At 39.5% G+C, this 143,281-nt stretch overlaps 9 protein-coding genes and 1 long non-coding RNA gene across 20 annotated transcripts in view; 8 read left to right on the forward strand and 2 right to left on the reverse strand.

Moving 5' to 3' along the window:
- Positions 1-4,193, reverse strand: part of LOC146568339 (heparan sulfate glucosamine 3-O-sulfotransferase 2-like) — a 5,761-nt gene extending 1,568 nt beyond the window's left edge. Inside the window, exon 1 of the mRNA XM_085284334.1 lies at positions 2,992-4,193. Coding sequence (XP_085140460.1) covers positions 2,992-3,488 — 497 coding nt within the window. The 5' untranslated portion in view covers positions 3,489-4,193. The remainder of the gene's footprint in view (positions 1-2,991) is intronic.
- Positions 4,194-6,630: 2,437 nt separating this feature from the next.
- On the forward strand, positions 6,631-10,243 carry LOC146568340 (uncharacterized). The gene is made up of 4 exons (XR_014893615.1): positions 6,631-6,738; positions 8,917-9,102; positions 9,196-9,368; positions 9,813-10,243. It is a non-coding gene; the product is annotated as an uncharacterized LOC146568340 (long non-coding RNA).
- Positions 10,244-15,267: 5,024 nt separating this feature from the next.
- lrrc4bb (leucine rich repeat containing 4Bb) lies at positions 15,268-25,680 on the forward strand. The gene is made up of 3 exons (XM_085284335.1): positions 15,268-15,760; positions 19,717-20,302; positions 20,421-25,680. Exons 2-3 carry the CDS (start codon positions 20,060-20,062, stop codon positions 22,395-22,397), a joined length of 2,220 nt encoding a protein of 739 aa, XP_085140461.1. The 5' UTR covers positions 15,268-15,760; positions 19,717-20,059; the 3' UTR covers positions 22,398-25,680.
- Positions 25,681-34,866: 9,186 nt separating this feature from the next.
- Positions 34,867-44,903, forward strand: LOC146568342 (testicular acid phosphatase homolog). Of its 2 annotated transcripts, XM_085284342.1 has the most exons (12): positions 34,867-34,968; positions 38,047-38,180; positions 39,236-39,331; positions 40,284-40,370; positions 41,332-41,478; positions 41,717-41,815; positions 42,719-42,814; positions 43,256-43,388; positions 43,622-43,704; positions 43,819-43,925; positions 44,190-44,371; positions 44,578-44,903. In XM_085284342.1, coding segments are annotated over exons 1-12 (1,275 nt in total). In that variant the 5' UTR covers positions 34,867-34,967; the 3' UTR covers positions 44,688-44,903. The 2 variants fall into 2 exon arrangements, with proteins under 2 accessions (XP_085140468.1, XP_085140467.1); XM_085284341.1 differs by lacking the exon at positions 34,867-34,968 and adding an exon at positions 37,456-37,572 and having other exon boundaries at positions 44,190-44,695.
- On the reverse strand, positions 44,831-70,950 carry LOC146568343 (myosin-binding protein C, fast-type-like). 4 transcript variants are annotated; one of them, XM_085284336.1, is made up of 30 exons: positions 70,836-70,950; positions 65,667-65,681; positions 63,804-63,824; positions 62,613-62,636; positions 55,781-55,849; positions 55,525-55,673; positions 55,307-55,424; positions 55,147-55,195; positions 54,900-54,956; positions 54,615-54,787; positions 54,302-54,434; positions 53,643-53,767; positions 53,398-53,503; positions 51,601-51,767; positions 51,090-51,255; positions 50,871-50,977; positions 50,745-50,774; positions 50,497-50,639; positions 49,108-49,267; positions 48,867-48,971; positions 48,593-48,781; positions 48,347-48,481; positions 48,062-48,229; positions 47,814-47,902; positions 47,339-47,534; positions 47,093-47,232; positions 46,036-46,195; positions 45,505-45,641; positions 45,231-45,417; positions 44,831-45,036 (listed from the first exon to the last, which is right to left on the reverse strand). In XM_085284336.1, the coding sequence occupies exons 1-30, from the start codon at positions 70,855-70,857 to the stop codon at positions 45,014-45,016; spliced, it is 3,363 nt and encodes a 1,120-aa protein (XP_085140462.1). In that variant the 5' UTR covers positions 70,858-70,950; the 3' UTR covers positions 44,831-45,013. The 4 variants fall into 4 exon arrangements, with proteins under 4 accessions (XP_085140462.1, XP_085140463.1, XP_085140464.1 ...); XM_085284337.1 differs by having other exon boundaries at positions 62,613-62,633; positions 70,836-70,948; XM_085284338.1 differs by lacking the exon at positions 62,613-62,636 and having other exon boundaries at positions 70,836-70,947.
- A 15,085-nt stretch (positions 70,951-86,035) lies between these two features.
- Positions 86,036-91,852, forward strand: LOC146568344 (tenascin-N-like). The gene is made up of 12 exons (XM_085283495.1): positions 86,036-86,143; positions 87,098-87,266; positions 87,493-87,747; positions 87,857-88,102; positions 88,231-88,485; positions 89,064-89,069; positions 89,847-90,095; positions 90,205-90,450; positions 90,579-90,698; positions 90,858-91,214; positions 91,324-91,569; positions 91,698-91,852. Exons 1-12 carry the CDS (start codon positions 86,081-86,083, stop codon positions 91,850-91,852), a joined length of 2,367 nt encoding a protein of 788 aa, XP_085139621.1. The 5' UTR covers positions 86,036-86,080.
- A 115-nt stretch (positions 91,853-91,967) lies between these two features.
- LOC146568345 (receptor-type tyrosine-protein phosphatase eta-like) lies at positions 91,968-107,378 on the forward strand. The gene is made up of 11 exons (XM_085283496.1): positions 91,968-92,333; positions 92,443-92,688; positions 93,267-93,512; positions 93,641-93,895; positions 94,005-94,250; positions 94,829-95,074; positions 103,900-104,145; positions 104,877-105,122; positions 105,238-105,468; positions 106,092-106,349; positions 106,743-107,378. The coding sequence occupies exons 1-11, from the start codon at positions 91,991-91,993 to the stop codon at positions 106,949-106,951; spliced, it is 2,772 nt and encodes a 923-aa protein (XP_085139622.1). The 5' UTR covers positions 91,968-91,990; the 3' UTR covers positions 106,952-107,378.
- Positions 107,379-110,255: 2,877 nt separating this feature from the next.
- LOC146568346 (stonustoxin subunit beta-like) lies at positions 110,256-113,314 on the forward strand. Of its 2 annotated transcripts, none has more exons than XM_085284343.1 (5): positions 110,256-110,385; positions 111,770-111,802; positions 111,939-112,004; positions 112,099-112,241; positions 112,456-113,314. In XM_085284343.1, the coding sequence occupies exons 1-5, from the start codon at positions 110,337-110,339 to the stop codon at positions 112,882-112,884; spliced, it is 720 nt and encodes a 239-aa protein (XP_085140469.1). In that variant the 5' UTR covers positions 110,256-110,336; the 3' UTR covers positions 112,885-113,314. The 2 variants fall into 2 exon arrangements, with proteins under 2 accessions (XP_085140469.1, XP_085140470.1); XM_085284344.1 differs by having other exon boundaries at positions 111,942-112,004.
- A 4,271-nt stretch (positions 113,315-117,585) lies between these two features.
- Positions 117,586-131,691, forward strand: plekha4 (pleckstrin homology domain containing A4). 3 transcript variants are annotated; one of them, XM_085284345.1, is made up of 24 exons: positions 117,586-117,891; positions 119,868-119,931; positions 120,055-120,153; positions 120,277-120,349; positions 120,443-120,543; positions 120,694-120,812; positions 120,901-121,113; positions 121,226-121,520; positions 121,792-121,848; positions 122,020-122,166; positions 122,936-122,995; positions 123,106-123,186; positions 124,938-125,090; positions 125,212-125,310; positions 125,514-125,622; positions 126,068-126,129; positions 126,442-126,543; positions 126,635-126,725; positions 126,929-126,984; positions 127,451-127,591; positions 127,674-128,081; positions 128,688-128,809; positions 128,938-129,047; positions 129,981-131,691. In XM_085284345.1, the coding sequence occupies exons 1-24, from the start codon at positions 117,851-117,853 to the stop codon at positions 131,159-131,161; spliced, it is 3,984 nt and encodes a 1,327-aa protein (XP_085140471.1). In that variant the 5' UTR covers positions 117,586-117,850; the 3' UTR covers positions 131,162-131,691. The 3 variants fall into 3 exon arrangements, with proteins under 3 accessions (XP_085140471.1, XP_085140473.1, XP_085140472.1); XM_085284346.1 differs by lacking the exon at positions 117,586-117,891 and adding an exon at positions 119,235-119,665; XM_085284347.1 differs by lacking the exon at positions 122,020-122,166.
- Positions 131,692-132,730: 1,039 nt separating this feature from the next.
- The window catches only part of LOC146568348 (liprin-alpha-3-like), a 25,556-nt gene continuing 15,005 nt past the window's right edge, over positions 132,731-143,281 (forward strand). For 3 of the 4 annotated variants that reach the window (XM_085284348.1, XM_085284352.1, XM_085284353.1), the window contains exons 1-2: positions 132,731-133,123; positions 140,324-141,134. In XM_085284348.1, the coding sequence (XP_085140474.1) occupies positions 140,799-141,134 (336 nt within the window). In that variant the 5' untranslated portion in view covers positions 132,731-133,123; positions 140,324-140,798. The remainder of the gene's footprint in view (positions 133,124-140,323; positions 141,135-143,281) is intronic. The other variant, XM_085284351.1, reaches the window with a different exon arrangement.

A 143,281-nucleotide genomic window follows, 5' to 3' on the forward strand; every position in this document is an offset into this window, starting at 1 on the left:
TCAAAGTAAAGAAAAAAATCTATGTAACATATCTATTTAGGGCAGGATTACACAAGTGAGTTGTAAAGGCATAAAGCTACCCTAAGTGAGCTTCGGTTTGGCCGTGAACTCAATTTCTTGATGAAAATCATAATAGGAGCACTGAAGCAAAGTTGTAGTAGTCTGTTGTCACTGGAGACTTGTCTCACAGACAGCTCTCCTGTGCATCAGGCCTGAATGTTTCAGGAGTAATAAATCACCACGAATGCAAACAGAACACGTATAGCAGCGACTCTGTTCGGTGACTTCTTCAAACTAGGCCATTCTTTACAGAGGTGATATGAACAAGCAGGGCTTCGCTGAGAAAAACTTGAAGATTGATTGGAAGTTCTAGAGGAGAGAGCAGTTAATGATTATTTTCATTGTCAATTAATTTGCTAATCTTTATTTCACTTCTGTTGTTTCCCCAACTAATCCATTTCAAAACCTGTATTTTTTCCAGTGGTCACGAGGGTGACTTCTCTCTTTTTATTATTAACAGTCTATAAGACTCAAATTTGATTCAAAACCTTAGGAAATATTTTCTGATCAGTTATATGACTAGTTTTCACTCTTTATTGCTGTGGCGCATTTACATTAAACAAAAATCTGACAAAGGATCTTTTTGGTGTGGATTTGGGGCAATTTCCTCAATTTTTCAGTCAGAGCAACTCCTTGCTTGTCAAGATGGCATCAAAAAGCCAGTGGGTGATATCATGTTGTCTACATCCATCTTTTATATACAGTCTATGTTTCTGTTAAGGCTCTTCTTTCAAACCATCCATTTAAGTGATCTGAGGTTGTATTTATTCTATCATTAGCTGCAATTTTTCAAAGAATGTTAAAATCTAAAAAATAAATAAATAAATAAATAAACGGCAATAATACTAACAAGCTCGTGGACATATGACAACATCAAAATTGACAGCAAATTTGTCTCAGCTGTAGAGACATGGCCAACCAAGCCACCATCTGATGCTTAGTAAGATCACTTCAGACATCTTTAGTCCTTCTTCTTGTTATTTTTGCCTTTGCATAGACATTGAAAAAAAACATGTTTGTGGCACAATCAATTAGCAAATTCAAGGTGACAGTCCACACCGTTCATTTTGATTTATGAACGAATGTTTACAAGGAAGCTTCCGGGAAGCAGCTGTTTTATTTTGAAAGCAATCGGCGTCTGACCTTTTCTCAACAGCTTTGACAGCTGACAATCAACCTGCAGTAATGGGCGAGGGTTCACATCTGGAAGACGCATCTCTGAGATAAAAGGGCTTCAACTGCCAACCATTGTGAAGAGTGCCAATTAGTGGAGATACTTTGAGTCTGTAATTATTATATAATACTACTGATACACATCCCTCCTGCAGCTTACATGACAGTCTATCATTAACATGAAATGCTCTTGAAAGAACCGGGGGATAAATACGAGAGCGCATCTCTGCGTAATTGCTCGTCTGTTACTGTATGCATGAGAGTTACTGTATGCATGAGAGTTACTGTATGCATGTTTTTTCATTTTATCATCAGATAAACTTGTGTTTGCATACATATGCTTCCTCTAAATCTGTGCAATTATGTGCATGTTTAATTTATGGCTATTCGGTTTGATCATCAGTCAATCGAAGCAGTTTGTTAGGGATGCACTTTGTCCCTCCACCAGGGTGAGAGCTGAGGATGTAGGTGATCAGTACAGTTTGATCACCAGTCAGAAAGATTACCCCCCCCCCCCACCCCAATAAACTACCAAGGGGAAAATCATGAAACTTGGAGAATTGGTGGGGAACGGGCAAAGGAAGAACCCATTAAATTTTGGAGCAGATTTGAATCGCTTCCTTTTAACTTGTGAAATGGAGCACTGACCTTGGCTGAGGATGCGCTGTCTGAGTGCCCCTTGTAGTTTAAGGTGCCTTGGGTAGCATTTGAAAAATCAATAAATAATTCCCTTTCATGGCTGTCATGTTTAAATATTATAATAAACAAACACGACTACAGCTGAGATGTCTAGGAGTTACAGCGGGCATGCAGGACGCTGTTTGCACTGTTCGCCTCCAGAGGTTGGATTTTATGAGAAATTTGATGAACTGCTCTACAGTATGTCAAAAGAAGAATAAAAAGGGAGAGAGAGAGCGCGCCACTCTCCTGCCAGTATAAACACAGCACATTCCTCAGAACTTCCCTGCAATAAAGCTTGAAGTGAGTCAATAAACTGCAGAAAACACATCCAGCATGTTTACCCAGCTCCAAGTCTGATATACACAAAGAAGCACCAAAACAGAGGGTTCATATTCATCACTGATTTTTTTAGGGAAATCAGATGATTTTACATTCTGTTATTATATTATATTGTCTCTTTCCCCCCATGATTCCTTACCTTTTCAATTTTTTTTCTCTGTAGGAAATGTAAGTAAATTTAACCACTGCAGAATTTAGACCAGGACGGAGGGGAGAAAACAGATTCAGGCATAAAACAGAAGAAAATGAGGCGCTACACCGCTTACCTGAATTCCACTGTAATTCCCTACCATGTGAAGGCACACGGTTATATTGGCCTGCAATCGTTATGACCTTTTAGAAAACGAAGCTGGAAATATAGTGTATCATTCTCCATAATTTACTATCATTAACATTTAGTTTGGTGGGAGAGAAACGGCCTAATCAGATATGCAGAATTATGCAAGCACAGCTGACTAGAAGCCACAAATTTCCAGACACACTCGTGGGTCTCTGCGGGAGCAGCAGCCACGAGAAAAGGCTGCTCTTTGACCAGTTTCTAGATTACATAAACTAGTTAAATTAGTTAAGCTAAAACCACTTTAACCAAGAATCTTAAAGTCAGATGTTGTGCAATAAAAGCTGACTGAAGTCCAATCTGGTGTAATTTCCTACTTATTACTATGATTTCTGATAAATTGCGGGATTTGTGGAGCAGATGGACACGCACCTGCACAGGTGAGACACACGTTGTCTTACCTGTACCACTCCAGGCCTCTGTCATAGTTCCTGTCGAAGAAGTGTGTTTCGGTTCCCGCCGCGCGCACATCCGGATGTATTCTTATGAACTCGAGGACGGCTCTCGTGCCTCCCTTTTTCACACCGACTATGATGGCATTTGGTAACTTTTTATTGCCGAACTTTAAATTGCTCATAGGCGGGCTGGGCGTGCCGTTCCCGGCGGTGTGATGAGCGAAATGGGGTCTTTGGTCGGCTTTCAACCGAAACGCCTCAACAGCGCTCAACCTCGCGTCCGACGGTAAAAGGCAGGAGAGGGATTTCTGAAGGCGCCTTTTGGCTCCATCTGCTCGCTGACAGCTGGGCGTCGGATCACCTGACGTTTGCATGATGGCACCGTCAGGGAATAGAGCGCAGTAGAATAAATATGAAAGGAAAAGGGATAACAAGCAGATGGACGTTCCTCTGAGCCGGTGTGAGAAGGGGAGAAGTCGACCGAAGAGGAGCACGCATGCCATCTCTCCATGAGTATGAACAGTGCATGATTTTTTTAATTGATTTTTGCGTTCCGTCCTTTTATGATTGTCTTAGCGGCTCCACGGGCTTTAAAGAAGAAAAACAGCAGACTTCAAGTCTGTTACCACAGTCCATCTGAGTCCCATCGCTTCAGCTCCTTACCTGAAAAGGTATCTTCCCCTGCGCACCGAGTTGCGAAGCCATCCTATTTTAAAACTCCTGGACGCGTCCGTGGCCATCACGCAAGGATGCAAAAGCTGTGCGCGCTCTCTGGCAACTTGAGCGGACTGTCAGCTCCAAACCGGCTGAGCGACAGAAAAATATTTCCACACAGTGACGTCACGGTGTCTTTGCATTAAAAATGGTAAAAAAAAAAAAAAGAAAAGATAAAAAGTATTCATCTGTCTCCACTTGCTCATCTCACTTTACCTTTTATCACGTTTCATACTAACATCTAAGCACCTAGTCGACTCTTTGTTCATTTAAAGGTAAACATACAGAATGTTTGTAAGTATTAATATTTGAAGCACTTTATTAACGTAAAGTGAAACATTTTTGTTAATAAAATCAATAGTATTAGAGCTGATTTACACCAACACACCGGAAAACACGAGAGTAAAAATATCTTTAAATATCTATAATTTAACACTTTAAGATCCAGCAAGCTTTGCTCTTCCTGTTGGACCAATCACAGCACTGGTTCAATCTCTTCTGATGCGGTTAAATTTAAACACACTGAACACAGTTGGGTTTTTCCCCCCCATTTTTTTATGGTTCATGACCTTAAAACTGTATCCAGTCAGCAGAGAGTCATTCGAGTGTTCAGAAGGTTGGATAAAATCAACTCTCTAAAGTCCCAATGTGAGAATTTACCTCACACTCCATTACTGGGAAAATTAATCACCACCTACTAATAATCAGTTTCACTTTTAAGTTAAAAAAGGACTATGTGAGACTGATGTCTTATAACTATTCTGGTCTTCGTTCATTTGATAAAGCATGATCCAACTTGTCATGCCATCTGAACTTTCGTGTTGTGTCCTGAATTCCCAATTAAAAGTTTCCTTACATTAGCACAATCTGGCTGTTGGGGTGGGCAGATTGATCCAAATATTGATACTATTGATACCAACGCTGATATTTGCATCAGCTCGATACTAGCACGAGTGGATCGATACTTTGTATCCATCCTCTAAGTTAAGTATGTAGCCTTTTTGTGTTGACTGCCAGGCCTATTTTATTTATAGCCTATAGCACACTGTAAAAACAGAAGTTGACCCACACACATTTACATTTCAGGTCTCAACAAACAAATAAACCCTACTTTCAAAATACATGAAAAGCTGAAAAGGTGTTTTTTAATGTGTTAACTAATTATTGTGAAAAGCCAAACTCACAGTGATTTAGTGATCATTAACATGTGTTCAGAATTTGCAAATTCATGATGATTTATGTCATAAATCATAACAACTGCTCTCTCATACATAAGCTGCCTTCATAGGTTAAAAGTATCGGTATCGATATTGGTATCAACAATACTGTCCCTGTATTTACTTGGTATGGGATCGATACCAATATTTGCAATATGACACATGTTGTAAGACTGGACTTTCTGTGGTCTCAGGGCCTCTTTGGACTGGTTTAGTTGTCCACTTTGCTCCTTGTATTGTTTCCCAGCTTCTATATCAGTAGTCTTGTTCCTGATCTTGTTAGACCTCCCCTCTCCTTGTAGCAAGTAGGCATTAAAGCATCGTTGTGTGGTCATACACTTCCTGATGACAAAAACAAATGCAGACAAGCTCACAGTGGAAAAAGAAGAGGATGAAAGCTCCCCGGACTGCAGAGACGCATGGGGAGGAGTTGAGGTGTCACAGTGGTGCTCCTGCGGGTGTCTGCGCCCAATCTGAGAAGCCTCTGATTAAAGAATGATTTATAGGGGCTGGTTGGAGAGACCCGCTTAGCAATCCGTCTAGTGAATGAGATTTTTCCTCAGGAAGAGGGCGGGTAAATCAAACCTCGGGGTGAGAAGCCTGCTATGCTCAGCGATGGGGCGCAGTGATTAAACGTTATAATCACCTCTGCCGTGTGCACAGCTTGACTTTTCAGTGGAACAATCAAAAATATTGTTGAGGAAAATCAGTTTAACCTCAGTTTCATTTACTGAACATACGGTTTATCTTGTTCTAGCTCATTACAGAGAAGGACAACTTTTTTTTGACTGATATAAACTATGACAGAAGTGCAATGTGGAACAATCTAGTCAGTGCCATTTTTTTAAGGAAAAAAAAAGATATGAAAGACCACCCGGGCTTTCCAGGAGAAAATTTAAGAGTGAGACATTCCCCTCCTTAGCCATTCAGTTTAACTAAGACTCATATTTAGATTTGAGATTCCAGAGAGAGCGGTGGGGGTGTCAGGCTTGACAGCATGAGTCATGATCTATGTTTAAGGAATGAATGATGTGTCTGTAAATGCACAACATATTTCTTAAAGTGTTTGATTGTCTTTGGGAGCTCACTGAATACGGGTGCCAATGACCACTCACTCCATCAGAGGCACGGCTCATTTGTCAGAAGCAAGCGAAGCCTGGAGGGAGGGTTCCTCGGCTTGTCCTGACTCCGATCAGACACTGGGGGAAGATACAGATGAGCCAGGCAACTTTATATTACAGATGGGTGAAGAATCACTCCCACAGTTTCCGTTCACACCCTCTTTGGAAAAAAAAGTGCACACACAGAACTGTTTTGTTAAGTGACAAACATGTAGTCACACAGTGTTGCTTGTATATCAGGAGGCCAATTAACAACATTTTTATCTTCTTTTTTAATATACGGCTTGAAAGGAAGAATTTATTCTTGACTTCAGACATGCAAATTGCCATTCTGAACACAGCTGAAGGACTGATTCCAGATTTTTAGCAGGTGGCATCATGCACTGCAACTGGTCTGGTGTATTTTTGTGTCTTCAAATTCCCTTCTTTTTCAACATGCCTTTTTTAGGGGTTAAAAAGGGCATCCAGTTTTCTCCAGCTGTCAAATATATAAGGATCACTGGATAACATTTCTACATGACATCTATTTCCTTTCAGCATGCCCAGCAATGACACAACACTGACATCTGCCGGCCACACTTTGGCATTACAAAGTGCGCCATAACAGATAAGATCGCAAGTGAAAACGAAAGCAAGTCCTCAGCGTCAGGTTCCTGTATCAGAGGCTAGCAGTGAACGGAAGAACAACAACATGAATAAAAGTAAGTTTAACTGCTTATATATATAATTTCTAATCAGAAATAGGTTACTACCACCAAGGAGCTTGAATAAATTGTTTTATAGAATATATGTGTGAAAGTGAAACTACAATACTGTGCAAAAGTCTTGGGCCTCCCCGTTTCTTTAAATTTTGTTCCAAAGAGCTGTGATTTCATGTATTTTCTTTTTTGGTCTTAAGTGGTCTTAAGCCATAACTCTCTTTTGACGGTAGCTGCTTTTCACTCATTTTCAGTCCAGTCTTTGTAGCTGACCATTTGGAAAGCTTTGTTTATGCCACCTAACACCGACCTATTAGCATTAGCAAGCATTAACAAGGCACCTAACTCAAGAGATGTACTGGTGTTATGCCAACACATAAAGAAAGCGAAGCAAATAAAGTCACTGTATCTTGTTAATAGGTGCCTGTTCCAAAACACAGCATTTGTTCCCATTTTGTTAATTTAATCCTTGAAACACGCCAAAGATAACTCAGCTTAAACAACATAAAATGGCATTTTTGCACCAACTATGTGACTGCCTAAAAACTTGTTACATGAGTGGAGGACAAAAGAATATGCGGCAAAACCTATATACAACAGGAAGATGAGTATCTGAAAGTCATACCTTTAAAACAGGAAAAAAAATCCAGCCAAGACCTGACACATGACCTGAGAGATCCATCTGGCTCCTCAGTTGTTCCATCTACTCTAAGGCAAATAGAGAAAAAAAGGCTGAGGTATGCTAAATTACTGAAGAACTGGACTGAAAATCAGCTGCAACAGGTCTAATGGAGTGATGAATCCAAATGTTACACCCCTAGCAGTTGCCTGTGTGGGTGTGTCCTATCATCTCATGCCTTAGGTGCCATCTTTTTCTTTTGTACAGCTGACTCACATCAGCAACTAAAGGTATTTAAGCCCAGAGAAAGGTGAGCTCTGGTGCCAGAGAGCTGTGTGTGTTTGGTGGTTGCTTGCTCCTGCTCGGTGGAGAGGAGTGTGTTTGGTCACTAAACTGTTCTTTGCTTTTCAGTTAACTTACCGATGCCTGAGTTTTTGTTTGTTTCCTTAAATGGTGATAGCGGCTTGCCCGTCTCTTTTAGTTGAGTTATAAATAGAAACTTTAATAAAACTCTTTAATTTAACAATTTTGCCTCTGTCTCCTTTTTCTGACCCGGACACTTTTCAAATTCAAAATCAAATTTTGTTACTTTCCCTTATCACCTGGACCCCTTTTAAAGGAACGTAACACCAAATTTGAAATTTTTGGTTCAAATCATTATCAAATCATGGAGGAGGTCAGGAGGCAAGGCAAGTTTATTTATATAGCACAATTCAACAACAAGGTGATTCAAAGTGCTTTACAGAGACATTAAAAAACAAAAACAAATAAAAAGCATGATTTAAAATTGAAAAGGAGGTGAAACGGTGAGTTGTATCTATTTATCTGTAAAGCATGGTGGAGGCTCTGTCATGATTTAGGGCTGCGTTTCAGCCCCTGGTGTTGGGGGTCTTGTCAAAATTGATGCAATTAGAATTGTAGAAAAGTGGCATCAGACTTTGATTCTCCATCTGGAAAGCACTGTTTTAAAACAGCTTCATTTTTCAGTACGACAATGATCCCAAACACTGCCAATGTAGTAAAAGCACATTAGAAAATACACTACTACAATACTCCAAAGAAAAATACACACTAGAACAGCATCTGTCATGGATTGGTCTCCCGAGAGCCTGGACCTCAACATTATTGAAGCAGTGTGGGATCATCTTGGCAGAGAACAGAAAAAAGACAGAATCATCCAAAGAAGAGCTTTGAATGTCTTTCAAGAAGTCTGGAGAACTATTTAACTGTACAAATGAAGAGAAAGCTGACTAAGAGAGTTCAGACTTTGTTGCAGAATAACGGCGGTCATACCAACTTTCAAGCTTGTTACAATTATATTTATGTATTGTATTTCCAGTTATCTTTGCCTATGTTACAGTAAATTCTGCCACTTATTTAATTTTTTCCTTGCTTTTACATTATTTCATCTTGGAAAGTGAAAAGTCATACAAAAGATTAAATTGCTAAGTATAAGAGTTGTGTGTACTTTTGAGACTCCCTGATCTCTGGGATCCTAGAGTAGAACAACAGGGCCTTGAATAATCTGAAATCTGATGCTATTCATTTTTTTCTTCCAACAGAAGTAACAATTTATTCACATGTTGATGGACAGACGATGGGCTCTCATGAGAAATTTCTCAAAAAACTCTTCAAACGAGGAGCAATAAAAGTGGAGAAAGCTGATGATAGTGAGGCTGTTATTGTCTTCGTTCCCATTGTCAGTCGTTTTGAGACGGACATAAATTCAGCTTTATCAAACATTTCAGGTAAACACACCACAATCTATGATAAGTGTTTTGTTTGTTTTGGTATTTTTTCTGCACGTTATCACTCGTGTTTTCTGTTTGTCTGTCTCAAAGGAGATAAAAAGGTGATCGTGGTGGCCTTGCATCACACCTATGACCCAAACTACACTGTGCCACATAACAGAAAGATGGACGACAAACTCGTTGTTAACTGTTTGTTTTATGAGAAGAAAGGACTTCTGTCATGTCCTTGCAACAAAAAGGCAAAGAAGATGGTCTGCGAAGAGGTAATTACACAAGTTACGTTGTTTTTTAAGCAAAAAGTGCTGGATACGCAGATACAAATAAACATGGATTCATCTGGATTTGCATCATTTTTACATGTATTGGTCAACAATAATACAGACCAGACTATACTGGTATCTTCACACTGGCTCTGTGTGCCAGGTGGTCAGTATGTTGTTGTATGTTCACACCCACAGGCAGAGGTGGAAACAGCAGTTTCCACCAGATGTTTTCTGTAATATGAGCCAAATAATCTAAGCTTGTATATAAGATCTTCCCATTTGGAATATTTGAACAGTGCAGTTGGATCAAAGTTCTGATATTCCAAATTACACATGTCCAATGGGAACACTCTCACTGCCTGCAGTAATTTCAGCAGTATTAGTTGTTGTTTAATTTACCCTGTACTAACTGCGATGCATTCATTATTTATTTATTTTTTGCAGCTGAACCTCCCAGGAAAATTCTGGAAAAGAAACAAATCAAAGAAAGATCCTCAAGAAAAGACCACAAAATCAGGAAAAAAAGAAAAGACAAAAAGTGAAAAAAACCAAAAATAATCTGCATAAATTTAAATAATTGCTTAGACACTTCCTCTAGGACTGACGTTTGTAAATTGCTTACTCAGCTTCGGTCCGATTGTACTATATTATTAATGAGTCTGCATGAATTTAATTGCTCATTATTTATACTTTTTCCTTTCCATTGTGGCTGATCAATTAGCTTATTTGTTGCTCTGTTACTGAACAAAACATTGTAGCTTGACTCGTGACACATTCTGCTCATTCAAATGTACAGAAAGGTTGCATCACATGTAGCCCTACCATGGCTTAATAAAGGAATTTTATGATCCAGGCTTAAACTGATTCTGTTGTCATCTATTAGACTTCCTCATTCACAGTACACAAGGCTAATGTCAACATGCTAGCATGTCCAAAAACATTATGTTAAAGTGCTTGATGAACCTTTGGTCGAAATCATTGTATTCATATATTAGCTGATGAAACAAGCTAAATTCATGTAAATACTGTCCATTCAAGAACTCTTGAGATTTGTAAACCTAGTGGTGAGGTAAAGATAAGGAGCAAACAGAAGAGAATAAGACTTTACCCTCTTAGAACCATTAATATTTAATACAATGATTGATTTGAACTGTATTCTTAATAACTTCACTTTATAGGATTTAAGGTGGGACTTGACATGAGCTTTGTAATGTTACACCTGTTGGTTATAAATTTATTGCTTTTAATTTTTTATTTATCTACAAAATTACAAAAGCAAATTTTCCAGTGTTTGCATTTCTATAGTCCATCCATTCGCTTCAGCTTATCCTTTTCAGGGTTGCGGGGGGTGCTGGAGCCTATCCCAGCTGTCATAGGGCGAGAGGCAGGGTACGCCCTGGACAGGTCGCCAGTCTGTCACAGGGCTAACACACAAGGACAGATAACCATTCACACTCACTTGCACATTCACACCTAGTGGCAATTTGGATTATCCAATTAACCTATCCCCACAAGCTGCATGTCTTTGGACGGTGGGAGGAAGCCAGAGTACCCAGAGGGAACCCACGCAAACACGGGGAGAACATGCAAACTCCACACAGAAAGACCCCGGCCTGATGGTGGAATTGAACTCAGGACCTTCTTGCTGTGCGGCAACAGTGCTAACCACCGTGCTGCCTATTTCTATAGTACTATAGAATATTTAATCACCTGTTTCCTTCAATCACAATCACCCTGGCTGTGAATGCACCAGACTATCACCAGTTTCTACATCACATCAAAGTCCAGGGAGCTGACAGGAAAAGACAGACATATACATTGTCATGCCTGCTGTGTAATGTCTGGAAATGTCCAGGTTGCATTGCATGTGTAGATGTCTGCTTTTCTGGCTTGGGTTTCTGCAGCAGTGACTTTGCAGCCTTTGACTTCTCCTCCACTCTTCCCTTTGACTGAGGAAGCTTTAATGATAAAGATGTGTAGCGGAATAAGAATGACTTGCTGAAGTGTGCAACATTTGCCGAGGTTTGGCACACGCAGGACACTGATATCCCCTGGGACATCTTGTAAATCATATGCTGATCTGTTTGATGGTCTTTGTGTGTTGCTGACTTTGTTGATTCACGGAGGCCTTGCATAGTAATAATCTGTTCGCGGAAGGTTAAAGCTCGGTATTCTCTCATGTATTGACCCAGATTTTTGGCAGGGTCTGTGGTTTATGTCATGATCTTTCTTGGCAATTTCATTCAGTCATTTTGCATTTTTAACATTTTACAGTCACTCTGCCAAATTTTCTTGACACAGCTCTTGAGACTTGCCTCAGGATTCTCTGTACCATGTTTCCTGCAATATATGGTCTATATCAAACCTCCAAGTGCATAGGCACATCTCTCAATGTGTGACATGTTATGTTACATGAAATGGCAGCGACTCAAACTGAAAACAAACAAAGGAAGATGACTTTATTTTTTCTTTCTAAATTTGAAAGAATTTATAGCTGTATGCTTAAAGGTTGTGAGAGTTAGCACACTGATCAGGAATAGTACTGTTTTTTCAAACTTTGTGTATCTCAACCACTTTAGCTCCACCTATAGGTAGAAATCGGCCACACATGCAACATCTGATAATGTGCATGCATTTGGCAAGACAGGTATGACTGGATTCTCCAAGCAGACTTCATGGCATCCTATTATGACACTTTCTTCTTCTTCCATATTTTGACATTTTTTGCATTTTTAATTTTTTCCCAAACAAAAAGGGGGAGGGACGTTAAACCTTCTACTGTATGTGCCGATGGTCAGGCTGAAGGCCATGCATGGAATAAAGATATTTTTTAGCTATGCAAATGAATGAAATTTAGTACAAAATGTTGCTGGTAAACTCCTTAAAGGAAATCACTCATAACGAATGGTAATTGCACTACACTCTGTTGCTCACAAGATGGCAGTTGAAGATAATGTTTTCTCTGAGTGGAGCTCAGCTGGTGTTTAGGAGGCCAATATAAACAGAAGAAAACTCTTAAACTTGGTATTTTAGCAGTAAAGATAAAAAAGAGGAAAGAAATTAAGAAAATGTAAGTGTTTTACAAAGTGACAATGTTTAAGGAAAAAATAAAATAAACATAATAATTATCTTAAATAGGTTACAAATTATATTCATGGATGAAAATTAGTTGAAACCGGATGACTTGAACAAATATTTGGACCTAAACGTTGTGTCAGTATCCACCTTGATGTTAGCATCTTACACCCAAATTCACAAAACAGTGACTGAAAAACAAACACACAAGTTTAACTTTCCTCTTTCAGTTAATCTTCTCGCCCTCGGTGAAGCTGTGGATTACTTCCTCCTTGGATTAGCGCGCACACTGCGGGTCCACATCTGCATACGAACGTGGCAGCACGCCAGCGCACATCCAAGTCCTCCAAATCATATGCACAAACACACTGTGTACAAACCAAAACTGAGTTCTCACAGACAGGAAGTGATGTCACTTCTTGTCTCCAAGGAGATGGAGGCAGTTGCTAAGATACTGTGACACCAGGATTTTTCTCTGTGTTTTTTTCTTTCCCTCTCCCTCTCCAGCACGCGCGCACACACACACACACACACGCACACACAGGGATATCGCCACGAATAAGTAGAAACTCTCTCGTATCGCTCTTATTCTCTGGCACCAGATGGCAATGAGCGCCAACTCAACTTTTTTTTCTTTCTTTCAATAAAATCTCTAAAAATAACAGAAATATAAGTTGGTTTAAAATTTCACTTGAATGCCGTTGGGACCACTAAACAGATCACCTGTGTGCTCCGACTGAACCAAACGTCAGAGGTGCTGCTCCAACAATTAGCAACATTTTTATTCTTCGCTTTGAACTATGTGCAATTACTCAGTCACCCACTTCCAGACCGGCGAGGCCTGTCGCTCCTAAAATGATACAAGTGACTGATGTGTATCAGCACCCCTCCAAAGCTTCCACACAGTGTGAGCTGCACCTCTCTAGTGCTATCAGCATGCCACATATGTCTTGGCAGTAGCATGTTGCTGCCAAATCCTCTTCACCCTCCCTTTCTCCTCCCCTGTGGCTCCTAACACAGCATTAAGAGTTTATGGGGTTTGGGTTGTATTAGAAATGCCATGTGCCCGTCTTCTGGATGGCGGGATTAGCTCTCTCTGCTGTATTTCGTGTCCGAGAGCCTTCCTGCACTGATGACACAAGCAATACAGCAATGAGCGTTTGTTCATTTACTGTGCACAAATGCATGTCCTTCTCCCTCTCTCCAGTCCACCGCTCCTACACACACGCTCAAGGGTGCCTGCGCACACACAAGCGTACTATACATGCATAAAGGGAATATCAGATACAATGTGCAATGACACAGTGAGGACATAGAGTAGAAAGTGGGGGGAAGAAGGAGAGCAAAGGCACAGGGTGGGTTTGGCAGGGGCGGCATGGAATCATTTTAAATGGTGCGGGGGATGGAAGGCGAAAAAGATGTACGGAGAGAGGAGCCGAGAGTGGTGGAAAAGCAGTGAAAGGCGTCCAGGGCTGGATGAGAGACGGAATATGGGCTAAGATTTTAACATGAATGAGAGGGAATGAGGGAAGAGGAAGAAAGAGGGAAAGGAGGAATATCCTCTGCACCACTGTGTGACTGGAAATTTAATAGAGGGAGAGAGATAGAGTGAGAAAGAGAGGGAAGGGGAGAGAGGTAGAGGGGTGGGAGAGAGAGAGCCAGAGGAGGGGGAGGGTAGAGGAAGAGAGAGGCAAAAGGCACAGAGACCTCATTGCTGTGCAGCTTTCAGTAAAAGCTAGTGGTCGTGAACAATGCTCACTACGGCATTCACCGAGAGGGAGGGTAGGAGCAACTGAAAGGGTGAGGGAGGGAAGGAAGGCGCGAGAGAGAGATGGAGGGAAAGAGAGAGTGCATATATCTCGGGGGTCTTTCTGAAGCATCACTGGCCTTTTCTGTCCTTTGACCTTTAGTGTGAGCTGAGACAGAGCAAAGATGCACTGAGATTTATTTTTACCCACAAAGTAGTCTTTGGTAGTTGTAAAGCTGCAAAGGGGGCTTCTCTTCTTCTGTACTTCAGACACGTGGACACATACATGACAATGCTCAATGGAGGGAAATCACTTGTGAGCTAACATCTCTTTAACTGGCCACTTACTTGGTCATACTGTTCTCAATTCACTAATTACATTACATGAATTGAAAACCTTAACAAAATATTTCACGTCTACATTTGCAAGGCTCAGATGTATGGTTTAATTCACGGTCCGGATCTTCACAGGCCTGCAGTGTATGTGTTCTACATGTTTGGGTGCTGACAGGAAGTAATAGTGCTGGTGGCTTCCTTATTTACAGCTTAAATCTAACAAGTCCAATACAGAAGCCTTTCAAGAGGGTGGGAAGGCTTGGAGTAAACACTCATATGCACAGTCTGCAGAAAGCAGGCCTCATTGATTTGCTAGATATAATCTTACAAAAACAAATGCTCTTGCTAGCTACGGGAACATTACAGAGTCTACAAAACTCTTTGAGTGAATCAGAAAGGTTTATTTCTGTTAATATTTGGTGGCTTTTAAAAGAAAGTGCCCATAAAATAATAATAAAATAATAATAATAATAAATGCTCAAAATCTCACTTGATAGGGAGAAACGAACTGACTCAGGTTACCCTCCCGATCATACAGTGCTGCTGAGTCATATTAATAAATATGTGACTACACTGCTACTCATAACAAGCCCAGAGCTTAAGTTTCACCGGGGGATGTGAGACACAAAACACGCGGAAAGCAAACACGTGAAATATCTCTCATTTTGGAATCCGGCTCTGAACGTTCACTTTAATACACCCAAAGAAACGCAGCCACATCCACGGGTCGGTGCTCCTTCGTCTCTTCTCCTAATGCTGTCTTAGTCGGATTCAGACTGAAACATACGGAATGTGCGTAAAGAGCCGCTTATGCTGGACGCAAACTGCTCTGCCCAGCGGGCGCCGTCGCGTTTGCTACCTGCGTTCCTCTCCAAGGATGATAAGGCGCATCGATGCACTCGTCCCCGACCTCGTTCCTCCGTGCCATAATTATAACACCATTTTTTTCCTCGGCGATCCCGAAGCCGATCTCTGTTTTTTTCCGCGCGCACGCGTGTGTGTGGATTGTGTTCATCTTTAACCTGCCATCACTGTAGCCCCCCGCGTTGCGTTGGCGCTGCGGATCTAGCCTACAAGAACAAGAGCCAGCTCACAGCCGTGGAAACAAGCGAATCAATTTAGGGAAGAGCAGGAAAAAAAAAAGAGGAGAGACTGATTGCGAGGTTGGGAAACTGACGATCGGAGAGGGGGAGAGAAAACATCGACCTCACGCCGCAGACGCCGAAACATTAAGGTAGGCTATTTTGGCTGTACAGGTAGAAGGGAGTGAAATGGCTGGTGTAATTATTACATTTGTTACCTAATCGAGAGTGATGCTGAAAACAGTCATGAGATGCCAAAGGAGGGGACAAGAAATTGAGTGTGGCAAAAAGCTGAGATGCATAACAATTTAAGCAAATAATTAACATGAGCACACAGTCCACGTCGATGCCAGTGGAATAAATCTGTGCTAGTTGCATTTAAAGGAATCGCTTCTACGCGCAAACCTATGTATTGCACATCTACACAGGTGATATTTCCCAGTCAGCAATGAACCTAAAGGTTATTTTGCGTGCAGTCGTGTTGTTATGCCGCCGAAGAGAGGATGGATGCAAGCCATTTTGTAATGCAGCATGTGCAGAATTAGGCCTATTCAGAATTTCAATTGCGTTCCCGAGAAGGTGCGCCGTAGTGAGCGCAGCTGCATAGATGAATAAGGCCATTCTGTTCAATTGTAGGAGATATTATGCTACAGGCTATATGATGAGGAGAGATTGCAGATCAGAGGTTGCGACTGCAGGGTAGAAAAACATGGGCAAGTTATGGGTTTTTGAGATGTGATGGAAAAAAATAAGAAAAATAGGGGGAAGAAGAAAAAAATACAACAACTTGCAATTGTTAAAAGTCTGAAGACGTTTGCTACGAGCTTGTCTTTTTTTTCCCTCTCTCTCCCTCTCTCTAACAGTGGTTGATGTATCCATACTGGTGAAATACGTCCCATCCATCCTACCCCAATTCCCACGTCCTGAATCAATCTGGTGTTGTCATAGTTACAGTAGATGATCTTGGCCCTGCTGCACCTGTGTCGCTTTGTGTTCATCTTGAGCATCTGTAAATACATGAGGTCTAATTGGGGCTTGTATTCAAAAAAGCAACCCACAGCCTCAGTTTATATTGAAAACAACAGCACCACAATTTTTTTTCTCCATTTTTCTGTTTTTTGGCCTCTTCATAAACCTTAATGACAGTTGTGGAGTGGAAGACATTGATACAATCAGGCACTCGCGATGATGTGATTGGTTTGTAGCAGTTGGTCAGCAGCTTTTAGCTAATTTGTCTTTTAACGAGTGAGCGATCTCTCAGGCCTGATCGAATAATCAATATCTACATCGTTGCAATCTGCTTTTGACACGAACACAAAGGGCTAAAATAAAAAAAACAAACAAACAAAAAAAAAAAACAAAGAGAGAGAGAGAGAGAGATTCATTTAAGTGAAATTGGCTTGAAGAATTTAATGTGGCCAGTGTTTCAGCTATGTCAAGAAGCCCTTGAAAACACATTTTGCACAAAGATCAGAAAGAAGGCCAACTGCGACAGGATCAGATGGGCCAAGATTCTAGAAATAAAGACCATCGCAGTGTATTTTGTAGCTCTCGAGCTCTCCTTTTGTCAAGAACTTAAAGATGGCAGGTGAAGTCAACAGGCATGTTTGCAGGTTCAAGGTCTCTCCCACAATACAGCTCTTTACAATACAATGTGGTGCTCTCCGCTGACTGGTTGCACCACCTCATTTAGTGACATTTCCCATGTAATGCAACGAACAAATGCAGCTCAAGTGCTTAACTGTACTTAAGGGAAAAAATGCTGCATTAAACAACTTATTGATTACAAGGGCCAGCTGGTTTTTAATTCAAGGGGAATGCATCTTTCCCTCAGTGATGCAATGAAGGAAGCAAGTTTGTTTTAACAAAAGGCTGTGTGTGGGGCCAAAACTTCACCATTAGCTTACATTTCTTTCTAGACTTCAAGTGTCATGAAAGTGGCTGGAGGAATTTGGAAATACTTTCCATCCAGCTGTGTTTATATGATACTTTGTACACCGCTCAATTTAAAAGGAAAAAAAAGGGAGGAAAGAAAGGCATAGCACCACCATCGCTGTGTGTTTTTAATGAAGTAGCAGCGTATGAAACACTGGTACTTCTTTGGCCGGCTGAATATTAATGATGTTTTGCTTTGATGCTTTCATGAATCATTGCAACTATCAGACCTCTACTCTGAATCAGATACAATTCTGATGTCTAAGAGAGCCAGTCAGATTATTGAAATGCATAATTAGCTGTGAGATGGGGATGAGTGGGAGACTCTTCAAGGAAGGACAACAGTGTAAAGAGCACCATAATGAGGACTGGTGCAAAGGAGCTGCTTACTGTAATATTTAGGTTTATTTGTATTCACACGTCTACATTCATTAGCTTATCTGGGATGTACGTATGTGCTGTCATTTCTTTGTGTCAGTTACAGTTACGATGGTCGTAGATCTGGATGTGGGCATGTGTCGAAGAGAGAGAATGAGACAGGGCGAGAGAGTCAGTGGGATGTGCAAAGCATCTGAAAAAAGTCTATTTTTAGCGTACATTCCCTTACGAGCTTTCTTAATAGCTGCTTTAACTTCTTCGAAGTATGTTTTAGATGAAAACCAATGTTGACCTGATCCTCAGACCTTGACCATTAAGATTCGTTGCAGATTTGTTCCTGCTGTTGTTATGCTGAAGGCCAAAGTTCAACCCTGTTCTATCTCCTATGAACAGAATTCCAAAATTCAGCTTTGGCTTTTCTTACCGAGTGTGTTATAATAGCAAATACTGCAAGCATACACTATAAGCTTTGAGTTAAATGCATTTTGATTTAGACAGCAAAGGCGCTGTTTATCCATTTTGGACACAAAATGTTGATCAAGCTCAGCTAAACACAGTAATGTGGAATAGGGCACTGGACAGTAAAAACACAAGATGGTGAGTGAGCAGGTTGCCACAGCAACAGTGTTTCTAGGCGCATGCATCGTCGCTGCATAGGAGAGGAGATGCTAAGGACTGCCATGGAGCTGTTTCATAAAAAAAGAAAGAATAAACAGTTTATTACATTAATAAGAGATTCTTTTATTTTTTAAAATGCATCCAAGAGTTATTTTAAATGCCATATCGATAGAGGTGACATTGTGTTTATATTAGTGTCAGGAAACAAGGATCTTTTATCATTTGTTCTCAGACATGACAGACTTGTGACTGCCAGAGTCATAGTGACGAGAATTATGTGCTTGAGAAAACAATGAGCACTTTCTCTTTCTAATCATTATAAGGGGAACAGCCCAAGCATTTCTAAATTTAGTGAGTCTGCTGATGCTCGCAGCCATTTCTGTTGCAAGATGTGTGTGTGTGACACTCGATTAACCAAAAACAAGGCTTTTGAAAAACACAATGCACATTCAGGAATTCAACCCCCCCCCCCCCCCCCCCCCCTCCAAAACAAACAGAAAGGCTTATTTTGCACCATTTTTTCCTCTTTCTGTATAATCCAGTTGTCATATTCATGTCTGGTTCATCAGTTTTAGTTGTTGGGGGAATCTTGTCCGATTTAGCGTGGCATATTGGGCACCGCATGTGCATTGCAGTAAAATGTCAAGAGTCAATAATCATTCCTTCATGTCTTAATTTCTAAACTACTGCATGCAGGCATCATTTGTTACCTCATTTGTAATGCTGTGCTGCTGATTCATGATGGATTGCATGAATTTCTGCATTAACCTTAGGGCCACATGGACTTGTAACTGCATACAACCACTTTGCATTCTTTGGGAATGTGAGAGTCTACCTCTGTCAGTGCGTATTTGGCTTGAAGAATGCCAGTATCATAAAGTGGATGCTGCAGCACTTGTGACCCAACTTGCAGTTTTAGAATTTTGTGTCCATTTCAGACCATGACCCTGATGTTAGGTTTAAACCTAAATGGCAGCTGACTCAGTGGTTGATAGACATGTCTTTAGAATAGAAAATTGTACCATTATTCCAGAGGAGATATTGGTGATATTTAGAGATTTTCAGTTCAGTCCTGCAAATAGTCGCATGTGTGTGCTAGGCTTGTAAAGTAAATCTTTCTGCACTGTGCACTCACTTGACCTCCTTCCTCTCTCTTCTTTTGTCTCTTCCCTTACAGGGAGAACCAACAGTCTCCATCGTGACAACACTTTCACAAGCAAATCCTCCCCTAAATTTGATTTCTCTTCTAATAATTGTCATGGGAAGAAAAATGAAAAATTGAGAAAGCCCAAGTATTTGATTACCAAGGAACTATGAGCAAAAGCAAAGTAAGAATCTATTATTGATAAAGTCTTTAATATAGCATTGCACTTTTTTCCTCAGTTTTTAAGTGGCTGCTTGAAGGAGCAAAAGAGAATCAGAGCGTTAAATATGAACATCAAGATAAGCACCTGAAGTCGCTTGATTGGAGGTGACCTATCAACTTCTTAGCAATAGGGGTAGGTCATGACTCAGTTGCCATGCGTGTTGTCATGGTGACCAGTCCAGGTACCCCTTTCCCCCTCCTCTGGTTGGTCCAACTTTTGTTGTGGTTTCACAACCATGGACCTCAGCTGACAGAGGCAGCACCCCCGTGCCCCTCCCCCTGTATCTGCTCCAATCAGGCAAGCCGTGTCATCTGTACAAGGAGGAGTTTAGATCAAATCCCTGACAGTATTTCAGAGAACACAAGATACCTCAATCTACAAGAGAACTCAATTCAGGTAATTTTGGTTTCATCCACAAATGGAAAACACATTAAGACTTTAAAGATAGATACCTTGAGAGCATTATGTTTAATTTTGCTACAATATGCCTCCCTTTTATTTGTTTCCACACTAGGTGATCAAGTCTGATACATTTAAGCATCTGCGACATTTGGAAATCCTCCAGCTCTCAAAGAACCACATCCGACAGATTGAGGTGGGAGCTTTTAATGGTCTTCCTAACCTCAATACACTGGAGCTTTTTGACAACCGTCTTACAGTGGTGCCATCCCAAGCTTTTGAGTATCTAAGCAAGCTAAGGGAACTATGGCTAAGAAACAACCCAATCGAGACGCTGCCGGCGTTTGCCTTTCATCGTGTTCCCTCTTTACGGCGTCTTGACCTAGGGGAACTCAGGAAGCTGGATTTCATCTCAGAGGCTGCCTTTGAAGGTCTGATAAACTTGCGCTTCTTGAATCTTGGCATGTGTGGCTTGAAGGACATACCTAACCTCACCCCATTAGTGCGACTAGAGGAGTTGGAGCTATCAGGGAACCAGCTCGGGATAGTCCGGCCTGGATCCTTCCAGGGTCTAGTTTCACTTCGCAAGCTGTGGCTAATGCACTCCAGAGTGTCAGTCATTGAACGCAATGCCTTTGATGATCTCAAAAACTTGGAGGAGCTGAACCTCTCTCACAATTCCCTGCATTCCCTGCCTCATGACCTCTTCACCCCTCTGCACCAGTTGGAGAGGGTACATCTAAACCATAACCCTTGGGTTTGTAACTGTGACGTTCTCTGGCTCAGCTGGTGGCTGAAAGAAACAGTTCCCAGCAACACCACTTGTTGTGCTCGCTGCCACGCACCCCCAGGTCTAAAGGGCAAGTACATTGGAGAACTAGACCAGAGCCACTTTACCTGCTATGCCCCAGTGATTGTTGAGCCACCCACTGACCTCAATGTCACTGAAGGCATGGCTGCTGAGCTGAAATGTCGTACTGGAACGTCAATGACCTCCGTGAACTGGTTCACTCCAAATGGCACGCTGATGACCCACGGATCATACCGAGTTAGGATCTCAGTGCTCCATGACGGAACACTGAACTTCACAAATGTGACCATGCAAGACACAGGACAGTACACTTGCATGGTAACCAACTCTGCTGGAAATACCACTGCATCCGCCGTTCTCAATGTATCTGCTTCGGACCCCAGCAACACCTACAGCTATTTCACCACCGTCACTGTGGAAACACTAGAGCCAAGAACAGACGAGGAGGAGTCTGCAAGACAGTATATTAACGAGACCTTCATAGATTTTCCTAATCCTACTGTCCACCAACCTGGTGTTACTATAACGCCTTCTCTCTCTTCTCTCTCCTCACTGTCTCCACGAATCAATAGAGCTCCTGAAAATACAGTGACTGAGCCCCCAGAACATGTAACTAACATTCCAGGCCTGGATGATGTAATGAAAACAACTAAGATCATCATTGGTTGCTTTGTGGCCATTACTTTCATGGCAGCAGTAATGTTGGTGGTCTTCTATAAACTCCGTAAGCAACACCAGCTACACAAGCACCACGGCCCAGCCAGAGCCATTGAAATTGTGAATGTAGAGGATGAGATCGGAGCCGGAGCAGGAAGTGGCATCTCAGGTGGTTCGACAATGAATTCTGGAACAGGTGGAGAAGGAACCCTACGGATACATCATCCAGAAATAGTCAACCTTCCCAACATTGGTCGTACCGATACGCTAAACCATTACTACAAGACACATCATTTTAACAACAATGTGATGGGTCTTAGTATTGGCACTGAAGGGATGGGGCCAGGAGGGATCCTGAGTAACAAGAGCCAGCAAGGTCAAGATATTCCTATCTCCTGTACCTCTGTCCCGATCTCAACATCCAACTTGCTCACCTCATCAGGCAACGGCACCAACACCATCCCCAGTTCGATGTCCCCACCACTCCCCATGTCTCTGCCTATGCCTACCATGGGCTTACATGGATCGATCAAGGGTTTCATGGGCCAAAGCCAGAATCCACAAATGGAACCTCTTCTTTTCAAGGGGAGTTCGAAGGAAAATGTACAAGAGACTCAAATCTAACAGCAAAAGTGAGAGTATTGAGTGAGAGTGAGTGAGAGAGAGTTGACGACAGACAGGGGATTGATCTTGGGTTTATGCGCAGAATGATTAGACACTAGAGTGCACTGACATTACACTAGGAAAGAGGATAGACTGAAACGGCAATACACAAACACATAGACTTATCTGTGACAGTGTACTGAGCCAAGGATTACCACAATGGCCCACTTGTGTTTGTAGTAACGATCATGGCCATGGAGATCAAGGAATGGACATTGCTACAATGTAAATCTGTGCCAAAGCAAATGTTTTTTGCAGTTTCTACAAGCTGTGTCCTCATAGGAAAAAAAAAATAGCCTTTCAGAGTAATCAGTCCCCAAACCGTTGTTGGCCAGCAGAGTTGAAAGACACGCACAGCACTTGCCACACTGAAGATCAGAGATATTGCAGAATAAAATCCAAGAGACATTTTTCTTCCTCAAAAAACCACGAGCCACATTCTCTCTCTAGTGACTCAAAAGACTCCCTCAAGGTGAAAATTATGTAGGCATAAATAGATGGACAAAAGGGTACAGTGCAAACTACTGTGAAAAATCCACAAATTATATAAATATATTTTCATCTAAATATGTATCATTGCAGACTCTGATGCAGACATATTTTGGGGTGGATGTATAAGCTGGTATAGTTTGTTTCTTTGTGAATAATCAGGGGCGGCGATAGTTGAGGTTTGTTATGATATGTTTTAAGTTTGGCTACTTCTCAGAAACATAAGGGCTCAATTGCAACACTCATTGTGAATCTTTGAATTGGCTTTGTGGCATAAAGTCCATTTAGGTTGTATTACAGTAAATGCAGATCTCTGTTTGACAAACTTTTGTCTGTTGTTTCAGTAATAATCATTACAAACTTTTGTGTTCTGAAAGTGTATTATGTATTTTGTAAAAGCCAGCTTCTTGGTATTTGAATTGACAATTCTGATACTTAAATGCCAGCATCAATTAATGGTAAAAACAAACACGAACAGGTAATCCAATGCAATGACCTGTAAGGGTAAATTAAAGTGTTGACAATGTGTTATTTGAATCAGATCAGTAGCCAGATATTTGCTTTTAGACTGGAATTTGATATGATCTCCTTGCTCGTGGTTACCATAATCATGCCATGAAATGCTGTCATAAGGATGAGTCGACATCTATCTGCAGCAGCTTTCAAGAAGGGAGTGAACATCCATCTTAAGAAGATTGGAATGAAAGGAAATGTACAGTATATTAATAATAATAATGTCTGGTTGTATGACAATTGTAAGATCCACATTTTTAAAGTGTAACTTTCATATGTTAAATGCCATTTACGCTTCTTGCGTTTCAACTATGTATTTCTTTATTTTTGTTAGTTTGATATAATGTGTACAGTTGTCTAGCCATGTATCATTACGTGTGAAATAAATCAATCATATATTGGGTTGTATCGGGTCAATATGGCAACCACGCAGGTTAAGAGTGAGACATTGTGCCGTTCTCTGTGCTAAAACCTGGATTGAATGTATGGTTAGTGGTTTAGCCATTAGTCACCCTGGTAATGACACGTACTGTCTGTCCTGTTAACGCGGTCAGACAGGCTTTTAGCGACTTGCCTGTGGATGGGCTACACTTCTGGTTTTGGAAGATGAATGTTTTCATGATCTAATCCTTTAATGAAGGCGGGTTTGTCAAAAATTAGTCTTCGCCCATGGTAATTCTTCTGCTCTTGTGCTGACAAAGTTTGAAATGTGAACAGACAATTAAGGAAAAGTAATGTTTGTTGCAATTGAGCGCAAACTGGACAAGTAACCAGTTATTCCAGACAATGGAAAATCAGTGTTGACTGTAATGAAGGTCTAATTTTGCTGGGATGTGTGTGTGTGTGTGTCCCTCAAAGCTACACATTGTATATGAGGTATTTTCTATTCAAAAGAAGGATTTTGCCATTAGCAATGAGCTCATGCGTTCTGGAAGAAGGCATAAAATGAAGTATTGATAGTAACAGTGATGATAATAAGAGTGATGCTGCTAGACAAAATCCAGAATCGGCTCTCACATTGTTATATCTGTGAAAGGAACATCTTCTAATGCTAGCAAGCTAAGGCATTTTTCAAGTATGCCTTGAACATATGTATTGATTTTTTTGTAACTTGGATTGTCTAAACTGCAGCCATTTCTCTATTATTTCTCAACCTTATGTTATTATTTCTGGTCATAAATATAATTTAAAAAAAATATATAGTCAATGTAAATCTGCAACCTGTCCAACAGATTTAGAGGGCAGGATTTGACTGTATCCCCACAGAGACACAAAAAGAATCTAAATTAATTCTAAAGACGTAACATATGGCTGCCCCCTTGATGTGCTACATTTGGTGCTCCGTCGTCAAATTTCAAAGAGCATACTAGATACCTCCTTGTGTGCCGGGAATGAGGGTACATTTCTCCACGTTAACCGTGGAACAAATCTTTTACCTGAACATTACTGTAGCAATGTTTTATTATGATGATGATGACTCACCTAATCAGCATGGAAATGTTCCTTTCAAATCTCTGAGCATCCGTAAAACACGACATGCAAGGTTATCATCGTTATTATTAACGTTTGAAGGAAACGCAGATGGCTTTTGTTGCATCTTAGTATTGTGGCTGCCATTGTACTCTGTGTTCGATGCTACTGCAGAGAAAGCTCATTCTCGTAATGTTCAGAACTATATGACCCCTTTTAATGAAGTTGACAAGCTTGAGACTGTACATACCGATCATCTGTACCTAACTGTAGCATTGAGTTTGGCTACAGATGGAGTTCTGACATGTTTGTATCCTCTGCATCACCCATTGCTTACAATGGATGCTTCTGTCCAAGTGACATTTATTGGTTTGTTGGAGGCAAAACTCCTTAATGAAATGGATTATGGTATCTGAGACACCAAATTGCGAGACAAGAAAGTGGACTGACCTTTTGGTTCTTTAAAGGTAAGCTGTTCTGTTTGATAAAACAATATTAAAAAGATAGTCTGCTTTAAAAGATTTGAAAGAGAAATGTGCAAAGCAACAGAACTTTTAGATTCCTTTACACAAAAAAACTATATATAAAAATGTCATGTGTTTTCTTTTCTTTTTCTTTTGTGTTTTATTTCCAGTTGTTGGTTGTATCTTAGTATGTGGTATTATCAGTTTGGGCCTTTATGGATTGTCATTAAATGTCATTTTTTCCCCTTCAGAAATTCATCCAGGTACACAGTGTGACAGAAGAGTGTATTTCTTGAGTTATAGCAAAATCAACATGTGCAATATTTACACTTCAATGACTGTCATGCAGTGACTGAGAGGTATTTTATTTCGCTGTTTACTATTTGTGTGATTTCAGTTTTCTGCTTCCTGTAAGGATATAGTCTTTTATTAGAAACATACCACTTTCCTTTTTTGTTGTGATTTCATTCTACAGAACACAACCACAACTATTCTAAATATGAAATGCATTAACAAGTTTAAAATGACAAATGACCTTTCAAATAAGTTATTGCGTGAACTTTTATAATATAAAAGGAAAAATATGTCAAGTATAATTGTGTTTAAACTTTATTTTCTGACCTACTTTTCGTTTACTACACACGTTTGCTTTTTCAGAGGTTAATCAGGAAAGAGGAAATACTTTCAAAATAAGGTTTTGGATCAACACTATGGCTTGCCCCAGTCATGTTAAAAATAATTACATTTAGAAGTATCTTTTAGTACGGAAATGTAATTTTGTTTCTTGCAGAATTATAGCAAACATGGCTATATACACTCACTGGTCACTTTATTAGAGTTAGTACAGGCTGGGACCACCTTTTGTCTTCAGAACTGTTTTAATTCTTAATAGCATAGATTCAACAAGATGCTAAAAGCATTGCTCAGAGGTTTGGGTCCATATTGACATGAAAACATCACACAGGTGATGATGATGTGAAACCACATTCCAAAACCTTGAAATTTGGGGACAGTGAACTCATTTTCATGTTCAAAAAAACCGCTTTGAGATGATTTGAACTTTCTGATATGGCAGGTTATCCTGTTGAAAGCAGCATTATAAGATGGATACACTGTGGTTATAATATGATGGGCATGATCAGCAGCAATACTCAGGTATGTTGTGATGTTTTTAAACGATGCTTAGTGTGTACTAAGGGTCCCAAGGTGTGACAAAGAATATCCCCCACACCATTATACCACCATGAGCAATGTCGTTTATGCCAAATTCAAACCCTATTATATTGATATATATCATATGTTGCAGCAGAATTGGACACTTATCAGACCAGGCAATGCTTTTCCAATTTTCTATTCTCCAATTATGGTGAGCCTGTGTGAACTGTAGCCTCAGTTTCCAGTTTCTTCTGCTGCTTAAGCTTATTTCACAGCGTTGTGCACTCAGATACACTCTACTCCATACCTTGGTTGTAATCAGTGAATATTTAAGTGACTGTAGCCTTACTGCCAGCTTAAAGCAGTCTGGGCATTCTCCTTTGACCTCTGGTATTTCAGTCCTGAGAACTAAATGAACGATTTTCTGTTTTTTCTGACCGTTGTCTGTATACCATAGAGATGGTTATGTTAGAACACCCCAGGAAATACTCAAATACTCAGACCAGCCACGTGGCACCACCAACCATGTAAAAGGACATTCAGAGTTACTTAAGTCACTTTTCTCTAATATTTCGATATTTGTTTTTTAATGTCAACAGGTTGACTTGACCATGTCTACACCTAAATGAGTTGAGGTGCTGCCATGTGAAAAATGATCTGTTATACTTTGCTGATTGAAATCATAAAAACAGATACATTTTTATCATTTATTTTGGAAATGATCTTTCTAGCAACATTGCAATTAAAGAACAAACATTTAACACAAAGTGCTCCACAACATCACCTGCAGTCTAGAGTTGGCCTACATCAAAGTACAACTGACACACACTTCATACTAGCTGCATTTGCTTTAACTGAGCTATACAGAAAAAAGAAGGTACACAAAGGTCATACCACTAAGTCCATAATTAAGGTGTACTAATTGAATAAGAGGTGCTGGTGTGCCAATCACAATCTAACAAATTCAACAAAAAAAACTAACAACTCTGGAATCACTATAGCGTGGAAACCACGTTAGTAAATCAACTGGTGCTTTGTGTTATATTAGGGTAATTATAAATTACCCACTCTGCCAATTTTTATTACTAGTATAAATTTACTTACAAACAGGCTAAAAAGGGAAATCAAACAAACAATCACTTCTTTCCGGTGATTAGACATTTTCCATGCAAGGCAACTGTGAAACGACTCAGTGGCTATGACACCAACATGAACAGAACTATGCGCCTGACACTGTGGCTTCTTCTTGTTCTGCATCATTATCACTACTTCTTTTTCTGAAAGGGTTGATTGTGTGTTGTAAAGTGTTCTTAAGCTAAGTGAAATGAGGTGAGACTGTATACGCAATCACAGTCTTGTCTGCAAGATGTATCATAAGTTCAAGCCGCATTATAAAACAAGTTCAAGGGAATAAGCATTGCAATAAGTGTTGCATCAGCTATAAGCCATAACCATGAATCTGAATGTGTTTAGATAAAATGTTTGGACCTTACATCGGGGAGATTGTATCTGAAATATCTTTGGGGGCACTATGTAAAGTCATTTTCTTGAATGTAATTGTCCTTGGCTTGTACTCCGGTCTCCAGAGACCTCAGTCCCCACGAGATGTCTTACACATAATGTTAAAGGCTTGCACACCAAAATAGCAATAGACAACACAGCTTCAGTATAATATGGTTAGGCTCTATTGAAGTATTTCTGAAGCCAGTAAAGACATCAAAAGAAATGTTCTGTAACACCATGAGAACACCATGAGATGACACATCTTGAAGCATATTATAATTATCTGTTCTGTAGCATTTTTCCTGTTTGTCAGCTTGTATTAATAGCGAGCAAACATATGGTACGGAGAATGTGCAAGACTTGACTTGAATTTGTCCTTTTTCTGCCATGTTTGAAAAGAGCAATACTCACATGGAGCGAGGGGGGTGTGAGAGCGAGAAAAGAGTGTGTATGCTGCAGAAAAAAATGCATTAAAATGTGCCGAAGATGAAAGAGAAATGCTCAAAAGCGAATACATTTTTAGCATTCTGTGATCTTGGCGTGCATATAATGTAATGCAAGAGGGGTACATTTAAATTAGCAAAGGTGGAATTTAAAATACCGGTTTCATCCCTTGCAGCAAGAAACAACCACAGTCCACAGGAGGTTTATATATCAACAAAAATCTCCACTTGTAATTTTAAACTGTGCTTTCTATTAAAAGGGAAAGAGGAAAACCTGATTTCTGTTTGCAAAATTCTCCCTGTGCAATCACATCTCCTTTGCACAGTTGTAGAGCAGTCATTTCCTATAAATCCACTGTGCCTGCACTATCCTCTCCTCTTCCCTTCTCCCTTCAAATTCAATAACCTCCCAGCTGTGTGTTTCTCCAGGGATTCCCCCAGCTCCCCTGGCCCACAGACAGACTGCAGAATCTGTGGGGAACCTGACACAACATAAACTCCACTGTGAAGCAGAGGTGTCAGAGTCTGTGGGCTGCATCGAGGAGCCATGGAAATGCAAAGGCCTTTTTATTTCTTCACACTTTAAAGGTTGAAGGGACAAATGCATGCGTAAAACACAAGAGTAAAGTGTTCGATATGAATGTGTGAAAAAGTACAACCTATGACCTATTTATTCATTGTAATGTGAAGATTCACTAACTACTGTCGGGCTTAACTCTGGCTAAGGAAGCATGAGAAAAGCTGTATGGAATTATATGAGAAAAATGTGACACTGACCCACTTGGGTATAGTTTATGCAAGACGGGTAAAAGGAAACCAGTGGCCCTTTGATTTAAAGTCTGCTCTTTAAAGATTCATTTTTGACTGTTACATGAAAGTATGTGCTTACTACTGATGTACTTTGAGGGCTTTTTTATACTGTACTGAACATACAGTGCTTTGCTTTTATTTTGGTCTATATTTAGACCCCCTCAGTATTATTAAGAGGCATTGAGCAGATCTTTTTTGTTTGGTGATACAGTTTCATTTTTCACCCAAAATAACTCAATTATTAATCCAGGCATAGAAGATAAACAAACATACCATAGGGAGACTCTTTTTGCTAGACATGTATAGCCATCTCGTGTAACTTGCAAGCACTCAGAAGCCCTTGTAACCCCAGACAGTTCTTTCCCTCTACTGGGGATAAAACACTCAACCTGACCAACAAGACTTGTCACCCGGAAAAAAAAGCTGTATATCTTTCTCTCCACTGAATATTGCCAAATGGGTTTGGAAATAGAGCCGCTGCTTTATGTGTGTGGGGAATTAGGCTGATGGCAACTTATGTCTGGTTTGCTTGTGTTCTAAGTTGTTTTTACTCATGCGCAAATACTTTTATTGAAATTAGTATTTCTTACGACTGTTTATGCATAAAATAATGTATATAAGGTAGGGCTGTTCAAAATGTAAAAATAATATAAAGGTGCTTTGGAAATCTGACTATTATTAATAACACATCAGACCATTTTAGAGTCTAATTTTCTGTATTAGGTCAGAGACAAAAATATCTCTTGGTGATGAATCCAAATGACAATCTGAAATAGCCTCTTTGAAAAAACACAAAGCAGGCTTTGTTATATTGCTTTATAATCATGTTATGTGCTACCACAATATAACACAAAGAAACCTCACCAGTGTTTGTTACACTGTAGGGAAGGTATATGGTGGGTGAGGAGGTTTAAAGTAATTACTTTCCTATTAATATTCTCTTTCCAGCATACATCGTAAACTGACACATCCTATGTATTTACTGGAGGAAGATCTGTAGTAAATTGTTCCCCAGTGCATTCACTCCCACATACTAACACATTTTTCAGGCAGTGGAGCTAATGTTGTTATTAGATTATTACACTTACTTGAATATTGATTTGCCGTAACTGCAGGTATAGGGCAATGCCTCTACTTTGCCTTGTTAATGTTGTGGCACTCTATGCATTTAATAGCACTATGAATTATGTAGAGACTTTTAGCCTACTTTGATGCTGTAGTGGTATTCAGATATTCAGCTCTAGCACTCAAGCCAGTGAAGGAGCAAAATATGAAGCCACAGCTAGCAAGCAGATAGCTTAGCACAACAACTTGACATGAGCCAGGGAATGGTATTTTGAATCTCCTGTCCAAAGGTAAAATCAGCTCACCTGCTACTCCACTGCTCATGAATTCGGTGAATAACTTCTAAATCTTTGAATTCATACTTTTTTTTTTTTCAAAAGTGGAAAAATTACACACTGTAGCAGTGGTTAGCCCTACAAAGCTAGCTTAGTTAGCAAGAGTAAGAAATAGCACAGCTGATGCTTGATGTACACTCATTTGTCATTAAATATTTTTATACATAATTGTTATGCACAATTATGCACTTAAAAAACATTCAGTGTTTGTGGCAAATGACGTATACAATTACCGTAAATTGCTTCCCTTTTTAAAGTTTGAGTTTAAAGCTAAACTTGTAACTATGTCCTTGAATCCTAGTTTTATTTTTTAGCATAAAATACGGTATATTATCTAATAATTATAGCCTAATTATTATGTTAACTGTGACAACCCAGGTGACAATGGACATGTCTGGACAGGTTGTCATCTCTGAGATAACACCTTGTACCTTGCCTTGCTTACACTAATACTATACTGCCAATTTAGCAACACTGAATCACCTACAACATGTAACTTTGGAGTTATAAAAGAAGACATAACATCTAAGCAAGCTGAGGGAGAAAATGCAAACACTAGACAGAAAGCCCAACTGACAAGCACAGTCAAAACAGATCCATCTTAATGTTAAGCAACAAAGTGACCTGAGAATTTGATCTCCCAAACAGTGGAAGAAATTATAATAAATGCCCAACAATACAACAGTGCAGCAGCACACATGTGACCAAGTCTGCTTATCCATAGTCATTCCAGCAAAGTGTGGGCTAAGCTTGTAGAAGAACAACAAACAACACAGTTTTCTCAGATTTGTGCTCAAAAATTTCTTCTCGTGTTAGGGAGCTGCCTTAAGAACCAGTAGATTAGGAACCTTTGTCGAGTTTAAAGTCAGAATTCTCTGTGTTATGAAAGCGGCTCTCTTTTTACCTGGATAAATCACTGTGATCAATTATACTGAATACACAACCTCAGTTTATATCGTGAGTTTCTGTTCGAATGATCACCTTTTCAAAGATTCTTTTGTTTAAAGAATTTTTTCAATTGCATTGCCACTAGAATGTGCATGTATTCATTTTGTTATTCATAAAATGTCTAAATGTTTTTATTCTTGATTCTAATCTGCTGCTTAATCTGTTTTACACTGCTGGAAGCTGCTAGGAAACAGGACACACATTTAAATCCATTCAGTCAAATTAAGATTAATTTCACTTTGATCTGCTAACAAACTAAAGTGATTTCAATGTCGTCTTTATTAGGCTGTGGGACAGTAACTTTTAATGACTAAACGGATCCATTTTAAAGTTTCAGAACTCTAATTTGCTGCGGTCGCCTTGGACATAAACAGTAGCACTGAGAGCGCACTCAGTGATAAAATAATTAACTTAAAATTTTTATTTTACCACTGTGTGAACTAAATCCGCATGTCATAATTTTCTGCAGAGTTAACCTTGTCTTTTTTGTAAGAGTGTCACATTTTTGCAGTTACTTTTTATGTTCTTTATAGATTTTAATCAACATGTTATCATAATTAGGTGACACTCATAGGCATCATTTTGTGTGCATGAAGAATCATGTGACCTGTGAAATGCCCCCTTTTTATGTGAGGCCTGAAGCAGAAAGCCTGAACTAAGAGAGAAAGATGAAAACTACTGCCACCACTATTGCCAACTGAGGTGTGGGTCATTGTCAAGCCAGTTGTGTTGAACATTGTAGTATACCATACCCCTGTTCTAGTTTGGTGCATTTCTTGCAGTAGTACCAACTGTGGGCCTGGCAATTTTAAGGATTCCTTTTGATGGGTTAGCTTTTGTTTAGTCAGAATGTGTGGAAAACCCTTTAAACTGGTCATCAGCCCCATTTTTTCAGAAAAGGGGGTTATGATTTGAAGTTTGATTACACAAATAGTAAAATGAAAACAATAATTTAATAGCAGAACATTTCTCCATAGACAGGCAAAATTGATATCATCGATGCCCACAGATATAAACAGATACTTCCATGTGTACCAAAAATATGATACGGTGATCAAAATGTACAAGACTGTAATTTCTCTAATGAAAGATATACTGACTTTTGTGAGAGTTAGTGGGTGGTGAATATAAGTAATGAATATAATACATTATTTATATAGTAATATATAATATAAATATTAATTTCCTTGTAAATTAATTTGTCAGAAATTGTTTTTTTTTTATTTAATTTGTATTGAAGATATTTTTGAAACTGACCAGTTGCTTGTCCAGTTTTTTTTATTATTTTCTAAAATGCCTAAAGAGATTCACTCTGACTCCAAGATAAATGATGTAAGCAAAATTGTTACATTGTTGCATTTTTCTATCTGATATTAGCAAAGTGTTTTCTAAACTTGATATATATTCAGAGGAAAATGTGTTTGTGCATGAAAAGAGTTCCTAAGAAAAGGTGGATTGTCTTTTTATTTGTATCAAAAACATGAGATTTTTCTTGGTATTTAAAAAGATGATTCATGGAGAATAGAATACACTTACCTCTCCAGATTTTAGATGCCCATTTTGCTTATTCTCTGTTTTTCCTAAAGATGGACGTTTTTGTCCTGAGGGGGTTAAGAATATTGACAAGAAGAGTTACTGACTGAGTAGACAGCCAGGTTGTTGACATGCAGCAGAGTACTCCAGGTACCTAACAGTCTAAGCAGTCATACATGTTTGTGGGTTACATGATACATATTTGATATGATATATTTGTTTCACTCAGGGCTGATCTACTGAGTTTTGCACAAGCAGTCAAAATTTTATAGAGGAAAGGGAAGGATGTGGGCGCTTGTTTGCAGGCCACATGAGCTTTGCTTGCTTCACATCTTTACATATTGGGAAATTGATGCAACACTGCTTTGTTCTGTTGGCTTACGATATATATGAAGAGATAATGAGATTGTGTTCTGTTCTGATTGAAGGGGATGATGACATCGATATGAAATAGCTGTGGTCTTCACATGGCTTCTGTGCGTGATCTACACAGATACATCTTTGTCTAATGGGTCATTTGACCTGCACCAGTTTATGCTGATTGAATCACAGTGAAATAAGCATGTAGCACATTGCCAGCTATATACACCAGGTAGGCTAGTCTGTTTCCTTTTTCTTCTTAACAATGCCTGAGAAATGATTGAAACTAGAGGCGACTTCTATAGAAAAAAAACAAATGGCCAAGCGGACACAGTCTTCAGTATCACTTTGTGCACAGCATCAGTGATCATAAGAAACATACAGAGAAAATAGATTCTCAGTGACATTTATGCAAATGAGACTGTGGCATGTGAGTCTGCACCCAGCATGACGAGAGGGGAATTCACCATCACTTGGCTGCTCTACTGCTGCTGCTGCTGCTACCATTAGCATTAGCATTGTTCACACATCCCCTCATCTTAGGCTGCTTCCACACCCCTCCTTCTCATCCTCTCTACCCCAACTCCTGACCGTGTCTCCACCCTCCCAGTACCACCACCCCCACCCTCGTCTCTGCCTGCCTCTGCGTCCTCTCTTTCCTGTTCTCGCTGCAGTGTTGCTATAGCAACGGAGAAATGTGGGAATACCTCCGTCCTTCAGAGAGGGGGATGGAGGAGGGGTAGGGGGGAGATAGAGGCGAAGAGGAAGAGGATGGGAGAGAGACGGAGAGTTAAGCGGCAGACAGAAGAAGAGACAAGAGCAGAGGAGTGGAGGGAAGACTGTTAATTAAAAGACAGACAGAGAGGGGCTGCGACTCACTGAATGGACACCATTGCCTGTCACTGAGACTCCTGACTCACTTAGTGACTCCAACCGTTTGTCCATCTCCTCTGGCCCCTAAAAGCAACCCCCCCCCCCCCCCCCCCCCACACACACACACACACACCACACACACACCACACACACTACCACCACCCTCCCATTGATATTCAGTCTCTGCGATGAAGAAGATGCCACTGTTATCAGGCTGCAGAGGGGTGTGAGTGTCTGTGTGGGTGGGGGTGGGTTCGACTCAGATGGCATAGTGTCGCACAGCCATGGCGTAGCTTCACGCTGAGCCTTACGCACGCCATTTGTTTGACGATCCATGTGTTCTGGATGTCTCCATTTGTAGTGAGGCTGCAGTTTCCATGACAACGCCCAGACTAAAATAGCACCCCCTTCCTCCCCCCAACCCCCACCACCAGCTCTTCTCTCATACACTCATAACTGTTCACTCCTGATCTTGAGGCTCGTTCTAGATGTCCCATACTGCTCGTCTCCATTCATCATATGGACTGAAGCACTAATACCGCCAACACCATCATCAGCTCCACACACACAAGTGCGTACACACGCACACACACACACACACACACACACACACACACATGCATGCGCACGCATACACGCCACTCATCACATCTCCTCCCACCTCTTATCTCCCATTTTCAGTCTCTCGGTCGCCCTGCAACAGATTCTGTCAACACGCATCAGCCTCTGCGTTGCCATGGCGACGGTCTTGAAAATCGCTGCAATTATTTCAGCAAAGACAAAAAAAACGAAAGAAAAGAAGAAAAAAAAGGGAAAAACCACACTATAGCCACTCGGGGGAGGGAAACTGATCGAGTGAGAGATGTCTGCCTGTGTGTATGTGTTGGTGCTTTATGTTTATGAGAGCAACAGAGGGAGAGAGTGTGTGCGTGTACATGCATGTTTTGCGACCCTTCAATGAACCAGTGTGTGAATTTTAGCATTTTTCAAACAAATATGCAAATGTGGTGATGTGATTTTACATTATATATGAGTTTCTTTTGGCCCCATATTGTAAAAAGCATTTATTATCCTCCACTAAAAACCCTAAATGGATATGCAAATATATGTATATGTTACTGTGAGATGAGTGCAGGTGGACTCGCTGACCCATTTTTAAAGGGGTGCTTTTCAAAGCCAACTTGTACCAAAGTCTGTATCACACACATGTTGCCCCCATGCGTGTGTGTCTGTGTTTGTGTATCAGTGAGTGGATTACTGTGTAGTGCTGTGGTGTGGAATTGAAGGGGTTAAACAGATGTACACACAGACCACTGCACAGTATCAGAGTTTTAAATTAGTTCCGACATATGCTGAACGTCAGTGCACATATACGTTTTAAAAGCTGGCATTATAGTTGCTACAATGGACTTTATCACAAGTTCTTTAAGGTAAAGTTCTTTAATGGTCCCCATGCAGAACATTAAAAAGGACCAACAAGCAGACAGTCAAATAAAATGTTCTTTAATGACTTAGAGAAAAATACAGAACAAAAGGCTCTGCAGGAACATGCAGAACTCTCAAGTCTCTCGCAGAGTTTCCAGAAAGGGAGCAAGGAAACCAGGAAAGCAAAATAACCAGGAATAAACAGGTAGATCACATGATGATATGGAAAAGATTGACGGAAAACACGCAGATTACACACTAGGGAGAATGTTAATAAGGCTCAGGTGAACTGAATCAGACGCTAAAGTGGGTGTGAAGAGAACAAAGAGAGGAAGTAATAGCACAGAAGCATGTGAAGGACTAACCTTTAAATTAAGAAAAAACAGAAAAGAATAAAGTCGCAGAGAAACAAGAAGACAAAGAGAGGCGAAACATGGAAAGCAGAGAAAAAAAGTAAAATACGCGAAACATGAGGGCAAAACCAATTACACTAAGGTTACAAGCTAAACTGTGGCAACTAAAAATACTTTAAATCCAGTGTGTTTCTGTTAATACTGTGTGACACTGTAAAAATTACTATAAGGCAAAGAAATAATAATACCTGATTTTTTTGTCTTCTTGAAAATAAATCCCAGTCTGCATTAAAAGGACAAAAACTAACAGCATTTTAGTCTTTGCATAAAGTACACATAATTAGCATTGCATACATAAACAACTGAAGTGGCATTGTGATAAAATCTACAAGCCTTTAGAAAACACTTTAGTGAACTATACAAACAGAAGAATAAAGATATAAATTATCACCAAACTAAAAGCAGAACTGGACACATTTAATCTTGTTGTTGTTTTAACAAAGTACGCGGGATTCTCGCTCAGTATACAAGCTGGCAGTTATGCTCTTTTTTTCTTTGCAGATCATTATCTATAAAACCTAATTTAGTATCTAAAATGTTACTCTGACACGCCACCTCAGTGAATACTTTAAATTGCTTGTTACAAAAGATGCTATCTTACACTTATCAAACACGATGGCAACGCTGCATAGCTCTAAATCTTTACACTTACTAATCCCATTGTATCTCATAAAGCTACTTTGATACTAACAGATACTTACATGTGTGCCATGTAAGGGAAAACACTCCAGGCCCTGTAATTTTAGGGCAAAACCAACAGTGGATGACATAGCAAGTTATAATGAGTGTTTGTGGCTCTGGGCCAGTGCTTAAGTGAGGACATGTGTGTTTACGCATGCAGGAGTACAATTTTAGAAGCCAGGTGGGTGCATCTACACTTTGTCATGGTGCTATTGTAAAGCATCTAAATGTGGGGGTGCTTTTAAAGTGAAATTATCCACACAAGGGTCACACGTTTTCATAAGATCAGAAGCTGACACAAAAATGCCTGCCGTGGCGGGCTGTCATGTCATGTGCGCAGCGGGGAATAGAAGGAGACAGTGACTTGGACTCCAGTTGACAATGGAGATAGACTGGGACCAATAATCCCAGAGGAGAGGTGGAGAGAAAGACAAAGAGGGAGAGAGAGAGAGAGAGAGCGACACCCACGCAAGGCCAGGTAGGGAGGCTATAAAAGCACTGCCTAAATTTACTGAAACATGCACTTAGTGTCAGCCTGGGTGTGAGTGAGGATTTGACACACCCACCCACACAAACACACACACACACATATATATATCTACATGTCTGCGAATCATTTGTACTACAACACCAAAATATGTGAACAAGCAGCTGAGGTAAGTGCAAATCTTCATTTATATTAAAAAAAAAAGCATTTTGTTGCATGCATGCGCACGCTGCATATTGCGCTTTAAGGTTTTAATTAATGTTTGAATCACAACATAATAATAATTTCTCTTAACTGGAAAGAAAGAACACTATTATCAACAGATCAGTGGCTCAGCTTGTTAAAAGATTATGGAAATTTACTGAAAGTGACTTCAACTTTTAAGAACAAAGTAACCCAAATTAAAAAATATATATATTTCAATGATTATGTTACATGCTTAGTTGATTCCTCTTATCATAGTCAACATGTACTTCGAGTAAAATATTATAATAATAATATAAACCATATCCTAAGATCATGACTGGTACACACAGCCCACTTTATCTCCATCACTGCACTGTTTCTGTTTCTTTTTGTTCCCTTATTTAATGGGAAATTGTGATTTTATAGATTAACTTTCTTGATACTTTTCGTCTTTCAGTGAAAGAATTTTGTAAAGCAGGTGACGCTCGACTAGCTGAAAAGATGCAGAAGTTGCAGAAGAGTTTGGGCTGTTTGTTCCTTCTCTGCTGCATCTGTTTGACTGAATGCCGGGTGCTGAAGTTTGTTGTAGCTGTAAGTTCCCCCATTTGTCGCCTCCCCCCCACAAGATGTTTGACAGCATTTCTTTGTTGAATCCTGTGATTATTATATAATCTGGAAGACACTTTGCTGTGCATGGTTACTGATTGCATTGTAGTTTTCCTGCCCGATCAGTATTATTGTTTTTGCACTTTTTTGTGTAACAAAGGATTACTTTGAGCCTAAACTCCAACAGTGTCTAGCATATCTCTCCCACACACTGCAGCTTTATACATAAACCTCTTTACATAACACCTTATTACCCAACTGAATGATTTAAGAAAAAGAAATCACACTATTCTTATGATTTGGCGTTTCATATTTTTTATTTTTTTGTATCCTTTAAAAAAAAACTTGTATGTGTATGTTGCTTAAGTGCTTTAACCACTTACCTTGGGACAGCATACAATAAAATTATATATCTGCTACATAACTATTACGGCTTAACCAACTGCTTGACAGTAAAAGTGTGTTATCAGCTAAATCCACTAAATTCCTGCTAGTCTTCAGCAACCTCGTATACAGCTCCACTGAATTTCATTGAGTTTAGATTCACAAATCTTTGGGGTTTTTTTTTTTTTTTGAAAACTATTATTTTTAGTTATTGATTTAATTACTTTACATATATAAAAAAAATCTCATGTTGTTGTGCAGCAATTATATTCAAAAGCCTTTGGATCTTTGCTGACTTGTGCTTGTGTTATTGTGTTATTTTTATGATGTGTTTCACTCGAGTGGTTTGTAAAATTACTGTGGGATCAACAAGAGTGAATCAGATGTGTGCACAATCCCGTTAATTCAACCTTTCTGTTATGTCACGGCTCAGAAAGTGAGCTGTCAGGTAATAACACTAATGCAACAGTTCTAACGATTGTGCCTTGATGACATCATCAGAATGACACTTGTGCCTCAAATCCTGCCCACGCTGTCCACAGTCACAGATCTCTATTTATTACCTCTGTCTCAGGGTGATAATCTTGTTTAAGTGTGCAGTGTAATGCTAACACAGCAGCATGGCATCATGTGACAATATCTGTTTTGCTGCTCAGGTGTTCCGGCACGGAGATCGATCACCTATTGAGTCATATCCCAGGGATCCATATGGGGAGGAAGTGTGGGCTCAGGGTTTCGGACAGTTGACTGAGGTACTTGATTTGTCATTGACATTTTGGTTTGTTGTTAACAAAACACGTGAAGAGATTTTGGTTGTATAAACTGAATTGTCTAATAGTTTTACTCTAGCTCTTGTTTTACACAAAATCATTTGGGCTGTGGTACGGAGGCCCTACAGTGCAGAAGAAACAAAAATTGTAGAAATTGCAATACAGCATTTTAGAAAAGAGAAGAATAAAACAAAATACATAATAACAGCATAGCAAGAAACAAACAACAAAACAGTCAAAGCTGTTATTTATCTTAACAAACAAATTAGAAAATAACACCAAGAGGAAAAAAAATTAAGTTACACAACAGAACACAAGAATATTACATAAACCTTTTTTTTAAAAAAAACCCAAAAAAACCAAAAAAAACACTGACATTTAAAATTAATAACAAAACAGAAAATTACATTTCAGTAGTTTACAAAGTATGTCCTTTCTAAATGTTTCTAGTTTTCTCTTTAATGTTATTTTGTTTTGCGCTTTAAGGCCACCATACTTGAACTGGGGTGACACACAGTTCACTAAAATATAGGTGAAAAAGTCAAACAAAAGAAAAATAATAATAGAGACTTTATGCTTATAATTTGACAAGAAATTCATAAACAGGAGGATCACAGGCTTAACACAATGAATGCATCACTGTACTTCAAAAACTGCTGAATTCATTTACTTAAAATCTTTCACTATAAAATACACTTTTAACAGACTTCGGGCTTTAATTAAATTCCTTCCTCCTGTGACTTTGCTCTGTTGTCGGGCAATTAGCTGCTTTACAGTGTATAAACTCATTATTTTGTCTTTGAGAAACACTGGTAACAGGGTAAAAGTTGCTTATCTATGTAAAAAGGTTGATTAGGACCATAAATCTGCAGCGTTTTCAGTCAAAAGGTCAAATTCTGCTAAAAATGTAAAATGCTGGCAATTTTCCTTCCAGCTGGGCATGAAACAGCAGTTTGAACTCGGCCGGTTTCTAAGGAGGCGTTACGGAAATTTCCTCAGTGAAGACTATAACAGCAAAGAGGTAGGTGTATCTGTGTATGCAAACACATATGCGTATCTGCGTGTTAATTGCTGTTTCCTTCCCCATCTTTGTTTAGGTGAACTCTGTTGTGAGCTTCCTAAGCCTCTTGTCATGCGTGCCCTGTAAAATCAAGTGCGCGTACGAGCAGTCACCATCTGTCACGTCTGTAAAAACATACAATAAGTTAATGAGCCTGACTCATTTTGGTGAACTCACTGTCATGACCGTGCAGTGTGCTAAACATGGGAGGGTAATGTAGCCCGTGGGCTTCATGTAAAGTACAGCTGTCAGCAAATATGCAGCTTCTGTGTGCTGGATCCTAAACACACTGACATTATAAGAGATTTGTAATTTCTTTTTTGCCTCTGCTTTGTCATACTCGTTACCTTCCTTTTTCTCTTGCTTTAAGTGCTCGTCTTTCTCTCTTAAACAAAACACAATTACCACAACTAATGACAGCTGTTCTCAGAACTTATCACTGACAATCTCTTGCCTAAATCTCAGTGAACTTGTGCCATACCTTTTCGCGTGTTGCCATGTCTGTTTTACGTTCACAAAAGGGGGGCAAAACAGAAGCACTCCTGGTATCACAAGAACATCCAACCTTATCTGCTTGATTTATGATGTGTAAAAACCTGATAGAGAGTGACAGAGAGCTATAGAAGAGGGAAGACTGATGTCAGAAGAGATCACAGCAAGACAGATTGTCCCCCCCTCCCCTTTCCTTCTCATTCATTTGACTCTTCTATGACTCTTTGGGTTAAGGAAGTACCTCAGTTGACTTGGGATGAGTACTGCTTGCAAAAATAAAGGCAAAAACTTTAATGAGATTTCTAAATGTAGAAAAGAAACATAAGCCTCATTTACCCCAGAACACAGCACATAGTCGGATCAGTGAAACCACTCCAGTACCAGCATATGAATGCTTTTTAATGCCATGTACTCTCTGTGATTACAACAGATATATGTGCGGAGTACTGACTACGACCGCACTCTGATGAGTGCCCAGGCTTGCCTTGCTGGGATGTTCCCCCAAACCAGACCCATCATGCCCCAGTTACTGTGGCGGCCTATTCCAGTGCACACCATCCCCAGAGCCCTTGACAAGGTGGGCTGCTGAGCCACATAAATATTTTCTTTTCACAGCAGCAGCCACGCAAAGCTGATTACAAAATTGTATAAATTATTTTGGGCTTTTCTCTGTAGCTCCATGCGGCCATCTGTGTGCATCCCAGCTGTGATTCCCCACAGTGTTAAAGTGTGAAATGAGCATACATTTGTGCCCACAAGAAGTACCTCGAGTTAACGTTCATTATTTCCACTGATGTTTAACTGCTGTTTTAAAGTTGCTGAGGTCTCCAGGTAAAGACTGTCCAAGGTTCAGCGCTATGATGACGGAGACCTTCGAGAGTCATCCCTACCAGAAGTTCCTTAAAGCTCACCAGGTAAGACAAAGGCCGTCTCCACACAGCCAGACAGACCTCTAAATACACTGTTCTGTAGCCCATCAGCATCTGTTCAGTGACGTGAATGCTCACAGCCCAGTTTGTGTTCAGCATATCTTTTCCGTGAGTCATGTGCCTGCTAACCAGTGAAAACTTGTTTGTAACCCCGTCGTTTAATATCATCAGGCTTACACAATCAAAATTGCTGCAAACAAAATCGTGTCCTTACCTCAGCCTCTCCTGGTCTGCTTATCCCGGCCCTAATTTGTAAATTAACTCACATGCTGAAATGCCTATTTCAGTAAGTATATACTTCACAGTTGTTGATGTCAACGTAATCAGCACCTCTAGTAGACGTGTTTGTTATGCTGAAGACATCATGTCCTCTCAGTGATTTTCTCAGGCACGGTGACTCCAGTGCCTACGAAAAGCTGCACAGTGCAATTTCTCTCACATTCTCAGAGACACTAATTAACGGTTAGATTGAATTAGATTAAGAATTACAATAAAATGGTTTTAATTAAATGGAGTCCCACATGCGGCCTATTAGGGTGATAGTTGAGATCAGGCCAGGGCATCCTGCATTGAATTTTAACACCCTCTGCTGGAGGCAGAGTACCTGCAAGGTATATACACGAACCAAACTGGTGCCACGTATCACCGTGTTATCTGACCAAAGGTTAAACTTACAGTCATCGCCACATTAATGAACTACTAATGCTAATTTATGCAATTTTTGATTATAAACCCCTAAAATAGATATCTAATCAGTGTGCCTGGACAAATATCCATAAATAAATGGAATGTTACTCATAAAAATGGTAATTAAACTGTTGTGTTCCCTTGAGCCTTATTATTTAAAGAGTTTAAACTGATGTCCTTATTCTTTTCTTCCCTGTGCAGTACTTTGTGGAGGCTCTCTCTAACCACACTGGCTACCCCGTGTCCAAGCTGGTTGGTAAAAAAATATGGAGGGTCCACGACACTCTTAACTGTGAGGTATACTTTAAAGCAAGCCCACAAATATTTCTGCTACCTGTATTATGCACATTACAAGCTGCTACAAAACCCAGATGCAGAGAAGTGACAGAGAAAAACACAAAAAAGGAACAATAATGTGCTTTCGTCAAAGTATCTCCAGAGAAATAGAGCGAGGGTAGGAGTGCGGGGAAATCACTTTATACATACAGTAAAAGACGAATGGGGCAACATATTGAAATGATAATTAAAGCATAATGAGATGGGTGGATTCTAGGCCAGGTTGAATATGTTCATTCAAACTTGCAAAATGAGCATCTGTTATCTTCAGACTGGTGCTAAAAATAGACGGGATAATAGAAACTATAAAGTACGGCCATTTAAACCTCGTTTGCTGCCATGTTGTATAATGTGATTATTAGCGTAAGGCAGTGCCGTAATGAACATTCTTCTCTTTTGCAGAGGATTCATAACTTGACTCTGCCACGCTGGGCCACCCAAGAGGTCTTGGACACCCTGAAGAGAATAGCTTCCTTTGAGGTCATGTACAGCATCCTCAGTCACAAGCGAAAAGAGAAGGCCAGGCTCTCGGGAGGTGGGAATTCACATTAGAGGCAATTAATTTAGAGCACTCAAGAGGAAAAAAAAAAGAAGAAGCTCTGTTTATCTCATGTGACTGCTGGCCGAAGCTTTGTTTATTAGCACATATGAGCTAATGGGACAAAGATGATTACAGGGCCAAGACAGGATGCTCAATAAGGTCAAAAGGATTGTCTTGGTATGTGAGAAAAATTAATTTGCACTGTTGACATTGTGGTAATTCTCCAGGGGTCCTGCTGAATGCCATCCTGAGGAATTTCTCTAAGGCTGTAGAGCAAGGGAGCACTCTCAAATTCATTATGTACTCAGCTGTAAGTGCATTGCTTGTGTACGAGCACACATTTATAATCTGCTGTGTAAACTGCTGCTTGATGTACTGTATCTCCTCGCCTTCTTATTGCTTTGGTGCTTGTTCCTCGTTCCAGCATGACTCTACACTCATCACCCTCCAGGCAGCTCTGGACGTGTATAACGGGCTTCTTCCTCCTTACGCTGCCTGTCAACTCTTTGAGTTCTACCAGGAGCATGATGGGTAATGACTTCCTTCCAGTTTTATTTCCTGCACTATTCTCTTTTGCATATTCAAGCACACTATGTAGGTCAGATGCCCACCACATTTTGAGGTATCGCGGTTTTCTGTTTGGATGCACCGAGCAAATACCTTTCCTTTGCGATCTGAGGAAATTTGGCAGCCGCCCAGGGCTGCAGTTGTGAAAGCATCACATAATACAAATACATTTGCATAACACTTACAGATGTGTGTCCTCTCATTGGATTCGTCCTAATAATTACCCAGATCCTATTCTGTGGAGCTGCACTACCACAATGACTCTCGGAACAACCCCTACCCCAACCCTGTGCCAGAATGTAACGGGTTGAGCCCTTGTCCTTTATCCTTGTTTAATGAGCTGGTGAAGGACGTACTGGCAGATGACTGGCAGGCCGAGTGTGGGTTTAAGACAAAATGGTCAAGCACAGGTGAACAAGATAAAGTTTATAATCTGTGTCTATGTCTGTATTTGGTGTTGCCACCAGGTTTCTCTGCAACATGTTTATTATTATTGGGGGGTTTTTTTTGGAGGGGGGGATTGTCTGGGATTATTCAGAACACACTGCCTCATTTAAACATATCAAGGCTTTTGGATATTTGCCATGTATAGCTAAACAGTTGTTGTCTCCCACAGGTACCATAACAGCTCTTGCAGTGGCTGTGGGACTCCTGGCGGTGGCGCTGTTATTCAGTATAGGGGTGATAATCCTCAGGCGGAGAGGACAGTACTCCAGGGAAGTGTAGCAGAGATGATTGACACACTTGTACCATGAAATATATAAATATAAAAATGCTTCCCAACTAATGTTCACTGTAATATGATCGTGATAGTTATTGTGTGCTTGAGCAGATTTGAGCCTTCATAAAGAATACACAATATACATAAATAATCATGAAATAATTTTTTAACAGACATAAAATGTAATCAGAATAAACAACTTTTACAGCAAGGATCACTATATTTTATTTGATTCAATCTTGACAGTGTGCTCTCCTCATTGTGACGTCCACTGCTTACATTCACTGTTTGGCTCATAATTTGAATTTCATATTCGTTGCTGTCCAGTTTCTCACTTCTCTGGCTCTTTGTAAACTGTGAAAGAACAAGAGAGATAGTGGTTGTCAGCTTTTGTTAGATTGGAGTCCAAGTGTGATGGCAATCATTGTTTTGTTGTAAAGTGTTTAGCAGAACCATCAAGACTCATCCTGTCCTAAAATAACCAAAGTTCCTCCTGTTCCTTCATCTGTCCTCCTCTACCCGCTCAGACGGTTGCCCAGTGTTCTTACCTCGGACATCAAGTGTGCACTCCACTTCATCCTTGCCCAGTTCATTGACAGCCATGCAAGAGTATTTCCCTCCATCGAAGGTGCTGGGCTTTCGAATGTTGAGGGTCAGAACTCCTTGATTGTTCTGCATCAAGTACTTGGGATCCTCCCCAATAATCATCTTGTTCTTCATCCAGACAATCTTAGGCTAAGATTTGAACAAGCTGAGTTAAGAAAGCTAAAGCTAAAACTTCTTGGCTAATTAGTGGACTCAATTTTTAACATGTGCTTTTACCTTAGGAAAGCCTTTGACAGCACAGCTGATAGCAGTGCTGTAACCAGCCACAACACTTCTATCCACCAGCGGCTGAGTAAACTTGGGAGAGCAGCACATGTCTTTCTCCTTGTAGGGCTTTGATTTGAGTTCCAAGCCTTCAGAAGAGGGTGGGAAGTAAATCAGGGAAAAAAGGTTGCAAAAATCAGAAATGAACTGTATGAACTTAAACATGCAGCTCACATGTTTAAAAAGAACAACAAAAATACAACTTTGCCACTAAAAATATAAAGTACTTCTTTGAATTATATGCAGCATGAGTATATGAAATCAAAAGTTTACTTATTTATTAAATAGAAAATCATTAAGGATAATATGGTTGGTATAAACTGAATATACACCAATGAACTAAAGACCAAACACCACTGGAATAAATGGCTTACACTGTACTTATAACTTGGCTAACTCAGATGTATTTAGATGACTTAAAATCAGCATTTTAGGCCTAAATATGTGTTCAACTGCATGTAAATATTGGAAACACTGTCATACCTGTTTTGCCAATCACAGCCGTGTTCTTGCTCATGCGCGGCTCCTCGCTCAGGCCACAGAGATTTTCGCTGTAGATGCGGAACATGTATTCGTTGCCCATGACCAGATCCGAAACTGTGCAGTTTGTTCGTCTATTGTGCTCATAAACAGTGAACCATTCCTAGAAAGAGAAAAGAAGTGATAATATTATATTAAACCACAAAATCCCCCACAAATCTAGCATGGAGAACAAACCAAGTGTTGCTAAAGGTAAAAGAAGCAGCATTTGGTAGCTAATGTTAGCAAACCCAAGATTCAGATTTGGCTCCTTCTCTGATGCAAAGACGACAAGAGTAAGCAGGATTGGCCAGAACAAATCAGTGAATCAGATAAATAGCATGTTATTCTGTAATTCTCCATAAAGCATAAATAAATATGCTTTTGTGCGAATGCAGCCAAAGCACACACTTCATCCTGTCAGCTGTGATCTCTCTGCTTTGAATGCATGAAGCAGGTTGGTCAAACAGACTCGCAAGACCTGCAGCTCTTCATAAATCCACTAAGCTATAAACTGTTTATATAAACAGATGTCTGCATAATCTGTAGGCAGGGGCCAAGATTTCTGGTTTGCTTGTATATCACGTTCTGTTGACCAATCACGCTTGAGCAGGCTTTGGCAGCATGCCGATAAAACGGTCTATGTGGAGAACAAAAGAAAGGCCGCATTTGTTAAAAGGTTTTATTTTAACTTGGAGTTAGGAATAATCCTTGATTGCAAAAGTTAAAAATTAAGTTAAACAGTATATAACAAATAGCTTAAATAAGCAGAATGATATGTAGCACAATAAAATAGAATAGACCATGCCAAAAGAAACTAATCTGAAACCACAGTAGATACAACAAAGTTAAATAAAAACGTGAATAAAGTAAGAAAGCAGTGTCCCTGCAGGTAAAGTGAGTCATGAGCGATGATTCAGAGAGATAACGTCCTGCGTAGTATACAGGTCCTCGCTGGACATCTTGGCAGGTGACTGTGGCGCTGACGAAGACTGAAAACACCCCCATTTCCCTTTCTCACCTTGGTCTTCATGTCTGCCTTCTGGATAGTGTATCCAGAAATATCACAGTTGCCATCATCCTTGGGGGGGTCCCACTCAAGTGCTGCATTGAAGCCCCAGACGTCAGTCACCTTCACATTCAAAGGTGGCCCAGGCTTGTCTGTTTGGGGTTAAACTTTTATTAGTGTAAGCTTCTAAACTCTGATGAATATTGCATCATCTCGTGTGCCGTTGGGCTAAGTCGTCTAGAGTCCTGGGAGTCATACCAACAATCCTGATGTTAATGCTGGCCCTGTCCTCCATGTTCTCAATCTTCAGAACCAGCTCATATGTTCCAGAGTGCTCTCTCTCTGCTGAGCGAATGAACAGAATGCTGTCCACGTTTGAGTTACGCACGTTGACCATCTTCTCGTCAAGCGGTTTGCCATCCTTGAACCAGTTTGCGACGGGGCGTGGCTTGCCCTGTGGTGCAAAAACATAATCAAGTTTTATGACTTAAAAAATGTAGCTTCAGGTTGTTGTTTTTTCTTCATACTTTCAATACTCAAATTATTAAAACGATGCACAAAACAAAAAAACAAACAAACTAAAAAACTAGGTTTTGTTTTCTAAAGTAAGCTCCTAATTTATTATTCTAATGCTTTTTAGAACATAAGAAAAAAACTAAATTTGGTTCTCACTAAGATATCACTGTTACTGATTGTTATACTGATTAGTGCACAGAAACTCATCCTTTCTAACCTGGAAGGGGATAGTCAGGTTGATCTTCTCTCCCACTTTCCTGATGTACTTTGTTCTCAGGTCACGAGGAAGGCGGATCTTTGGATGTTCTGAAGAAGAAACAGACATCCTGTTTAAACTTCTTATCATAACATGAGTATGAGTATGAGTCTCTGTGGTCAACACAAAGAAAAACTATGCTACACCCAAATGTGCTATTTACATTTATACTTGCTCACTTTATTTGGCTGTGAATCTGACTCACTCACCGACGATCTCACGGATGGTGACGGGCTGTGACATTATAGCAGGAGGACTGCGCCCGGCAATGTTTACTGCCACCACCCTAAAGTTGATCTTCTCTCCCACCGGGAGGCCGCGCACCACAAATCCCTGTCTCTCGCACAGCTCCTGGTTTGCCACCACCCACTCAGTGTCTACGTTAAAAGAAAACTTCATGTATTAAATTAAACTAAGTGTGATCTGTGTCTCTTTCTTTTTTTCATTCATTCAGCTGTTTTCATTTATTACACGTAAATATACGGCATTATCACCTCCTTCCTTGCAGTATTCAATAACGTAGCCGTCGAGGCCCCCAGCTCCAATCTTCTCTGGGGCGAGCCACTTCAAGCTGCAAGTGCTGTCTGTCACATCGTGGACTGTCAGACGCGTTGGCTCGCTTGTTGGGGCTGAGGATGACAGGAAAGGAGACTCAAGAGAATCAGTGACTGGCTTCACTGAGCAAAGGAGGGACAGGGAGTTGCTGAGAAAGAGGACGTAAGGACGACTGTGAAACGTACCAATAGGCATGAACGGTTTGGAGCTGAGACTTGGCTGAGACATGCCAATGCTGTTGACAGCGAACACCCTCATCTCATACAGAACACCTTCAATCATCCTCTTAGCCTCGTATGTGGTTGATTCGTACACGTCAAAGTTGAGCTTTGTCCATCTGGAAGAGCCTTTCTTCTTCCTCTCCATGAGATAACCTGGTGGAGTAATAATGCAGTTACATGAACAGGTTGAATAATAATTTTGCTTTCCTTAAACAAATTAATATAATGCATGTTCCACCTTTAACTGGTGCACCGCCATCAAATTTAGGAGGGTCCCAAATAATGGAGGCGCAGTCCTCTCCCACTCCTGTGCACTTGATATTCTCAGGGGGGTCGGGCACATCTGATAAAAAGATTGCAGTTTATTTAAATACAACAGAGAAGACAGGTCAAACTGGTATTTGCAAAAAAACATCCCTTTTCTGCTGCCCACTATGAGGGGAAACCAGCTGATGTTATCCTGTAAAACCTTCACTTACCCACAATCTTCAGAAACAGCACAGCCTTGTCCTCTCCGGCAGGGTTGGCGACAGTGATGGAGTAGTTGCCCTCATCGTCTCTCTCCGCCCCCTCTATGACAAAGCAGCTGAGGTCTTTCCTGGACTCCACCCTTACACGTCCTTCAGTGTCTGTGATTGGCTAACACACGATATTAAAGCAGTTAAAACATGCCTAACAATTAGGGTTTACTTGTAACTTAAAGTTGGGCTAACAGAGATTAGAGTAGGGGTATCAAACATAAGGCTTCGGGGCCAGAATAAACCCACTCACATATCTAAACCAGCTGAAGGCAGAATCTTCTGACTGTTCATTGTTTTTTGCACGAGGAAATATTGTGTTGCAAGTCTTTAAGAGTGGATCACATCATGGGAAGGGGCTGTCTGTGAACTGTTAATTTTATCCAAGCCAGAGGTCTGAATCATCCTCTGTTTTACAGCCAAAGACATTACTCAGGGCCTGCAGTACCACACTGAAGTGAGGCGGTTAAGCCAAAGAGCTGTGCCAGTGCTTTTCATAAAGTTACAGCAGTAGTGTTTCTTTGTAATAAGACAGAAGACAGAGCAGGAAAAAACTGAGGCATGGCGCATTTATGAAGCTGCACTTCTTTTTCTGAAGACATCTCAGACTTTTCATCATCTTTTTTGTGGATGGATAGTTCATAAAGTGTGACCATTACAAGAATGTATTGTTTATACTGCAGGGAGATTTATCTTTTTTATTCACTTTTTACTGTCCACTTGTTCTGCCACTTCAGTCTGCTAGTGATGAAATGGTGGCACATGAACTAAAACGAGTGTTAGCTGGTGGCACTTGTGCAAACCAGAAGGGCATGAATGGACCACTTGGACTGAACTTAGGTTGAGTGTAAAATAAGAAGAAGGGAGCTGTCTTAGTATGACACTGATGGCACCTAAGGTCTGCTCATAACTCCACATGTTATCATTAAATTATATTCTAAAAAGTTTTCATTTCCACACATGTCCTATTATTTAAATTGTCAAGTTATGCAATTAGTTATTAGGAGCAGAACCACGCCTTCTTCAAGCTGTTCGTCTCGTTTACGTGCCCCACCCTCTCTCACCTTTTCAATTCTTTAACTTCTTCACTTCTATTTAGTACATGGGGACTTGCAAGGCCCAGGAGCCGCTGTCAGTCCCTTTTGAGGCTTTCCCAAAACCACAGCTCAATTCATGTCCAAGCCATTCACCTTTACCTACCTAAATGCTGACAAACTGAAAATGAGGCCCAGCTAGTGAACTAAGAATATTTCCTTTACAATTTTATCTCATTTTTAAGTTTGCTAAATCTATATGTCCATATATCTAGTTTAGTTTTAGTTAACTGCAGCTATTTTTTGGAGCCCTTACATTATCTCCTTTGGACCAGACAACAGTTGGAGCTGGCTCGCCAGTGATCTCCACATCCAGACGAAGCTTATTCCCAGCTACCACGATGATAGTGTTTTGGGAGACCATGTTTCCAGTGGTGTCCAGGTGGATTTTTGGAGGTTCTGGTTAAAATACAGCATTCAAAGAGAGTCATCAATCAAGTAGGCTGTCTTGGGTTTGAACTATAAACAGGATGTTTAATTAAGATGTAAATTACAGGTACCTACCTTGCCTAGGCACATAGTCGATCTTAATTTCTGTTATGAAAGAGAAAAGAGGTGACAGTATTATCCAGGCTGCTGGTGACTAATTTTTCCACAGCAGGACCTTTGTAATTGTTCGGTCTTTCTCACCCAAGAAGTTCAGTTTGGCAGAAAGTGACAGGGCATATCCATCAGGTACAAATGTGTAGTCTCCAGCATCCTCTGGCTTCACATTATCAATGATCAGTCGGTGAAACCTGAGACAAGCAGTGCAAAAGATATCATGTAGTTTTATGGAAACATCTGTGTCAATAAAACCCCCCAACTTTGTTCACATGAAGGCAAAACCGTTTGGTATCATCTTTTCACCTTCCAATGTGGGTCATTTTGATGCGCTCGCTTGGCAAGACCTCCACGCCATCTTTGTACCACTTTCCTGTGACCTTGTCGTCAGACACTTCACACTTGAACATAGCCTGATCTGTTGCCCTGACTGTCAGATCAGCGATGTCCTGCAACACCTCCAGTTCCTTTTCTGAGGAAGGCCACAAAAGCATAGATCAGGCAGGAGACAGACTGTGTAGGTGTAGCAGGAGAGGAAATAAGGACACCCACTGATCCACTCATCTTGACACCCACTGCCATGAGTTGTTACTTTGTTTTTAAAGAGAGGTGCTGAGCCCTTGGGCCAGCAGTCTTCTGCAGTGAACGTTTAAATGAGAGAAACCCTTGGCTACTGTATATATATTACCTTTTGATACACATGTGTGAATGCTCTAAAAATATTATCATTATTAGCTTGGCTTTTCTAAAAGTTTATGTTTTACTCTCACTCAAAACTAAAATAAAGACGTGAGATTATTATGATTTCATGTGGTACCTTCCACCTCCAGTTCTCCTTTGGTATGACCCCCATTTGTCCAAGCGTGGTACATTCCGATGTCATCCAGTGTAGCTTCATGAATGATAAGTGTGTGCTTCTTTCCATCCTTCTTAAAGCGATATTTTGAATCTTTGTCTTTGTGAATCTCTTGGTCTTCAAAAAACCTGGAAATTAATATAAAACAGATATTTTTTAAAAGTTGTCACTAAAACTCTCTAAAAACAAACTGTAAGGTGAAACCAGCTCTAACTTTACAAGTCACACTGCAAAATGACTTTGGAAATGTATGATTTTAGATTAATCAAGATTTTACAAGATAATATAAATCTAGCTGTGTATACCACGTTTTTAAAAATATAATTAATTTCATTCATTTGCTCTTTGTGCTTTTTATTAGGTTTTTCAAAATGCACCTTTAAATAAGAAGACACAATATTAAATTTAGCGACGCTGTATCAAAATTATCTCAAAAATAAAAACTCCAGTGAAACAAACTGAAATAAACTTCAGAATTTGAGCTTGAAATGCTTTTGTTGACTGACGATGTTCAAAGCCATCTAACTTCCATATCAAAATCTACACATTCGGTTGAATTTGTGACAAAATCTCCTGAATCAAGCAGATCAAATAGCCTCCACACATTTTGACCAGAACCAAGATTTCCTACAATATAGTTTCATCTGATATGAAGATGAGAAGGTCACGTTTCTCTTAAGATTCCAGCGCAGCATTTTAGGTTGAAGTCTGAACTTTGACCGAGTCATTACAACACTTCCTGCTGTTCTTAGAATCATTGTCCTGCTGCATGACCAAATTTGGGCTAAGTCACCTCACATTTGACTTAGGAATACTTTAATATACAGATGAGTTCATGGTCAGCCAGATCATTAACCCTCCACTACCGTGCTTGAGAGTTGGTTTGAGGTGTTTGTGCTGATATGCTGTGTTTAGTTTTTGCCACACACGGCCCCGTGTATTATAGCAAAACATCTACAATTTGGCCTTTGTACAGTGTACATTGTTCCAGAAGTCTTGTAGCTGATTCAGATGCAACTTTTTACACCTAAGCTGTGCTGCCATGTTGTTTTTAGAGGCTTTCCCCTGGCAACCCTTCCAAACAAGCCACACTTGTTCAATCTTACTCTAATCTTATTCTCATTAATCTTATCATTTTAGGTGCTAAAAGAGGCCTGTAGATTCATCTTTTGCAGGTTTGAGTATTGCATGGACTAACTTTGGGGCGACTTTGCTGAGACATTTGCTCCTGGGAAGATTGTGACATTGTGTTAATGTACATCTGAATGCTTCAGATCACCAAACTGCCAAATCTTTTCTTTTATAGCGCTCACACTTGCTGATTGATGACTAATTGATAACTAATCAAGTGTATTGTCCTCTTATGCACGCGGTAATGGTGTTCTTACGTTTTTTGGAGAACTTTATGGAGTCCTGTGAAAACTATTGTTTTCTACATGTGACTTTAAATCAGGGGTGGGCAATTCCAGGCCCCGAGGGCCGGTGTCCTGCAGGTTTTAGATCTCACCTTGGGTCAACACACCTGAATCACGATTAGTTCATTACCAGGCCTCTGGAGAACTGCAGGAGCTAGTTTAGCCATTTAAATCAGCTGTGTTGGTTCAAGGACACATCTAAAACCGGCAGGGACACCGGCCCTCGAGGCCTGGAGTTGCCCACCCCTGCTTTAAATGCTTTTGTAAAAAGAACAAGTTAAAAAACTTTCAGCATATGTACATAACCTGAATCTTTATTGCTGATAATGTGAATTTCACTCACCACATCACGTGGGCACCCTCTTCCGACACCTCTATCTCAAACTCCACTCTTTCTCCCACAACCACGTGATAGTCATCCATCAGCTTGGTGATAGTCACAGGGGGCTCTGAACACAACAGAGGAAGATTTTACAATTCCTGAACCAAGCACTGAAACTTCACTTTTCATGCTTTGGGACAAGACGTGCTGCTTTACTGTATTCTCAGATCGCTACTGTTACCAAACAAGCAGAAGAGAAAGTGCACCTTTGACAAACACCTCTGTGAAACACTTGTCTTCCCCAACCACGCACTCATATGCAGCATCGTCTGCCAGGGTTGCCTTATTTATGGTGAGTGTTCTGACATTGCCGCTCGCCTCCATGATATACCTTAAAAAGACAGTGTTTTTTCATCAAAAAGAAAGCACCTCTGAAAGTATTTCCACTACTGTATAGTATCAGATCCTTCCGTTTTAAAATGTGGATTTGAATCAATCTTATGACAGTTGCAGTGGTACATATTTTGTCTAGCAAAGCCAACACATATATTACAGTTTTCTGCCAGGATACAGTATTTTTCCCACATTGGGACATTTAAGGAAACAGAGATCTTTGTCCTGCTTGAGTTTCTGGATTTGGGGCATATGATGTCTTGGCAGTATGACTTGCTTTAACCCACTGGGAGGCCTCTTATGACTGCCTAAAAATAAAACATGTTGATGGCAGCATCGTTTCTGACTGTGTCGCACAGATAATTTTAGCTTGATATTTTTAAGCACTGCCCACCAAGTCAATCTAAGCTTGATGATCTGATGATATGACACACTACTGTTTAATTAAGCCGTACCCTGTACAAAGCACACAAAAAGATGCGTGTGGATAACTGGTGTGTGTGTGTGTGTGTGTTTATGCTTTTAATCATACTTGGCTGAGGGTTTGATCTCCTGACCATTCTTCAGCCATTTGACCTGAACATTGGGATCCACCACTTCACACCTCAGGGTAATTTTCTTGCCCTTTTCCACTGAGTAGCAAGATTCAAGCTTCTTCAGGAAAGCTGTAGTTGAAAACACACAGAGAAAAACCTTAAATTAACTCATTAACTCACGTATGTCATACCCGCTCAGCCTCATAGTGCCCATCCTCTTGCCTTCTTCTTTCTATCCTTTTCCTCTCAATCATATTTGCAATACTCCTCCACTTCTTCCCCTCCCTTCCGTTAATTGACCCGACTTACCCTCGCTATGTATAACAGGCTCGGCCTTCATTTTTTTCAGACGCTTCAGCATGCCCCTCAGGTCAGTGATGCCATACTCAAAGGCGATTTTCTCATACTGGCTTGGGTGGGCACTCTTAAGCAGTTCCCACACATCTATCTCTGGTTCTACTTTTTCAGGTTTCTTCTTCTTCCTGGCAGAGAAATAAAAGGGGGTTTCTTAACGGGTAGGGCAGAAGAAGCACAAAATACAATGAGGAAATCATACTGTCTCCTCGATAAACAAAACAATGTCAAGATTCTCACTTAGCAGCTTTGAGCAGAGCGCTGAAATCCAGATCTCCCTCATCCTCTCCAGCGTCACTGCATGTACAGAATCAGACTAACTGTAACACACATAATGCATTTTGCCATGGCACAACATTAAGTGTACTATACTGTCAAACCAATGTGCTGTGAGACATGTTCACACATATATACACAGAAAAAAACATTTTAAAAAGTCTATGCATGCATTTTCCACAAGATGAAACACAAACCCCAGAGCACTTACGCTCTCTTGAAGGCAGACAAAATATCTGCCTGCTCGTCCTGATGTGCAGCTGTAATAAGAGAAGTTGCAGAGAACGCACATTATTCCTGGATCAGATCAAAACATCAGTATGTATAGAATCCGTGGCAGCCTTAGCAGGCGCGAGTCTGTTTTCACTCACCCTCAACAGAGATCTCAAAGGTGGAGCTGTCACATTTGTCTTTTGAAGTCACTTCACACCTGTAACCACCAGCGTCTCCAGGGACCACTTTGATGACCTTCATTTCATAAGTATAGATCTTAGGGAGAAAATATTCATTAGTTCTTAGCTATTTCTGAAGGAAGAGGATCGGCCAACACGGTACAAAAAAAATATCTATGTCTCTCTTTGACACACACTTTAGTATTTCTGTCGTAAGTTTCTTTGAACTGCAAATGTTTTCCAGCCTTGCTGCCAAGGTCCAGCCACTTGCCCTTCAACCATTTCATGGTGGGTTTTCTTGTCAGGTTGGTGGAGTCGACCTTGGCTATGAAAGTGACATCCGTTCCTGCCATTCACAAGCAACAGTTAATTCACATGACATTATATACTCAGATTGCATATTACGGATTACTGGAGACAGCAATAACACAAGCATTCATTTGTGTATCTAACCTGCGACAGCGACTACATTATCCGGCGGTTTCTCCACAAAGAGCCCAGTGAGCTCAGTAGACTGAGGCTCTGAAAAGAAGGAGTAAAAAAGATTTGTTAAATCAGTAAATCATTAAAATCTGGAGCCCATTTTTATAGATTCATTTAAGACATGTGCTGCAAAATAACATACAACAAAAAATAATGTTCAAAATGCCAAAATGCAAGAGACACGGTGAATGGTTTGGATATATCTTTGCTTATACGGAGGATCTAAAGTACATATAAAACACATACAGTATAAGTCACATTGTTTCTGAACAATGATACTTCCATGCACGATGGGGGCACTTTTTGGACACTTGCTGGCTGATAGAGCAAGCTCAGTAACAGCAGATGAAGTGTCCTGCTTGTTCAGGCAAGCAAAACGTACAGAAATACACAATCACTATATAAAAATCTGAAACTATTAACAAATGCACCTGGTGTCCTTTATGCATCAGCTTTTTTCTACCATCATCCAAGATTTGGCATTCAAGGTGCTACTCTATAAACAATGCACACTTGTAATTGGCATTAGGTTCTTTTGTTGCGTCCTACTCTACAGTGCAGCTCTCTGCTTTGTTTTCTGACAGGGAAAATAAATGTGCCTAATAAATTCAGTTTACTAAACAATCACAGCCAAGACTTGGCTTGGAAGCCATGAGAAGCTACTCAGGAATACAATCTCCTCTTTGAGCATGACCAACACATAGCTGGCACACATCTGAATTTCATCACGTTTTCACGCATTGCATTGTCACAGTCCTGCACTGTGCTTTCACATCGTCCTCATTCTCCCTCCAGTGCAGGGTCTGCTACAAAAAACAATTATCCCACTTTCACATTTGAAAGTATAACACTTCTAAGTTATACTGTACCATAAGTCTGTATAAACTCAAGGTAAGTAAACAACAGTTACACAATGATTATTTTAGAGTCATTGCATCGAAACAACACACAGTAAAATGCAACCATTCTCTCATAATGATAAGATCATGATCTCAGTAGTCATGATCTGAGCTTCAAATAATCAGTTTAATCATCAAACATCGAATCTAATATTTGAAATTATCTTGATTACTTCTGCTGGACTGATTTCCAAGGCTGCAATCAAATCAGATACTTTACCCCACACAGAGCAACAACAGAACACCCCATGCTGCCTGAATAACAACACCCCCCCTCCCCCCCCACAAATATTACACAAAAATCCCAAGCCAGCACTGAGTTTAATTCACATTCAAACTGCTTAGTATTTACAAAAAAAAAAAAAAAAAAAAGCTCAAGTGTTTATGGGAAAAAAGGTAGATCAGAATCCAGGTGTGGGTTACAGCGGTCAACTGAGAAGAAGTGATGTCCAGTCAAGTGGCACAGAAAGCACATGCTAAGGTTTTATCTATTAGGACATTATTATATAATAATAATTATAAATAACACAGTCCATATCAGGTTCTTAAATTATTTAAATACAACTAATGACATATTATAGTGTCCCACAATTTGTTAATTAAATAAATAATAATTTAAAAAGGCATTTTAACTTACTTTTTTGTAAAAAGTAAGTTAAAAAGCAGAAGCAATTTGTTAAGCGCCACCTTAGTGCTTCTATGGGAATTAAGATGGTAAGTAGCAACCAGGTGTTGTTGATCAAATGCGCTTGGTTAAATGTGAATAAATGTTGAATGCAAAAATTAAAAGAACTTGAATTTATAATTTATATACTGCTTTTAAATAGAATCAAACGACAACATTAATCTCACATACTTCACCAAATAAATCATTGAGGTGTGATTTAGATTTAACTTAAAAATCTATTTTTATATCCTGTTCTTATAAGTTATAAATCTAATACGTAGTATAAACTTAGTATAAATTTTGTTGCAATAAATTCAGCCAAGGGAATGTTGGATTCCAATACTTTTTTTTTAATTGGCAGTAACTTTTTTGCAGACATCCATTACTAGTATGAGAGCCCCGAAACAAACTGCAGTTGGCCAAGTGATGATAATCCCCCCACACATTATACCCCTGTGAGCATGGCTTTAAACAGCCTTGGTATGATAAGCACTTCCCACACAGAAATTGACTCTTAAGAGATACATTAAAGGCAAACTCAACTCAGAGGAGTGGAATAAACTTTCTGTAGCCAGGACAGGGGATCAAAGAAACGGCAGACCTGAAAATATTTTAAAAATCTATAAATCTATATTTAAAATGTGGACTGTATACAAAAGATATTTGACCCCCCTGATGATTCTTTGAAATTAAATTTAAATGCCCTGAGTAATTACTGCATGACTAAATCAGTGCACAAACTCAGCCATATGCCACAGTGTTGAGTCAATGATGTTGTTCAGCCTGATATATTAATAACATTGATCTTTGAAAAAAAAAAAAGACTTCTCAGATCTGACTTAATGAGGATGAAAAATATATTTTTTAGTGACATTATGTTGAATTATTAAGATAAATTAGTCTAGAATTTGATATAGACATCATAGCTTCTACATTAGGCTGATTTTGGTACATTTCTTCAGATTCCCTCTGTTTCTATCTTCATCCTGGCTGCGTTTGTCTGTATTGCTAACCAGAATGGTGTGGCTTGGTGGATTCGTGGTGGACGATGGTGATGATGAGAAACTGTACTCCCAGTGTTGGGGTGAAATATGGCCGACAGCTTAAGATCAGTGGTTCTTATGTTTCCCTTTGAAGGTTTTGCACATGTTCAAGGTTTTTTTGTCTTTGTTTCATGCTCCAGTTTTTCCCACTCACACTCTACCACTAAGCTTACCCTTTCTTCTCTTATATATGTGCCATGCTGAGCTGTGTCTGGATCATCTGCAGTACAATGTACCTTTCCTCCCTCTAGGCAAATGTTGTCACAGCAGGAGTAGCTTGCTGAGTTCCACATTCAGCGATGGGCATTCATGACATCAGAGGAGATGCACACTTATGAATGGTAGGAAAGGAAAAAGCTGTGGTCATACATCCACCGCTGGCCACATTTGACAGGAAATTTATAGAGGTGCCCAATTTATTATTCATGACCTCATATTGACTCTCTAGCCCACTTTTTGCTTGGCAGGCCACTACTTTCTGGTATGATTCAGCACAGCAACCAGCCTTCCCTACATGGCTGCCTTGTTGTGAGGACACAAAACAGTCTTGACACGTTTGATAGAGTCTGTGACTTCTCATCTTTCCTTTGCATACCTCCACGTCCATCATCTGTGTATTTCCAACAGTCCAAAAAAGAAACACTTTGGCAATCGTCCTGGTAATACTGGCATCGCTCCCAAGGTCCAGTCTGCCAGTCTTAACTCCAAACATATTCCTAACATATGACAACATACACCGCAGGAAAGAGTTTACATTTCTCAGTTGCCACTAATGCTGCACCTTACCTCATACTAAGAACACATAGATGTTCAAATTGGAAAAGGAAAACCCTTATAAGTGCTGTGTTTCCCTGTTAAGCACAGCAAGTCTTGGACATTTTGCACACGTCTGAAAAAGTACACCAAGAAATTAGCACCCTTCAGCTCCCTGGGGCCTTCACCCTTCCAGAACCATTCCATGCAATCTCCATCTAGTTCATAGGTGTCAAACTCTGGCCCGCGGGCCAAATTTGGCCCGCAGCCTAATTACATTTGGCCCGCGAAGCCATACCAAATTACTATTAGAGCTGGCCTACTGGTATTATACAGCTAATATATATATCGTTTAGTATTAAGCTTTGCTTGTTCCATATTCAGTTTTTCAGCAAAACTTGTTTGAGTCCATAAGAAAAGATTCATTCTTATACCTGGAGGAAAATTTTGTTTTTCAATAAATATTAGCGTTAGCCCGCGACTTTGTTCCAGTTTTGAATTTTGGCCCACTGTGTATTTGAGTTTGACACCCCTGATCTAGTTAGTCAAAATAGAGCAGACGTTCAACTGATCACTCTGGCATCACTAAGGCAGATGGGGACAGCTTTGTATCAAGAGCTCTTAAATTTTTCTTGTAAAACCTGAGCTGCAGCGCTGTAGCAACACTTTTAGATTTAGCCTTTATGACACTTTAACGAAGTTTAGTTAGTCAAACATCTCAGATCCTTTGAGCTGACAAGACATGAGCCTATATGCAGATCACATGCTCTCTGGAGGAACTGCGTTTGATAATGTCTTGGATGACCTCACTACCTGACCTCTCCTTGCAGTTTCCTAATACAGCATGATGTTAAATTTGAGAAGCAACCATAAAAAGTGTCATAACATCAGATGACACTTGGCACGTTAACAGCAACAGCTGCTATTGTGCCCCAATGAGTGCCGCACACGAACCACAGCTGTGTTTCCACTCTCATTGTTTAAATTGCCTGAGGGACAGAAGCACAAGAGGGTTGGTATCATAGGTCACAGATGGAGAGACAATAATTTTCACATGGAGAAACAAATTCTAAATTGCTGAAAGAACATAAACAAAATAATTTGTCTGTGAGTTGTCTGGTAGCATCAGTGGATACCACCAGTAGGGGACAGAAATGGATGAATGACATAAGAACGCTGTCACACACTAGGATGCCTACAGTGTTTTCTCTTTCTGAAGCTGCTACTGAGATAGATACACAGACAAGCCATCTTTAAAAACACTGGGAGAAAAAGTGAATAACATGATTATCTCTGTACACTCCCACCTATCAAGAGATTAGATATGTTAGGCACCAAATGATCTGACATATCAGGATGACATACTGCTGGCAGAGAAGAAAAGAGAAAATAAAAAGGAGCCAAGCTGACTGGGTTTCAACATATCCAATATGACAGCATTCTGGGATCCAGTCGTGGGTTGCCAAACAAAGTGTAACCAATGACTTCAGGAGAAGGACAACCTTCTAGCACCCAAGGTTCACTTACAGAGTGAAGGTTGGACCATGCAGTTAGACACAACGTGCCCTTTAAGGTGATGGATGATGCACAAATATTTGTGCCTGTCACTCCCATCTAGTGTGATGGGGTGAATTTAAACTTTTCCTAACCTTAACCAAATAGTTACCTAAAGATAAATATGTGGCATTTAGTGCCTAAACCTAATAAGTGAGTCAAAGTGAAAAGTGTGTGAAAAACAGAAAAAACCACGAGCAACCATCTGTTTGTCTGGGTTTCTCTCGGGAAGACAAGTTAGAATCCTGCACCATGGGAAATAGCTAAGCCCGTGGCGATAGTGTGACGCTCTGGGCAATGTTCTGATGAGAAAATGTGTCATTCGTGTACATGTTTGACTCGTATCACATATCCCGTCAATCGACATTGTTGCAGACAAAGTAGAACAAGTTATGGTAATGTTATTACCTGACAGAAGTGGCAAACCTTCAGGCAAACATTGCATACAGCAGAACGTTCAAATTTGTTCATGAATTAAACATTGGAGTTTTGAGTGTTAACTCCATAGTTCCCAGTTTGATTAAACATCTGTGGGATGAACCCAGAAAACAAGTCAAAACTATGAAGACCCTACCTCACACTTTACTACTATACCTGACAGGAGCAAGGTATTCAAGTGCCTTCAGGATCTCTGAAGGTAACTGAATCCGTCCTGCTAAGTCTATCCCATGACAGGTCGGAGGAAACTGTACAATATTAGGTTATTGTTTTAAAACTTATGGCTGATAAGCACTGAGAGAAGTAGAATCTCTTTTTATAATCCCCAAGAGGAGCTCTGTGGCATACCACAGAATTTTGGTCAAACAGCTTCATGCACATTTTATGAGCTCTGTAGTGAGTGATACTTTGTCTTGGCAGACAGCAGTCTCATCGCAGACCAAGAACCTTGTGTACAAACAACTTCAATCCAAAGAAGTTTTGTATGCAACCAACTGGTTTTAATAATATATGTTGTAAAACTGAAAAAATAAAAAGCACCACAAAACCTCCAACAATGCAGCTCCCTCTCTAGGCAGTGTTTTCTTTTAGGGGAATATTGTATTTTGATATAAATATTTTGGAGGAGCACATAATGGCTAATAGATATTAATTTGTAAATAATTGGACGTGAATAAAAACAAATATTATACTACAGTATATTTCTAACTTTCTTTAAAGATATAGCACATTTAAAGGCAGCTTGAAAGAAAGGCAGATGTGAAATGTCAAAATGAGGTCAGAGGTCAAATATGACATAATATTTGGATAATAACTATGCTGTAGAATTTTAAACAAACTTAAAGAAAAAAATACATTTTATGAAATTTTTTATCTTAATTGAACTTAAAGAAGAGGTTGGAGGTCAAAGTAAAGCATAGCTCTGTATGGCATAATTATGACTGATCTTCAGATCAAACTATTGATGTTAAAGGAGAGGTCAGAGGTGAAATCTTTACATGATATTTTGTCGACAATACTTTTAAGATTTGTACTTTCCAAGTTATAAGGCTTTTTGTCAATTTTCATCCAGAAATCATAAAGTTTATTTTGAAGGCCTTGGTGGATGTAAGAAAAACATTTGTTGACTGTTAACATGACCCAACTCTACAACCCTACATAGTTTTATCAGAATTGCGTTTACAGACAGAATGAGGCACATGCAAATGCTAGGAAAACAAATAACCTCCAAAAATTTAAAAAAAGCATTAAATCTGTCCAAACTGAAGTAATCAAATGATTTCATCTAATAAACTGGACCCAGGCTCACTAAACGATATATTATGTGACAGTTTGACTAGCACATAATACCGATATTTCACTGATATTAATCTTAACACTCAAACAGATGATTTAGAAAACTATAGTTTCAGCAAACACATCAACATAAAATGCTGCTCTTTTCTTACCATCTCCATCAGTTTCTGTATCTGCTGCAGACAAGGAAGCAAACAAAACTGAAAAAAGCAGCTATGAAGCAAAAATGCTTATTGTTGCACAAAAACCACTTATTGCTGCAACAGAGACCAAGCAACACAGCAACATGGCTGTAACACAAGCACCATGCACTGTCACATTTTTCATTAAAATTCGCTAACATCCAATCCACCTTGAATATGCAAATTCAAATATTTTCCTATTAACACATTCAGAGTTGCTAGGTAGATAAACACATTAACTATGGAATTTTTTAAAAAATAGAAACAGAAACATACTTTTAAATGATGTAAATAACAAAACTGTGCAGTTTTACTCGCTACATCTGTTTCACATGTTTAGCATATAAAGCTTAAGGTTAAAGTCGACCTATTGTGCTCATTACCAGCTTTATTTCAAACTCTTCTAGAGTAGCTCCACATGTTTCATGGTTCAAAACAACCCTCATTCATTTCAAACTAGGCCTTGGTGCAGCCACATTGGTCACCCTCTGTTTGAAGCAGCTCCTCCCTTTTTAACACCTTCCTCCCTTTAAGAAAACTTTCTAATGCTTAACTCATCCTTGCAAGAAGAAGATTTGAAAAGCAGGTGGGAGCTGGTGTGCTATGACATCATACAGATCTAATAGCAGAGCAGTTTAGAGAGCTCTGCTTACATGTACATATGGTGACCTCGGTATTTGAAACCATGACCATGTACCGAGGCAAAAAGTAAAGCATAGTAGGTCCACTTTAATTTCACACATAACATATACTATAAGGTATATGTATATAAAGTGTATTAAAAAAAGAGTCAGGTAAGAAAAATTATCACAACATGTGAAATGAATAATCCTGTTATTCATGTCATAACAGCACAGCAGTCAGATATGTTACAGTCGGTAACGTATCGCTTAGTTCTGTGAAGAAAAATCTTTGTGAAAAAAAGAAGATTTAGCCCATTTCGAGAATACACAACAAAAAGTTGCGAGGATCACCTGAGACCAACCTACAAACTTGCAACCTGAAGGAATCATGCACATACTGTAATTTTCACACATTATGTCACATATGAACTCATATGTGAGGACATTAAATTGATACCACAGGCATATACATTAAAATATAACACTCAAGGTAAATTTAGTGCCTCCATGTCAGTTCATTCCCACGATTCTGCCTTACCTCCATCTTCAGCAGGTGAATCTAAGGAAAATGAAGGGACATTAACTTGGAGTTCCAATATACACTAGAAATAGTTACTACGTGCAGTGAAAAAGAATGTCTTTGTACATTAGACAGACACTGGGGCACCTACACATTACACCTACAGGGCATGGAAGCTCCTGGTGCGCAGTTTTTATGCTGATGTTCATGGCAGAGGAGATTTGGAGCTCGGGAGCTACTGAGAGCTATGGAAACTTTCATGCACAATCTCAGAACTCGGTGACCCTACTCGACCCGACTTTGCAATAATACTATTTACAGTTGATCATGGTTTATCCAGGAGGTAAGAAATGTCCTTCCTAGGTCCTTGATTTTATACTTCATTATATAATGTATGTGCTTTTGTGTCGTGACCCTGAATTACATAAAAGGAAGGAAAGGAATGGCTGGATGAATGGATATACTTTAGTCCTTATAGTGTATTATTCCCTGACACTAATAGACCACCACATCTTCTTCAGGATGTGGCAGAGGGAAAATGAATAATGGTTAAGTAACTAATAACAACAAATGTTGAGACCTGGAAAATGTTATATTTGGAAACGCTGCAAATGTAACAAAACCAAAAACTCACAAAAACTCATACAGTGCATGCCTGCAGTGAAATGCAAACCAAAGGTCACAGTGAGAACTCAGAGTCTACAGATGTGGAAAATGCATCCAGTTGCAGTCAGTCAATGAACTATGTTAAAATCCTCAAAGACAGCTTGTCCTGTCTGCTTCACACACACAGTTCATTTCTGTACAATCCAAAACTATTCATATTAACAAAGAAAAGAACAGTTGTTCTGAAAAGGAAAAGCAAAAGAAGGAGTAAAAACGATGATTATTTCTAATTAGAATGGTTATGAATATAAACAAACAAGCATGTTGCTTTGACATACACTGCATTCATGTGCAGATAACATGGTGTAATTTCCTTGATTTTACATAATCACAGTGTAATATTAAAGTGTCTGCTTGTAGTTAGCTCTGGTGATGAGATGTGATAGGCCAGCTAAAAAACGCAAACACACTAAATGGGAGTGGCACAACAATTTCATTATTCCATTCAGCAGTTTCCTGTTGTCTCATGATGTGATTGAATTTTAGGCCTGTCTTCTTGACTCAGTAATTGCTCAACTCATTATCTAGCAATAGCAAAACCATTTGTTCTGTATTCATCAGGTAATTAGTTTTACAGATTAGTTAAAATGCATTTTTCAACACTCAGTTCAACTCAAACCCACTCTGTGTCACTTATCAACAATGCACAAATCCTCAAAAGTCTCAAAAAAAGAAGCAAAGAAAGTCATTGTCCTTCTTCTTCTTCTTCTTCATCGGCCTCCACTGGGGCTACAATTAGTGGATGTTTGTTGGACATAGAAAAATAAAAAATAAAACCATGACAGTCCCATAGGAAAACTAACATTAGAGACACATGGCCACACTAAAATATGGCTTGTGGAAACCAAAGCACTGCTGCCAGAGCTCTTTCTGTATGGCTACATAATTTGAAGACATTGGTTAAACAACAATTTCATAATGCATTTCATAAAATATTCTCAAACACTATAAGATAAAAATAGAGACCACACAGTCGCATGTAGGCATGCAGGAATAAAATGAAGATGCTCACTCACTTGATAAAAAGTTTATGAATAAATAATATCAGTGGACACTGATTGCACGCCATTATAAGCTGAAGCCTGCCTCTGTCTGATACATGCAGTTGACATGATATATGAGTGGAGTGAAAAGTGAAAATGTGAGAGCTATAATCATGTCACCATGTGATAATGTAAGACACGCAAAAGGTCAGTTGTGGAGCAGTTTACTTACCCACCGCTGGTTTCTCTGAAAAACACAAAAAGGGGAAAAGGGTTAGAAAAATATATTCAGAAGTTATAGAAATGTACTGTGATCTGTTACATTTAAGAATCCTTTATCTGTTTTCAAAGGATCCTTCCTCTCAGGGAAAACGATATCTTTAGTAGACTTACTGTTTTGCATCTTTAATAACACCTAGTCTGACGATGGTTAAAGGTCCTGTTTGTCTGAGGGTAATGGCTTTCTACAAAATGATGACGTTTACCATGTATCTTATTTATTAGTGAAGCTACTAATCCCAGAATGTAAATTTTAAATATGGCATACGGTAAGAAGATACATTTTACATACAAAGTAGCCACTTTTTAAAAAGTAGCTTTAACAATCACATCCAATGTGATTGTTAAAGCCTAAATATGGTAAAAGCAACTTGTCAATGGAAATAGAGGCTTATAATACACCCGACTTCCACAGTGTCTTGCTGGGGGTCACTGGAGTAGCTGCTAAAGGCCAGGGATGGTATCTTATGACCTCCCTGAAGTCATACCATATTCTCTTAGCTACACAAAGTTTCCTTGAATAGCCACTCCAACTTGACCTGGTGTGGTTTACTGTCCACATGTTGTAAATTTCTGGATAAAACAGGTGTTGTGACAGAAAATATAATCATGATTTATTGTGTTTCTCTTTTTAAAAGATCTTAAATGTGTAGAATACAATACTAATACATGCCTGCATGCCTCATAACAACATTATATTTAATGCTACAACTGCATTATCTCATATGACATTGTTCTAACAAAAGGAAAAAATGAGACAGCTTGATAATTTTTTTTCAGTAGAAGAAGCTGGAAACAGATATAAATTGAAATAGTATTCAGAGAAAAACGAGCTTTTGGTTTTAATACTTCATATATCCTGTTTGAGGATTTAAGACCTGCATTGAGTGTAAATCTGCACCGGCATCTGCTATGTAAGTCCACATGGAGAGAGAATCTTGATCATCTTCAACAAGTCTGTGATAAAGCAGTGTAATGAACTTCTGAACAGCTGCTTCTCACAGTCAAAATAGTCCCCTCAGAGACTTTCGGTGGTTTCATGTGCAGTTCTGCTACTCATATAATTAGGAGGCTTTTGAAGATGCGCTGATAGATGTTAATATACAAGTATATTAAAAAAAGAACAAGACTTACATTATCCTTATGACAAACACAATTATTGACATTTTGGTGCACAATGTCTGTGGCGCAAACCTGACGCCACAGACATTGTGCACTTTGGAAAAGTGGTTGCAAAGCAAAACAAAAAATAAAAAACAAAGAAAAAAACTATAAAATTAGCCCATAGTGATATATATTATAAAAAAGATTTTTTTTATAAATCTTTTTTTTTAAATAAATTTATAAATTTAAGAAAGACGCACACACAAACAATAACAACAATATATATTTTTGTGTGAAAATATAAAAACATTTCATTGGTATAAACATAATACAGAGATGTCATCAACCAATAATTCTGGCCGGGCAAAAACTGCTTTTAACTGGCAGAGGTGACAGGAAAGAGGCGCATTTTCACACATGCATAGAGATCAGAAAGTGACACTGTTTACTGGAACAATGTGTCAGTGAAGCCGACACATTGTTCTCAAGAGTGTGAAGTCACACTATTTAATGCATGTATGTCAAGAGGCAAGGGGTCGGTGTTATAAAAAATCATAACTCTTTGAATTGTTGACTTATATTCAAAGAGTTTGGCTTCTGTAAGAGTCAGACCTGTATTTATGATACTTAGGATACTTTTAAAACCCAATTTTGATGACCTAGAATGCTTTTTGTGAAAGTAATATTTGTGTAATAAGTTTCAACTCCATCTCTGTAGTCGCTGTTTGTGATTTCTAGGTGATTATACTACACTGGACACCTGGGGATAAGTAAAAACTAGGTTTAACTAGGTACTACACTTCATGCATTATTAAAAATTCCTAACAGCTTGTCATTACTTGTCAAACAGAAACACCAACTTTACACAGATGGTCAAAAAATGTAAAAAAATGGCAGGATTACTCCATTTAAACAAGTTGTCTGTCCACTCCTGTCAAAATCTTCTAACTTGAAGTGACAGCTTCAGAAAATTTGGCTGAAAGTCGCTTCTCTTTAGTACTGCCATCCATCTCTGCCTTCTAAGTTTATCTTTTGCGAATCAATACAAAAAATAAATCAATCTGAACAAGACTAACCAACTCTACAGCTCTGCATACTTTTATAGGTACAATTCAGCCACAGAGATAAGTTGCCAATGTATATAAAGCACCCTGATGCCAGAAAACCCCTTTTAAATTTTGATATGCTTGAACTACTTTGCATATGAACATATACTGTAATGTAGCTGACTGACAAAAACAGCTTTGTATAATTTTACACTGATACACTGACACAGAGTTTCAGAGAAGTCTCAGAGGATAAAAGTCATTTTTAATGACTGACATAAACTAGATATAAGTATGATTGTTTAGTGTCAAATGTCTGCAATACTAAAATAATGTAAAACAACATATAACATGTTAAAACAATAACACGGGCTGCGCTAGCTGTACTATACTCACGGACATCTTACTTTGAAGGAATTGATTTCTGGGGCCTGGAAATTGAACAGCTAGCTGTGGAATGCCACTGTATTACTTTCAGAGGGAATTTTCCCGTCACTGCTGCTGCTATTTGAATTCAGTTTGGATCAATGCACTGCTTGGATTCCTCCATCAGCTGATGCAGAAGTCGTCCAAATGACTGTGGTGAATGGTTATGGATAATAAATGGATAACCCGGATGTTTCCCTGCACCAGGCAGTCAAACACGTTCTCTGATGTCTTGCTTCAGCACTGCTGCCAGGAAAGATAAAAAAAAAAACCTTTCTTGTCTCATGCCACAATATCTGCATGTGCTTGCTAAATTTTGACGATTAAGCTGCTTATTGTGTTATATATGCAGTTAATGAAAGCTCTGCCACTCAGTGAGGAAGTGACAGTGGTTTCTAGTGGTGGTACTTTATTATATGGATTATGAAATCACAGATTTTGCCATCAAGAGTGACTTAAAGACAAATGTATTCATTCGCCAAGTGGACATTAATCATTTCATCATTTTAAGTTGAGGTTTTTGAACCCTTTTGAAGATAAACAGCGCAGAGGGATTGGAGAAACTTCACAGAGCAGTTTTGATTCAGCTTGCGCTCATCGTGTTTCATCAGGACACAGCGATGACAGGAATTATGACCGTGGATCATACCATTGCTTCCAACCACTGACTAGAAAACTGTCACACACTTGACTGACTGCTCTGGAGCAGTGCCACATTAAAGAGGGCATCAGACCTGAAGACCAAGAAGGAACTCTTTAGGTGAAAATGACAGATTACATAATGATTTATCTCAGCCGGGACTCCAAAACTGTTAGGCAAAACCCGATACGTCAGGGTGTGTGAAACTATGAAAGTAGAAAAGGTCAGGGCTTACTGCAGAGTATTTTTAGCTGTTAGTTGAGGGTATGATCTGAGTGCTGTTAAGTGAAGTAGCACAGAAAATCTTTGAACTAATGTGGAAATGTGAAAGGTAATTCAGTTTGTGGGTAAATAGTGGTGTTGCACGCTAGGTACAAAATGTCACCAAAATTCTTTTCAACAAGAGTATTAGTTGAGAAAGTATTTAAAAAATATATTCCGTCAAATATTTCCTAGAAGCACCAAGCACAGCTTAAAAACGAAAAAGTGCCAGGTTATCTGATCTTTGTATTTGAAGCTTTGCAGTTAAGTTTGGCTTGGAATGACAGAGCAGTGGGTGGTGCAGGCAGAGTATGCAAAGTGGAATCATATTCATAACACTTTGGCTCTATATGGTGAATAACAGCAGTGCCTGGTTAGGTTTCTGGGATAAAAATAAAAGGGCCATGATTAGATCTTTAAAAGGATTAGGGCAAGGACAGATGCTGGGAAACAGAATCAAATATTACACAGTCGAATTAAGAATAATGTGTGAATAACTCCAGCAAAGCCTATGACTTTCACTATCACAATGTGGTCAGCGGGAGACCCCTTGGGGGAAAGGGTTTGGGAGGCTCAACACCCGTCAGCACAATCTTGCCCTACAAAACTCGGCTATCCCAAGAGATCTATCAGGGCAACTGAGACTGTCTGCAACCTGAGCCTGCTATCAGCTTAGTCGGTTGATTTAAGGTGATACTGAATGGGAAGACAGTAGTGAAGGTCAACAGGCAATTATATATGAGAAGGCATGATGCAATCAAGGATGTCAAATCCCTATCCTATTGGGCATTACATAATCCAAAATGCAGATTATCATATATAATAGCAACAACAGTTTTTTACCCTGAACACTGCATTGAAAACAAGTACTGTGTATATGTTCTATGAAGTGAGTCAGCTACATTGACACAAGCTGACCTTCATATAGGACTCACGTAAAGCTCCAGCAGTATTTGCTTATGGAGCTGCTGCAGCTGGAAGCTTGCCAGTTCAGTCAACAAGAAAGCAATCTGTGCTCCGATGTCATAAAGATATTCAGTCTAGTGATGTAATAACAACTGGCTACGTCATTATTTACTCCATCTCAAATCTTCTTTATGGACAGATAACAAGAAAGCAGACAGGTGAAATGGGAATATCCTTGACAAATGCGTAGTATCAATAGTGAATTATTTCATTTATCAATAAAAAATGATGGCTATTTTCCATCATATTTTGTATCAATCGCTTTGTAATATATATAACATTAATACCAAAGCCACTTTCACCTCATTTAAGTTTGGTCATCTGCTTGTATTTTCTGCCATAACAGCAGACATGCTGCACAAAATACTACAAAACCATCTTTCATAGTACTCTTGTTTGTTTTTCACAACCTATAGGATGTGTGTAGTGTAAATAAATACGCATATATTATTTTTTTAAATAAAATTTCTCAGTTTTAGTGCACTATGTAATGATTATATATTTAACACTGAAAAAATGAAAACAAAATATAGGGAACAATTCACATTATCCATTAATTTCTACAACATTCGTGTGAATTTACTGTTATTTATATTTTTCAAGTCAACACACCTCAGTATAATGAAACTCTCTAAACTAATTACAATGAAGTATGATGTTACAAAAAGTATCTGCATACCTTCAGGGACTGGCTCAGGCATGGTTATTCCTGTGTCTTCTGTTTGCTGCTGGAAGACTGAGGGCTTGTGGGGCTTTTTTCCTTTTTATTTCTCCCCTCTCTCTCTTTCTGTTATTCAAAGCTTTCCTGGCACTCAAGTCACCCACGCCCTCCAGTGAGCGAAGAGTTTTGGAGATATGACACCCTTGGGGAGTTCAAAAAGAGACGCACCCAGAGTGAGACCTTGTTAAGGTGGAGACAAAAGAGGATAATGTGATGTTGAAAAGGGTCACATTTGCAGGATGACGAGATTAATAGGCTTACTAAACCTGTTGAGCTTTTGAAACTTTGCTGGACACATACAGAATACACTGAAACGAGTACTAGGCGATTAAGTTTTTGACACTTTATCTAGCTCCTTGCAGTGTCAGACTAATCTCTCACTTATCACCTTTTATGCTCACATTAAAATTGAGATCAACAAGCATTTGAAAGATTATCTTTAGGTTTATTTTACCTCACTTAATACTTTGTTAGATATGCTGTACTCCCTTAGATGTAAGCTATGTAGCTATATATGGTAATACATGGCTGACCCACCTAACATACATTAAATTATATATATTTGATAGATGCCTACAGTTTTTCAGAATTTAACAAGTTAGCAATCATCTAGCCTTGCATCCTTGTAAAACCTAAATAATTTGCAAATTTTTACACTGAGTACAACTATTTATAAGATTGTGTAAGAATATTTAGAAAATATACTTCATTTGCTTTCTAGCAGACAATTAGAGAAAGTGCAAAATCATTAAATATGAGAGAAGCTACTTTCCTTTAAATATGAGAGAAGCTACTTACCTTAGCACGAAGATAGAACAAAAAGGAAAAACAATTTGTCTTTAATTTCATAAAATCAAGACAATTTGCATATAAAGTAAGCATAAAAAAATTGTGGTTTCTTTATTAGCAGTGGCATGTGTTTGGTGTTTTCCCCTACTGAGAGGCTCAAGCTTTTTTTTTTCTGCTAAGCTAAGCTAACCCTTTGCTAACATTCCTTTCATTAGCCATCTCCTTTTATTTCCCTCAAGAATTGCGCTCAAGTTCTTACATAAGCAAAGGTACCAACATGTTGTCATCTAAAGTAGTGTTAGTTTGTATTGTAGTGCTCCAAAACGTGGCTTTTCTTTTTCCTCAAGACAACTGAAAGCAACACTTAAAATACAGGTCAATACCTGAAGCTTACATGTTGGTGTGAACAGTTGCAGCATGCTTTTATAGGGTTTATAGAGTTACCCTTTGCAGCATCTTCTTTTCCCATACATTTGTTTGTATAGATTCAGATACTATATATATCTTCATCAATGGATGCCTTCTCCTCCTTCATTTATCAGAAATGTGCATGCATCAGCTAGAGTCAATTTGGAGACAAGACCTCTGCCCCTGGGGTCAAAGTGTGAATCCCTGAAAGGGACAGGAATGTCATCCGTGGGCCCAACTGTCTGCAAGTTAGATAGCCTAGTGGTAAGACAGGTGGTCCCTAACCTAATATAACTTTAGTACCTACTCTGCAGTAGAGGCTGGCATATCTCTAGAAAGGGAAAAAGATCATTGGACTCAGGTAATTTATCTGATGTATGGTTATTTGGCTTTGGACAGGGCATCTTTATGCTGATACCTATTTTACAAAATATTGAAGCAATTGTTTTTTTAAACTCTTTATAATGTCAAAAGCTGATATAACTGAGTACAGTTCCTTGCACTATGATAACAGCATGTAAGTGGTGAATAGTAAAGCTCATGCATGGAAAGTAGACTGTGCTGTTTAAAATAACCCTGATGCAAGAAATAAAATTACAAAGAAGTTTGCACTTGGCAGCTAGAATGACTGTGTGCATGCGCAGTAAGAGACAGATAAGTCCAGCATGTATATTAAGTTTCTCAGAGAACACTTTGCGCAGTTTAGCGCTGCAAAAAGCATTTTAAATAGTGATGAGATGATTAATTGGCAACATGAAAATAACCCTTCCTACTCAGCACCCAGTGTAGCTAATGTTATTAGTCAGTGATTATTCAGGAATATGTGATAGAGTTTTTGAGGCAGTGTCTGCAAGCAGAAATTTAAATTTTGAATTGAAAGCATTCTAGCTGATGCAGCATTTAAGAAGAAATGCTGAAATTACCACTTCATGCCTCTAGCATTCAACAGCTGTTAAACTGACAAAACCCTCAGGAGGCCGGGGATGCTCTCTTATATGGCTTTGTGTTATTCCTGTTAGGTTTTTTTCACCTTCTTACATGTTGAATTGCATGCTTCACTGTTTTTATCTAAACAGTGTAAACTGTATTGCAGATATTGACATACTTAATATTACCCCTTTTATTAATCTAGAGCCACAGAAGTTTGCAGATGATTCTGACGTTCGTGACTTTGTGTTACGGCAATAATTTTTAAACTTATACAAGATTTCTTCAAATACTCTCAACAATCTGATAAGAGAATGAAACGGAGGGAAACTTGAACTATCTAAGGACTTTTACTGATCGACAGTCGCAGATGTAATTTGTAATTTGCATTTTGTTCTCCTGAAAGAAAAGCACATCTTTCAACATCTGCTAATATATTATCACTCTGATTTACCAGATTTTATTGCTTTAGCTGTCTGACTTGCAGTTGTTGATAAGCTTTTATGAGGAGCCCCGTGGTTACTGCTGAAGACACAAATAACTGTAATCTATGGCTGTCGTGCCAAAAGATTTGCCTAAAGATGAATTTTTTTTTCTAACTCCTTCTACACATTGAATTAATTTCAAAGCAACAGGAACAGAATCTTTTTTGTACCGTCTGTAATTAGATGGCTTAATTTAAACATAAAATTCAGTAGCAGTACTTCCCTGCACTGCAGCAGCTTGGTAATTTACGCTAAAGACTGACCAATCACTTCACTGCCTGGTGGGCAATATAAATATATTAGGGTTTGTTTTATTTTATTTTGTTATGGTAACTCCCTACTTTAAGTGCATATAAATATATATATTTTTAAAATCTATTTATTTTCACGGGGTGTCTTAATACTATATACAATCTGAGCAACCCATATTTTCTGTACCTTTAAGACAAATGAAGGTTTATGTTACAAGTATTCACATAATGAACACTCTGTCATCTACATTCAATAAGTCTAATGGCATTTTCTGCCTGAAATGTTTTGTAATTAAATTAAATGTAATTGATATCAATATTTTTTCATTAGCAGAGTCATTAGTCAGTCATCTGGAAAATATGTCAACAGCTTGGGGCATTAAAAATGTCTGAGTTTGTATCTTCCAGTTCAGTGTCTTTTTATAATCCCACTATTTTTACATAACATTGAAACAATCCCAGCAAATGATTGCAAAATTATTGGTTAAAGGCTTCATTGTGTTAACCTCCGGCTAATGTGTGGCATGATGGCTCCATCTTGTGGTAATATTAGGAAATGTCAAATACAACTATGAAGAACTCAACTCAGGTGACTGAAAGTACTGACAGTACATCAGTGATAGTTATGAAAGATTTGAGTAATTTGAGTGAATTTAAATGTCCATCGGACAGCTCAATTGCAAGGGCTTCATCCTATCAAGATTCAAATTTCAAGATATTTTGCATGATGGTGCTCAGTTGAAAACACAAGCACAAACAAATACTTTAGTTTCGTTTTACATTTAACTTTATTATGGTAAAGCACATACATACAAATACATAACATTCACAGCCTGAACTTAAGTACATTTTGTGCATTTGACTGAACAAATGTGAGCATTTTCTTGCAATAAAATAATTGTGGGCCTGCAGTAAGATTGCACATCAAGTGAAACTCCAAAATAAAAATCTGATGCTACAAATATTAGTAACCAAATTTTCAATTTTGCCCACGTCCCTTTCTAAAAGCACAGGGCTGAATTATAATTTTTATTTGTTGTTGTTCTGATGCATTTTTCATGTTTTGTGAAGCCATAAAGCACTTATCAAATATCATGTCTCGCAATATATACATTTGAATCTGCATCACTTAATTTAGTCCATTTAGTTGTCATTAGAGCACCATAGGGCGAAAGGTGGGTACACTCTTGACAGGTCGCCAGTCTGTCGCAGTGCTGGGATAGCCTCCTTGGATGGATGGTTATAGCTGTAGAGTTGTCACATGTTGTATTTCACAGACAGGTGCCTCCACAGCACCTGCAAGCTGCTATAGAGTGTCTTCTATAGCAGCAGGTCCTGAAGCCTTCCAACAGTAGCAAAAAACAATTTGGATTATTTTTTAAAGAATATACTATCCCAATATTATTTTGATGTTTAAACCCAAATACCTGAAAAGAGTCGTACAGCAGAGCCAGAGATCTCAGAAAGTTACCGAATCTGACACACGGTGAAGAGAGAGAAATCCCCTCCAATGCTGACGGTGGATCAAGGAGGCCAGCGCTTATGCTGCAGGCCCGGATGCACTGTCTACACTGGCTGTCTCTCACCCTTTACCCACCCCTGTTGCTTGTCATGTGTTTCTTTGGTGTATTAAGAGTTTTTTCATGTGCTATGTGCAGAGGTGTTTTTTTTTCTGTTCTCAAACTGAACCCCCTGTTGGAGCTCAGTCTGGGGGAGTTATTTTTTCTCCTTATCTTTCCTCATGTGGTGCATTTTCCATTGTTATACCTCTCTGACCTGTCTTCACCATGTGATGTTTTTGTGTAATGCATGTATGGTCGGAGGGTAAGATGGCGCCTCCATTGCGTGCAAAAGGTCGGCAGCCTTAACATGAAATTTCCCCTTGTGGGACTAATAAAGACATCTTATCTTATCTTATCTTATTAAAATAGTAAGATAGTAAGAACGATCTGCAGCTCTCTGGGGAATTACTCATCTGCAGTAACAAACCAGTTTTATTACAGATTGACAAATATGGGACATTCATGCTGATGAAGCACAGTTTATTAAAAATCATTTAATACATGAAATGCAATGGTCCTGGAGCTGCCAGGGAAGAAAAGATGTTTAAAATCCAAGATGAAAATGCAAGTACTATTACATGGGGTTAAAATAGTGTTTTGTTGAAGTCACACCCACAAAAGGCTTTAATACAATATTTCCGACATTAGATGCTAAATATCTAAACCTATCCGGCACCCATGGAGGCAGCCTACAGTTAGAGTTGCCCAGGAAGAAGGGTGTGGATGAGGTCTCATCAATGTTACCTAGACTTGAGCAGCCCTTCTAAGAGCGTGAGGTTCGAATCTTGCCCATGGCAGCATGTTTTCAGCGGACTCTTCAAGCTGAAGGAACTTCAACCTGTGCAGTTTGTTTCAGCGAATTGTTTTGCTTGGTCAGGATTTTGGCTAATTTATTACAATTTGCAAAGTTTTTATGATTTCAGCAACTTTTCTAATATGGACTCCAGCTTCTACACCTGTCTTCAGCAGACAGTTCAGCTTCTTCATGTTGTGCCAATTTTTCACCTTTCAGCAACTACTACTTTAAATGGAACCTCAGCTTGTTCAGCTTGTTCAGCTTGTTTTAGCGGACTGTTTTGGTTGTTTAATATTTCTGCTATTTTATTAAAATTCTGCAAAGTTTTTATGATTTCAGCTTCTTCAACTGTTTTCAGCAGACAGTTCAGGTTGTTCTGCACCCTGCACATTTTTTGTGTCATCATATCTCTTTTTGAAATGTGAATTGATTTGGCTCACTGAGATGAGCAGCTTCCCTGATTCTGGTCGACACAGGTTCGAGTCCTACCCGTGGTCAGTAGCGGATTTTGATACTGGCGGTTGCCCAGGGCAGCATCGTGGTGGGGGTGGCATCAAGGACATGGGCAAAAAAAGTCGCTCGTATTCATGCTGCCCTGAAATCATGCCAGCGAATTTTGGGGATGGCATAGGCACGGATCAGTTTTCTATCACCCATTTGCTGGGAGTAAGGGCGCCCTCCGTTTGCGACGTGCGCCTGCTGCTTGCGGCACAGAGAGGAGAGGGCGGGGCGCCGGGGGATTCGCAGCATCTAATAGCCTACCCGCAAAATAAAACAAAATAAAATAAAACCCAACAAACACGAGACATAATGATACAGATTTATAATTTGAATTGATGTTTTTTCGAAATTCTATAAGCGAAAAGTGAGCGCGAGAGCCTTCGGTGCGCCTGCTTGCTACTGAAGTCAAAGTAAACTGTATTGTCATCTCCGCTTCATATAGTACAGTACATAGAGAGACGAGACGATGAGGCTCCAGTTATGTATCCTGAAACAATCAGAATCACAATCAGAATACTTTATTAATCCCTAAGGAAATTATGTGGGTCACAGTTGCTCCAAGAAGAAATGGTAAAAATAGTAACAGTAACAGATAAAACTCCAAACAATACATTATGTTACAGGTCTTAGACATTTAAGAAATATCAATAATATATACAGATTACTCAATTATAAATATCCAGGATTGACTGTGATTATAAATAAATATCAAGAAAATTGCCAAGAATATTACAGAGTAGAAAAGAGCGTGTGTAAAAAGGGTGTAACTACTGCAGTGTTTACAGTGTATTAGATGGAGGAGTTGTACAGGGAGATGGCCACAGGCAGGAATGATTTCCTGTGTTGTTCCGTGGTGCTTTTTGGTAATCTCAGTCTCTCATGAGCGTGCTCCTGTGAGTAGCCAGCATGTCATGGAGTAGGTGGGAGGTATTATCCATGATTGTCCTTATCTTGGACAACATCTACCTCTCAGACACCACCCTAACAGAGTCCAGCTCCATCCCCACAACATTACTGGGCTTTAGGATCAGTTTATTTAGTTTGTTGGCATCTGTGACCCTCAACCTGCTGACCCAGCAGGTAACAGCATAGAGGATAGCACTGACCACAACCGAGATAGAACATTAAATAGTAGGGATAGTGAAAACTTCTGTTTACATTTGTTAGCCACTTGGCTATGATAGTAAACAGTAGACACTGATGTAGCCTACTGAATCTTTCGAACTGTGTTCAGCACAATATTAATTAGTGATTGTCAGTTGTTGATTTGTCCTATTCTCATTGTGTGACGAATTATGACGGCTGTTTGTTAGCCGTTTGCATACTATGCATACTCTCTCTCTCTTCATACATATGTGTGTGTGTGTGTGTGTGTGTGTGTGTGTGTGTGTGTGTGTGTGTGTGTGTGTGTGTTTCTCTGGTTAAATTCAGTATGGTTCTGACAACAGTTTTTACAATAAAATATGTTAATGTACAATCCTTAATATGTTTTATGTGTGGTTGGGGGGTGGGGTGGAGGGTATCGGGGCACCAGAGGGAGTGTTCGCCTAGGACGCCAAACAGGCTAGGACTCGTGGCAGTTGCTGCACAGCTTTCTTGCTAGCGCTCGTTCTGCATTCTTGACACTCTTCACTTTACCCTTTCAAATAAAGCTGTCTTCAGCAAACAGTTCAGCTTCTACACCTCTTCTCGGCAGATATTTCTCCTTTTTCAGCTTTTTTCGGCAGATAATTTCCGCTACACTGCATTCACGCTGCATTTTCACAGGAACTTTTTCTTGTCTTGTTTAGTATCACTTCGATTCATTAAGACAAGAAAACATTTACTCCAATACAAGAGAAAAAGTGGAGGTCCCACTTTTAACAGTGTAACCTTTTGGACAAAACATACTTTTGACTCTCCATTTAACATATTCCATCCAATGCTGACAAAGCATATCAACAGATACCCTGTTTTCTTGTCCCAATTTGCACGTTTGTGTGATTTGTTGATATTTTGTATTATTTTCCTATGGTTAACTAAAAAACTTTTGAAATGCTCTATCCTGTTCCAAACAAGTTTGACTCTTGAAACATCTCCTAGAAACCACTTTTAAAAGGTTCAATCATCTCAGCTTCTCTCACAATAACACTACCATGTGGTCAGCCACACAGCTACATTTCAGAACACACTGCCTGTCCTTTATATTGCATTCAGTCTTCTCCAAAGTTAGTCCATATCACTGTTGGAAGACCTCAAACATTACCCATATGTTTGATCTAAGATAAGTTAAAATATCTGGAGGTGATCATTCAAAGCAACGGACAGTACAGATGACAGGTACAGGCAAGGTGGAGTGATTTGTGACAGAAAGGGATTAGAAAGAGTAAAAGGAAAAGTTTACAAGATGGTAGTGAGCTGGGTATTATGCATGGCATGAACAAAATGGAGGAACTGAAAAAAAGCTTACCGATGTCAAGCATAAGGGTGCTATAAATATTGCTGCTTGCTGAGACTGTACAAAAAAAAGTTAACACGTTTCACCGTAGCGTCAGAGAAACCAGCCACAGAGAGTAAACCAGACAGTTTAGTTTCCACCACATTCTACTTTCCTAAGAAGCCATTAGACCCAAATCATTTTTAAAATTGTTTAAAAATATGAAAGATATGTAATATGAAAATAAGTTAATATTGGCACCAAATTTAACTAGCACTAATAAACATGAAATGAGCAGATGGAGGTGAAAGATCTCAAGGCGCGGAAGGAGAAGTAACTATTTAGTTAGTCACTTGCCAATAAAAGAGACCAAAAGTTATAAAGTTAACAATTGAGCTGTAATATCCCAGGATCAGAGAAATTATTATTGTTAGAATATCATGTAGCTTGTTCAAGGTTATCTTAGGAAAACAAAGGAATTTGTACAGTTCAAAATATGTGGTGTCATTTGAGATTCATGTGAAGCTTTTATCTTTCAGTTGTGACCACTTGATGCTGTGTAACTTCCTGAATCTACTTTGTTTTTACACATCGTGATGATCAGATAAAGCTCACTGTCAGTTACCCTGCTAAGAGGAACTTATGCAGTCAAAATGATGATCTCTTAAATATTAGTTGGTGTTTAAAATGCATCAACAATTTACAAAGAAGTGTTACACAGTGCAAACAATTTGTCTCAGTGTCACTAATCTACTATCCTTTCTTCTAAGAAGAAAAAGAGCATGAACATGGAAATGATGTCAAATCTAAATGCAGCGATATCTTAAAGACTACTTACATGTTGTAGTCTATGCAGAATTAATCAGTATGGAGTTTTAATTTGGATATTAAAGGAAAACGTATACATATGTCACCCCTTTTCTGCTCTTAGGGTGCCTCTGACCCCACTGCAGCAAATACACCAATAGTGAAATCTACTGGACTTTGTAATGTAAGAAAGTAATCAGTGAAACAAACAATGAAAGCAGCATAATCAATGCTTCAAATGTGGTGTTGACTTTTTTTTTCTCGTTTTTAGTAGCATAACTCTCAGGATAACATTGCTAGGAGGCACCAAGTCCTGCCCCATCTCACCTATGGTGGCTTTTGTTTTAAATGTGTAAACACACCTCTGTGCACCAAGATAAAAGCAAAATGTTTGTAAGTTACCCAGCTCAATAAATTCAGTTCAATTCAATTCAATTTTATTTATATAGCGCCAAATCACAACAAAAGTCACCTCAAGATGCTTTATATTGTAAAGCAGCTACAGAGAAAAACACAACAATCATATGACCCCCTATGAGCAAGCACTTTGGCGACAGTAGGAAGGAAAAACAGGAAGAAACCTCCAGCAGAACCAGGCTCAGGGAGGGGCGGCCATCTGCTGCGACCGGTTGGGGTGAGAGAAGGAAGACATGCTGTGGAAGAGAGACAGGGGTTAATAACAGATATGATTCAATGCAGAGCGGTCTATTAACACATAGTGAGTGAGAAAGGTGACTGGAAAGGAAAAACTCAATGCATGACAGGAATCCCCTGGCAGCCTACGTCTATCGCAGCATAACTAAGGGAGGATTCAGAGTCACCGGGTCCAGCCTTAACTATATGCTTTAGCAAAATGGAAAGTTTTAAGCCTAATCTTGAAAATAGAGATAGTGTCTGTCTCCCGAATCCAAACTGGAAGCTGGTTCCACAGAAGTGAACTGAAAACTGAGGGCTCTGCCTCCCATTCTACTTGTAAATAATATAGGAACAACAAGTAGGTCTGCAGTGCAAGAGCGAAGTGCTCTAATAGGGTGATATGGTACTACAAGGTTATTAAGATAAGATTGGGCCTGATTATTTAAGACCTTGTATTTCCTTGGAGGCCATCTTGTCTTGGTGGTAAAGAGGAAAACTGCCTCAAATGCAGCTCTTTTATAGGAAATGGGCTGGCAAGAGTAGGAGTTTGGTTGGTCAACCATTTGCAGAAATTTAGTCATTAGAGATGTGTAAAATGACCTTTAAAATATGTATTTTCATACATGACACGTCTACTTTCATTTTTGACAAGTGATTGATAATGTTAGGATTATTTGTGAAAACTAATCTTCTTTGTTTGTCCCTCCCTGGAAGGATTATGTCATGGGGCGGTTTGAACTGAGAAGGCGTGGTCTGAAAGGGTATAAAGGTGGACTTAGAGAAAAGAGAGAAAATCGTTTGGGAGTCAACACCTCTTTTAGTCCACACTCCAGTTGGTGGTGGTAATACACCATTTTGTTGTTTGCCAACTGCCAATAAAACTTAAAAGAAGAAGAAGAAGAAATGGATAGGCTGCCATTTTGGAAGTTTCTGTGTGTGGGTGTAAAAGACTGGCCAATAAACTCTGTTCCATCAAGTCAGAGTGATGTCTGCTGTTTTCCATTCCACACCTCTCTGTGATCCAAATATATAATATAATGGCAATGGCATCAAAATAATGCATAATGTTTGTTTGTGTCATGTCCAGTGCTGTAGCAGGCAGGATGGGGACCCAAACGCAGGACTCAACAAAGTAGGCAGCTTCACTGCTGTAGAAACAAACTCCAAAACAAACTCATGACCAGTGTTGGGACTAACGCGTTATTAACTCATTCACTGCCAGCCATTTTCAAATCAGGTAACTCCCCACTGCCAGGGTTTTTGAGCATTTTTACTCATTTTTGAAGAGCCACAGAAAACTGTGTGTTATGATCATATAAACGCTGAACCTACCAAAATGAAGAACAGACTCTCTTCTTTCATCCAAAAAAAAAGCTTGTTTCTACCATTTTCCATTCTTTAGTAATCAGCTGTAGAGGAGAGGTGGGTTCCACCAAAAATGCCTGTTTTGACCAAAAAAAGGGAGAAAACGAGCTTTTTGTGAAAAATACATTTCAAGCAGAAAAGTGCCTTTGACACTAATATTTCTTGCTCTGTGACACCTCTAACATATAAAATAGTTATTCACTTCTATAAAACAGAAATAACACTGAGAAAGGTTATGTTTTATCAAAACAATTTATTTACAAATATATGAAAAAATAAAATGTATTCTAGCCCCTCCCATTGAAAAACGTAATTGACGTCTATAGACGTCAATGGCAGTCAACGTAAGTTTTTCAATTGACGTCTATAGACGTCAATGGCAGTGAATGAGTTAAGTAACGCGTTACAGTAACTACGTTATTATTGTGGTAACGAGCACGGTAACTAGTTATTATGCCAAAACCAGGAACGCGTTACTCGTTACTGGGATTTAGATAGGCTCGTTATTCGTTACTTCGTGTGGTGGCTATCGCGGAGCTTCCACAGATTCAATAACATTAGCAAGTGGTGGAGGCCAGCAGGTGGATGAAGGAAAAGGGAGGTAAGAGGAGAGACCCGAAGCGGCCACTGGTCCGAGTGTCAGGTGAACTGAACTTCACGTAAGAAGTTATAACCTGCAGTCCATCTGGGTCAGATATGAACCAAGTTTAGGTGGAGTTTATTTTCGTTGTGCTGACTTTTTCTAGCTAGCATGACGGAGTTTACAGCTGGGTGGGTGCTATGTTACTGATGTTGAACTTTATTTTGTTCATAAGGTTAATTATTAGAGTTGCCAACCGTCCCGTAAAAAATGGAATCGTCTCTATTCAGAGAAAATATTACGCGTTTCTTATTGAGGTGAAAAGGAACAGTTTGTCCCGGACTTCAGCTAGAATGGAAAAAGACACAAAGCTGGAGTTTTTCTGCGTCTTTACGCTGTCAGCTGCCTCTTCTCCTCTCATTCTCTCCCCCCTCTCCTGTTTCTACTTCAATCATGAAACTGATCAATGATCAGCTGATCGGCTTTTGTCTCTTGTTTACAGTGGAGCAAAAAAGTATTTAGTCAGCCACCGATTGTGCAAGTTCCCCCACCTAAAATGATGACAGAGGTCAGTAATTTGCACCAGAGGTACACTTCAACTGTGAGAGACAGAATGTGAAAAAAAAAAAATCCATGAATCCACATGGTAGGATTTGTAAAGAATTTATTTGTAAATCAGGGTGGAAAATAAGTATTTGGTCAATAACAAAAATACAACTCAATACTTTGTAACATAACCTTTGTTGGCAATAACAGAGGTCAAACGTTTACTATAGGTCTTTACCAGGTTTGCACACACAGTAGCTGGTATTTTGGCCCATTCCTCCATGCAGATCTTCTCGAGAGCAGTGATGTTTTGGGGCTGTCGCCGAGCAACACGGACTTTCAACTCCCGCCACAGATTTTCTATGGGGTTGAGGTCTGGAGACTGGCTAGGCCACTCCAGGACTTTCAAATGCTTCTTACGGAGCCACTCCTTTGTTTCCCGGGCGGTGTGTTTTGGATCATTGTCATGTTGGAAGACCCAGCCTCGTTTCATCTTCAAAGTTCTCACTGATGGAAGGAGGTTTTGGCTCAAAATCTCACGATACATGGCCCCATTCATTCTGTCCTTAACACGGATCAGTCGTCCTGTCCCCTTGGCAGAAAAACAGCCCCATAGCATGATGTTTCCACCCCCATGCTTCACAGTAGGTATGGTGTTCTTGGGATGCAACTCAGTATTCGTCTTCCTCCAAACACGACGAGTTGAGTTTATACCAAAAAGTTCTACTTTGGTTTCATCTGACCACATGACATTCTCCCAATCCTCTGCTGTATCATCCATGTGCTCTCTGGCAAACTTCAGACGGGCCTGGACATGCACTGGCTTCAGCAGCGGAACACGTCTGGCACTGCGGGATTTGATTCCCTGCCGTTGTAGTGTGTTACTGATGGTGACCTTTGTTACTTTGGTCCCAGCTCTCTGCAGGTCATTCACCTGCTTGCCTATTGTAGATTCACTCTTCCCAGTCTGGTGCAGGTCTACAATACTTTTCCTGGTGTCCTTCGAAAGCTCTTTGGTCTTGGCCATGGCGGAGTTTGGAGTCTGACTGTTTGAGGCTGTGGACAGGTGTCTTTTATACAGATGATGAGTTCAAACAGGTGCCATTCATACAGGTAACGAGTGGGGGACAGAAAAGCTTCTTACAGAAGACGTTACAGGTCTGTGAGAGCCAGAGATTTTCCTTGTTTGAGGTGACCAAATACTTATTTTCCACCCTAATTTATGAATAAATTCTTTACAAATCCTACCATGTGAATTCATGGATTTTTTTTTTCACATTCTGTCTCTCACAGTTGAAGTGTACCTCTGGTGCAAATTACTGACCTCTGTCATCATTTTAAGTGGGGGAACTTGCACAATCGGTGGCTGACTAAATACTTTTTTGCTCCACTGTATTTATCGCCCACTTTGCGCCAGAAAGAGGAAACCAGCGGATGTCGCGATAAACAACAGCAGCACTTTTAAGCTTGATCAGCTGTTGTTAGAATTTATTTAATATTAATTTCTAGTATCAGTTGATGTTGACTGGAGCCACAGCTGTAAACCTGCTGGTCATGATATCGGTTTGAATATGTGGTGAGAGGGAAACATGAAGATGAAACCAGGAGATGTCCTTACTGAATCATCAGAGCTGTGATGGAGAAACAGGTTTACCTTTTAGTTAACATGAATGAGTTGAAGGGAAGTTATGAACTGTTTCTGAGAGACAAATAACACCGGGATCCTTTTCTAAGTAGCTGACAGCTGGTAACTGTGCAGGGGCGGATCTAGCAAAGTGTTGCCAGGGGTCCATGTAGGGAATTAAAAGGGAAAGGGGGGCACAAGGAAATACTTTCTTATTCTCATTTAAAATGTCTCACTTTTAAAAAAATAATTATCTGAGTCTTACAACAAACAATTGATAGATTGATACATATATACCATCAGAACAGTGTACATCACTGTCACAACAGTGTTTATTTTCATTCAAAGGCTTTATGATTTTTCCTATACTGGTGGGCCGGTCTCTAGTCAAAATGCCCGGGACGATTTTTTTTGTCCCAGTCCAGCCCTGTATGCAGCTCATCTGCAGTCTGGTGTTACCTACATCTTCCTATTCGGAAGGCAGAATTTCCGAGTTCTGAGTACAATCGAAAGCACCACGACTGCAGTTTTTGTGTTGGATGTAAAAAGCAGGCTAGGATAGAATCAGGCATGGGATTTCTCTCGTGGAAATGTGCACATTATCTTTTCCTTTCTATTGGTAGGTGGCACAGTGCACTTGTGGCAAGTAAGCAAGCTAGAAGACTGGCAATCTTGCTGGGTATCCAGTTACGGAAGCAACACATTAACAAGAGAATTCTGAGTAAAACCAAAGTTACTTTCCCTAGTAACTAGTTACTCTGAAAGTAACGAGTAACTTGAAGTAACTGAGTTACTTTTGATAGAAGTAACTAGTAATGTAACTGAGTTAATAATTTAAAGTAACTTACCCAACACTGCTCATGACAACAAACATATACTGCTGGTGTGTAACATGTTCATGTTCAGAACTGAACATGCTACATACCAGACAAGGAACTATCAAAATAAAACAGAAAACATGAGACACAGACTGAAATGTGGACTTGACACTGGGACCGAGGACGACTAGGTATGAAAGAAAGAACACAGGGGAGAGGCACAGAAACACAACCTAAATTCTAGAAACTACAAAGAATAACTGAGAAACAAGACTATGACATGAATAACACTAAATCAAAGAATATGTAAAATAACACCCAGTAAAAACCCATTTTTATTTATATCTAAATACACAATCAGCATGAACTAGCAGTTACAGAAAATGTAAAGTGATTACCTTTAATAAACACATAAAACAGACAACTTGATTAATGTACCCTTGACAAGCAGCAGACAGTTAATAATGAAGAAATGGGCGGGGCAAAGGTCTCTGTATTTATGCGAGGCCCTAAAGGAGAAGCAGCTATTTACTTCACCACTTGCTAATATGGTTACAAGAGGAGCATAGTTAAGAATTACAGTCTGTGTTGGACAGTAACCACCCAGGTGCTGAGAAATCATTTGTGTTTTTGTCAAAATACCAACAGAGGTGAATGTGTAGTATGTGTGCCAGTTACGAGTCCTGAAGACGATGAAGCTTTTATCTCTTATCTCAGACCACTTGTTGCTCTGTGTCTTCCTGAGTCTACTTTGGGTAAGTTTTTTTTACCATTCACTTTGATGGTGATCAGATAGTGAAGCTCAGTGTAGGTTACCCTCGACAAAAGGAAGCAGTGCAGTCAAAACCACAGTGAAGCCTAAATGCATGACATGCTTCATTATGTATTTGAAACACTATAGTTATGTTTTGTGAAATACTGGTTTGTACAGAAATACAAGAACAACAAAATCTTGTTAAACGGCATGAAAATTCTGGACTTTTCCAGATTTTTAAACACGAATTTATTCCTTCTTTGCGACACCGATCTGTTTCCTCTGAGAACAAAAAGAGGATGAAAGAAGAAAATTCAACAATATCTTAAACACTTACACGATACAGACTTAATGATTTAATCAAATCAGATGTGGAATTTTAAAGAGTGTGTCCGAGGAGAAATGTGTTAGATATTTCATAGGCCAGTAACTGTAAGTAACTGTAGCTATAATATACAATATAATAATACATATGATTTGCATTTTTAGTAAAAGCAAACACTTAATTAATAGATTTTTTGCCAGCTCTGTGATTTTTATGTTACAGATGTTGCTAGTTGTAGAAGCTGACACATAAAATGCTAAAATAATTTGACACTGACTTAATACTTAAACTCCCAGAGACCAGCCATTTGGCTTTTCTACCTATAAAACCCGGAGAGCTGCCAAATGGCTGGTAGGCTTTTAGCTAAGGTTTAGCTTCAGCCAAGTGTTTCCTGCACATTATTTTTTTTATTTTTAGTGAAAGTTTTTGTTCTTATAAAGCAGAAAGCTCAGAGGATATCTCGAAGTATTACTGTTCACATAATGTTTATGATATAATGTAGATGTGAAATTAAAAGCAGCAAACATCGCTCTGTGACTCTGCCACAGACTCGTGTTAACTGGGTATTCAATGGTGATTTTTTTTCACAGATTTTAGATTCTGTAGTTTTCACTCTTTTTCTGCTTTTAGGGCACAACTGACTCCAATACAACAATCACATCAACAGTGACGACGACAGTGACAGCAGGACAGAAAAGTACAGCAAAAACAACACAAAAATTTATTCCACTGGCTGAAACAAGTCCCACTCCACAAACTTCAACAGAACAAACAACTACATCTACAACAGCAAAAGCCCGTAAGAATGAAACACTATACTTCGACTTTTGTTGGTGATCGGTAAAACTGAAGTGAATGTCATTCTGGGTTTTTATTGTGGTAAAAGGTGAACACCACTCTCAAATCATCACAGCTCCTGACGATGTAACAAAAAAGGAGTGAAAGCAGTATAGTCAGTGCTTCAGTTCTTGTTCTTTTTTAAACTTTTTTTGAACTACAACCACTGTGTGTCTTTTCTTTTTCCGCTCCAGATAATGTTGACAGAGTGAATGTGACCACACAAAATGAGAACAGTATAACTCTGACCTGGAACAAGGTTAACAACATCTCAACATACATACTGCAATATGGTAATATAAGAGAAGATATTAATAAAACTGAAGAAGGACCCATAGTACATGTGGTCACTTCTCTGACTGCTGGGACAAACTACACATTCACTCTCTTCACCACGTCTGATGGACTCAACAGCAGTGGATACAGATTCAGTGCTGTGACAGGTTAGTGAGCACTGAATAAAACATTCAGTCTAATTAAAACATAAACAAAATACAAGATGTTGTTGGGAACATTGTTTTAGTTTCTTTTGTGTGTGTTTTTCTATTCTAGCTCCTCGTAATGCTGAAGAATTTGAGGCCGTTGGTCAAAATGAGACCAGCATAAATCTGCAATGGAAAACAGTCTCCAACAGTGACAGTTATCTACTTGTGTTTAATGAAAGAGAGATCAGCATTAGTAATTCTGAAAAAGAATACAGAGTGTTAAATTTGACCAGTGGAACCAGATACAATTTCACTCTCTTCACTGTGTTTGGAAATGTCAGAAGCAGTGGAGTAAACTGCATCGCAGTCACTGGTAAGATATATTTTCTCTAACATAGACAGATAAACCAGGATGGACCGGCTCATTAGTACTTGAAACTTTAGCTGATGGAGAGTTGTTGTTTTTTTTAAATCAAAGCCACTTTCCTCTGTTATCTTTAGCTCTACAAAGTGTTAATAATGTGACTGTGGTGCATCAAAATGAGATGAGTATACCACTGGAGTGGGACAAGGTTAACAACATCTCAACATACATCCTGCAATATGGTAATATAACAGAAGATATTAATAAAACTGAAGAAGGACCCATAGTACATGTGGTCACTTCTCTGACTGCTGGGACAAACTACACTTTCACTCTCTTCACTGTGTTTGGAAATGTCAGAAGCAGTGGAGTAAACTGCATCGCAGTCACTGGTAAGATATATTTTCTCTAACATAGACAGATAAACCAGGATGGACCGGCTCATTAGTACTTGAAACTTTAGCTGATGGAGAGTTGTTGTTTTTTTTTAATCAAAGCCACTTTCCTCTGTTATCTTTAGCTCTACAAAGTGTTAATAATGTGACTGTGGTGCATCAAAATGAGATGAGTATACCACTGGAGTGGAACAAGGTTAAAAACATCCCAGAATACATCCTACAGAATAATAACATAAACATTTGCTAAATTTTCCAACTTGAATATGTCAAATACTAACCCGACCTATAATCCTAGACTGCTTACTGCTAACCTGGTGGAGGCTAACAGATTAAAAACATCTAAAACAGTCATAGTCCTTTAAAATGTTCCACAGTTGATGCTCCTCTACAACATGAACAAGGGCAGAGCTCTATAATGATGTTTAAGGTTTCTCAGAAACAGAAGAGTGTAGCTCACCTAATATTTTTCAAAAGGACCGATAAAAATACTGAAACTGAAGCCTCGCTCCATGTTTCTGTTTCTGACAGAAAATGTTGTTACAGTTTCTTGTTTGTGCGTTTTTCTATTCTAGCTCCTCGTAATGCTGACGACTTTAAGAAAAATGGACAAGATGAGACCAGCATAACTCTGGAGTGGAAAACAGTCCCCAACATCGACAAATACATTCTTGTGTTTAATGAAAGAGAGATCAACATTAGTAATTCTGAAAAAGAATACAGAGTGTTAAATTTGACCAGTGGAACCAGATACAATTTCACTCTCTTCACTGTGTTTGGAAATGTCAGAAGCAGTGGAGTAAACTGCATCGCAGTCACTGGTAAGATATATTTTCTCTAACATAGACAGATAAACCAGGATGGACCGGCTCATTAGTACTTGAAACTTTAGCTGATGGAGAGTTGTTGTTTTTTTTTTTTGTGTGTGTGTGTGTTTTTTAATCAAAGCCACTTTCCTCTGTTATCTTTAGCTCTACAAAGTGTTAATAATGTGACTGTGGTGCATCAAAATGAGATGAGTATACCACTGGAGTGGAACAAGGTTAAAAACATCCCAGAATACATCCTACAGTATAATAACATAAACATTTGTTCAATTTTCCAATTTGAATATGTCAAATACTAACCCGACCTATAATCCTAGACTGCTTACTGCTAACCTGGTGGAGGCTAACAGATTAAAAACATCTAAAACAGTCATAGTCCTTTAAAATGTTCCACAGTTGATGCTCCTCTACAACATGAACAAGGGCAGAGCTCTATAATGATGTTTAAGGTTTCTCAGAAACAGAAGAGTGTAGCTCACCTAATATTTTTTGAACTACAACCACTGTGTGTCTTTTCTTTTTCCGCTCCAGATAATGTTGACAGAGTGAATGTGACCACACAAAATGAGAACAGTATAACTCTGACCTGGAACAAGGTTAACAACATCTCAACATACATACTGCAATATGGTAATATAAGAGAAGATATTAATAAAACTGAAGAAGGACCCATAGTACATGTGGTCACTTCTCTGACTGCTGGGACAAACTACACATTCACTCTCTTCACCACGTCTGATGGACTCAACAGCAGTGGATACAGATTCAGTGCTGTGACAGGTTAGTGAGCACTGAATAAAACATTCAGTCTAATTAAAACATAAACAAAATACAAGATGTTGTTGGGAACATTGTTTTAGTTTCTTTTGTGTGTGTTTTTCTATTCTAGCTCCTCGTAATGCTGAAGAATTCGAGGCCGTTGGTCAAAATGAGACCAGCATAAATCTGCAATGGAAAACAGTCTCCAACAGTGACAGTTATCTACTTGTGTTTAATGAAAGAGAGATCAGCATTAGTAATTCTGAAAAAGAATACAGAGTGTTAAATTTGACCAGTGGAACCAGATACAATTTCACTCTCTTCACTGTGTTTGGAAATGTCAGAAGCAGTGGAGTAAACTGCATCGCAGTCACTGGTAAGATATATTTTCTCTAACATAGACAGATAAACCAGGATGGACCGGCTCATTAGTACTTGAAACTTTAGCTGATGGAGAGTTGTTGTTTTTTTTAAATCAAAGCCACTTTCCTCTGTTATCTTTAGCTCTACAAAGTGTTAATAATGTGACTGTGGTGCATCAAAATGAGATGAGTATACCACTGGAGTGGAACAAGGTTAAAAACATCCCAGAATACATCCTACAGTATAATAACATAAACATTTGTTCAATTTTCCAATTTGAATATGTCAAATACTAACCCGACCTATAATCCTAGACTGCTTACTGCTAACCTGGTGGAGGCTAACAGATTAAAAACATCTAAAACAGTCATAGTCCTTTAAAATGTTCCACAGTTGATGCTCCTCTACAACATGAACAAGGGCAGAGCTCTATAATGATGTTTAAGGTTTCTCAGAAACAGAAGAGTGTAGCTCACCTAATATTTTTTGAACTACAACCACTGTGTGTCTTTTCTTTTTCCGCTCCAGATAATGTTGACAGAGTGAATGTGACCACACAAAATGAGAACAGTATAACTCTGACCTGGAACAAGGTTAACAACATCTCAACATACATACTGCAATATGGTAATATAAGAGAAGATATTAATAAAACTGAAGAAGGACCCATAGTACATGTGGTCACTTCTCTGACTGCTGGGACAAACTACACATTCACTCTCTTCACCACGTCTGATGGACTCAACAGCAGTGGATACAGATTCAGTGCTGTGACAGGTTAGTGAGCACTGAATAAAACATTCAGTCTAATTAAAACATAAACAAAATACAAGATGTTGTTGGGAACATTGTTTTAGTTTCTTTTGTGTGTGTTTTTCTATTCTAGCTCCTCGTAATGCTGAAGAATTCGAGGCCGTTGGTCAAAATGAGACCAGCATAAATCTGCAATGGAAAACAGTCTCCAACAGTGACAGTTATCTACTTGTGTTTAATGAAAGAGAGATCAGCATTAGTAATTCTGAAAAAGAATACAGAGTGTTAAATTTGACCAGTGGAACCAGATACAATTTCACTCTCTTCACTGTGTTTGGAAATGTCAGAAGCAGTGGAGTAAACTGCATCGCAGTCACTGGTAAGATATATTTTCTCTAACATAGACAGATAAACCAGGATGGACCGGCTCATTAGTACTTGAAACTTTAGCTGATGGAGAGTTGTTGTTTTTTTTAAATCAAAGCCACTTTCCTCTGTTATCTTTAGCTCTACAAAGTGTTAATAATGTGACTGTGGTGCATCAAAATGAGATGAGTATACCACTGGAGTGGAACAAGGTTAAAAACATCCCAGAATACATCCTACAGTATAATAACATAAACATTTGTTCAATTTTCCAATTTGAATATGTCAAATACTAACCCGACCTATAATCCTAGACTGCTTACTGCTAACCTGGTGGAGGCTAACAGATTAAAAACATCTAAAACAGTCATAGTCCTTTAAAATGTTCCACAGTTGATGCTCCTCTACAACATGAACAAGGGCAGAGCTCTATAATGATGTTTAAGGTTTCTCAGAAACAGAAGAGTGTAGCTCACCTAATATTTTTTGAACTACAACCACTGTGTGTCTTTTCTTTTTCCGCTCCAGATAATGTTGACAGAGTGAATGTGACCACACAAAATGAGAACAGTATAACTCTGACCTGGAACAAGGTTAACAACATCTCAACATACATACTGCAATATGGTAATATAAGAGAAGATATTAATAAAACTGAAGAAGGACCCATAGTACATGTGGTCACTTCTCTGACTGCTGGGACAAACTACACATTCACTCTCTTCACCACGTCTGATGGACTCAACAGCAGTGGATACAGATTCAGTGCTGTGACAGGTTAGTGAGCACTGAATAAAACATTCAGTCTAATTAAAACATAAACAAAATACAAGATGTTGTTGGGAACATTGTTTTAGTTTCTTTTGTGTGTGTTTTTCTATTCTAGCTCCTCGTAATGCTGAAGAATTCGAGGCCGTTGGTCAAAATGAGACCAGCATAAATCTGCAATGGAAAACAGTCTCCAACAGTGACAGTTATCTACTTGTGTTTAATGAAAGAGAGATCAACATTAGTAATTCTGAAAAAGAATACAGAGTGTTAAATTTGACCAGTGGAACCAGATACACTTTCACTCTCTTCACTGTGTTTGGAAATGTCAGAAGCAGTGGAGTAAACTGCATCGCAGTCACTGGTAAGATATATTTTCTCTAACATAGACAGATAAACCAGGATGGACCGGCTCATTAGTACTTGAAACTTTAGCTGATGGAGAGTTGTTGTTTTTTTTAAATCAAAGCCACTTTCCTCTGTTATCTTTAGCTCTACAAAGTGTTAATAATGTGACTGTGGTGCATCAAAATGAGATGAGTATACCACTGGAGTGGAACAAGGTTAAAAACATCCCAGAATACATCCTACAGAATAATAACATAAACATTTGCTAAATTTTCCAACTTGAATATGTCAAATACTAACCCGACCTATAATCCTAGACTGCTTACTGCTAACCTGTTGGAGGTTAACAGATTAAAAACATCTAAAACAGTCATAGTCCTTTAAAATGTTCCACAGTTGATGCTCCTCTACAACATGAACAAGGGCAGAGCGCTATAATGATGTTTAAGGTTTCTCAGAAACAGAAGAGTGTAGCTCACCTAATATTTTTCAAAAGGACCGATAAAAATACTGAAACTGAAGCCTCGCTCCATGTTTCTGTGTCTGACAGAAAATGTTGTTACAGTTTCTTGTTTGTGCGTTTTTCTATTCTAGCTCCTCGTAATGCTGACGACTTTAAGAAAAATGGACAAGATGAGACCAGCATAACTCTGGAGTGGAAAACAGTCCCCAACATCGACAAATACATTCTTGTGTTTAATGAAAGAGAGATCAACATTAGTAATTCTGAAAAAGAATACAGAGTGTTAAATTTGACCAGTGGAACCAGATACAATTTCACTCTCTTCACTGTGTTTGGAAATGTCAGAAGCAGTGGAGTAAACTGCATCACAGTCACTGGTAAGATATATTTTCTCTAACATAGACAGATAAACCAGGATGGACCGGCTCATTAGTACTTGAAACTTTAGCTGATGGAGAGTTGTTGTTTTTTTTAAATCAAAGCCACTTTCCTCTGTTATCTTTAGCTCCACAAAGTGTTAATAATGTGACTGTGGTGCATCAAAATGAGATGAGTATACCACTGGAGTGGAACAAGGTTAACAACATCTCAACATACATACTGCAATATGGTAATATAAGAGAAGATATTAATAAAACTGAAGAAGGACCCATAGTACATGTGGTCACTTCTCTGACTGCTGGGACAAACTACACATTCACTCTCTTCACCACGTCTGATGGACTCAACAGCAGTGGATACAGATTCAGTGCTGTGACAGGTTAGTGAGCACTGAATAAAACATTCAGTCTAATTAAAACATAAACAAAATACAAGATGTTGTTGGGAACATTGTTTTAGTTTCTTTTGTGTGTGTTTTTCTATTCTAGCTCCTCGTAATGCTGAAGAATTCGAGGCCCTTGGTCAAAATGAGACCAGCATAAATCTGCAATGGAAAACAGTCTCCAACAGTGACAGTTATCTACTTGTGTTTAATGAAAGAGAGATCAACATTAGTAATTCTGAAAAAGAATACAGAGTGTTAAATTTGACCAGTGGAACCAGATACAATTTCACTCTCTTCACTGTGTTTGGAAATGTCAGAAGCAGTGGAGTAAACTGCATCGCAGTCACTGGTAAGATATATTTTCTCTAACATAGACAGATAAACCAGGATGGACCGGCTCATTAGTACTTGAAACTTTAGCTGATGGAGAGTTGTTGTTTTTTTTTAATCAAAGCCACTTTCCTCTGTTATCTTTAGCTCCACAAAGTGTTAATAATGTGACTGTGGTGCATCAAAATGAGATGAGTATACCACTGGAGTGGAACAAGGTTAAAAACATCCCAGAATACATCCTACAGAATAATAACATAAACATTTGCTAAATTTTCCAACTTGAATATGTCAAATACTAACCCGACCTATAATCCTAGACTGCTTACTGCTAACCTGGTGGAGGCTAACAGATTAAAAACATCTAAAACAGTCATAGTCCTTTAAAATGTTCCACAGTTGATGCTCCTCTACAACATGAACAAGGGCAGAGCTCTATAATGATGTTTAAGGTTTCTCAGAAACAGAAGAGTGTAGCTCACCTAATATTTTTCAAAAGGACTGATAAAAATACTGAAACTGAAGCCTCGCTCCATGTTTCTGTGTCTGACAGAAAATGTTGTTACAGTTTCTTGTTTGTGCGTTTTTCTATTCTAGCTCCTCGTAATGCTGACGACTTTAAGAAAAATGGACAAGATGAGACCAGCATAACTCTGGAGTGGAAAACAGTCCCCAACATCGACAAATACATTCTTGTGTTTAATGAAAGAGAGATCAACATTAGTAATTCTGAAAAAGAATACAGAGTGTCAGACTTGACCAGTGGAACCAGATACAATTTCACTCTCTTCACTGTGTTTGGAAATGTCAGAAGCAGTGGAGTAAACTGCATCGCAGTCACTGGTAAGATATATTTTCTCTAACATAGACAGATAAACCAGGATGGACCGGCTCATTAGTACTTGAAACTTTAGCTGATGGAGAGTTGTTGTTTTTTTTTAATCAAAGCCACTTTCCTCTGTTATCTTTAGCTCCACAAAGTGTTAATAATGTGACTGTGGTGCATCAAAATGAGATGAGTATACCACTGGAGTGGAACAAGGTTAACAACATCTGATGGGGACGGAAGTGAGGTAAGTGACGGAAGTGATGTTGTAGGTGACGTCAGACGCCGGAGATTTTGGCGGAGAAAAAGCAAATGGTAGCATAGAGTTTAACAAAGGTTTTCCAAGCTTCAGTATTACCAAATATACTAATCAATTGTCATATAACTAACAACATCTGTTTTATCATCTCTAACACCCTGGAGGACAACGGGGAGAGTTTAGACGCTCTCCAAGATTACATCGACCGCTGTTTTCAAGATTTAGTAATGCATAAGGCCCAGAGTGCATCTTCCCCGGCCAAAATCGAGACGCTGTCATCGAAGAGAAGTCGCCAGGCAGACTCCCCCGGTACAACATCGCCTGCCGGCAAAGACATCGCAGAAATCCTGGAGTCAATCGACAAGCGATTGTCCAGTTTCGATGCGAGGCTGTCCCTGGTGGAGATCTTACACCGGGAATTTAAATCTCTGAGAGAATCCCTGGAATTCAGCCAGCGGCAGGTGGAAACGCTTGCCGCTGAAAATGCCACGCTACGGGAGTCGGTTAAATCTCTCACCGATAACGTGACCCAGCTAAACATTGAAAATAAAAAAATAAAAGAGTCCGTTATCGATCTACAAGCCCGTAGCATGAGAGATAATCTTGTGTTTTCTGGTATTCCAGAAACTGCCGGAGAGGACGCAGAGGCAACGGTGAAAAGCTTCATTAAAATCCACCTGAAGCTGCCGGAGGACACCGTAAAGAACATCGACTTCGATAGAGTACATCGCTTGGGGGGCGCGCGGTCGCGGACCGGGAGACCACGGCCTATTGTGGCCAAATTCAGTCAATTCAAACAGAAGGAACAGGTGAAGAGTCGCGGCAGAGAGCTGAAAGGAACGGACTTCAGCGTGAACGACCAGTTCCCCAAAGAGATCCTGGAACGACGCAAGGTCCTGTTCCCAGTTCGACGTAGCTTTATCCAGAAAGGCTCCCGTGCTGTCATCGCTGTGGACCGGCTCTACGTGGACGGACAGCTGTACCGCGACCCCGGCACCACACCGTGGTTATACTGACTGCACTCCAGATAAGAACCCGCTACACTCTTTTCTTATTCATTCACACTTTCTCCTTTAAAATGTGTTTAACCTAGTAATATCAGTAGGATGTCATAGCAGATATAACACCGTCACCCTCCGTCATTGCTTTAATTGGAATGTTTCCGTTTCGTTTCCTTTTTTTTGTTGTCGCTCACAGTTCATGTGGTTTCTTTCTTTCTCTTGTCTTTCACTGCTGTGGTCACCTACTTCCCCACTCACCTACAAACAACACCCTCTATTTCTCCATATTTTCACAACACGATCACGCAAACACATCAGCTCAACGGCAGCACATTCACAACAGCCTCACAGCACGCACAGACTTGCAGGACACATAAGCAAGCCACGCTTGTTCATATTAGTGAATATTCACACACATAGTCAGACTTATGGAGTCTCTCACCACACTTCTTTTTCTCTTTCTATTTACAAACAAGGGATGTTTCCATATTCTCTCCACCTGTCTAAACGAAACACCCAGCATACATCATTAAACATACACACACAATTATGGGCATGCTGAGGTTTGTCACATGGAATGTAAATGGAGCTGGCACCAGAGGAAAGAGGTTAAAAATATTTAACCAGCTTAAAAAACTACAGGCAGATGTTGTTTTATTACAAGAAACTCACAAACCTGTCACAGGTTTAAATGAACTTAAAACACCTGAGTTTCCTAACGTGTTTGCAGCCGGTTATAATTCTAGACAACGGGGAGTAGCAATTTTAATACATAAAAATGTTAATTTTACAGTACTCGATACAGTTATAGATCCAGAGGGTAGATTTCTAATTATTAAACTATCAATATTGAACAAAAAACTATGTATTGTTAGTATATATGGTCCAAATGTTGATGAACCCTCATTCTTCCACGGTTTTTTTAGTGCACTCTCTGAACACCTTGATTGCACACTCATTCTTGGCGGTGACCTCAACCTTGGACTAAATGAAGAAATGGATAGGCTCAACACAACAGGAACTCAGCGTAATTGGCAGTCCACAAATATAATCAAACAGTATATGAACGACTTTGGTCTTTGCGATGCATGGCGCTCTCTTCACCCCACCAGTAAGGAATATACTTTTTTCTCGCATGTTCATCACTCTTACTCTCGTCTGGATTATTTTTTGGTCAGCAGCTCACTGCTGTGTGACATTTCAGACACTGAGATTCATCCTATAGCTGTCAGCGATCATGCTCCTGTATCTTTAACACTAATGCACAAGAATAATACTACGCCAAGTAAAAACTGGAGATTTAATATATCACTACTTAAAGATGAAGACTTTATTAAATACTTTAAAAAGGAATGGACTTCATATTTAGACTTTAATGACACTCCCGGAATATCTGCTTCTGTTCTATGGGAAGCAGGGAAAGCTGTGATGAGAGGTAAAATAATTTCTTTCTCATCACACAAAAAGAAAGAAGAAAACAAAAATATTCAGGAATTAGAAAAAAACATCAAATCACTAGAAGAAGCCTATGCGTCCCACCAAGATCAGGAAACATTGAACAAAATATGCAAAACAAAACTAGAATTAAATGAAACTATTAATAAAAAAACACAATTCCTTATACAAAGACTTCGCTTGCAGAATTTTGAACACAGTAACAAATCAGGTCGATTTCTAGCTAACCAGCTAAAAATAAATAAAGAAAAAACAACTATATGTGCTGCTAAAGATTTATCGGGGAACACAATATATGATCCTGGAAGAATAAACAACATTTTTAGGGATTTCTATGAAACTTTATACTCACCACAAATAAACCCATCTAAAAATGAAATTGATCTGTTTCTTGACAACGTAACTCTTCCAAAATTACTAGACAGTCAAGCAATGGAATTGGATTCGCCACTGACGCCAAGTGAACTCCAGGAAGCCCTGATAAGTATGCCCAATAATAAGGCTCCAGGTCCAGACGGCTTCCCTGCAGAATTCTACAAAGAATTCTGGACAATTTTGGCACCAGTATTCCACAGCATGTTGCAGGAAATCGAGGAAAAGGGCAGACTACCACCAAATATGAATTCTGCCAACATTAGTCTCCTGCTAAAACCAGGCAAAGACCCTTTATTTCCCTCAAGCTATCGTCCAATTTCTCTTTTAAATGTAGACCTTAAAATAATCTGCAAAGCTCTCTCAAAGAGATTAGAGAAAATGACCCCCCTCTTAATTCATCCTGACCAAACTGGTTTCATAAAAGGTCGGCACTCCTCAACAAACACTCGTAGATTACTTAATTTAATAGACTACTCATACGATAAAAACATCGAAGCCATAATATTATCTCTAGATGCAGAAAAAGCATTTGACAGAGTTAATTGGAAATTTTTATTCGCAACTTTACACAAATTTGGTTTTGGAAACTCTTTCATAAACTGGATAAGAATATTATACAATTCCCCAACGGCTCGTATCAGAACAAATGACCAGACATCCTCCAGCTTCTGTCTCCTGAGGGGCACCAGACAGGGATGCCCACTCTCCCCCTCACTTTTTGCAATTTTTATCGAACCTCTAGCAGCAGCATTTAGACAGGCTACAACAATTAAGGGCATAAAATGTAAGAACATAGAACATAAAATCAGTCTCTATGCGGATGATGTGTTGCTTTTTCTGCAAAACACACAAACCAACCTCTCTGAGGTAATTACTTTAATAAACTGGTTTTCAAGAGTTTCAGATTATTCAATTAACTGGCCAAAATCTACAGTTCTCCCCATTAACTGCTCCTTCCATAATTCTTCCTCTGCCCCACTGCAATCCGGAAATATTAAATATTTAGGTATTAATATCTCTCCTAAGCTTTCAGACTTAACTAAACTAAACCACATCCCACTTCTAAAGAAAGTAGAAGGCGATCTGACTAGATGGAAATCTTTACCCATATCACTCATGGGAAGGGTCGCCACTATAAAAATGATGATCTTGCCAAAAATAAATTACTTATTTTTGATGATCCCTAACAAACCATCACAAGATTGGTTCAGATCTCTGGATTCATATATTTCCAAATTCCTTTGGAAAGATAAACCCCCGCGTATTAGCTTAAAAACGCTACAAAGAACCAAGGATAGAGGAGGATTAGATCTGCCTAATTTTCACCAATACTTCTTAGCCAACAGGCTTCAGTTCATCTCAGAATGGTTAAAACATACCTTCTTAGTTGAGCCCTGGCTAGATGTTGAACAGGCACTATGCAAGGATCTAGAGATTTCAGACCTACCATTTATTAGCTCAAACATCAAAAGACATGAATGCTTTAAAAGTATCAACATCAGCTTTTCTCTAACAGCATGGTGGGAGTTTCTAAAAATAACGGAGTCTTCATTAATCCCATGCAAACGTACACCTATCTGGAATAACCCTGACATATTACAAAACAATAATATGATTAATTTCCCAGAATGGAGTTGTAAAGGAATTAAATACTTAGAACATATATTAGAGGGAACAGAATTTATTCCATTTGACAGACTAGTTGAACAATATGGGATCAACAAGACAAGGTTTTTAGAATATCAACAAATTAAATCCATAGTAAAAAAGAAATTTAACCTCAGTCAAGTTGAATTACAAACACCACCAAGTGCGGCACATTTTCTTACTCTTAAATCCCCCAAATTATTATCTAAAATATACAGAACACTTTCTAAATTAGATGAATCAATATCCCTTCCTACTGCAAAGTGGGAAGCAGATTTATCAGTCAACCTAGACCAAAACTTCTGGTCTCAGATTTGCTTAAAAACTTTTAAATTAATTAAAAATCCCAGTCTGCAATTAATACAATACAAAATACTTCATAGAGTGCACTATACAGGTCATCGGATGTTCAAGATGGGCTTTACATCTTCCAACAACTGCTCACACTGTCAAGGCAATACACCAGACAATTACATCCACGCTCTTTGGTTCTGTCCACCAGTGCAAAAGTTTTGGCGCGAGATATGTGAAGACTTATCAAAATGTCTGAAATGTAACATTCCAACCTCCCCCTTAGTGTGTTTGTTGGGCAGCTTAGATAATGTCACTTCAGAAAAGAATATAGCCCATATGATCTTCACTGCCCTATGCATAGCCAAGAAAACAGTCCTCATGAACTGGAAAAATAAAAATAATCTTAATTCTAACCAATATAGAAATTATCTATTAGATTACATTAGTCTTGACACAGCCTCTGCCACCACATTAGATCAATTGCTCTGGGCCCCTTTTATCAGCTCCATCACCTAGTGGGGGTGGGGGGTCATAGTTTGGTCCCGCCTTCACTGTTGTGATTGGTGAGGGGGTAGGGACAGGCTTAGGGCGTCGGGGGGTTCCCCGGAGGCATCTTCCTTGGGGGGCTCAACCCGGGGTAGCGGTCACGTCCGGTTGAGGGCTCTCAGGTGACTGTTTCCTCGCGGCTGTGTGCAGCGGGGCTAGGGGAGGGTCTGTGCTGACGGACGCGGGTTACTGACCTGGCAACCTGGCTGCCCCTGGGTGGGTCCGGGATGGGCGTGAGGTTCTGGGGGCGCTCCATCTCTGGGCTGGGGCCCGGGCCGGGCCTCGGGGGCTCGGGTCCTGGTTGGTGTGTTGCCGGGGTTGTGGGCGGGTGGGTGCATGGGGGCCCGGCCCTGGAGCAGGGTGCCGCCGGTGCATCGAGCCGCCTGGGGGGCTCTTCAACTGGTGGGGGGGATGGTCACATCTTGCAGGAGCTTTCTTCTCTCAGGAACTCTCTGCAGGAGGGGGAGATACAGGAGAGGTGGAGGAAGATCTCAGCCTGGGCGTTTACCGTCTTAAGTAGTCTGGAAGATGTGTGGTTGGTGGGGTGGGTGCAGTTTTCTCTGTGGTGGGGTTGGGTGGACTGTCCAGGGCTCTGTGGAGCCGGGGGGGCGCTACTGCACTGGGCCCCGGTCTGATGGGCCTGGGCCCCCCTTCCCTGGCGGGTCGCGGAGGGTGGGAGTGCCTACTGGGGTCAGCGGGGGAGCTGGCCCCAGGGAGGGGTTACCTGCCCCTCCCTTCCTTCCCTCCCCATCTCCAGCTGCCTCCCTCTTCCCGCTCCTCCACAACCACCCACACATGCAGGGCCTTGGAGTGGGGGTATGTCACCAGGGTGCAGAGGAGGCTACCCCCCCCCCCCCCCCCCCCCCGTCCCCTTCTGGCTGCCTCTGCCTCAATTTTATCCCACAACTTAGACATTCACATTATTCACACTCTCATTACACATACATATAGGATCTTGGGGGTGGGCACAATCACGGAGTCCAAATCACCATCAGGGTGTACACCTCACCCCTGACGTCGTTGCCCACCTCTCAATTTTAAATACACTTAGTCATTGAGGGTTAGCAGGAGGGACTATGCGCTTACCTGCTGCTCCTTGGCAGGTAGCTCCATGCCCTCCTGGGTTTTAATTGCACCTTAGAACACATATGCATCAACACTACAATGAGCGGGTGGAGGGAGGTTTGGAGTCTTCTCCCACCCCCATTCTCTGCGGCCTGCTGGAGCGGGAGGGCTAGTAGGAGGAGTTGGCCGTCCGACTGCGGTCTGGGGTGTGGGGCCTCCCTGCTGCTGCGGAGTCGGGGTGGTCTGCCTCTCCCCACCGCAGGGAAAAGGGTAACACCACCTGGGTCTGGGTGCAATTCCCCCCTCCAGGGGCAAGGGTACCTAGACCCGGTTTGTAGAGTACGCTTGGGGAGTGTGATTGTGTGTACAGCGTCTCTTTATGTCTGTCTCTACGTTGGTTGAGTGTGGAGTGAGTGCATATGAGAGCATGAGGGTGGAAATGGATGTTTGTGTCTGTGTGTGCCTGTATGTCTGTGTCTATATGTCAGGTTGGGTATCAGACGCCACCTCTCTGGGGACACCTCAGGCCCTCCAAGGTTTGGAGGCCTATCTCCACCCACCACCACTTCCCCTGCCGGTGGCGGACTCCCTCAGGTGTCGGTGTGTTGGTGGTTCTTTGTGTCTGGGGGTGGGCGTCCGGGTGCACACCGGCTCACTCCTTGGCGGCCGCTTGTCGGGGCCTGGGGCCTGGGGCTCGCTCGGGCCCCTTTGGAGGTGGGGTGCCCCCGGCCTCTCGGCCTAGGGCTCGGTCACTCAGGCGCAGCTGGGGGCCGGCGGAGCTCACGGGCGCGTCACTGCAACTCCCCCTGACTTCTGCTCCGCGGCTGCTGGGCGAGCCCTCATCTGGGACTCTCCTCAGCTCTTACTGGGACAGTGGCGCGGCTGCCCCTCTGTTGGTCTTCCATGGTCTCTTGTGTTCTGGGGGCCTCTGGATGTCTGGAGTTTTGATCTCCTCCATACCCGCTTCACACCCTGGAGGACGGGGCTGTGGCCCCCCCACACTCCCTAGCAGATCATTACATGGAGAAACCTTTGGAATGCAAGCATGCTGATCCACACAGGTATGCACACATGGGTATTCACAGACGCGGACTAAAGCTTTCTTGGCTGCTGCCTCAAAGCACACTGTGCGCTGTCTATCTTGCGTGCTGCACAATATCGTTTATTACTTAGTAAATACTGATATCTATGACTAGCTAGTTTATTGTGATGGTGCTTTGTTTTCTCTATTATTATGTTGCTCTTTGTTGTTTGCTGTCTCCTCTGTTTGTTTTTGTTTGTTTGTTTGTTTGTTTTTTTTTCTCCATACAGGTGACCCAGGAGTTTTTTTTTTTTTTTTTTTGTCTCTCTTCCCCCCCCTTCTCACCGTCTCTTCTCCCCTTTGGTTTTCTTTCTTTCTCTCCCCCTCTCTGTCTCATTCATTCCCCCTGTCCTATTTATTAAAAAAAAAAAAAAAAAAAAAAAAATGACAAAGGATGAACTGAAGCTCTGCCATCACGTAATGTCGCATACTGCTGTTTCTGATGTCATTTAGAAAAAAAAAAAAAAAAAAAAAAAAAAAAAAATGACAAAGGATGAACTGAAGCTCTGCCATCACGTAATGTCGCATACTGCTGTTTCTGATGTCATTTAGAAAAAAAAAAAAAAAAAAAAAAAAAAAAGAAACTTTAGCTGATGGAGAGTTGTTGTTTTTTTTTTTGTGTGTGTGTGTTTTTTTTTAATCAAAGCCACTTTCCTCTGTTATCTTTAGCTCCACAAAGTGTTAATAATGTGACTGTGGTGCATCAAAATGAGATGAGTATACCACTGGAGTGGAACAAGGTTAAAAACATTCCAGAATACATCCTACAGTATAATAACATAAACATTTGTTCAATTTTCCAATTTGAATATGTCAAATACTAACCCGACCTATAATCCTAGACTGCTTACTGCTAACCTGGTGCAGGCTAACAGATTAAAAACATCTAAAACAGTCATAGTCCTTTAAAATGTTCCACAGTTGATGCTCCTCTACAACATGAACAAGGGCAGAGCTCTATAATGATGTTTAAGGTTTCTCAGAAACAGAAGAGTGTAGCTCACCTAATATTTTTCAAAAGGACTGATAAAAATACTGAAACTGAAGCCTCGCTCCATGTTTCTGTGTCTGACAGAAAATGTTGTTACAGTTTCTTCTTTGTACGTTTTTCTATTCTAGCTCCTCGTTATGCTGACGACTTTAAGAAAAATGGACAAAATGAGACCAGCATAACTCTGGAGTGGAAAACAGTCCCCAACATCGACAAATACATTCTTGCATTTAATGAAAGAGAGATCAACATTAGTAATTCTGAAAAAGAATACAGAGTGTTAAATTTGACCAGTGGAACCAGATACAATTTCACTCTCTTCACTGTGTTTGGAAATGTCAGAAGCAGTGGAGTAAACTGCATCGCAGTCACTGGTGAGATGTAATTTCTCTATATTTTCTCATTTTTTTGGGGAACATGCTTATATACTAGCTTCTCGTAACATAAACATTTGTTAAATTTTCCTATTTTTTGTCTGATGTACATTTACAACATTAGACAGGGGACATTAGAATTTGAAATTTAACTTTTATACTTTCTAAAGGCTTAGGAAACATCAATGGTTACTTAAGGATGAAACATTGTGAATCAGACTTTGTAAAATTGTCTTTATTTCATCTTTAGCTCCTGATATAATATATTTAAATGGACAATATAAGTCCAAGTCGATATTCTATATTTTCCTTCTGGCCTGCAGTGCCATTTATTCATCCTGGCTCCACCCACCAACCATATCTCTGTGAAGAAGGAAGTGTGCATCTAACCCTGATGATAGGCTTGTGCTTGTGATAGAGCAACAAATATGGATAATGTGCTCTTAGCGAGCAGCATGCTTAATTATTATATTTTATACAATAATTATCTAATTATTATATTATTAGTACACACTATTTATTTATTTAATTTTGACTGATCTGATCACCTGATTGGAAACATACATTGATGCTGAGCCATTTAGCTCACACACCTACTCAGACTTAAGTATGTAAAAGCTTGTGATAACTGAACTAGCTCTATGCTCCTGTATGTTACACAGTCACATGTAGCTATTTCATTTTAAAAGAAAAAGATGAACAAATTCCACTTCTGAGTTTTGTTTTTTCAGTTCCACCAGTGGTGCCTTGGGTCAGTGTGACTGAACGATTTGCTAACAGCATAACTCTAGAGTGGGAGAACATGAATAAAGCCTGGCAATACGAGCTTCAAATCAATGGTGGTGTGTCAGACGTCTCCTCAGATACAATCAGAAAAGTAGTGACATCTCTTCAGCCTGGATCACAGTATGATTTCAACTTAACCACAGTGTTCGCTGGACTCAGGAGCACTCCTTATACGAATTTCACTGTAACAGGTAAAAAAAATTATCTCTGTTAGACTTTTATAACTTTTTCTTGTCTCTTTTCAATGAGTTGTGTAAAAAAGAAGAAGCAGGTTCATGCATATAACTGTTTTCTCCTCTATTTCAGCCATAGACTGTGCCAGTGCAGACTGGAAAGTTACCAACTCATCAATCAAAGCAAAGATTGAAGGCTTGTTCTCGACCGGAAGCGCCTATAATGGATCTAACGTTCATGTCAGTGATGGACGTGAAAATGTGTCGTTTACTGGACTTTACCCTGGTGCCACCTATAACATCTCTCTTGTCTATGAAAAGTCTTCCAGAGTTTTCCTGCAGTGTGAACACAAATTAACAATTCGTGAGTACAACAGAAACCATTTGAAGGACTAGCATATTTTTAATCTGTAAATTAGTTTTTAAGATCATAAAGTATTCACTCATATTGGTTACAGAAAGGTTATCTGTGAATTTATTTAATTTAATTTTTAATTTTTAGTTTTCACCCTTGCATTCAATTTTTAATCTTAAAAAGGTTTATTGCAGAAAAATAATTTTGTTAACATACCTACATACCACAGGTTAACACAGTTACATAATATGATTCAGTATTAATATATGAGCTTTAACTAACTATCATTTTATTACTAACTGAAGAATTCATTCTGATGAATTAGCTCAAGAAATTAAAAAGGTTAAAACAGAAAATGAGTAATTCTTTCAATATCTAATGTGTCAATGTTGAGGTCTTTATTTTTAGTTTTTATATGAAAATTCCAAAAATATAATAAACTTTATAAACTGTAGGGTACTGCTTTGAATTAAAAGTAAAACAAATAATCTTTCTATTTGAGAACAAATTTTAAAATGATGCACTTTTCATAGACTCTGTTTTATAGTATAAAAAGTTTAATTATACTCACTGTAAGTCATATATTTTCTGCTTTAGTTGTGACTGTAAAACCTTTTTCTTGTTTTACTCAGTTCCTCCTAATCTAAATGCTCACTGTGAGTACTGGGCAGCTGGATACTCTGTTCTTATTAAATGGACAGTTCCAGAGGGCGAGTGGACCAATGCAGAGGTGAATGTGGCTGGAAAGACTCACACAGTAGCTAGTCCTGAAACTGAGATCATAATCGATGGATTCCAACCTGCCAAAAAATATAAGGTGTCTGTAACTTCACTGTCTGGGGTGAGGAGTTCTGAACCGCATGTGTTTTACTGCCAAACTGATCCAAGGGGTGAGTAAAAGTAACTACATTACCATGTTACTGCTTGTAATCATAACAACATACAGTATTTTCAACTTTGACTTGATTACAAATCGTTTCATTTCACTCAAGTTTAAAAATAAACCTCTACATTTTTTAACTTCGTTGTATTTTAATAATGCTTTTGCTCCCTTTAGAAGTTAATTTACTTGAGTTATCTTCGTCTAATATGAAATGTGTGATCTGAAAAACCTCATTTTAACAAATATGCAAAAAGCTTAGAAGTCATAAAGAGAGCACTGTATACTGTCCCTAAATGCCATTTCATTGACACAGCTATTAAATTTGACAAAACATAAATAGTCTGTCTCAATGCTACAACACAAAACATCCCTAATTTAAATTTAACTGGCGCCCACTCAGGTTCATTTGTGCTGAGACTCTTCCGCCATCTAGTGGTCTTCAGTCCTTACTGCTTTTCTACTGGTCTGCTTCTGTCTATCTACTGGAGCAGGAAGATGACAAACAATCCAGCTGTCTCCATGGAGATGACCAAGTGTGATGGAGGAGGAGATGAATTATATGAAGACTATGACAATGTCACAGTGCTTGGCACCGAGCATGACTTCTAAGCAGAAGAGACCAGTTATGTACTTGGTTAGTTTAAAAACTAGATAAAAAATATTCTACTAAGTACTCTAAGTACTCAATTTAGATTAAAAAGTACTCATTTTTAGGCAAGAAAAGTACTAGTTTCATATGGCGAAAGTATTGTTTTAGTTTAGTTTAGTTTAGTTTAGTTTAGTTTAGTTTAGTTTAGTTTAGTTTAGTTTAGTGCGCTCTCTGCCCTGTCTTAGAAACCACACTTTTTCCCGTGGAGGAAATGTAATCTGAGGAGCTCAAATTGATGCAGAAGACACTGCCAGTGCCAAAGTGCCTTTTGACTTTGCTTCATGTGATCTGTGTGTGTTTGTGACCGCTTAGGCTTTCTCTGAGGAGAATCTGTGAATTGCTTTGTTGAACGGTCTCTGCTGTGTTTGTTCCTGTGTTAGTTAGTAGTAGCAGCCCGGCACTTACTTTAAGATTCATCTTTAATAAAAACCTTTTGTTTTTGCTCGTGATTGTGTCTCACTGTCTCCTTTTTTAGACAATTGTGTTACTTCTCCACATAACCCTCAGTGTTGCAAATTTCATGATACTTCCCATGTCCTCTGTTTGCATCTATCACCTTCTGAGCCTTGTTCAAACACTGCATGTTGATAGATTTAAAAAAGAAAAATTTAGAAGCATTAGAATGAATGTCCTGTGATCAGTAAGATGGGAATGTTACTGTAAAAGTTCACCCTGTGTTCAAAGAGGGGGAAAAAAAATTGCAATCGAAGCAGTTAAAAAGAATGCGCTCTCTCATGTTCAAGAAATCTGTTTAACCATGTAACATTAATATGATGAAAAACTTGTTCCAAATCGGCTCTATAGGAGTTTACTTTTATGTAATATTGTTATAAAACCCCTGATGTCTTCAAATGATCCAAAATTTTAGTTTGTAGTGTTTGCTTTTATTTTTAAAGACTAATCTATGGTGCAAAAATATGTCCATCCAAGCCGAACAACTGCTGAACATCTGGCTGTATTGCAGAGGAGCTATTACAGTTTCCAGATTTGTTGGGATATGTTGTTCCTAATGACAACCAGTAGGGGGAGACAGAGACAGCTTTTCCTTACCCACAAATAAAGCATGGTCCACATTTCTATTTGACAGTTTATAGTAGGAGTCACAATGGCACAGTATCAGCAGTAAAAGAAGATATATTTAATTAAGTTATTTTGTTGGTTTTACTACTACTACTAATAATAATAATAATAATGCTCAGATTATGACTTCATGTAGACTTCATACAGATCCCCTTGCAGTTTATCCATGAAAATTCTCAGTGCAATCCTGTAATTACTGATCCTTATTCCAGTGTTATGAACATATGTCAGCACTAAGTTTGGGTCCATACCTTCTGCCTAATTTACCGCCTATCATATCTATGTGCTCGCGTGCAGCCTTGTTCATTACTTCTCAGGATCTGCTTTCATGTCACCAGTCTAATCCTCTAACTAACTCCCCTGCTTTCTGTTAACAAGGTAAGGTTAAGAGTGAAGAGGTCAGGCAGCTGAGGTACAGTTTGAACAGTTCATCTGACACTGATGGATTAATGTTCCCAGGAGAGTATAGAGAAGGGGAAAATCTCCTGGAACGAGAAGAACGTTAATGACATGCAGTGGTTGCAGCACTGAAGGACAAGATTGAGGAAGGGACCAGAGAACCCTATAGAGGCCCACAGTGTTAGTGACACTACATACTGATTGTCATGGTCCGGGTGAGTGCCGGGTTTTTCCAGAGTCCACGTTTCCACCTCTAAGCTGAGTTGCTTTGATTTGTTTTGTTTTTTTGTTGTTTTTTTTACATAATAGAGATATAATTAATACCATCATGTTCATTAATGTGCTCATCCTGTCCAGAACAGAGGGGGCCTATTAGAGATGGAGATGGATAAAAAGATAAATCTGGTTTATTTGGTTTCATTTGAAGTGGAACCAGATTCCACTGTTGTTTTAAAAACATTACTTTAAAGTAAACACATTTTTCTTTATTCCTTTATTACTAGTTTTATATAGAACTTGTGTTCCCATTTTATATACTGTTTTTGGTAGATTTTTGGTCTTTTCCCACTAAGCAACATTAATAAAACATACTTATATTTATTTATTTAAAAGTTTCAAATGATCAATGCATTTGGTTTATTATCATCATGTGATTGATGAAACAAAGTATTTCAGACACAGATGTAAACACTTGGGCACTCTGGGACACTTCTGACACCACAGTGCATGGCATGCACGGCATGTACTATTTAATGTCAGCACTGCAATCAGCGCTTCAGTGAGTCATCTGCTTGCACATGCAGGAACACAAGAATCATGAGGCAGCCTTGACATGAGGTTTGGCAGGTTGCCGGAAACAGTAAACACCTCAGTCTGCTGTGGAGAGCAGAGAGATGATCACAAGAACGGGTTTACAATCAGCGACATGCTTTTTTCTTTTAACCCGACCTGTTCACATTGAGGCATCTGTAATGGTGAACGGTTTATGAGGAAGTGATGTGGGGCATGAGCACAGCTGAGCCTGGTACGATGAACCAAGGAACCTCCACTCAGGCAACTCCCTGTCACAGTATTTGGGTCACACTTAGTCACATTAAATCCGGTTTTCAGGATTAAAACTTGAACTTGAACTAGTTTTGCATGTGTGCTGATATGTACAGTGATATGGATGTTGCATAGCAATTGTAAATGCATTTTAAAAAGTGAAAACAAAAAGAATCTATCCTCTTTTCAGGTTGCATTAGTATTTTAAGTAACAGAATTTTAAGAACATTTTACCATAGTAACAACCTTCGTAATGATAATAATTTAAAACAGTTAAATTCATATCTAAAGCTACTTGTAACTGAATTTATTAGTTTTTTATTATTATTTGTATTGCTGTAAGGACATAAAGTATCATATCTAAAAGCTAAAGTTGTTTTTTTTAGATTGGTACTTAGAATTTGTATGTGTGTGCGTTTGCATAGCTTTGCTCCCACATACATCCACCATAAGTACATCAGCACTGTCAGTGGGCAATGTACAGAGATCACTGGAGGTGATGTAGAGAGAATAGGGTGGGGTTTACTTGGTAAAAGGGGCGTCCTAGAGACGCCGAAGAATCCTTCTATACTTTAAAAGGAAAACATACATACACAGCTCTCATTACAAACCTCCTGCCTCCCCTTCTTTTCTATTGGTAACTTTTATCTCTTATGTCACCACCAATGATGATTCCTTCATCTCTGTCCTGCACCAAAGGTATATAAGCACTGCATTAAGTTGTCACATAGTCCAGTCAACGAATACTCTTCATCCTCAGTGAGACCAGCCACATCAGGTCGAGATAGACTCAAGCTACTCAAATAGCAAGCTGGTATCAAGATGCCTAACACCAACAGAATCATTTCGGAGACGAGGAAGGCAGAAAAAGGTGATTTTTTAAATATATTTTATCTAAAGATATATAACTTTTTTTTCCTTTCCTTTTTCCAGCATGTACATACTACAGTGATATGCTTTAAATGTACTCACTGAGGTGAACCAAACTGCATTTTCAGCAGTGAAGTGTTTTTCATCCTCACAGGCAGATCCTGAGAGAACAGTTGACCAGAGTTTGTCTGTATAAAAATGTCTTTAAAAAAACCTATATTTATTTACAATACTTTCACATTTCTGCTTGTTGTTGATGGGTTTATAATGGTATTATTCCCTGGGAGCAATGGTTTAAAAACAAAAAGCATCATCTGCCTGAACCAGATGTAACCCATGGGAATGCATTTATGTATTATACTGTAAGTTACAAGAACAGCTTCGAAAATGGTCACATGTTTTCAGCCTCCACTGAACAGATACTGTCTTTACAAATAGTGTCTTTGCAGATCTTATCATAGCTTATAACTTGTCTGTACTCATCTTAACTAATGCAAAACAAAAGTCAAAGGGTCGACAGAAACACAGTAAATGAATCAGTACTATAATTTAGAAAAAGCCAAAAAGAATACATGTATTACAGTTCCAGGTATCATCTACTGTTTTTTGTCTAGTCTGTTTTCTGTCACCACAATTTTCAGATATATTGCAGCAGATATTTTAAACCATTTAGATATGAGCAGCTACATGTTTGTAGATTAATATTCTGAGATGATGCGTGTTGATATAAATACATCCCATTACTTTTGTTTTTGAAGGTTCATATCTTAATGCAGTGAAGATTAAGTGTCCTTACCAAAACACTGAGACTGCATCCTTATGCGTGACAGCAAAATATCACTTTCATATCTGGCTTAAGTGCCTGTTATGCAACAATTAATCAGTTAGAAATTAAGAGGGAAGTGATTTTGCTAAGATCAGCCTTCTGCATTATTAATTTTAGGGATGCCCATGTTGCATGTGTTGCAATCCATTATCTTCACATTAACTCTGACTTTAATTCAGCTAGGTGTGACTTGACACTTGGATGACTTTCCTATGATCTTGTGGCAATAAGCTAGCTTAGGATCTAGATCCCCAACTTATCTGATTTGCACAGACAGATCATGTCACTCTTCTCATCTCATAATCTGCTTTGAGCTTCACGCTGCACTCTAGTGTGACTGAAGCCAACCCCAACAGCATCTGAGATGTCTTGGTCATTCCAAGACAACCCATCTGCCTTTGTCAGATCATCTGATGTGATGATCTGACAAAGGCAGATGCTTTTCTAAGTATACCCAGTTTTCCTGTGGTTCACTTCATCACCGCTTGAGATGCACCTGTCACCTAATATTTATACCAGTTAAGAATATTGATGTTAATAAAGGTTTCTTTGGTTTCAGGAAAAAAGGCCAAAGTGGTAAAAACGCCCACAGGTAAGACTTGAATCCTACCACAGGTTGGATTATCTTTTTGATTTTCTTTTTTAAATCATGCCTTCTTTAAAGGCTGGCCCCACTATGGTTCATCTAACGTTTAGTATCTCCTGATATTTATTGTTATTTTACTCAGCAGAGAAGATCCCAGGGTATGAGACAAATATCCCTGAACCCAAATGTAGAGCTGATCTTATCAAATGTAAGTTTGATTGTGCAGTTTTTTTTTTTATAATTCTTTCCAAGCACCATTTGTTAAGTTATTGTTTATTATTATTTATTTTTTGCTTTGTCAGATTGGATTAACTTGTCTCTGGATGACAAAACAGCCAATAAAATGCTGTGGATCACAGAAGGTGGTGCCAAAGTGGCCAGAATGACTGATAACCTCACGTGTCCTGTCTTGGACAGACCAGAGCGATATGAGTATGCTCCACAGGTAGAGTATGAGGATGCATTTAGCCAGAAATGGCATACATTACAAATGTATTTTCTGCTCATTTTAAATGTTTACAATGGTGTAAAATTAGATGTGCTTGGAAACAGTATGTACCCCAAGTTTATTTCAAACCTGAACCTACTGGTGTTGTATTTCCAAAAGGAGAAAGCAATGCTGCTTGTATTATAGTGACATTATCACCTCTGTGCATAAGGTTCTTTGCAAAGAGGGAATCCTGGGAAGCCGAGGCTACTGGGAAATGGAGTATTCTGGATGGGTTGTGATTGGAGTCGCATACGAAGGAGCTGGAAGAAGGAACAAGGATGGGCTCTGTGGCCTGGGAGAAAACGAGGAGTCCTGGGGTCTCGGCTGGAGTGGTTCCAGCTATCATGCCTGGCACAACTGTCGCATTACACAGATTGTGGAGCTTCCCAGGTGCTCCACAATAGGTGTATATGTTGACCAGCCTGTTGGTGTCATTGATTTTTATGCTGTGGAGGATGTGATTGAGGGAGGAGAACGCAATGGGAAAAAGGAGGTTAAACTTTTGAAGCAGTTTAAGAGCTCCTTAAAGGAGAAAATGATGCCAGGTTTATGGGTAGGAACAAACTCTGACTGTGTAATCAAAAAGAAGGAGGAATAAAGGAGTGGAAGCATAGAGGCAGATTATAATCATATCTAAAATTGAGTGGAGCTGAACTCTTGTTGGGTGAGGAGTGAAGTAGCTGTTATCCTATTGCAATAAAGCTGCAATAAGGCTGTTTTATATTTTACCAAAACACTACAGTATCTCTGAGGAAAACAGAAAATTAAAAAAAAAAAACATTTTAATCAAGGGAGCAAAGTGCAATTAGAAGATATTCAGAAAGGAGTCACCTTCTGAATGTTGTCCACACTGTTGGATTTTTCTGAAAACACAGGACCACTCAAGGTTTATACTAATATATATGTGTGTATTTGTATTTCTCTACTGTTATTGTTTGCTAAGAATGTATATTTAGTTAGACATAAGTGTATGTAAAATGTTAAATATGAAAAAATGTTAATCAAAAATAAAGTATGGAAAAAGGAGACTTTTTTTTTTTTTTGCTAATGTGAATGTTGCTATAGTATGAAGACAGCAAAAATATGCAAAAAAACAAAAACAAAAAGTAGGGACAGAATCAGGATTTAAGCAGTACAGTAGTACACTCACAAGGTGCATGTTAGACTCATTGTAAAATCAGACCAAGTCCCAAATCTAATTGTGATTCCCCAGAGTGCTGCTATGGAAATTACATAAGGCTGGTGTCTAACTGTGTAGTAGGTGTAAAATTTCAATTGGCATAAATGAAATATAAATAAATAAAATCCAAAAGGGATATTGCAACAGAATTAAAATGATGAATCTAAATATTTGAATTAAAGCTTATTTTCTTACCTGGCAGAAAGACTTTCTCTTTATTCCTATTATCTAATATAATCGGTATAATTTAAATTAATTAAACATGCAGCATATTCAAATTTTGATAAATTCGGGATTACATACAATTCATCTTTTTGAGATTTGTTTTTGGTTCTATACTGAAAATGAAATTAATTGCACGTTTTCTGTCTGTGGTCAATGTCTGAAGCTTTTTAAGTAGTTAAAATAAAGTCGTATGCACAGTGTTAAGTTTGCACAACATAAAACTCCTTCAGTGTTGTTCAGTAAAGAAGACTGACTAGAAACTGCTTCCCTGGAGTTTAAAGGGGCTCACTTTGACATGTGAGATGCTCCAGCTCGAACATTAGTTTCTGTCTTTGACAGCTTGACCTTACCTCCCACTGCTTTCAAAACTAAAGCATCAGCTTAATAGGAAAGTGGCACTCATTTATCCTGCCCACAAGGCACCCACAGACGTCAGTGGTATATCAGCTAAATATGCTGCAATTTTTTTTAATGTAATGTAATATTTAGACAGAGATACTGACCCCTTGGAAGACCCCAGTTGGATGTTAGACATATTGATATAGATTTAACAAGTGCCAAGAAAAGCCCCAGTAAGCAATGCATTCAAGTCAATCAGGTATTTGACACACTTAAATTGCTGTCATTGCTTCTGCATACTGTACATACAATGACAGTCATGTCAGCGTTGAGACAGCAGAGGACATACAGACATTACCCTTCCAGAAGCAGGTCAGTAGAAATCTCACTCTTCAAAGGGGGTCAAAATGAAGTCACGTGTAGTCAAATCAATGCTTTCTGTACTTTATCCATTTACTTATTCTTAATTAGTAATACTCAAAAACTGCACCTCTAGCTTTAGGCAGTTAAACACCAACCAAATTGAGCTTAGCTTAGTTTATTTAGGCTATTTCAGCGTGATTCTTGTGATGAGTATATATAAGAATTTACAGCCAGTACAGTTAAACCGATATGACAGGGACAAACATCCATCATTGACCAAAGAAAATGAAACCGGAGACTTGGATCCAAGAGTAATAAAACCCACGGTGTCACCTCACTGCGTGTTTTGGATGTGTATATGTGATCATATGATAGGTATGAGAGTTGGAAGAGTGGAAACTCTCTGCTGGTGTAATGAGCAAAGTGATATATGCTATAAAGCAAATGGCACATATGGTCACACATATAGCATGGCATAAGGAGGATGCAGGGTGAGGGTGGGAGGAATGACCAGCAATCCCTGCTGTTGTGTGAACATGCTTTGCAAACAATACAGACAGAATTTAAAATATCCCTTTAAATATTTTTGAATTGAATGTTAGAACGTTTTATGTATCTTCCCGTAGGAGCGTGATATGATGAGAGTTGGATTTTCTCCAATGTCCTGTTTTCAAACACTCTCCGAGCTTTTTGTGTGCAGCAGATAGAACCAGTTACTGACCAGTACTAAGTTCTGTTTGTTCCAGTGTGCTTCCACAATATTATTCCTTCATGGTTCCGCACCACCTGATCGACAGCAGAAGCTACTCAAGCATTACTGTGATGAAGTTATACTGGTTCCAAAAGATTTGTTGTCACGTATCTACTAGCCCACATTCACACTATCTGCAGTCTAACATGGACTGATAGGGTCACCAGTTTCATGTTGCTCTTTCGCTCCATGTTATCTATACATAACACTTTACACTGTTGTCATGCTCTGCTGCTGGACAAATGTTTCACATGTATACTTTTCTGGTTGCAAGTAGCAATTGTGGCTTTTCTTTTCCAATTGTGGCTGTACTACTCTCTATTTACTATTAAAACATACAATAATAAAGTATTTTAACATGAAGCTAATCAATGTATTTTTTAAACATATTTTTATTTATCATATATGCCCATAATGAAAAGTGCCCTCAGCAGAAACAGTGATGGACGAAATTATTAAACAGCACCACCTGCTGGATCGTACTTGTCAGTACACCACAACAGAAAACCAAACCACGTGCACACAAAAATTGATTTCTCTTTTTTGGATCTTTCGTTTTTGTATGGAACATATGGAACATCACAAAACATGTTAAAGTGCTATTGTGTGTACTTTTTTTCTCTAGAAAATTAATCATGAATGTTGTTTAAGGGAATATGGGGAAAATTATGTTCTATGTTATCACTTGTCACATAGTGTAGATCACGAACTTTAACTATTTTACCTATTACTTCGCAACACAATACTTACAATGAATAACAAATTATTATCTAGAAAAATTGTTTTCATAGTAGGAACTAATTCAAAATGACCTTAAACCTTATTGTAGATTGTAGATAATCTATGTGTGTATTATGCGAGATCTACATTATTAGGAAAAGTCTAATCAATTGAAAATTAAATAAATAATTAATTAACAACAAATTAAATAAATAATTAACACGGTATAAGCTCAATCAGTGAACGGGCATCAAACAAGGTCGCTTTCAAATGACAATACCAATAACAAACCTTTGACCAGAGAAATCTTCCTGTGATTTAATCATCTGATGGATGCAGCTGAATAAAATGTTGTTGGTGTGATTTATGCTTGACCTTTGGCCTTTCAAGCTAATGTTGCCATTTTTTCCTCACTAAAATAAACTGCATTTCCCATAATCCTATGAGAGGGCCCCACAGGTTGTTAAGCGTGTAACAGGAGACTATTAGTAGTCATGCAGCTGTCTGTCACTGCATGCGGGCGACTGCTCACTATGTTAAAAGGGAGTGGTCAATAATTACTGTAGGCTAGCTGATTTGTCCCACGTGAGAACGGGACATCCTGAGCATCCTGGATAAAGACCTTCCTGGATAAAAGCAAATGGCCTGGACACGTGAGCTAATTATAAGACAGCACGATTATTATTGAGTGTTGAGAAATAGCTTGAGTGTTTGCGTCTAGGTCGCAGGATTCTGAAAAGCTCATTTCACAGGAGATACTCTTAGATTAAAGATACTGCCAACCAGGCTTCAGGACGCTCCTGCTTACACTTGACTTTTCTCTTGTCTCCCGTGTTCTTATCATACCACTTAAAATGCTTTTGATATCTTACTCCTGTGCTACAATAACACCAGCTCTCCTGAGGCATGTGTACACTGCTGATTATCAGCATTCAGCTTCTCTTTGAGTGCCTTTCTTCCCGTTAAGCTTTTGTACATATAAGTATATAACAGGCATAGTTTTAATTACTCTCAATCCGTCAACCTTAAAGCGCTGTACTTTCTTTCTTCTTCTTCTTTTTTTATAGCTGTATTAATGGAGCATCATTAGTTTTCTTCTGTACTCTCTACAATCAGCTATACAAGACGCTGACTTGGCATAGCAGAAAAAATATATAAGAAGGGACCATCTCGGAAAATTATTTTTGCCTAATTGTGGGAGCCTTTCAAGTCTAGACAGGCTAATTATAAAATAATTGGTTATCTTATATTTTAATGCAGCTTCTGAAGGTTTTACATCTGTTCTTAAGGCTTCTTTTTCTTTTAATAATTTAAACTTTAATAGATTTAAAGTGCCTAAACAATCCATCAACCAAATGTCAAATTGCTTTCCTAACTCAAAACTTTACTTTGTCTTGCACATGGCATGGTTTTGGAAGTAAGCCAGAGCCTTAAAGCCTTTGTCTCATTGTGCCCCTCATTCTCTGAATATTTTGGCTTTTATTGGGGGTGCTGACTCAAGACTGGCATCCAAATCTCTGATTGTAGTAAAGCTACACTGAGAATTTAAATAATGCAAGGGGCAAAACAGAAGCACGAGAAAACAGCTGTTTTTTGTTTTTTTTAATGTGTGTGTGGGAATTCTTGAGTCACAAACCCACACTCAGCAAAAGACAGAGAGGCTGTTAAGGGCAGGGCAAGAGGGAGGGACAGTGAAGAAGAAGAGGGGGAGGAAGAAAGAAGGGGCTCACAGAGAGTGCACTGTTAGTGGACAGAAAAACAGACTGAGTGCTAACAGCCAGCGTAGGTAGAGCACCAAGCGAGGACTGCTGCTACAAGTCAGACCAGAGTGAAACAGTCGACAACAGAGAGGGAGATTCACACGTCCACGGAGAGCAGCGGAGTGTAGCAGAAGAGCGTTGTGACTGTTTGGGCAACAGGAGCTCGTGGTAGCCAAGAAGAAGGCTGCCAAGCCTGAAGAGATGCTGTGAGGAACAGTGCCAAGTGATGGAGCTTGAAGCAGCCAGCAGGCAGGCGCGATTAGTCAGGTATATACAGCAATATGGCATCTTTATTAACATTTATGTCTCATGTAGTTCTAGATGGTTGCACAGTTAAACATCACACTTCTTAATCATTTATCTTTATTTAATCTTTGGTCAATAATGTGACAAATTGTGAGCAAAGTTGCTAAAGGTTAATAATACTGTGAAGCAGCTTTGTGGCTGATATTTATTATCTGTGGCTGAAACACTCAGTGGCCCCCTGAGGGACCTCTTTGAACCTGTGCTAAACTTTTCTGTAGTAACTCAGCAAGTTTTACTCTTATAAGCATCAACTTTATGGCTTCAACACCTTAAAATGTGCAGCAACCAGCAATCTCGTGTCCTCAGAAATGACAGCCCAGTTAAGAGTCGAGAGAGTGTCCTACGTCACTGCTTTGCTTATCAAGGTCAAACGTATTTTGATAGCTTTCGTTGGCTTTTAAAAGTATGAGAATGTGGGAGACATGCAAATGTTTTTGTTGATAGAGAGAGGGAGAGGATTATTTTCTGGGGCAATGTATTCAACATGGTCTGTGTCCAACTTCACATGATGCTTCAGAGTCCTCGGGCATCACAAAGCGCACTCTGTGTCGTGCACAGACCCACCGTTTGTCCTCCCCACCATCCCTCTTTAGCATTTTAAGTCTTCTCCTCTCTGAGGTGGTGACCCTCACTGATTAAAAAGGAGATTTTCCAAATATTTCACAACACCCACAGAACCCCCAGTGGCTATGAGGTTGTTGGTCTCTAACAAAGACGTGACTGAGTTCTCTCATTTACTCCATGCCGCGCTTGTAGGGAAATGTGGTTGATACCAGCAGAGCTTGTGGATACCAAATCATATCAAACATCTGGTTCATCCATGCAAGTGTTTGTGGTGGCTCAACGTGAGATGCTCCTCGTGATTTATTTTTTCATCTTCAAGTTCATCTGTATTAGTGTTTCACAAAGGTCACAAATGAGCCAAGAAGGCTGTAAAAATACATCTTTGATAAGGAAGCTTAAGCAGGTGTAACTCGAAATTTCAGTTTCTCCATTGGAGTTATTTTGCTGTCAAATATTTATGGACGAATGCAAATGCCTTACATAATATGCACACACAAAAGAAATGTAAGGAATATTTTTGTTGTAGTACATGAAGAAATATATAAATATATACTGCACACTAATAGTAAAAGAAACAGTAATAAGAAAGTAGTTTAACATAAAATACCAAATCCACTGATTGTTGTATATTGTCACATATAAACATGCAAAAATTTTATTTTCCCTTTTATATTTAATTTTTTACAATACTATAGCATTATTATTATTATTATTATTATTATTATTATTATTATTATTATTATACAAAGTAAACAACTTTTACTTTCCCACCACCATGCTCCTTTATTTGGGTTTTCTATTCTCAGCGATCCACACTGCAGTTATGCAGTTTGGACCAGATAGTGTCTCATACCAGCCCCGTCCCTGCTGCCAGATTGGTTTTCACACAGTCCCAGCCCCTCCCTACCACCACAGCGACGCAGCTGTCACCTGTCAGTTTGCATGGTGGGGATGCGCATCGGCCTGTTATGGCTCAGAATAGAATTGTGGGAGAGTTTTTCTGGAAGTATGGGGCAACCACACCAAGTCCTTGAGAGAATGAACAGTTGAGCAGGGAAAAATCTCAACTATATAGGAATGTGGCATTTGTTACGTCGGAGCTTACAGGGCTGCTGGTCAGTGGAGTGACTGACTGCTTCTACAGAGGGGGACACTGATTCAGATTGTACTGGTAAGCGGTTACATCTTAGCCATACCAGCTTCAAGTAGCTCATTTGAATATGTGGGCAGAGTCATCTTACAGCCATGTATCTTGGTATTCAGGGGGTCTATGTGGAACTTTATGGGGTTTTATTACTGTGTGACTATTTCCTTTTAACTGTTGTTTCCATCTTTTTCCTGTGGTCTGAACACATTTATTTGTCACCCTACAGAATGGATGACCACGACAGAGTAAGCCAAGCGTCCAGCGTGGCCACAATATCTTATTTTCCCGTGGTAAAGTTTTGTTTTCAAATTACAAGGCTCCCGTCTTTGTACGCATGGGTGACCTAGTGTGATGCTGTTAATGCATAAGCACATGTGTGCACACAAATGTATTTTTCCCTGTTTTGGTAACAGGAAAGTGATGGGAAGGTGCAGACATTCGGGAAGAGGTGTCAGTCTGCCAAGAGAGATCCTAACTGCTCTGTGGTTATCAGAGGATGGCTCAACAAAAAAGTACTTTTGCATCATTTGCTTTCATGATCTACTTAAAAAGATCAACAACTTCACTGTTGCATGCAGAAGAGTGTGTGACTGAGTTTACTGAAGAGCAGAGCCTAATTGATCTTCCTCCCGCAGGATAGCTCTGGTTTGAAGCTTTGGAAAAGACGATGGTTCGTCCTCTCTAACTACTGTCTGTTTTACTATAAAGGTAAGAGATCGGCACTTTGTCTGGAGGAGAAATTGTATCATGTGTGGTGATGCATCCCTTCTTTTGTTAATGTCTCATCCATCCTCTTCTCAGACAGCAGAGAAGAATCTGTTCTGGGGAGCATCCCACTGCCAAGCTACAAAATCCTGTTCTGCACGCCGAGGGAATGCAAGAACAGAAAGTTCACCTTTAAGGTATTATTGTTAAACCAAGTCATTGCAAGGATATAAGGCATTCTCCAATCATGCGTATGTGCATGCAATATTTAAGTGTATATGTAGATTAGGAAATGTGAATTTTTAATAATGAAAAAAACAATTTGTGAATAATATGTGTCAAACTAGGTAGTGCATCAGGGGATGCGCTCTTATTTCTTCAGTGCAGACACTCAGGAGGACATGTTGGGTTGGGTTCGAGCCCTCAGTCAGTCTGCTGCAATGGAGCCAGACAGCTCCATGAACAGGTTCAGTTCTATTCAAAATAGTCATGAGGTTTTACATTCGGTCGTTTTACACTATTTTGACTCATAAGCATTTTTCTGATGCTTTCAGGCGCTGCTCAAGTTATCACGACTTTACGCAGATAGGTGGCAGCAGTGAATCAGTGGACCTCCCTAAATCTCCCTCTGATGATGAGGGTCTATCCCAGAAACACAGGCACGTCAGCAGGACTCTGAGTGAACCGAGTAAGCTCAGTGGTGGAAGGATGGGGAGATCGCACTCAGAGCAGAGGGAGAGGCGGAGTATTCATCAAAGAAACAGCAGGTTGTCAAGTCGTCTGTGTGTGTGTGAATGGCATATCCAAGTGGTTTTCTTAAAAGCTGAAACAATAACTGCAAAGGCTGCTTTGTGCTGTTTCTGCTATATTCACAAACAGAACACCGAGCCCAGATTTAAGCAGAAGAAGAGCTTGTGGTCCAAACAAGGAGGAGGATTTTCTCCTGGGTCAAATCGCACCGTCACAAACAGATGTTATGGCAACAGGTTCTTTGACCTCCAGAGGTCAGCTGGGATCAAGACCACACACACCGATGGGAAGGGTTGACATACGACCCCATGATGACCCGATCATGCTGCCACATACTCTTTACTATGCACCTGCCTCACCGAATCTGGAGTTCAAATCCAATCCCAGCACTCCAGGCTCAGAAAGGTGGCAAAGTCTAAGCAAGGTTGGAACTTTCAAAAAAAGATCTTGATATTTAATTGTTTCATGAGAGTCAATCTGTATAAAACCTAATGCCAAAACTCATCTTATCTCAGAGAAATGGCCTCCAAACAGGGGGATTGGAAAGAAAGTATCCAAGTTGTATCACGCATTTTATCTAACTTGACTAATACAGTGTATTAAAAAGCATCAGCTTGAGTGGAATGGCCCTTTTAAAGCACAGTTTTGTGTTAACAGCTCATGTTTGTCAACCCTTTCTCTTTCCCTGTCTTTAGCCTGCCCCTGTATATGGTTCTGTTCATCATAGCAGTGGGCGAAGACCTTTAGGGAAGGTAAGCAATTAAAAAAATCTTTGTTGTTATTAGTAATGTTAAATTTAATTGAGTAAAATCTTCTGAAACAGATCATTAAAGTCACCAATAACAGTTTTTACTCTCTCTGCACAGTAGCACAGTGTTTGATATTGTGTTCTCTTTTCACATACATGCGGTCTCCTTCCTCAGAGTTACTCCACAGGGGCACATGCAGACTTACTGCCCCCTTTACCCCCCTCATCGAGAGCCTCACATTCTCCACACCCCCCACAACACCACCACCATCATCACCATCACCGCAGCCATTTATCTGTTTGTGTGCTACCGCCAGCTATGGTACAGCCCAGCCTGCTGAACTGTGCTGTATTCTTACAGCATTTTGTGTGGTACAACATGCTCAGTGGTGCTGTGGTGTCACGTGTCCTACCCCTTTATTTAAAAAAGAAAAGAAAGAAAACACTGTAGACTTTTTCTAAATGTATTAATACAGTTGTCCTGTGTATGTCATTGACTTGTTATATGTCTGTCACTGTCTTTTATTGTCACTAAGTCTGTTTTTTTTGTTACTAACAAACTGTGTGTTTGTTATTATAATTGTGTTTTTCTGTTTTATTATGTATTTATACTGTTTTGTCTGCCAAGATTATGCTACATGTACTATAATGACTATTACATGAAGTTGGTGTTTGATCAGTAATCTAAAAATACATGTGTTTTAAGCATTTTCAACATTTTTGTCTCTGATTCATGGCAATTCATGCTATAAGCAGATGGTTGCAGTGTGCTAAAGCTTGTGCAGTGTTCTGCAGTGTTAAAACAGCTGAGTTTTAACATTCAGGCAGTAACATTTAAGCATTAATCTACATGTTTCCCTTAATATGATTTAACATTAGCAAGATTTTTTTTTAAAATTTAAAGAAAATGTTAATATATATATATATATATATATATATATATATATATATATATATATATATATATATATATATATATATATTGATACATTGAAGGTTTGTGAAGAGGAAGGAGAAATATTTTAAAATCATTGTTAAAAAAAAAAAAAAAAAGTACTGTGAAACAAAAGGGTGACTATGATGATTTTCAGGCCCCAAAACCTGACCCGAGGGAAATGCCACCACTCCGGCCTCTTGAAAGTGATGCAGACGTGAGTGTTCATAATTTCAGCATTTGGGTCTTAACAGTCACCAGACCAGCGCAAACTGAAATCATTTGTTAGGTTTTTTTGTAGTCATGAGTTTGATTTTGTCTCCTCAGGCTGTGTTAACAAGGTTGTGTGGGTGTGACAAACTGCTGCAGTCTCTGTCTGTAGAATTGGCCCAGCTACAAATGGATAAGGTCGGAAATTCAAAAGATTTAATTCTATATAGACAATACATGACCCAAGCATTTAATCTAAAGACACACACACACACACACACACACATATAAACTTAGCACAAACAGCAAGGAAACTTTTGTGTGGTCGAGTATTTGTTTGCTGTAAAAATGCTTCTTGGAAACAAATCTTACACCATTTAATTCCCTTTAAATGGTGTAAGATTTGGAAGGAAAACGTATTCGTGGGTTGAGCAGCAGAGTTGAGTATGTGGATCGCACCCATAATTAACTTACCAAATCTTCTCTGCCGATCCCAAACAGCTGTTTCTGCTTTTGACTCTTTATTGGTGTCATTTATTGGATTAGATGATTGAAGCCTTAAAACAGAAGACATACTGGGCCTCAGTAGCATGTGGAAGAACCATACACAGCAACAACAGCCTGGTGCGTCCTTCTCGTGCTGCTCATCAGCTTTGTCACACACTGCTGTGGGATGGCATCCCATTCTTCAACAGCATTTGTTGCAAGTCAGTGGTGTGGCGTGATTGTGCTGATCACTCTGGCACGAATAGCACGCTCAAGCTGATACCACAAGTGTTCAGTGGGGTTGAGGTCAGGACTGCAAGCAGGCCATTCCATCCTACCCACTCCCAAATTCTGAAGGTTGTTTCTGATAAGCCCCACTCTGTGGGGGGAAGCGTTGTCTTCTTGGAGGATAGAGTTCGGTCCAGGACTGTGGAGATGTGTGACTGCCAGTGGTTGCAGAATCTCATCTTGATATTTCTCTGACTTTAGTTTGCCTCCAATGATGACATGCCTTGTTTTTTCAGTTGCCTCCACCAAAAGCCATTACCCTATCAGTGCAGCAATCAGCATAGCGTTGTCCACATCTTCTCCACACTTTGGTCCTACAATCCACCTGCTGTAGGCAAAATCTTGGCTCATTGCTTAGCGTAAACAGGCCTGGCAGTGAAGTGCAGTCCTGGCAAGCCTCCTGGCAGCCCTATGAGACCAGGGATTGGTTGTATATAGGCTGTTCTGCATTGTCTGGGTAGAGAGTAGTCAGGCATATTGTCCTGCAAACCTTGACTATAAATTTGTAGAAGACTATCTATGGTGCTGACAACATGAGGAAATGGTCTTCTTGTGGTTAACTTCTTGGTCCTGTCTCTAGCATCCACTGTTATATGGAACTTGGCCTTCAATTTGGAGACGATACTGGGATTCACTCCAAATAATGCTGCAGCTGGGTTTTGCAGAACACTAGCTTGAAATTGCCCTATGGCACAGGCTCTATCTAGCTTAGAGCAGACACTAACTGACTGCTGTAGCAGGGTCCCTGCTCACAGGTGCAACCCACCTACTCTACCTACAAATGGATTTTCCTTGTAAATATGGCACCATTTAAAGGGAAATAAACACGCTCTACAAAGGAATAAGATTTATTGGCAAGAAGCACTATTACAACCAACTAATAATCAACCAAACACCAATTTCTTTACTTTTGGTTCCACTCAACTAATAGAATTTAAAAAACAAAAAACATATAGGTTCACTCCCAGTACATTTATTTATTAGGACACTGTGACTTTTTAAGAACAATTATTACAGAAAAAATAGGACAGTCGTAAGAAAAGTTACTGAACTTATTGAGTAATTAAAACATTTGTGCAATTAAGCTACGAGAAGTACAGCCAGATTTTGTTTATGTTTATTTAGAACTTTACACACATATAAAGTTCTTTTCCTCACATCTGCGCGTGTTTCAGGACAATGTCCAGTGTGCTTTGGAAGTTTCCAGACTGCAGCTAGAAGAGTGGAAGAGCCATGGACCCCAGGCCCACGAGGAAGCGCTGACCGAGAAGGCTTTGTTACAAGAGGAGCTGGTGACAGTCCGGGCCAGAATGTGTGACGTATCACTGGTGTGTTAAAAAACAAAAAACAAAAACCCTCATATTAGATTACAATAATATTTCTTCACTGATGCTGAATCATCAACTATGGGTTATTGAACTAATCCTCTGATATTTTCTTTATATTCAGGAAATAGAGCGGGTTTGGTGCCAGTATGAGAGGATGGAGAGTGAACTGTCTGTTGTCCGTTCACAACTTCAGCACATCTGTAACTTTGGAATGCCACAAGTAATTTTACACTACAAACCAAATAGTTTTTGCCTGATAAGACCCATGGCCTCCCAAAGAAACTTTGTTAAAGTGTGCACAACATCTATTGAAAAGTTTGCCTCAAATTTGATGATCCTCATGTGGGGAGTGGGGCTCAAAATGTGAAACTCTCTTATATTTTGATGTTCTATGTGGATCATGTCCATGTTCTATCCAATCAGGAGCAATCTCAGGCTCAGAGAGAGCTGTGGATGATGGAGGACATACTCGATGGACTAAAATCCAATCGGAGTCACTTCCGCTACCTGCTGGGGATACAGAGACATCACTGTGAGCATCAGCTAGACATCCTACTGTAATATTCAGACTCTTACTGCACAACTTTGCTTTCATCCATTTATAACAGTCGATCTTTGCCTGAATCTTTGCATTTCTTAACAATAACAGCACATTAAATGTGACATTTAAATGAAAAAAAGGTTATCAACAACACCAGCTCATTACACTGTCTGAGCTACTGACAACCCTTAAACTCATGTACTCAATAATACAAATGATTGAAATACCATGTTTTAAAGCAAGACACGTGATGTTGTTATTCAGTGCAGATCAGTGCCACATAGCTAATTATAATAATAATTGCTCCTGGCTGCCACTTGGGGCCACCAGTGTATACAGCAGTTTCCTGGTGTAACCTTGATACTGCACATGGAACCTGACAATAACCTGACAATGACCAGAGTCAACACTGTGACCTTTTCTGTCTCTCCCTCAGTGTTTCAGTCCACAGCTCCGCATCCTGGATCCCCTGGCTCTCCCACAGAGTGTCTTCCAGTGGTATGACACTTGTCCATTGTTCATTTGTCAGTGGCCCCTGACATTTGCGCTCTGCTTATGAACAAGCAGGGAATTGTTGTCCATTCAAGTCATTTTGCTGGCTTGCTGGCTACATGATGTTTTTTGGCTTTACAGCATTTGATTTTAGTTATTGATAATATTCATCGTGTGAGGCTAGTTGTTAGAGAGTAAAAACAGAACAGCAAGATTTGCACAGAGCAGCATTCATTTATATGACTATGTCTGGCACAGATAAATTGGCTTTTCCATAATAGTTCCACAGTGTTCATCACATTCCTATGATCCCTGCAGGACGTGGAAGAGGAGCCGCCAGTCCGCCCACCGTTACCCCAGGAGCTACAAGAAAGCCAGAGCAGGAACATGAGCCATGGATGGGCAGAGTCCCCATATGAGGTGGGCAATTTTTTAAAATCCGCCAGAAAAGACATTCAAGTTTGGTAATATTTTCATGGATGTTTCTGATATTTCTATGCTTATGTTTCAGGCAATCTACAGCCACACTGTTGATCCTGTACACAGAAGAGGAAACAGCCAGCCTGCCCTCCTTAATGTGAAAGCACATAGAGATCCCTCCGGTTGGCACAAATATGCTCACTACAGAAATAGGCTGATATTAATACACTGTGCTGTATATTAATTTTTTCTGTCATATCTATTATTAATAGCTTTAGTAGGTGTTCTATGCATAATGCTAAATTATCCCACAGTGGCTTTCTACCCTTACATTTCTTTATACCCATCCTTTTTCCACTTTCCTCTATTTTCATCTCATTTTTAGACTCTCAGTCTGGTTCAAAGTGGATCCCACCAGACACAACCAACCAATCGACCAAGGTTTGATTCTTCATAATTTCCTGTGTGTTGGCATGCGGTGTGATCCAAAATGCTCCAAATATAGAAGCAGTCAAAGCTGATATTTCCTCATTGCAATCACAGCCAAATTCTAATTCTTTGATTCTCTCATCCTCCTTGCAATTAGGGCATGTTGCAGTACCTGTTCTAGACGAGAGGGGGAGGTAGAAGCTCACGTCTCAATGCAGTAGCTCAGCTCAACTGTAGCCACCAACCCCCTCTTTCTCACCTGCACAAATGCATATATATAACAGTATATATAGACAGGCATAGCGAGCAAATATCCATCATAATTTCACACACACAGATTCTTCTGCACAAACAGATTCAAACATAAAGCTATTTTAATCATCTTTATAATGGCTGACAGGGTTTCTCGCTTTATGAATCTTTGAGCTGCAGTCATCATAAATGACTCATATTCTAAACAGCCCATGTTTTTTTCTAGAAGCTGAAGATGAAGATGAGTGAAGAAGAGCAGATTGAGAGAATGAAGAGAAATCAGGAGAGGGTGACTAATAGGAAAAAACCTCCTGTTCCTGCTCCAGGTGCCCAGACTCAGGGTCAAAGTTCAGAGCCAAAAGCAGAGGTTTGCCAAGTAATGAATGAATGAATGAATGACTATATTGTGTTGTATATATATTTACTTTTCTTACTTGGTATTCTCTCAGGCCCCTTTTCCCTTAAGGGTGACGCGAGTGGTTACAGCTGTACTACCGTCTTCGCTTGTGGCCAGACGAGTTTCTGTCGAGGATCCTCCTGCTGAGCTTGATGCTCCACTGGCTGAGCAGATCCCATCTGAGAAACAGCTAAATCTGGCTGAACAGGGTAAAAAACTGTTAAGCAAACCACCCAGGAGGCCCTTGTTGGAGAATCCTGATCAAAACTGGTCCTCAGCAGAGATGGACCAGGATCAGCCCATTAAGAAGACATACAAAGATCAGCATCAAGGAGCATCCAGGACCTCCACGAAAGAGTTACTTTCAGAAGTGAGCAGAACTGAGAGTTTAGAGACGTCAAGCAATCAAATTCGAGATGACGCCGGTTTAGAAAATGGAAGCGCAAGCTCAAATATAAGGGTAAGAAGAAGACAACATTAAGATTCATATGATTAATAAACTAAAAGGATACAATACGATAAATCCATCACATTTAATTTCATATCAGATTGCAGATTAATTTGACTCAGTCTGAATGAGCTCTAATGTGCTGTTGACAGTAGATTTATCTCCTCTGTCGGGATGTATGACAATTGCACATAAACCATTTTTCCTTTTGTTTTTTGTAAATATGCTTTATTTTTTACTTTTTATTTTACTTTCTTGAACTTAATATGTGAACATTGCGTTAAAGTTTAATGCGGATATAAAGCTTGTTTAAACAAACAGCTGGAGATTCTCGATGAAGCAAGAGGCCTTGTATCAGTGTCTGTACAGTAATTCTGAACTACAGTTAATTCAGTATCACTTTTATAAGTGACTCAAAGCCTAATAAAATGTTAAAGCTATATTTGAGCTGTTATAGAAGGCCTGATGTGACAGATATGTTAATATCATTGCATCAGTTGTGTCATTCAGCAGTATTTATCAATACTGCATAGAAAATTATAAATGGCGCTCTTACAATTATTCTTTTAGTTAAAGTTATTGTTATATGTGCATTTTAATATAAATCCATCTCAACAGAAAGTGGAGCAGTCTACTGCCCTTCTGACCTCAAACATGGACTATGACCTCTGTCTGACCCATGAACAGCGAGAGGCCAAGCTCCGGCGAGTGGAACGAATACGAGAGAGAGTCATAAGAAGGTGTGTGTGTGTGTGTGTGTGTGGGGGGGGGGGGGGGGGGGGGGGGGGGCTGTTTTCTTTTTTACACAGTGTAAATGTTCTTTATATTGATGAAAGTCTCAGCAAATTGGCTGTTGTCTGTCTATCAGCGCAGTCAGAGAGAGTGCCACTACACACAGTCAGCTCTCGGTTATGGGAAAGGAGAAGGAAGTTCACCATGTTCCCTCTGATGCAGCGAGAAAACAAAGATTGAAAGCAGGTACTTACTAATTTAGCAATACAGTATTGATTTATATAGATTTACTAACATTATATAGTAGTTGAGTTAATAATTAACTTGTCACTTAGGACACTTGGCATTATTAACAATTAAAGATCACTGAATGTATATAAAAGACAGACATGGACTAGGAGTCTGAAATTGACTGGAAGCATTATTTTTTATAGCCAGCAGGGGGCAACACTTATGGATTCAAAAATAGATTCTATTGAACTCAATTTCACTCAATTTATGACTTCAATCAGCATTTTCCTAATAAGTTTATGTTTTTGATTGCCAGTTTTATGGCAGTTTTAAACAAAAAGATGTTAATTTTGTAAATTGTTGTGACATTCAGAGGAAAGAAGAAAAACAGTAGTAAGGCCCTTGGCTACCTTGTTGCTATTGTATAAGACCGTGGACAATCTGATATCCCCATGTTGGTCTTGTTCCTACATCATAACAATGTCGGTCCAGGATGAATATTGCAGCTGAACAATCTCATTATCTAAGCAGTCTGTTCACATTAGCTAAGAAGTTAGCTAATGCTATTAAAAACTATCACTAGCAAACCAACACAAGTAAGCTAAAGTTGCTTAATAACAGCAAGCGTAACTTGATTCTATGTCTGTTATATTGCACAAATTAATTAAGGAAACACTTGTAATGTCTACTATTTGTTTTACATAAACATTTTTTTCTTATTCCAAAACTGTGATATTACAACAATGTGATTGGTTAGTTGCAATGTTAGTCCTGGGCCAACATTATAATGATGATACAGCAGCTGAACTTACAGCTTTTAACAGTAGTCCACTAGCCAGTGGGTGGCACCATGGTGGCTACGTCAAACTTTTATGATGGTTTCTATATTAGTAGAAGTGCTAACTGCTAACTATTGCACCTGACAGATTAAATCATCTGTGTTTTCAGGCCATGATGGCCATGGAAGCTGTGGGGATAACTTAAGAAGTTCTGGAGAGCTTCAGCTTTCAAGTGCAATATCTGAGGATAAAGAGGAAGAACACCAGCAACTTAATAATCAGGCCAAGTTAGAGAACAGAACACAGCACAGCGGGAGACCGGGGGTTGCCAAAAGTAAGATCAAACGTCCAGCTTCACCCTATCATATCTCATCCATGACTGTTTATCCGAAAGATGGAGGGAAGAGATTCATAGGTCTCAAAGATGATGAACAGAAAAAGGTTGAAGACAATCCTGATGGTGATGATAATGAAAGTGATTCTAAGGCCTCTGATCTGAGAGCCAAATGGTTCCTTTCCACAAACCAGTGGAAAGGATTCATACCTCTACAGATCCCTGCCACAGAAACACTGTGTAATGAGGAGGCAGCAGACAACCAGGCAGCTTCATCTGATGGCATTACTGATTCAAATGAAATGTTATCAGCAGTGAGCGAGAGCTTAGAGAAGATGAAAGAGAACCATTCACTCTTCTATAAGATTGCATGTGACATCAGTATTTCAGATTCAGACATAACAAAGAACGATGGGAATTCATGTGCTCAAACATCATCTGGGCCAGAAGATAAAGACCCACTGTTGATCACTGAGTCTGTGCCAGCCGATGCTGCCAGTAATGTTGGCCCTTCATCTGACCAAGAGAATAAGGATGTCACTCAGCCTGTGTCATTAAATGGTAATGAAAGTAGTGGGACAGCTGCTTCCAAACCTCGAGATTCAACAGTGGACCTTCAGGAAAAAGCAACAAAAGATGCTTCTGTTTTTGAAAAGAGCACTGCAGATGAATGTGAGCACAACTCAAGGTCAGAAAGCCAGCTGAAAGTTAAAGAAACTACTGGCAGAGTTTGCATTGGGGACACTGATCCCAAACAGACACTGGATGGAAGTGCAAGTCAGACAAGAGAGGAACGTAGTAGAGCGAAAGAGTCAGGGGACAGGAAGTTTGGGCGAGTGAGATCGGAAGAACTGAAAAAGTCTGCTAGTTTATGCGACGAGAAAAATGAGAATGTCCCAGAACAAGGCAACAAAAGCTCTGCTGCTCTATCCAGCTCTGTGCGTGAAGCCGGACGTGTGATTCGGAGTGCTTCTTTCGGAAAGGCGAGAGTAACAGTATTAAGGACAAGTTTATAAAAGAAAGCACAGAGACGGCTTAAGGAGCTTAAGTGAACAAACTCAAGAAGGACAAGAACACAGTTTAGAGTGACTGCAGTGAAAAATGTTAGAAGAATTCAACTGACTGAAGGAGTCTGGACCTAATTTTAAATTACAAATTGTATAATGGGAACATATAGTATCAGAAACACCTTTAATATTTGGTAAGTTTAAACATTTCCACTATCTACTGTTGAACATTTATGCAAATGCAATGGAAAGTCTTAATATTTCATCATAACAAAAACTATGTACTGTATGGAAATAAAGTATTGTTCATGCAGTGGAAAAAACCAAATACCTTCTCTATAGCCGCTGTCTATAAACGCTCTGTGTTTGAGGCTAACATGATCATTCCTCTCAAAATATGCATTCAACATAGCGCAGGAGTCATAGCTAATGGCTGCTCGTGATTGGTAACCCTTTTATTGTTCCTGCTGCAAAATGTGTTGTTGTTTTTTGTATCTCAGATATCCTGATTAATAAAAATGCTGTGTGCCACGTCGAGACCCAGACTCGAGCTTTGTATGTGCCAGAATCACATTTATGTTTTGCTCTCATTTCAGCCCTTTTTTTCCCACCCACTGAAGGTCCCCGCGGTGTTTAGGTGCTTTTCTCTGAGGAGACCTGATGCAGAATTACACGGGGTTGCTGAAAAAGCCTTTGTCACTTTAAATCCTTGCCATGTCTCAGTCGATGACATCATTGTCTGAGAACACATTACATCACCACTTCCCAGGCTCTCTCTCTTAAAGACAGCACCACCTTATGTTTACTGAGCCACACACATATACACACACATGCAGACATACACTGAGAGAGAGACCCACTGATCTGTTTACAAATGTGATATCAATATCAGCACGCATACTAATAACAGTGAGCATACACACTATGTATGGGCTGGTGAATTAATTTGGTGTAAATGGTAAATTAGGAACAGTAATCGTAAATATAGCTTGTTTCTAACAGGGCTATTCACTTTAAACATATTCCTGCAGTCATTAAATATCATTGGCATGCATTCCAGACACCATTACAGGCTGTTAAATGTAAATGCAGTCCTGAATACATTTAAAGGAGGAACCAGTAAGTTCTGATATAGGCTACAGTATTTATTGTGTGTTTGCAGCATAAAGTGAAAAAAGGTGGTGCATAATATAGACATAATTGTGACTTTTAGAGGCTTCTTCCATAACAATCACAGCATATGCAGACATATTTAACAGTTAGCAACACATAGTTTTGAGATATATGTTAAACATTCACGTGACTTTTTCTAATGAGCTGAAGTTGGACATCCCACAGCTTGCTTTTGCAGAATCATTTATATGCATATATATAACTGCCTTCTATTTAACTGGTGACTCTGTGGGCAGACTGCAGCCCAGAAACACGGGCAGAATTCGCTAGTGTCAAGAAAAATGTCAGCTGGTTATTTGCTCTTCTCTGATATACATACACACTGTATAATTAATCAGGTGTGTGGCCGGCCCGGGAGTGCGCGTGAGTGCGTGGCGCGCGCGTAAATCAGAGAGATGCGGAGAATGCTGAGAGAATGTTTCTTTAAGACCCATTACCTTCCAATCCGACAGAAGGGGGGTCTGTGGTAAGGTGGCGTATCGTCTCTCTCCGCGTCCCCTTCCTCGCTGCTTAGCTACATGTGGGCAGGGAGAGACGGGGGAAAGGAAATAATAATAATAATAATAATAAAACATACACTAAGCTTTATTTCGGCTCTGGGTGAGGGCACGCACGCCGAGGCGGGATCCGCGGGGGATGGATCTAAGGAATATTTAACATCAAACATGGACACTACAGGCTCCCCCCTGATGACTGTGGTAAGGATGGAACTTCACACCGCCCCATCGCAACCCAATTTCAACTGAGAGGGATAACAGTGTTCGTCGAAAGACGCAGAAGAGGAGAGGGGAGAAAAAGGCATGCATGTACTAATATATCGGTGGATGCAGTGCGCGCGTGCAAGCGTGTGATAACAAGTAGGATGCCTTGCATTGTGTTGTCACGGATCGAAAGGGGGTGCTTTACATGTGTTTGTGTGTGAGTGTGCGTTTGTTTGCGTGTGTGCTGGTTGGGGGTGGGGGGCATGGTTGTATTTGCTAAAAGCACGGGCAGTTATTAGATAGACTATGCAACGCGGTATGTCGCTGTCGGGCATTGACAGGTGTGTTGGCAGCACACGCCAAGATTTATTTAGGGCGCGCTTGCTCGCTCCCGTTTGCATACAGTTAGGTGAGGCGATAGCTACTTGCGAGGGAGAGAGAGCGAGATGGGGTCCTCATAAGATGATAAGATGCCACTGTATATTGGCCTGCTATGTTTTGCTTGTAATTAATCATGGCTGCAACTAAGCTCTTTGCCGTTGGGAGCTTTTTAGTCAAACCACCCAGCTCCTCTCACTGCCTTATGGCTTTATAACTCCATAATGGTTGAGAAAAAAATTGGTCTGAAAATGTGCATTGAGTATTTATTTATTTATTTGGTAGGGGGACATAGTCCACAGTTTTAGTCGACCAGGATCTCTGTGGAGCAGGCATGGATTTATCTTCCTCCCAATCTGCTTTGATGGCCATTTTAACAGCCGAAGTGACAGATCTGAGAGCTGCAATACACAACTGCCCTTTTTTTTACTATAAGAATGTAGATGTGCGCGTGTGCGTTCGTGCGCCCATCATCAGATGGTCTTTCCTGCATACATTCAGAAATGGAGGTGCAGGCTGGCTACAGCTTGGTCGACCTGTCAGTTTCCCCCTTTAGCCTGGTGTGCAGTGTGAATGCCACTGCAAATGAAAGCATGCTGGTTCGGATCCCGGTGTTTCCATTCCTCCACCCAAGCTGCCGACAATCATTTATCGATTCCAGTGATGCGTCTCTTGCCCAGGGGTACCGTTAAAGGGGGAAGAGTGGGGTATGCGTCCATTATTAGTGGCTATGCTCTGCTTTTAATGGAAATGCAAATAATTCACTGGGCATGCATGCATTCTTGGCCGTGAATGTGATTTAACATTTAAGAGGATGTAAAACCGGCTGCAGAGCCCCTCATTCTTCAGTTTCTCATTGTTGGCGGCTGTGGGAGCCTGCAAACCCCTCTCCCCGCCCCAGTGTCTGGTGGAAGAGAGCTGTTTTTGCAGCTCTATCGCCCCCTCTCTCTCTTCCTCCCTCCCTCCCACAAACACACACTCAGAGCACACAGTTTTTCTTTGCCCATTTTTTCTTTTTTCTTTTTGTGGAGACAGGGAATATTTAGTAACACGATACCACGCCTAATTAGGGGCCTTGTCCTAACTGGTCATCTAGTAATCACATACTGTAAAGCCAGTCTGTCCAAGCCAGAGAAGGGAACCCATCAGAATTCAGTGTGACTGTTTATCACTTGTGATGATGATGATGATGATGATGATGATGCTGGTGTGGGCAATCACATTCTCGCAAGTACATTCGTTTCAGTGTGGTAAGACTTCAGCTGAGACTTCAGTAGTGACACTGTGCCTGAGCTCACCCTTTACACCAATGAAGCGGATACATTTTAGGGAAATGTTGCCACCAGCTCATTGTTTTCTATCTGCTTTTCATATTTCTACAGCAATAAGGAGAAAAGAGAAAAGGTCTAAGTAATGCTACTATGCTGCTAAAGCTTGTGGCATGATAACTATCCTACAGCAGTCTCTCTTGTTTTGTCTCTTCTGCACATGCTCATAAAGACAGATCCTGAAGCCCAGTGACCTCACAGCTGACGCTTCAGTCAAAACTGCAGGCTGCACAGTTATGTTATGCCTGCACTGAATCAGGACTCCAGCTTTTATTGCCGTTTTTCCACAACAGACTCATCATATGACACTGTAGGAATTCAGAGAAATGTTAATGTGACCTGTGCATTGACTAGTATGGCTGAAGTATTTACTTTAGCCCTTTCTGAACTAATGCAAAGGTGCTTGTTAGGATGGGTTATACCAGCCAGCGTGGATGAAAGTTTAATTCTGTCCTTAGCAGTGGCCTTTCTGTGCGCCTCAGTGTATGTTTTGGGTAGTTTGGAACACAGAGTAACTGCCAGAAGCTGTTGTTTATGTTACATTGCTGGTTTGAAGGAACCACTCGGGGAAAAGTCTGAGCAAACATTTGAGGGTCTTGGTGCAATTTCATGAACAGCATATTTTCACTAAGCTATGTAATGGACCTGATTCATACACCCAAGCCAGAGGCACCATCACCAAAGGGTTTTCAGTTCATATAGTACATTTTGACAAATATATTTGGTCCTTTTTAATGTAAAAAAGATGAATACTTTCTAATCCAAACAAAATGGTGCATTATTAAATTTCACAACAACAATGATATCAACGATTTTTTTTAAAAACACCTAATCCAAGGAAATAAGTATAAACATTAATGGCTTTATTAACAGACATACTTTATCTCTGATCCATACTGAGCCTCATCATCAGCTGTCTTAGTGCTAAGGATAGGCTGTAAATAACAGCCACCGTCGTGTCAACCACTGGATTGTAAAATCCTAACATGCAGTGATAAGCTGTCAGTCATAGGGGTCATGCCCTAAATAAGCCCTTAATAATTAAGACCTAATGCAATTTTCTTTCTCCTCATACTGTTCAGTCAGACAACTCATGTTTGAACTGACTGATTTTAGAACCCAGCTGATTTACCGGCTCCGCTGCTCCCAGTATATAACCTATTGCTGATGTATCTTTATCTTTATAACGACTCATAAATCAAAATTTAAAAAGTAAAGAGGAGAAACACTTTTCAGCCATATTATAGGTGTTGATGGCACATAGTTTGTCCACCTCAGACACATGTTTGGAACCACAGAAAAACCAGCTGACCCATGCAGGATCAAGCAGCGGGTGAACGAGTACAACAACGAGTTGTTGTAGCAGTAAAACAGACTCATAAATAACTAATAATGACACATAAAAATGCTAAGTTTATGCTTTTTGCAAATGAAAGAAAAAAAATACCGCCATACAAATTAGATTTTTAAGTAATCAGATATTGGTCTTAGTTTTAAAAATATATCATTCAGGGTCTAATTTATTTATTAAAGCAGGAGAGCCTAGTTTGGCATCTTGGCTATGAACTCATTCCTTTGCATAAATATGATGCACATAGAAATCGGAGTGATAAGTAAATCTCTCTCCCTGTAGTCTATAGGTGGATGCTGAGGTGGTGGAGGGGGTGAACCAGCAGTCACCCATGCAGGGCAGCAGTGTTACTGATGTGTCAGAGAGAGAGAGAGAGATGGCAAGTTTTGTAGCTAAAATAGATTAGATCCAAATTATGGTGTGTGATGGTGAAAGTGAGCAGCGTTAGTTACCACAAAAAGGGGAACTAGCTGGAAATTAAATGTATTTTTACAGCAAAGTTTAAGGATGTTAATTTATGCTGTAAAGTTTTGAATTTTAACATGTGGTTGTGAATGATTGGCGTCAGTATCATTTTGTAACCCCAGAGGCTATTAGATATTCAGTGACATTTTTTGTATCAGAGAATTACACACCTAAAGAAGTTTCCCCACTATGAAGCAGATTATCACCTTATTATTTCCTGTGTCTGTGTTGAAAGGCCTTACCTAAAATCTCACCCTTTCTTAATATGGAACGCACACTGCGGTCTTGATATGGTTTATTTTTGTGTATGTGGTCATCAGACTGCAGCTATTAATCTGTCAAAGAAGTTCAAAGCTGTTCCTGAATCAGATTTTTATTTTGAACTGTATTTTAAGGATATGCAGGCGATGCCAGGTCAGTCTTGCGTCTTAATTATCCACCAGCGGAGCAGGAAAGGAAGTAAGCTGTTTTTTAGTGGGACACACAGCAATATTGCCAAGTGCTCTAGCCAGCTCACCAGCATGAGAAGCTAATTCAGAGCTGTAACAGACCTTAAATTACCAACCAACAGCTACCCCATTTGTGGTTCCTGGATGCCCATATAACAACGATAAGCACTGATTTTACAGGAAAATCTGGACCATGTTGCCTCAGTCCCCACCGCCCCATTCAACCTCCAATATTCTGTAAATACATACAGTGCTGCCCCTTAATACACTCATTTACACTGCCTTTAAGATTGATGTGTATAAAGTGCTTTAAGTGCACAATATGGCATCTGAGCATATTTAAGACGCCCTTCTTAACATACTGTAATACCGCCAAAAGGCTTTTACTGTGAGGTTTTATATCATTTTAATCAGTTTTGGTTGTCAGTGTTGTTTCTAAGTTGTTGTTTCATGATATCACATCATAAATACCCAAATTCTTTAGGCTGAAACGTTTTGAATACAAATAGTTCCAGTAATTTCTAGTCCAATTTCCACAGGTGAATTAAATAAAGCATTTGACATGTAATCTCCCTTTACAAAATTGGGTTGTCAATCAAGAATAGGTTGTTTAAAGAGGTCAGTGAATTAACAAGTCAGCCACAAAATGACAGACCACATAAAACTACAGAGTGGGGTCGGTGAGTTTTGAGGTCCAAAGTGTGTAAAAGTCGTCAGCATGCGGCTGAATCAGTAACAGCAGAGTTTAAATCCATAAACATCAGCAAAAACAAGCTGCTTGCTTGGAGCTTCACAGTGTTGGTTTCCATGGCTAAATAGCTCCTGTAGGTGTAAGTGGACCAGTAATTTTGTTCACATACTGTTTAAAGCTGTTTGAGTACTTATCCGGTATTAGGATTATATGGAGATCCTCTGAATACTCCAAATTTAAGTAACATTGCACAATTATTAAAATGTACAATTACATAAACTAAAAATGTTTTAGGAGCTGAATTTTTTTAACACCAGTCTTTTTTCACCAGCTGATTCACACTGTGGATGAACACCAGCTGATTCATTTTTCCAGCAACTATATACCTTTTATTTTTGATTTTTTAAATTCAAATTTAGGGCTGTCCTAAATACATAGTGGGGGTATTTAATGCTAAACACCAAAGGTTTTTATAGATTGATAGATTTTTATCAATCCCCCATTTTAATTTATTATGCTGTCCCCTTTATCACCGAAGAGACCACTAACTGAGTTATTATCACTGGTGCTGAGCCCTGTGGCCTAAATATGGTTGAATTACAAAAAAGATTATTTTTGCTGAACTCTGAAATTCTTCATTGCACTTCCTGTTTTGTTTTTTTTTTCAGTCTCACTGATAAAAAAGAATTATGTGTAGTTCACCACATGAGTCCAAACCACTCGAAAGTATAAAGTGCGAGCCCTTAAGTACTCCAGATAAGACAATAAAAAATATTTGTAGAAAGCAGACTCGAGACAAAATAATAATGCTGATTGCTTGGAACTGTATGATTTTGGCCCACTGTTTGCAGGATCAGACACAGGCCTCATTTGGTAATTTAAAAAAAGGGTAATTTAAGATATGCAGCTGATTAAAAGAAAACCAGTGCAGTGAGCTCACTTCTTCATACTTAACTGCCTTGTTTTAGAAAAGCCTTACATTCTCAGTCCATCCAGGTCATGAAAAAAGAAGGCAGTTGAACCAAAAGAAATTCAGCTGCTTTCTATTTTCAACTTCTCAAAAAAAGCTTTGAAATGTAAAAAAAAATTTAAACTTGTTTTGATTTTTCCTAAATTTCAAGATTACCTTAATGCTTTAACTTCACTAACATATTTGAATGTTTTGTTCATTTCTTTTTCTTGTGGCCAAGATCAGATTCCAGTATGAACTGGTCCAAAGCTCAACTGCATGCTTAGCAGAGCTAAATGACTCTTAGATTTCTCACTAAAAAGTTAAGCTCACCATAAAACAAGAATCACGTGAATGGAAGTGGCCCAAATCAGAATAAGAAATATTAGATACAGTTATGAGTTGTGCTCATATCACAAAAAGCAAACACTCTTGTTTGCTTTTGTAGCTAAAGTTTGAAAAGTAGACTGATGCCACTCTCTTATCTGTCCGTAACAATATAACGCTAGTGCATCATAATGCTAATGCAGCATTTTAGCATAAAAGCTAACACTGTTCCACCTGAAGGTAAAAACCCATGTATCCACAGTTCAACGTGATTCACTGTGGTAGATTTTGGAAACGTTGAATCAAGCCAGAGGCAACTATTTCAGTCTTTGGGGCAGATTTACTAAATGGGACAAAACAGTGTGCTAGCACAATCCCCAAATAGGGCTCATAGGTGTATCTAGTTTTTCAGTTGATGTGCAAAAAGGTGTGCGTTTTCTAAACACAGGCACAGTCAGTAATTTTCAACGTCAAGCACAAAAAATAAGATGCTTTTGTTGGGGTGGAGTATTAGCACAAGTAACAGTAAACTGAGTTTTGCAGATGTTAGCAAATCAGATTTAAATATATCCCTCCCTATATTTTTGAGTCTTCAGAAAGGAACTCAGAGAAAAAAACATATGCAACTCTCTGAGTTTCCACCCTCCTTGGGTGTTTTTGTTTTTACACCATAACCTAGTTTATGACTTAGCTAGCTAATTTCTAGCTGGTACTTTACACTGTATTTCACAAATAGATATGAAAGTGACATCAGTCTTTTCATATTATAGTGCGTTATAACCCCGAACTTGTCGTGACAGATGACTGTCACGCATTGTATAATGGAGGTTTCTTCCTGTTCAAAGGGAGTTTTTCCTTACCACTGTCGCCAAGCACTTCCTCATAGGGCTTCTTCTGATTGCTCTGTATTACGTCTTCACCATACAATATAAAGCACCTTGAGGTGACTGTTGCTGTAATTAGAACTCTTGGTGTTTTCCAAAGTATTGAATTATTGTTTCAGTTACCTTTTAAAGTCAGAGTCTATGTTTTGTGGACTATAACTGAGTTGAACAGCATTAGTTTAAATTTTCACTCATTTCTCATGGTCCATGAATCAGTGTGAATTGTATTCAGATTCTGTTCATTTCATTGGAGCTGCCATTGCATTATTACATATTAGGTCAACCTGTTTGTCATTTTGTCAGAAATGCTAATTACAAATCAGCAGTTGGCTTCATTGTCACCGTTCCTCACATTTTCATTAGTCTTGTTGTCGCAAACTACCAGCTCATGCTTGTACAGTACTTTCACAGTTGTTATACTCACAGTGGAATTTATTGTGTGAGATCTAATACAATGTGTGCTTTGATTTTTCAGCTCTTACCAACGACGCTTTGAGGAGCCCTGCCTTGTGGACACAATTTAGGTGCATTGGTCCTCCTTTGTCCCTTCCTTTCCCATTACCCCTTCCCTTCTTCACCCTCAGCCAATCCTACAGCCACCCACAGAACGACTTTCCTGCAGTCCCTCTTATATAACAGGGGAACACATAAGCCTTCTAATCATTTGCCATGCAGGTTGGGACTGAGTGATGCAAGTCTAGTGAGCAAAGACATACAAAAGTAAGTGCAGGAGAAAACAGTTTAAAAAAGGCAATAAACACAGGAAGATGTAGGAGTAGACATAAACCAAAAGAATAATATTTTTGGAAAAAAAAATGTAAAGATTTATATTTTGTACATCAAACTTTTGGCTGAAGCTTAACAAAACCCAAGGCACGACAACAGGCGTTTTGCACGTACAATCCCCCATTTAGTTCTCTTTTATTACTTGACACACACGACACGGTCTCATGATGATGTGCGAGGTGATGCCCACCATATCCGAAGATGGGCGAAGTGGCACCGGTGGAGGCCCCACCTCACCCGCCAGCGCGGGAATCGGAGGCCCAGGAGGAGCAATGGGTGGAGGAGGATTCAGTGGCAGGGAGCCCAGAGGTGGAGGAGATGAAGGAGGCAGCACAGGGAACTTGGAGTCTCTAATGGTCAACATGCTGACAGAAAGGGAAAGGCTGCTGGAGAACCTGAGGGAGACGCAGGAGAGCCTGGGTACAGCTCAGCTCCGCCTCCGTGAGCTTGGCCATGAAAAGGAGTCGCTTCAGAGGCAGCTATCAATTGCTCTGCCACAGGTAAATCTGTACACGTATATATTTACACTGTGCTTGTGTACGTGGGTTACAACGTTTGGGTGTGTTTTCCTGATGCAAGTGTTTTATGGAACATTTCTGCCTGTAAGGTAACTTTTGCTTATTCTCTGCGTTATCAGAACTGAGTTACATATGAGTCTGCATTTATGAGTGTGTCATCATGAAGCGAGCTCATGAGACAGTAAGCCTTTGCAGTGATGCCTCGTGGAGAGAGAGAGACACTCAGCTCCAGCTAGAACAGGACATTAGACACTTCCCCCACTGCATGCTTAGAGTCTTCACTAATTCTGTTTCTAGTAAATGCTGTAGGTTGACGCTCTTCTGGCTGTCAAGTCCAAGTTGCATCTGCAAATTTCCCCTTCGTTGTGTAACCAGGTTTTATTATGTTTGTTAATCATATCGTTAGTGGGTGATTAATGAGAGTGGAAGATAATATGTGCTTGGGCCTTATCTGAACTTCAATAAAAATGTAATTTATTGGAATTCTCTGAGCTTGCCTGATAAAATTGCTTATTGATATTAACTGGAATTTACAAGTTTTATCCTACCATTATTAAAAAAAACTCAATCTCTCCTTTCTCCTCATCTAAAGCTGAATGTATTGTAATTATAGTATGTAGAATTTAATGTACACGTGACCCCTCTAGCCACTAATATACAAGGTGTGTCAGGACAAATAATAATAATAATAATAATATTTTTTTAATTCAGTCAGATTCCTTTTTATGCCTTTTTGATAAAGTCCATTTCTGACTTGACTGTTGTAATGGCTTTCTTCCAAACATTTAGGGTTACTGATGTTAAGTTAATCCACTGAGTTACTCACGGTTCAGTTTGGTGTCCAAAAGTAGTCCAGAGTGAGTAGGAAGTCAAAGAGTGTGTGTGGATAACAAAAAGGTGCCGCAGCAACCCAAACTAAAGAAAGTGATTAATGTACAGTATGTATACAACACCATATACTGACCACGCAGTTTAACACAATACTTATTTATAGCAGGCAGTTTTACGTGTCTCCTTAGTATTAGGCTCTAACACTCGTCTAGAACATCATACAATCTACATATGCTCTCCAACTATTTTGATAGCTTATTATAGTTTGCTTATTTTGAACAAAAATACCACACATTTTCCCCTTAAATTTCCATAATAAACCTAGTTTAATATCATATACATCCTCCTACATGTCCACTATATGGATGTTGAAATGTGTTTCTTTGTTTTCTCAGCATATCAGTTTTTCCATAAATTAATTTACTGGTTATAATAATAAGCAGTTATGGCCTTGAACACCTCGGAAACAAGGTTAAGTATTAATGTAAGAGCCATATTGTTGGATGGAATTCGAATGTACATGTGTTCATGTGAGTGCAGCATGAATTATAAGACAATGTGTAATTTCTCCGCGACATAGGGCCACGTGCACTGTAGACCAGGAATTCAAATTTATTCAAACAAATGGAGGCCGTAGCCTGTAAAGATAGAGTGAGATGAAATAGAAATGAAACGACAAGGGGACAAGGAGAGCCAACTGCGAAGCTGACCCCTATCCAAACAAGAAACAATCCCATAAGGCCAAGAGCCAATAAACACGCTGTGTCACCATCTGTATAGATTTCTCTTTGGCTCTTTCTCTTTCCCCCCTTGTAAACACAAACCAGTTTCATATGCCTACCTTTAAGTGTTTGTGAATCCTAACCCTAAACATCTGCACACTGTCACTCTTAAAAGCAGCTTCTAAGGCCTTAGATGCGTTTTATGGAAATAAAAAAATCTTTTACCGTCGATCCTATGAGTTTTTCTCACTGTGCAGAAATCGTGTAGTACTACCTCTCCTTTTCGGGCTCACTTTCAGCACCATGAAGGAGTTGCGAGCGCATTCCCAGTGGTGCTGTAAATGACATATCAATGCTGTGTTTTGGGGGGTCTCTCCTGTGCATTCCAGAGCCGAGTCATTGTGTAACAGCGTGATGTAATCCATGCATGAATGCGAGTTCACAGAGGAGGATGAGCACGATGAGAGCGGTGGTGGAAAGTGTGTCATTGATTTACATGATTATTATGTAGGTTTACATCATGTTTGTCCTCCTACATTGCTGGTCTCAGGTGTTTCACAGAGTGTGTAACTGTAA

The sequence above is a fragment of the Mchenga conophoros genome, linkage group LG8 (genome assembly GCF_057382185.1).
Source record: "Mchenga conophoros isolate Kocher_MC1m ecotype Shallow Benthic linkage group LG8, M_conophoros_male_GT1.1, whole genome shotgun sequence".
NCBI lineage: Eukaryota > Metazoa > Chordata > Actinopteri > Cichliformes > Cichlidae > Mchenga > Mchenga conophoros.

Excerpts from the sequence above, each read along its gene's own strand:
- LOC146568343 (XM_085284336.1), bottom strand. The coding sequence starts at position 70,857 with ATGCCTGAGCCAGTCCCTGAAG. Across the intron at positions 62,637-63,803 it reads TTCACCTGCTGAAGATGGAG|CAGATACAGAAACTGATGGA; the intron begins GTAAGGCAGAAT and ends CCTTGTCTGCAG. Across the intron at positions 47,535-47,813 it reads ACCTGACTATCCCCTTCCAG|GGCAAGCCACGCCCCGTCGC; the intron begins GTTAGAAAGGAT and ends TTTGCACCACAG.
- LOC146568342 (XM_085284341.1), top strand. The coding sequence starts at position 38,091 with ATGCAGAAGTTGCAGAAGAGTTTGGGCTGTTTGTTCCTTCTCTGCTGC. Across the intron at positions 40,371-41,331 it reads AAGACTATAACAGCAAAGAG|ATATATGTGCGGAGTACTGA; the intron begins GTAGGTGTATCT and ends TGATTACAACAG. Across the intron at positions 43,389-43,621 it reads GAAGGCCAGGCTCTCGGGAG|GGGTCCTGCTGAATGCCATC; the intron begins GTGGGAATTCAC and ends GTAATTCTCCAG.
- LOC146568345 (XM_085283496.1), top strand. The coding sequence starts at position 91,991 with ATGATGTTTAAGGTTTCTCAGAAACAGAAGAGTGTAGCTCACCTAATA. Across the intron at positions 92,689-93,266 it reads AAACTGCATCGCAGTCACTG|CTCCTCGTAATGCTGACGAC; the intron begins GTAAGATATATT and ends TTTCTATTCTAG. Across the intron at positions 93,896-94,004 it reads CAGATTCAGTGCTGTGACAG|CTCCTCGTAATGCTGAAGAA; the intron begins GTTAGTGAGCAC and ends TTTCTATTCTAG.
- plekha4 (XM_085284345.1), top strand. The coding sequence starts at position 117,851 with ATGGAGCTTGAAGCAGCCAGCAGGCAGGCGCGATTAGTCAG. Across the intron at positions 128,810-128,937 it reads CGAGAGAGAGTCATAAGAAG|CGCAGTCAGAGAGAGTGCCA; the intron begins GTGTGTGTGTGT and ends TCTGTCTATCAG. Across the intron at positions 129,048-129,980 it reads AAAACAAAGATTGAAAGCAG|GCCATGATGGCCATGGAAGC; the intron begins GTACTTACTAAT and ends CTGTGTTTTCAG.
- LOC146568344 (XM_085283495.1), top strand. The coding sequence starts at position 86,081 with ATGAAGCTTTTATCTCTTATCTCAGACCACTTGTTGCTCTGTGTCTTC. Across the intron at positions 86,144-87,097 it reads TCTTCCTGAGTCTACTTTGG|GGCACAACTGACTCCAATAC; the intron begins GTAAGTTTTTTT and ends TTCTGCTTTTAG. Across the intron at positions 90,699-90,857 it reads GTATAATAACATAAACATTT|GGCAGAGCTCTATAATGATG; the intron begins GTTCAATTTTCC and ends AACATGAACAAG.
- LOC146568346 (XM_085284343.1), top strand. The coding sequence starts at position 110,337 with ATGCCTAACACCAACAGAATCATTTCGGAGACGAGGAAGGCAGAAAAA. Across the intron at positions 111,803-111,938 it reads AGTGGTAAAAACGCCCACAG|CAGAGAAGATCCCAGGGTAT; the intron begins GTAAGACTTGAA and ends TATTTTACTCAG. Across the intron at positions 112,242-112,455 it reads GATATGAGTATGCTCCACAG|GTTCTTTGCAAAGAGGGAAT; the intron begins GTAGAGTATGAG and ends TCTGTGCATAAG.
- lrrc4bb (XM_085284335.1), top strand. The coding sequence starts at position 20,060 with ATGCGTGTTGTCATGGTGACCAGTCCAGGTACCCCTTTCCCCCTCCTC. Across the intron at positions 20,303-20,420 it reads TACAAGAGAACTCAATTCAG|GTGATCAAGTCTGATACATT; the intron begins GTAATTTTGGTT and ends TTTCCACACTAG.